This window comes from Anabrus simplex, chromosome 3 (assembly GCF_040414725.1).
Source record: "Anabrus simplex isolate iqAnaSimp1 chromosome 3, ASM4041472v1, whole genome shotgun sequence".
Lineage (NCBI taxonomy): Eukaryota > Metazoa > Arthropoda > Insecta > Orthoptera > Tettigoniidae > Anabrus > Anabrus simplex.
In genome coordinates this window covers 451079-595257 of record NC_090267.1, presented here as the reverse complement: position 1 = coordinate 595257, position 144179 = coordinate 451079, and positions in this window count along the sequence as shown.

The window sequence follows — 144179 nt, the reverse complement described above, 5'->3', positions numbered from 1 at the left end:
TACAACAGTGTTCGTTTTTGCTGCTGACAAGGTTGGTGTGCTTCTTAACAACGTATGCTTCCGAAATGCCTCCTGCAACATTCAAATTAAACAAAGCATTTAGAAATATATTATACTAAGTATGTTATGCTTTACAGAGAAGATCATGTACTTCTTACCTTGCTGTTATTCCTTTTCGGAATCATCATCATCATCATGAAGTACTAGAGAAAGTTCATTCATACACTGTGTACAGTGTTCAATCCTCGGATTTGGTCCATCCCAATCATCATCACCATTTTCTCCTCGATGCTTGTAATGTCGCTCACAAGTTCTGCATAAAGCTACTTCGATTGACATCTTACTGTGTAGAGGAAGGATGTCCCAAAAATTATGTAGGTAAGAGGCAGCGTACGTATATAAAAATCCTGGTGGTAAGTATTGAATAAGATGTTTCGGCATCGATGATCTACGTTTATAGAACATCTTAATAGCCTCACTCACTCGTGAAACATAAATAAGATGTTGCGTATGAGCATGCAAACAGCATGCACATTTACAGTTTTGTTCCATAGCGTACGATGTCGAAGCACACACTAATGAAAATGATAAAGATCTATTCTTATTTATAGTCTCGTAACAATATTCGTTAGCGGATGGTAAGTAACATCACTCATATGAATAATAAGACAATAGGCTGCTGTGTTAGCAGGAATGTTTTCAGATGTTTCAAATTCTAAACGAATATCAACTGGAGATTCTTTTATAGATTCTTCATGATAAGAGCAGTCTATAACTACAATCGGTGCTTTATTTTTAAATTCTTGAGGTGTAAATAGCGGACGATCTTCTTTCTGATAATACGATGATTGAAATTTACAAAACATGTCATAGAGCATCCCAAACTTATTTTTCTCAAAGTTAATGTCGATGTTTTCGTAGGGATACGTAATTCCATTGAGATATAGTCTAACGTGTCTTAATTTGCAGTGATCAAACAGTGAGCTATCTTTTTCGTGATTGAATTTACGATTAGTTTGAAATCCAAAAATAATGTACAAGGGCTTCTCAGTAAAACGTGATGTTTTAACTGCCCAGCTATGCTTGTTTGTAGGTGGTAACACAGGATATTCATGCAGCTCCCAACTTCTAAAACGTATAGGTAATGGTGTATCATTTTCTACAATCTTGAGCAATCGAAGTTTTTCACGATCAGATAAGGTTACATGTGGGATCCGCCACAGTATACGATGCAGTGTTATTTTCGATTCTACAGGTGTTTCTACTGCTTTAAGAGAATTGTAATCACTTCGATCACGGATTAGAATAAGCTCTTGTTTTACGTTGATTATAATACGTGTAAAGTCTTCTGCGAATCCAAAAATATGTTTCAGTGATAACATACCCGTAAAAGTTCCATCCTCATTAATCATCCAGTTGTTAGTAGATTTTGGACACCATCCAGCCATCCGCAAACGATTACTTTCTTCATCACAGAAAGAAGGGTAGAGTTTCATTGCGCTTGTAATACCAACGTTCTTCGTTCGATCTATTTCAACATTATTTACTTCATATCGCGCTTCAGAAAAGAGAAAAGCTAGAGCATGGTTGTTTAGTTGTGAAGTGCTTGGTCCACTTCCATGAGACTTTTCTAATCGTCCTTCAATATAGAGGTAGCTTTCGTGTGGTAAGGTGTAAACATCTTGTTGATTAATAATAAAATGAATTTCATCATTGTTATTTAATCCAAACGTAAAAGGTTGATAAGAATGAAGCTCACTTCGTACTACACCTTCACGACTTTCTACTGTATTCGTAATGTCTAGCATTTCTTCCATTCTGTTGTAGTAGTGTATATCCTAAATCTTGGAGTATCTGCTTATGGGTATCTGTTAACTCGATGAGTCTCTGCACACATGTAGTATGCCTTCGGAATGTACACCGTGTTTTATAGATGGTTTTCATACTGGTTTAAGATGTAGTTTGTAAGCTACGTACGCGTGCTGATCTAAATGAATAAGCTGATTATGTTTATTTACAAGTCTAAGAGTAATGTTGCTAATGTGTTTTACAGACACAGGATGATAAAGAACTACTGCTGGTTTCTCACAAATAGTATATCCACGTTCCTCTGTAACAATAAAGTCGTGCAGGACGTGCGAAGGTTGTAGATTACTATTCAAGTCTGTAATAATATTACAAGTAATGTTCACATTATAATCATCGAAGAGTTTTATAGGTTGATCAGACTCGTAACGTACGTTCGGTAGGAGCTCCCTCGATGAAAATCCAAGCAGTGGACCAATCGAATCAGGTTGTGATTTGAAGTCAATCTTAAATGATGATTCAATAACACATTTGTGCGTAATGTTGCTTATAGTGATTGAGAACTTGTAATTATGATTACTAAAACTATCTTCCCCAAACTGATCAATTAACGTACTTTCAATATAGTCGTGAATATCATCTACTGTATAACTACCTGAGGGTAGTGTTAGCACATACTCATCGTAATAGAACTTGTTTAAACCATCACGCACATTATAGATTTTATTGTAGCTTTCAAACGATACTAGTCCAAGACTATGCGGCTGATAACCAAGTTCGATTGGCGGATTAAAATAGATGGTTGTTTCAGGTCCTTCTCCACGTACAGCAAACGTTCTTTCACTGTTCGTCATCACGTAGACACTAATACACTTTCTCTACTGTCTGGGTTTGATATAAGAACATAAGACATAATCGTCCGCACATGCGTGTATTAAAGTTTTGCACACGGTTTTTATTGTAAACAATGTCTGCACTGCTTCCGAAATAACGTATGAGCTCAAAAGGAGGAGGTAAATCTCCATAGCTATCAAAATACCATACTTTAGATTTACGTTTTACATAAGCAACGTAATGAGTTCCAGGTCCACGACTGTCGTCCAAGTTAATTACGGCACTTTCACGTTCACGTGGACATGCTGGTAGTTGATCACGCATATACACTCCTCGAAAATAATGAATTCCTAGTTGTTTAGCAAACGTAAAAACTTCATCATGCGTTAGAGCTCGATATGGCAGTGCATTCAGTAGACGTTTTTTGGAGAAATGTAGATAAAGCCCTTTCTTGTATGGCGCTAGCTTCATGTTCACACCTTTGCCTCGTAACGCAATTGCCTCCATCGTCTTGTTATGACGTTCACTCTCTTTCAACTGTTGTTTCGCTTCTTCTACAGCTTTGACAGTTCTCGCTACAGCACTAGCACCACCTAGCAATGACCCTAAAGCTGCTAAGCCAGCAAACAGCGCAGGAAGAAATCCTCCTCGTTTTGGTACAGGAATAATTCGCGCACGTTTACTAAATATTGCTCTGCACTTTGGAGAAATTCTCGCTCTTGCTGCGCGTAACGCCTTAGTAATAGCTACACGAGGATTGTATTCCCCTCGAATAGCTTTTTGCGCAGCCTTTATAACATCTTTCCATCCAACAGTTTTTACTTTCTTCTTCTTCTTCATGTCGTTTGGATATCGTTGTTTCACCATGCTGGACACGACTTTACTAGTCAAGAGCAAATCATAAACTAACCGTTGCCTCTTGTTTCGTTTAATATATATATATATTACTATTACGTACTTTATGATTCAGTTATCATGAAGATTATAAAGCAGCAAGACACGCTACCTGTTACCGACATTGTACCACATCTCTTACCTAGTTCTAGTACAACTACAAGAAAACGTCATGGAACGTTGTTTCCTTTTACTGTGCGATGTATTATATCAGGTCCGTCGGGATGCGGTAAAACAAATCTTTTACTCACACTTATTACTTCTGTAAATGGTATACGCTTCGAGAATATTTACGTTTTCGCAAAGTCACTCTATCAGCCGCTATATACTATTCTACAAACTGTAATGCACGATCTAGTTAAAGATGGAATAAGATATTTTAAATTTAATTCACATGAGCAAGTACCATCACCAGACGATGTGCTTCCTAATTCTCTAATGATCTTTGATGATGTCGCAACAGAACAGCAAAACGTTATTCGTGCATTCTTTAGTATGGGTCGACATAAATATGTTGATTGCATCTATTTGTGCCAAACATATTCTCGTGTGCCCAAGCAGTTGATACGCGACAACGCAAATGTTATTGTGCTTTTTCGGCAAGATGAGCGCAACATGCGACATGTGTATAACGATCATGTTAACACTGATATGACATTCGATGACTTTAAACGTATGTGTGCTAAATGTTGGTCATTACACCGTTACAGCTTTTTAGTTATTGATAAAGAAAGTGATGTACAGCATGGACGATATCGCATGGGTTTCGATCATTTTATATGCATTAACACAGAATTACAGTAACTACTTGATTAAAAACCACCATCATGTTAACATCTAGCAAGGAGATCACAAAACATATCATCCAAGCTCGAAACAATATTCGACGGAAATTTAAAGAGCTTAAACGTATTCAAGCAGACACGGATTTATTTTTAAAAACACAACTAAGTACACCACTCAAAGAAATTTTTAATTCTACTTCATTACCGCAGTCTACTTCAAGTTTTGCTTCTATGCAAACATCATATCATAAAGAGAAGCATGAAGAAAAAAAGCATGAAGAAGATACGGAAGAGAAGAAGAAGGATGTAGATCAAGAAGAGGAAGATAAGGAAGAAGAAGAAGAAGAAGAAGAACTTAATGATGCATCACCATCTAAGCGTGTTGAGTTTTTAACTACAGATGTTATTGCAGAAACACCTACTACATCGACGCAAAATCTACCATCTTTGTCTGAGGTTATGATTACACCAGAATATCGCAATCAGTTTAGAACTTTTATTCAAGATACCTATGGATCTCTCTTTGCACCTTATATAGAAAAACATTTTACAGGACAAACTGACACTACCTATGGTATTCGCTACGAAGATGACTGTTTCCGGATAGGAAATTCAAATGTTAAGATTAATAGCAACAAACTCATTGTAAAAGGTGTTACCTATAAACCTACGAAAGGACTCTTAGAACTTCTTTTCTCACGAATACCTGACAAGGATATAATTTTACAAGATGATCTTAAAAAGTATAAAGCAATACTTTTTGCTACCGATGCAACACGACGTAATTACAAGAGAACAGAAGCTGTAAATGCGAATAAGAGTTACAAGTATCGTGAGTTTATTTCTAAGCTGTTTCCGACTGCACGTAGTCTAGACGTTATCTACAAGCCTTTGTTGCCGTATGTGGATGTAAGATACTGGAATGACCCAAACTTACTCGTTGAACGATTACAACTTTTAAGAGCATCGCAAGAGGCTGGTCACACTGGTCACGGATCAGAAATTCTAGAAATAGAAAGAGAACTACGTTATGCCGGTATTATTTTATAATGGCTCGTCAAGAGAAGATCTCACCTGTAAAGGTAAACATCGCACATGAGTTACATAAACCAGCACGTCGCACCTACTGTCGCAGACGCGTTATTACACGAGGAAAAGATGATCTCTGGCAAGCAGACTTAGTAGAAATGATTCCATATGCTTCTAGTAATAAGGGCTATAAGTATCTACTTACTGTTATCGATGTGTACTCAAAGTTTGCTTTTGCACAACCCGTGCGTTCTAAAACAGCAGCTCAAGTTAAAGAAGCATTTAAACATATTGTTGAAGAATCGAAACGCTGCCCAAGGCTTCTTCAAACTGATCAAGGTAAAGAGTTTTACAACAAGGATTTTTCTTCTTACCTCAAGTTACTTGGCATTCAACACTACTCTACGTTCAGTAATCTCAAGGCAAGTGTTGTAGAACGCTTTAATCGTACACTCAAAACAATGATGTGGCGAGAATTTACAGCGCAAGGTTCATATCGTTGGATTGATCTGCTACCTAGACTTTTATCTACCTACAACGATACACCTCATCGCACTATCGGAACAAAGCCACGTCTTGTTACAAAGAATACACCTCGTCTAGATGCTATTCATCTTGTAATCAAAACAGCTGATCCACGTCGCTATCGCTTTAAAGAAGGTGATTTCGTTCGCATCAGCAAACACAAGTCTATCTTTGCAAAAGGATACACACCTAACTGGAGCACTGAAATTTTTCAAATCAGAAGTGTTAAGCTTACTAATCCAGTTACGTATTTACTTCGCGATCTCAGAGGACAGCCTATTGAAGGAGGATTCTACATCGAAGAACTGCAGAAAACAAAATATCCTGATCACTATTTAGTTGAACGTGTTATTCGACGTCGTGGTAATAAACTGTATGTTAAATGGCTTGGTTTTAATAACAGCTTTAATTCATGGATTAATAAAGAGGATGTACTTTAAATCTTATGTGTGTTTTCTTTTAATCCTCTACGTTTCCTTTCTTCTAAGTCACTAGGACATGCTGTAGGATTAAACAACACCTGTAATATGTTTTGACAATTCATATTTATTTTAGACTATATACATACATTTTTATCCTTTGTTCATGTTACGGTCTTTGTCACTCAGTTTTTCGTTTTATTGCACCAACAACGACAAGTGCTGCTATATTCTTCTGAGCAGCTAAAGCACTAGGTAATAACACATACACACACACACACACACACACAGCATAACTTTACGAAGCAGATTTTAACAGCTACACTCTATGCAGGCAGCATGTAACTACGTATCAGGCGAACGTGTTCTAGGGCCGCAGGGGAGATGAAGCACGAAGAAAAGAAGATCAATCACTCTATTGATGAGTCCACGCCCAACATGCTTCCTCATCTTTCTCCCAGCACGTTTCTTCACCTTTTCCTTGTTTACTCTCTCCACAGCCATGATAAGTGTTTATAAGCGGACAACTCGTTAGTTTTAGGTCCGTGATACAGTTTAATTAGTTGACATGTACGGCACTGTCTCACAGAAGGTCTTCTAGCTAAACTCACGTGTTCATGATGTAAACTACACGTTTGAAGCTCTGACAAAACAGGATCTTGAGTCCACTCACGAGGCACCTTATCCCAAATCTTCTTTACAGCATTCGCAGCTACATTGACCAAAAATGCCTTTGGTAATGCATTTAACTCTTCTTCAGTAAAAGTGTTTAGTTTCTTTTTGCATGCATAAAACTTTACGATCGCCTTTTCAACTGCGTTACACTTAGTATCTGTTAGAAATGACATGATGTCTTTACTCTACAAATGTTTCTTTTACACTAAGGTTATTTCGACACTGCACTTTACATATGTTGTTCACTTCCCGACATGCACTGCGACACAACCAATCAAAGAGCATGCATACATGTTGTAAAGACTGTTTAGTTGTTTCTCTACTATGCTCTTTCGGAAGAGTTTTAAATGATGGGCACCCCAATTCATGCATGTCGATAACTTCACATGATGATGGTAGAAAATCACGCAACCATTCTTTCTTCTCACAACCCTTTAAAAGAACAAGATCTGCTCTTGACAAATGTGCATTCATCATTAAAGGTAGAAAACGATAAGGTATTCCTTTTTCTTCCCACTTCAAACCTAAATTGTTTTCAATCCACTGAGTCTGCTTTTTATCTTCATCTGTTTGCAAACAGTAAGGGAACGGTGGACTAAATACTAAACTAACAAGTTTTGGTGCCCACAACACACAGCAATCTAACACAGCCACCTCTTTAAACACAAACTTGTTTCCGTTTACTTTAAAGCCTTGCACATCAACTATTAATGTTTTCGTCATGTTTGCACTCCACACTCTATCACTTTTTCCCGAAGACTAAAGCTTTTAGTCAACGAACGGGTTTAAACATGCATGATAACGTCATCACTGCAGCACGTGCTTACTCTAGCTTACCCGATGCGTGATTAAACTTGTTCGAATTAACCGCCATCACATAGAGTGCAGCAGCGAGGTAAGCGATGTAAGATGGTAGTAGCTAAAGATGGCAGCACGGTGCTCTGTTGATTAAAGATGGCTGCTTGTCAAAAAGATTTTTTCAAGTTATCCGCCACATCATAGAGTGCAGCACTGAGGTTTGCGATGCAATATGGCGGGTGACAGCTTGTCAAAGGTAAGTAGCTAAAGAGGGCAGCACTAGGGTTAGCAATGCAAGATGGTGGATGACAGCTGTGACGTAAAATATTACCCGCAAGATAGCACCACGATGCCCTTTTCATTAAAGATGGCAGCTAGAATTTTTGAAATTAACCGCCTCAAAGGTAAGTAGCTAAAGAGGGCAGCACTGTTCTCTCTGGATTAAAGATGGCAGCTTGTCGAAAAGAATTTTTCAAATTAACCGCCTCAAAGGTAAGTAGCTAAAGAGGGCAGCACTGTTCTCTCTGGATTAAAGATGGCTGCTTGTCGAAAAGAATTTTTCAAATTATCCGCCACCACAAAGAGGGCAGCACGGTGCTCTCTTGATTAAAGATGGTAGATGACAGCTGAAGAGCGAGTAGAATTTGTTTCCAAATAAGAGCACGTAGAATTTGCCGCCACCACATAGAGTTCAGCACTGTTCTCTCTAGATTAAAGATGGTGGATGACAGAAAAGCGCATAGGTTTGTAAAGCACGTAGAATTTGCCGCCACCGCATAGAGTGCAGCACTGTTCTCTCTAGATTAAAGATGGTGGATGACAGAAAAGCGCATAGGTTTGTAAAGCACGTGGAATTTGCCGCCACCACATAGAGTGCAGCACTGTTCTCTCTAGATTAAAGATGGCGGATGACAGCTGTCAGAAAAGCACATAGGTTTGTAAAGCACATGGAATTTACCGCCACCACATAGAGTGCAGCACTGTTCTCTCTGGATTAAAGATGGCGGATGACAGCTGTCAAAAAAGCACGTGAGTATGTTTTCAAACAAGAGCACGTGGAATTTTTCAATTTGCCGCCACCACATAGAGGGCAGCACTGTTCTCTCTGGATTAAAGATGGCGGATGACAGCTAACGAAATTGCCCGCATGATAGCAGCACAGTGCTCTATTGATTAAAGATGGCGGATGACAGCTGTCAAAAAAAGCACGTAGCTTTGTTTCCCAACAAGAGCACATAGAATTTTTCAAATTGCCGCCACCACATTTCAAAGGTATCTAGCTAAAGAGTACAGCACTGTGCTCTGTTGATTAAAGATGGTGGATGGTAGCTGTCAAAAAAGCACGTGAGTTTGTTTCCAAACAAGAGCACGTGGAATTTTTCAATTTGCCGCCACCACATAGAGGGCAGCACGGTGCTCTCTTGATTAAAGATGGCTGCTGTCACGTGGAATTGTCTGCACCACAGGTATCTAGCTAAAGAGGGCAGCACTGAGGTTTGCGATGCAATATGGCTGCTGTCAAAAAGCATTTTTCAAATTATCCGCCACCACATTTCAAAAGGTAAGTAGCTAAAGAGGGCAGCACTGTGCTCTATAGATTAAAGATGGCGGATGACAGCTGCACGTGGCTTTGTTTACCTCGCGCTAGTTAGGTTAAGTTGGTAGCACTAAGGTTTAGACCCGTCAAGATGGCAGCACTGCCGATGACAGGTGACGAAAGAGGGCAGCACGGTGCTCAAAGATGGCGGATGGCAGCTGTCAAAAAGCATGTGGCTGTCAAAAAGCACTTGGCTTTGTTTACCTCTCGCTAGTTAGGTTAAGTTGGTACCACCGAGGTTTAGGTCCGTCAAGATGGCAGTACTGAGGTTAGCGATGCGTTGTTGTCTGTCAAAAAAGCACGTGGCTTTGTTTACAAATCTGTCAAAAAGCACGTGGCTGTCAAAAAACACGTGGCTTTGTTTACGTCATGCTAGTTAGGTTAAGTTGGCACTACTGAGGTTTAGGCCCGTCAAGATGGCAGTACTGAGGTTAGCGATGCGTTGTTCTGTCAAAAAGCACGTGGCTTTGTTTACAAATCTGTCAAAAAGCACGTGGTTGTCATAAAACACGTGGCTTTGTTTATCTCGAGCTAGTTAGGTTAAGTTGGCACTACTGAGGTTTAGGCCCGTCAAGATGGCAGTACTGAGGTTAGCGATTCGTTGTTGTCTGTCAAAAAGCACGTGGCTTTGTTTACAAATTCAAATTTCGCGCTAGTTAGGTTAAGTTGGCAGCACTGGAAGAGGCCTCTGGCTGAGGTGGAGGTGGCCACTGGGAGGCCTCTGGCTGAGGTGGAGGTGGAGGTGGCCACTGGGAGCCGGAGGTGGCGGTGGCCGCCGAACTCTCCCATTATACTACTAGAGTCGATGAATGCAAAATCGATAGGTAATGTGTGCACGCTGTGAAACATAGGTATTCCTTGTACTTTAAGTTCATACGTATATGTTATGCTAAGAGAGCAGCACAATCTAGTGGAAGAAGTTTAGTATGATATTCGATGCATGCAAAATCGATAGGTAATGTGTACACGCTGTGAAACATGACTATTCTTTGTACTTTAAGTTCATGCGTATAGGTTATGCTGAGATAGCAGTACAATCTAGTGAAAAAAGTTTACTATGATAGTCGATTCATGTAAAATCAGTAGGTAATGTGTGCATGCTTGATAGTCGATTCATGTAAAATCAATAGGTAATGTGTGCACGCTTTGAAACATGGCTATTCTCTGTACCTTAATTTCATACGTATAGGTTATGCTAAGATAGCAGTACAATCTAGTGAAAAAAGTTTAGTATGATATTCGATTCTTGCAAAATCAATAGATAATGCGTACACGCTTTGAGACATGGCTATTCTTTGTATTTTAAGTTCATGCGTATAGGTTATACTAAGATAGTAGTACAATCTAGCGGAAGAAGTTTGATACGAGAGTCAGTGTATACAAAATCGATAGGTAATGTGTACACGCTTTGAAACATGGCTATTCTTCGTACTTTAAATTTATGGGTATAGGTTATGCTAAGATTGCAGCACAATCTAGCGGAAGAAGTTTAGTACGATAGTCGATGCATGTAAAATCGATAGGTGATGTGTACACGCTTTAAAATTTGGCTATTCATACTGCTGCTCTGTTCCCAAGTTTTATAAACATAGCTAATCCTAATGCTGCTCTTAACGACGTAGCGCTAAGGACTGATTACGTGACCGTGACGTCACGACCACGTGCTCTTGTTTGGTAAACATAGCCACGTGCTTTATTGACAGCTGTCTCCTTTGCGAACCCTAACCTCACTTTGGAGGACAATAGAGCGTCGCTAACCTCACTGCTGCCATCTTTACAGCGGTAAACCTCAAGGCTGCCACCTTATGCATGTTATAGCGGGGAATTTAAAATCCAACAACAGAATATTGCTAACCTCACTCTTGCCATCTTTACGGCGGTAAACCTCAAGGCTGCCACCTTATGCATGTTATAGCGTAGAATTTAAAATCCAACAACAGAACATTGCTAACCTCACTCTTGCCATCTTGAAAAGTTCAGTGTTCCAAACACTAGTTCGAAAAACGTAACTCATCGCACCTCGGGGATTTTATTAGGTAAGACGTAACCCCTAGGTTCCATTCCTTGTTCTGAACATAAAACCATTTACCAATAAAGATTAATTTTCTACACTTAACAAAGTACAAGCGTTCTTGCTGATAGCGATCGATGAGGTTGTTGCTCCTTTAGCCCTTTAGCCCTTTAGCCCATTAGCCCTTTAGCCTTTTTGCCCTTTTGCCCATTAGCCCTTTTGCCTTCCATTCCTTGTTCTGAACATGAAACCATTTACAAATAAAGATTAATTTTCTACACTTAACAAAGTACAAGCGTTCTTGCTGATAGCGATCGATGTGGTTGTTGCACCTTTAGCCCTTTAGCCCTTTAGCCCATTAGCCCTTTAGCCCATTAGCCCATTAGCCCATTAGCCCTTTAGCCTATTAGCCCTACAAGGAATGTGCGGTAATCTAATCTTCTTAGAACAAAGGTATCCCCTGACATGTTCTAAACACATGTTGTATCGAGTACAGTGTTCTATTATAGTCTTGATCACTTATTGAGTGTTCTAAACACTTCAATCAATGTTCCGATCACATGATCACGGTATAGAGTGCAGTGTTCGATTCTAGTCTTGTTATGTTTCTTTAGTGATTTGCAAGTCTAAACATGCATAATGACGTCATCACTGCAGCACGTGCTTACTCTAGCTATTCCGATGCAGGTTTAAACTTGTTCGATAGAGCTATGCCTTGACATAAGAGGAGGCCTTAACAGCTTATGTATAGTCGTTATTGTCTAAAGATAGCAGCTGTGAAGAAAAAGCACGTCGAATTTTTCAAATTGCCCGCTACCAAATTTCAAAGGTATGAGGTTTAGTGCTGTAAAAATATCTGCGCGATGCAAAGCTAGCTTTCTTCATCAGAGCAGTCACCATCTTGTGTGAGCACCTCTAGGCCGTATCATAAGCAGCTGTGTATAGTCACCGTCTTGTCGGTGCTACCTTGCGCAAGCACACCTAGGGCGTCTCATAAGAGCAGCAGCCATCTTGTGCAAGCGCTCTTAAGCTGTCTCATAAGAAGCTATGTATAGCCGCCATCTTGTAGAATTAGATAGCTGCCAATGCCAAAGGGCCTAAGTAAGGATCGAACCGTTGATCTCATCATTAGACTATGTTTTTTTCATGTTCCTGATACTGCAAACCTAGGTATCAGGTAGAAAATTTTTATCCGTTTTCGAGATATTTAACATTTTGCATTTAAGCCCTAAATTTAATGAATCGAACCTGCACGGCACGTTATACTCTCTACCATAGCTAGACCTGATCATGTTACGAAGACTTACTTCAATACAAGCTAAAACAGAGTGAATGCCAAAGGGCCTAAGTAGGAACCGAACCGTCGATCTCATCATTAGACTTATGCTATCATGTTCCTCGTACTGCGAACCGAGGTATTGGTCAGAAAAATTTTGTCCGTTTTGCTCTACGATGCACCGTTTTCGAGATATTTAACATTTTGCATTTAAGCCCCAAATTTAATGAATCGAACTAGCACGACACGTTAGCCTCTAAGCTAAGAGCAGCAGCTATCTTGCGCAAGCACCCTTAAGGCGTCTCATAAGGAGTCGTGTATAGCCGCCATCTTGCGTCCGCCATTTTGCGCAAGCATCCTTAGGGCGTCTCTAGTCATCTTGTGCAAGGACCCTTAAGTCGCCTCATAAGAGCAACCGCCATCTTGCGCAAGCATCTCTAGGGTGTCTCATAAGGAGCCATGTATAACCGCCATCTTACGCAAGCATCCCAAGGGAGTCTATGTATAGCGGCCATCTTGCATAAGCACCTTTAAGGAGTCATGTATAGCCACCATCTTGTGCAATTAGCGTCGAGAGAGGACTGATGTAGAATTTTTCTTTTTAAATTATCCGCCACCATATTTCAACTAAAGAGTGTAGCACTGAGCTCTATAGATTAAAGATGGCGGATGACAGCTGACAAAAAGCACGTGAGTTTGTTTACTAAACAAGAGCACGTAGAATTTGCCGCCACCACATAGATGGCAGCACGGTGCTCTCTTGATTAAAGATGGCGGATGACAGCTAACAGAACTTTTCAAATTGCCCGCTACTACAGAGAGCAGCACGGTGCTCTGTAGATTAAAGATGGCGGATGACAGGTGATGAAATTGCCTGCATGATAGCAGCACAGTGCTCTATTGATTAAAGATGGTGGATGACAGCTGTCATAAAAAGCACGTGGCTTTGTTTACTAAACAAGAGCACATAGATTTTTTCAAATTGCCGCCACCACATAGAGCGCAGCACTGAGGTTTGTGATGCAAGATGGCGGATGACAGCTGTCAGAAAAAAGCACGTGAGTTTGTTTCCAAACAAGAGCATGTAGAATTTTTCAAATTGCCGCCACCACATAGAGGGCAGCACGGTGCTCTCATGATTAAAGATAGCTGCTGTCACGTGGAATTGCCTGCCACCACAAAGAGGGCAGCACGGTGCTCAAAGATGGCTGCTATCAAAAAGCATTTTTCAAATTATCCGCCACCACATTTCAAAGGTAAGTAGCTAAAGAGGGCACCACTGTGCTCTATGGATTAAAGATGGTGGATGACATCTGTCAAAAAAGCACGTGGATTTGTTTATCTCGCGCTAGTAAGGTTAAGTTGGTAGCACTAAGGTTTAAGCCCGTTAAGATGGCAGCACTGCGGATGACAGCTGTGACGAATTTACATCTACTACGATAAAGAGGGCAGCACTGTGCTCTATAGATTAAAGATGGCGGATGTCAGCTGTCAAGAAAGCACATGGCTTTGTTTCCAAACAAGAGCACGTGGAATTTGTCACCACCACATTTCAAAGGTAAGTAGCTAAAGAGGGCAGCACGGTGCTCTCTGGATTAAAGATGGCGGATGACAGCTGTCAAAAAAAGCGCATGGGTTTGTTTCCAAACAAGAGAATGTAGAATTTTTCAAATTACCACCACCACATAGAGGGCAGCACGGTACTCTCTTCATTAAAGATGGCTGCTGTCACGTGGAATTGTCTGCCACGACATTTCAAAGGTATCTAGCTAAAGAGGGCGGCACGGTGCACAAAGATGGCTGCTGTCAAAAAGCATTTTTCAAATTATCCGCCACCACATTTCAAAGGTAAGTAGCTAAAGAGGGCTCACCGGGGCAGCACGGTGATTAAAGATGGTGGATGACAGCTCTGTCAGAAAAGCATATAGGTTTGTAAAGCATTTAGAATTTGTCGCCACCACATAGAGTGTAGCACGGTGATTAAAGATGGCGGATGACAGCTGTCAAAAAAGCACATGGCTTTGTTTCCAAATAAGAGCACGTGGAATTTGCCGTCACCACATAGAGGGCAGCACGGTGATTAAAGATGGTGGATGACGGCTGTCAAAAAAAAAGCGCGTGAGTTTGTTTCCACACAAGAGCACGTGGAATTTGCCGCCACCACATAGATTGCAGCACTGTTCTCTCTAGATTAAAGATGGCGGATGACAGCTGTCAAAGGTAAGTAGCTAAAGAGGGCAGCACTGTGCTCAAAGATGGTGGATGACAGCTGTCAAAGGTAAGTAGCTAAAGAGGGCAGCACTGTGCTCAAAGATGGCGAATGACAGCTGTCAAAAAGCACGTGGCTTTGTTTACCTCATGCTAGTGAGGTTAAGTTGGTACCACTAAGGTTTAGGCCCGTCAAGATGGCAGTACTGATGTTAGCGATGCGTTGTTGTCTGTCAAAAAGCACGTGGCTTTGTTTACAAATCTGTTGAAAAGCACGTGGCTGTCAAAAAGCACGTGGCTTTTTTTACCTCGCGCTAGTGAGGTTAAGTTGGCACTACTGAGGTTTAGGCCCGTCAAGATGGCAGTACTGAGGTTAGCGATGCGTTGTTGTCTGTCAAAAAGCACGTGGCTGTCAAAAAACACGTGGCTTTGTTTACCTCGCGCTAGTGAGGTTAAGTTGGCACTAGTGAGGTTTAGGCCCGTCAAGATGGCAGCAGTGAGGTTAGCGTTGCGTTGTTGGCGATGACAGCTGTCAAAAAGCACGTGGCTTTGTTTACAAATTCAAATCTCCCGCCAAAATTCAAATTTCCCGCCAAAATTCAAATTTCCCGCGGGCGGCGGAGGCGGCGGCGGCGGAGGAGGAGGCGGCGGGAGGAGGAGGAGGCGGCCGAACCCGCTTATTATACTACTCACTTCAATTATCGCGTAGCATTCATATTAGTGCGTCTCAAGGCACTCGTTTCATCAAATACGCAGCATATGTGCTATAACCTACACATATAAAACCATTATCATTACTGTCATAGTATCAAAGAACAGCACATCATAACATTAAACTGTGCTACTATATTTTGTCGTAAACATTCCCTAAATACGATCTCTACGCTTGTTATTTTATTAAAGCCATCACGCATGTATATTAACCTCCGCTTAATACTCTAACACTTCACTGACAACGATTTAAAAAAATACCAATCACTTCTTTAACACCATATTGACAAACCTACGAACGGCATTCACTGGTATTTTACACCTATGTATGGGATTTACGGTAACTTCAGATGAATACCTATTTCCTTGTAACTACACTTGTATATTAACTACGCACACACAATGTCATAATGCACATCATATATTAACCAAAAGAATAAAGGTTTCTACTTACGACACGACTCATAGGGGACTTAACTTTGCTTATTGGGTGGTGACTTCCATCTCGCTGTTGTTCGTCAGGAATGGTAGGCCTCGCTCCATGGTTCGGCTTAGGTAATCGGGTCCATCTCGTCCTCTCAGCTGATTACCACCCTCCTGGGTCGTCAATCTCGTGAAGCGCCACCATAGCCGGAGTAGTCTCTGCCTCAGCTTCTTAGAACATCATAGTGGTCTTCATTACGTCAGGGACAGAATAACATAAGGCATTAGTTGATTTATACATGTTGTAATCTGTTTCGTAGTGCTAATGAGAAAAGAATATATGTATTCTGGTCCGTCTAATTTGTTTATAACAGCTCTAAATATCCTTTTATTGTCAACTGCCTTGCTCGTCGAACAGATGTAAATTTTATGTGCTTTTGGAATTGCACTTTATATCCCGTTGAATTCTGCTCTCTTCACGTTGTGCAGTATCGGGCAAATATATAATGTTTCCGAGCCCAACCGTGACGTAGTACAGAACCAACTCGACGTTTTCTTACAGCTGGTCTATAATCTCACGTATATGTGTCAACCTACAGCTGACGTTAAGCGGGCTGTCGCAGATTTAATCTCTTCTTCAATAATTGATTAAAGAATCCCATAAGTAACTGGTTTCTTTACTCGACTCCGTCCTTTCTTCGATGCAGTGCTGGATTGATATTTTGTTCTAATGGAAGTCTTTTTTCAATAATCGATTTAAATAATCCGCTCTCGTCATTCTTTCGCACCGCCTTCTAAGAGTGGTTCTTTCCGTGATTGCCGGTTGAAATTATTATCTTTTCGGCTCGTACCGCTGTTATTTGCTTTTATATTGATCCATTAATAGCTGGAACGCCATTTTTGTTCCTAATACTGAAACTATAGAACGGTGAAATGGCACACTACATTTCCACCTAACTGAATCCCTCCCTGCCATTTTATACCTTTCAGCAGATGACCCATATAAACTACGAACAGCGAAGGTGAAAGATTACAGCCTTGTCTAACTCCTGTAAGTACCCTGAACCAAGAACTCATTCTACCATCAATTCTCACTGAAGCCCAATTGTCAACATAAATGCCTTTGATTGATTTCAATAATCTACCTTTAATTCCATAGTCCCCCAGTATGGCGAACATCTTTTCCCTCGGTACCCTGTCATATGATTTCTCTAGATCTATGAAACATAAACACAACTGCCTATTCCTCTCGTAGCATTTTTCAATTACCTGGCGCATACTGAAAATCTGATCCTGACAGCCTCTCTCTGTCTGAAACCACACTGGTTTTCATCCAACTTCCTCTCAACGACTGATCGCACCCTCCCTAATCAATGAGATACCTCGATAGTTGTTGCAATTCTTCCTGTTCCCTTGCTTATAGATAGGTGAAATTACTGCTTTTGTCCAATCTGAAGGTACCTTACCAACACTGCACGCTAATTTTACTACTCTATGAAACCATTTCATCCCTGCCTTCCCACTATACTTCACCATTTCAGGTCTAATTTCATCTATCCTGCTGCCTTATGACAATGGAGTTTATTTACTATTCTTTCCACTTCCTCAAGAATAATTTCACCAACAACATTTTCCTCCTCCCCATGAGATTGGCTGTTTGCAACGCCACCATGATGATTTCCTTTTACATTGAGAAGATGTTCAAAATATTCCCTCCACCTCTCTAGTGATTCCCTGGGATCTATTATGAGTTCACCTGAATTACTCAAAACACTGTTCATTTCCTTTTTCCCTCCCTTTCTAAGATTCTTTATTACTGTCCTGAAAGGTTTCCCTGCTGCTTGACTTAGCCTTTCCAAGTTATTACCAAAATATTCCCATGACTTCTTTTTGGAATCAACAACTATATGTTTCGCTCTATTTCTTTCATCTACGTACCAATCCCTGTCTGCCTCGGCCCTTGTTTGGAGCCATTTCTGATAAGCCTTCTTTTTACGTTTACAGGCTGTTCTCACTTCATCATTCCACCAAGATGTTCGCCTTTTCCCATCTTTACACACAGTTGTTCCTAGGCATTCCCTTGCTGTTTCTACTACAGCATCCCTGTATGCCACCCATTCACTTCGTATATCCTGAACCTGCTTACTGTCTACTGTTCGAAACTTCTCACTAATCATATCCATGTACTTCTGTCTAATTTCCTCGTCCTGGAGATTTTCTACCCTTATTCGTTTGCAGACAGATTTCACTTTCTCTACCTTAGGCCTAGAGATACTTAGTTCACTACAGATCAGATAGTGGTCTGTATCATCGAAAAATCCGCGAAAAACTCGTACATTCCTAACAGATTTCCTGAATTCAAAGTCTGTTAAGATAGAGTCTATTATGGATCTGCTAGCCTGGCCTCCTAGCGGTGAATAGCCTTATGCTTGAAGAATGTATTCGTAACAGCTAAACCCATACTAGCGCAGAAGTCCAGCAAACGCTTCCCATTCCCATTAGCTTCCATATCTTCCCCACATTTACCAATCACCCTTTCGTACCCTTCAGGTCTATTCCCAACTCTCGCTTTGAAATCGCCTATTAGCACTAATCTATCCTTGCTGTTGACCCTGACCACGATGTCACTCAATCCTTCATAAAACTTGTCAACTTCATCCTCATCTGCACCCTCACATGGTGAATACCCGGACACAATTCTTGTCCTAATTCCTCCCACTGACAAATCTACCCACATCATTCGCTCATTTACGTGCCTAATAGAAACTATGTTGCGTGCAATGGGATTCCTGATAAAGAGCCCTACCCCAGACTCTGCCCTTCCCTTTCTATCGCCCGTCAAGTACACTTTATAATCTCCTATCTCTTCCTCATTATCTCCCCTTACCCGAATATCACTTACTCCTAGCACATCCAGATGCATCCTCTTTGCTGACTCAGCCAGTTCTACCATCTTTCTTCCCTAAGCCCCATTAATATTGATAGCTCCCCATCGAATTCCATTCCGTTCGCCAAGTTGTTTCCAAGGAGTCCCTCGCCTGTCAAATGGGAGTGGGACTCCATTACTCCCATAGGTCTGAGGCTTGCTTAAAGTGTTCTGAGCTCGGTAAATTCATGAAGCAGGATGCTGCCCTACTTGCACATAGTCCAAGTGAGGACCTCTCTTCTAATAAATGTAGTATTTAATAAAAGTAAAGAGGAAGAAGCTTTTCTTCAGAAGCTGTTCTTTTCAGGGTTGATTTTTGGGTTATTCAGTGAATTGTGGTGCTATAATTTGGAACAGGGATGAATTGTAATTATAGACCTGGTCATACTACTACTAATACTGCTACTACTACTACTAAGTATGCCTCTGCCTTAAGTGTGCACACTGCTCATTCAAAAGAGCGCGATTGAATAGCTGGAATACTATGATGAACCAGTGTGTTACGTACCAACAGTATCAGAAAATGTATGAACCATGAGAATCACATGCTAAAGAAGAAAGTTTTCTAACTCCCCAGCGATTTCCCACCAATATTCAGTCAGGTTGTTATACTCGGTGCGCAGCAGTAATTCCATCTATCGGAGTTGATTGGCAGCATAATAGACAAAGAACATCACAACAAACAATGGTCAATGTAACGTTATTGCTGATCAGCGTTATGCGCTTTCGATATTTTAGACCTTCACACTTAGTTTTCTTCCGACTCTGAACTCCCACTCTCATCATGGTCGGTACGGTAGAACTGAACAAAACATAAATGATCGAAAAATGTATTCTGTATAACTTTTGTTATATAGTATTTTTCGATAGGACCAATAACATAGGTATTTCAAAATTAAATTTTAGGCGCCTTCCCCTAAACTGCAATTTCTTCCAGGGTGAATAAAATTGTTTATAGTTTAGACTGTAGTTCTTTATTCCGCGACTCTATACACCGATTTTCATTAAATTCTGTTAACCCATTTTTTGTGGCTCGGCGCGGTTATGGACTTAGCAACCAAAAATACAAATTCATGAATATCTGTGTTATCTTACCTGGTACGATGAAAATGTATAAGACATAAATGATCGAAAATTTAGTTCTGTATAACTTCAGTTATGTAGTATTTATCGATTGGACCACTAATAATATAAATATTTGAAAATTAAATGTTATGCCTTCCCCTAAATTACCATGTCAGTCAGCGTGAATAAAATGATTTATAGCCTAGATTGTAGTGGCTCATCCCCCGACTTTACGCACCGATTTTCATTAAATTCTCTTCAGCCGTTTCCTCGTGATGCGTGTACAGACAGACAGACAGACAGACAGACAGACAGACAGACAGACAGAAATTACGGAAAAGTAAAAAGTCATTTCCTTGTTACTGTGGACATGACCAATACATAAATACCGTTATTTACAAATTCTGAGGAATGTACAGACAAAACCCTTATTTTATATATATAGATTATTTCAAAGGAAACATTTGTACCACAGCCAGCAGTCACTCGATAAATGAAGAATGGGTAAGTCATAACTTCAATCATATGAATGCAAAATTTGAGTGAATCATCTGCATTAGTTTTTATTTTAAGCCTTTTTTGTGTGACAGGTACGCTCAGACTACGGGCAGGTAAATTAAATCTGATTCCGCAGTCAACAATGTAGCCATTCATTTTCGTGGCTCGGCGCTGATATGGACTTAGCAACCAAAAATACAAATTCATGAATATCTGTGTTATCTTATATTCATTATAAGTTAAATAACAAGTAATATAAATAACAAGAGAAAAACATTTATAATAATGCCCGTATCACTAGTTATGTTCTGTCTGGGATTTTTATTTATTTATTTGACTTAAGCAGTGGCGAAGTTATGGCTCGTGGCCCTCTCTTACACTTAACCACATAAATTACAATTTAAGACATATAAAACAAGAAGTACTATTCTATTATAAAATCAAAGATAACTAACGTAATAACACATGTGTAGAACATATAAAGAATAACAAAACCAAAGCTCAACAAATAAAACAAGATAACAGGAAATTGGGAGCATAAAAGTAAAAAAAGAATGAGAACAAGTCATAATGAAAAGTTACATACAAACAGCAGTGCATAAACAGAACACAATACGTTATAAAGTAACAAGTGTGGCAATAAACTGTGTTCATGAGTTAAAGGCTAAATATTATGTACGTTTATTCTATAATTATAAAAATATAATAACAACCTAATAATTATTATAAGAACAACAGTGTTCTTCAGCTTTACAGAAAAATGCCAGTGTTACTAACCTATGTACCATAATCACACAACCTATGAGACGTCACCAATCACACGAAACTATCAGCGGTATTCAACAGGTAATCTTTGCCTGCAATTTTAAATTTTGTTATTGAGTTAAGAATTCATGACAGCAGCTGGAAGTGAATTCTAAAGTCGTGACCCAGCCACAACGAAGGATCTATTATAAATTGAAGTGTGGTTGATGGGAATAGCAAGGTAAGAAGGTAATGACGATAATAAATGGAGTTTTGATGAAATTTATTTGGGTAGATTTTCCTTCAGCATTTTATAAATGAACGTAAGTATGTGAAACTTATGTCGCCTTTCGGGTTTCAGCCAGGAAAGAGCCGTGTAGCTAGGGGTTATGTGAGCAGCATAACTCAAGTTAAAAGCGAATCAAAGACCAGAGTTCAATGCTCGTTGAAGTTTCGTATTTTGTTCACGTGTCGCATTAACGAGGATAATGTTGCAATAGTCAAGTATTAGTAGTATCAATGTTTGGAGATGTTGTAAAGAGAGATTCAAGAGCTTACATTTGAGTTTGATTTCGAAGAGATGGTAGAGAGTGAAGATGTGACTTTCATGCAGGTCATTTGCTGTTATGGGAACGTGATGCATCGCTGGAGTGTTAGGTGCACACGAAGTATTGGTCTATTTCGGATCCTACATGGATGAACAGCAAAAGAGCTAAAACAGATGTGTATTTAAGAGTGGTTGTGACATGGGGTTGCGGTTAATAACACAGTAACGCCTCACAGTGCAAAGACCAGGCGCACACCGTCCAAGTACACTGACAGTGACACCGAACACAGTGACACAAGACTCAACAGATCAAACGAATAAGGAATAGTAGTGAACTGGTACATGCAGTAAGAAGCAACTTATCTCAAGGGGGTAAATATGCAGAAGGTAAGATCAATAGTGGATCATTGCAAATCGTCACCTCAATTAAAAATTATCAATAATTAATCATTAGCTAAAATTAGTGAGCAGTTCACAACAGTTATCATGAAAGGACTACGCCTAGCTTTTAAATAATACATAATAAACAACAGAATATCAGTATTACAAAATGTCCTTTAAGAAACCAACAGAAATAAATAATAATATTTTTTAGAATCAATAGCCCAAAAGAAGAAGAAAGGAACTGGTTGTTAAAAAATAAAAGGATAATTGACGGAGATAAATGCAGAAAAATGAAACTAATATTTCAGTACGGTGTTGACATAAAGGACAGAGTTTTTTAAAAGTTTCCAGGGAACAGAAACTTAGGAGCAAATGCCTTCAGAAAAAGTTCACAAGAAAATCAACAGCACAATGCGACTCAAATAGAGCCCATAGCAAATCCACATTTAAGTTAGAAGAGAAGAACAAATTCCGGAGAGCAAGGTTAATTTAAATATAATCAAAGTAGTTCGTATTCCCACAATCAAAAGTGGAGTAAGATGGAGTAAACACCACCACCAACACATTAAATCCAAGGTCAACTAATAAGGAAAACTTCTTAATGCAAAAAAAAATTCTAATTTTAATACCGGGGAACTTATCCAATGAAGTAGAAAGTATCATAAGTTGGAGTAGATATCACTACAATCACTCTTAAGACCAAGGACAAGTCAATAAGGAATAACTCCTTAATACGTCAGCTCAGTTTTAAGTCACTAGCCGAAATCAATCCGTATCAAGTCTCAAATCCCAAAAACAAAACAACATACCTCAAAAAGGTCACCAAGACGACGACAAAAATAAAATCAGGCAATGAAGACATGACAAATCACCATAACAAAGCATACGAGTTTCATTTTCTCAATACATAATTAACGATAATGCGTGATAAAATAATGTCTGGACATAAGTTACACTAAGGTGAATGAAACACAACTACAGAGGCTTTCAAAAAAATGTTAGCCTTCAGAACTGAGAGGCATATTTAAGGTTTTCGGCCTCCGGTAATTAAACACAACACGGTAAAATAATAGAATTTAGGAAAACGGTCAATAACATACCTGAAAAGGATAATCCTTCAGGAATAGTACATATATAACATATTAAGTGGAAATAATTAAAAACATACAGGAATAATAACTAGACATTGGAGAAATGCCAACAGATACGGAGTTACGAATGGTAAAGAAAAAGTGATAGCGTTCATAACAGAAGGACAGACAAGATTACTGACCACCAGGAATAAATTAAACCGAAACAAGAAGAATAAGGGGATTTAGAAAAAAGGTCCGTATTGAACTACCGGTAATGATAAATATTTGCTCCCTATTCTTAACGAGGATGACGATAATATGTGACTAGAAGGAGAAGTGGAGAACCCAAGAGCCAAACTTAATAATATAAACTCACGAGGTCAACTTACAATCAAAAACATGACCAGAAGGTAGAAGGAAAAATATAAGCTAAAGGCACTTACAAAATTTCCCTCCCAAAAGGGATGGGAACCGGGAAAAACCCTAGTAAATATAGAGCCTTACATCAACGCGTGTGTATATTACGAAATCCAGGCGAAGACTGCAAAATGGCTACTGCAAAGAGAGATAAAGGGCATCCAGACTTCCGTTAGTAACAGGGAGAGAGGGGGGAATACACCAATCATGTTTATTTCACAACACAGGGCTAAACAGAGTAAGGTCTGAATAGCTCTGCTAACATACTAAGGTGGACATGACTTACGGTAATTCCAATTTTAAAATACCGCTGCAGCTCTTCACTCCCCAAAACCTCTCCATCGGGGAATGTAATAGAGGGTAATAATAACAGCAGAAGAATAAAATAACGTATGAAGCAAATTGCAAATTATTCGAGTTGCAGAAATTCTTTAATGTAGATACAGTCCGAAAAAGGCATTCGAAAGCGGTAGATAACGTAGCCGGTGTTTCCATGGTGCACTGCCATACAGATGAAGTTTAGAGGTATATGTTGAATTCCATTGGAACTCTGGTATGGGCTACCATGGTCAAGATATCTCGTAACACGAACATAGACCTCCACAGAAAACACTTATATAAGAGGCTACATTTATAATAACCAAAACAATTTCACCTTTGAAATTTGAATACAGAAAATTACATCCTTGAAACTTAAATATTTTAAATGGCATAAAAACCTCCTCTTGAAACTGAGTAATTAAAATGAAAAATCCCAAGTGATGAAAAGAAAATTATAACTTAAGCGATACCTTTTTAACCAACACATCAAGACTTCTTTCACAACTCTATGAAATGTAAACCCACATGAAATTCATAACTATGAACCAACGAGTCTCGATAACAAAATATAATAATTTAGCCAGAGGAATATAAAGCTTACATATATTTGAACTCAGTTAAATTAAGAGGACATTACCCTATGAAAGTGCATTCTATAAAAATGAATCAAAGATAAACCACGGATAGAAATAAAATGAATTCTAGACCACGAATTAAGGAATAAGTTCCCGGTCCTTGAATCAGTTACTTCTAGTGAAGAAGAATGTGTAAAGATTAATAACGTTCCAGCCATTACAAGGAAGCCTACACTGGATTTGAGGAAGAAAGAATGTAAAGTAGCTGTGTACGGGGAGAGCCATGGTCGGGGTTTTGCTGTCGAACTTGGTGATATGCTACCGGGGACTGAAGTAGGTTTTGTCAAATACAGTAGAGACAACATTTCCGGATCTAGCCTTGTTAAAATGGGAGACAAGTCGCAAGTGGCGCTCCTAGCAAATACAGTAGAGATAATACGCGACACTGAGCGAGATATCGAGGGACAGCTACTGGAGTTCACTCAAGCGGATAGACCTGACAGTACTGATTCTCTCATAAGAGCACGCGTATTTTTGTGTGAAGTTTTTGGTGTTATTTATGCGTTTTCAGTGAGTTGATATAAATAAATAGTAGTGTGTGTCATTCCTTGATATCTCCTCTCAACATGAGGGGAAAGGTATGTGCTGTGTTTGGCTGCAGTAATTACGAAGTAGAGAAAAATGCGCGGTCGTTCTTCAGGTTCCCTCCTGACAAGATCATGTAAGTAATATTGTGTCTGCATATATATTCTTCCAGTGACAGAGATTTTTATAGTACTTCATAATCTTCTGACCTGCTCGACCCATATTTTAACTGGCTTAAAATGTCATACGCATATTTTATTGTATAGTGCAGCAGTTAACCTTCAATACCGATGTGTTGTTGTAGGTGTGATCTGTGGGTTTTGAAATGTCACAGAAGTGATTTGGAAAAGGTGTACAAGAAAGAAGGGGCGTTACGCTTATATAAGAATTATAAGATCTGTTCAGATCATTTCCAGGCCAGCGACTTTAAAAATCCTCGACTATACAGCCAAAGGTATGTTACATTTTTACTCTAATTGTACGTAAACATTCCTCAAAGCATCACTATCGACAACATTTTTACACTTTTCTTTCTTTTATCCCTCTTCTCAGATTAAAGCTGGGATTTTATACATTATCTTTCTGTTAGTAGGCTTCATGTTAAGAGGAAAATTGTCCAGCCATTAAATGTTAATTCGCCGGGCTGAGTGGCTCAGACGGTTAAGGCGCTGACCTTCTGACCCCAACTTGGCAGGTTCGATCCTGGCTCAGTCCGGTGGTATTTGAAGATGCTCAAATACGTCAGCCTCGTATCGGTAGATTTATTGGCACGTAAAAGAATTCCTGCGGGACTAAATTCCAGCACCTCGGCGTCTCCGAAAACCGTAAAAGATTAGTTAGTGGGACGTAAAACAAATAACATTATTATTATTATTATTATTATTATTATTATTATTATTATTATTATTATTATTATTATTATTAAATGTTAATTCGTTGGATCATATGTGTAAGGAATATCTTTCTGTTAGTAGGCTTCATGTTAAGAGGAAAATTGTCCAGCTATTAAATGTTAATTCACTGCATCATATGTGTAAGGAATGTGCCGATATTTTTATTGACAAGTGTCTTAATGTGATGATACAACGTTTTCAAATGAGAAAAACGACAAATCCAACCGTAAGAGTTCAGGCAGGAATGGTAAAGCTAAAAAAGTAATGCATAAATGGAAGATAAATCCATTTCACAGCAGTCCATTTCACTTCTTGTTTATATGTCTAATTTCAGTCTTTGAATAATAACCTTTTAAATAATTCTTCATTAATTTATCCAGAATTGCTTTAGCAACTTCGAAGTTAATATCTCAATAACACTTTCTTTCTAGACGTAATTTATTTATCCAATTCCGTATATACATTTCCATTGATATTTGAATTTAGCGCGATTTGTTCAAGTCAAGTCACTAGGAGCGCCACCGTCGAATTGTCTCCCATTTTAGCAAGACGTAATCCGTAAGTTTCGCGTATTATCTCTACTGCATTTGCTCCTAGTACGATGACCTAAAAATTCACGCTAAATTCAAATTTAAATGGAAATGTATACCGGTATACGGAAATGGATAAATAAATTACGTCTAGAAAGAAAGTGTTACCAAAATATTAACTTCAAAGTTGCTAAAGCAATTCTGGATATATGAATGAATAATTATTTAACAGGTTATTATTTAAAGACTGAAATTAGACATATAATCAAGATGTGAAATGGACTGCTGTGATCTTTCATTTATGCATTACTTTTCTAGCCTTAGCATTCCTGCCTGAACGTTCACGAATAGATTTGTCTTTTTTCTCATTTAAAGGCATTCTATCAGCACATTAAAACACTTGTCAACAAAAATATCGGCTTATTCCTTACACACATGATTCAATGACTTTACATTTAAGAGCTGGACAATTTTCCTTTTAACTTGAAGCCTACTAACAGAACGAAAATCCATGAATTTAGCCTCTAAAATATTCAAACTTTCTCTATAAGCAATACTTGATATAATGCCATTACATTAGGGTAAAGCAAATTTGCATCATCATATTGTTTCAACAAAATATGTACATTTCTCAAATCAATCATATTTTCTTCAGTGCTTGACAATGCATTACGGCATTCCAAATGGGGTAACTTGGAACACAACAGCTACACACTAATGCATATGTATTTTCCTGAATTAAATCAAACCCACAGATCACACCTACAACAACACATCGGTATTGAAGTTTAACTGCTGCACTATAAAATAAAATAAGCTTATTATATTTAAACCAGTTAAAATGTGGGTCGCGCAGGTCAGAAGTTTAGGAAGTATTATTAAAAAAATGTAACTGGAAGAATATATGTGCAAACACAATATTTACTTACATTTTCTTGTCACGAGGGAAACGGAAGAAAGACCGCCAATCCTTCTGCACTTCATAGTTATTGCAGCCAAACACAGCACATATCTTTTCACTCATACTGAGAGGTGATATAAAGGAATGACACACGCTACTATTTACTTATGTCAACGTAATGCAAAAGCACAAATAACTCCAAAAACTTCACAAACAAATACATGTGCTCTTATGACAGAATCAGTAAATCTCAGGTCACTCCTCTAGAGAGAGCTCTAATCGCTGTCCGCAGAGTGCCGCATATTGTCTCTGCTGTACTTGGTTTTGTCAAGCCAGGTGCTCTGTTCAAAGAGCTTAAGTCAGATATGGAAGATTTGGGAGCACTTAGAGATGATTACGTGATTATTATGGCAGGGAAAAAATAATATTGTTAGAAATGAAGCATCAAATGTGATTTCTGGGGTAATATACCGCATCGACATGATTTAATTGAATAGTCTTGTATAAAGAAATCAGTTAATGATACAAACAGGCGGCTACAGACGATTGACAAATGCTTTCAAAATACAGAAATAATAGATATTGACAATATGGATCGAGGATATTTAACAAATCATGGCATGCATCTTAACAGAAGAGGGAAAAGTAGCTATGTAATATGATAAGGAAATAATAAGAGAGACCCCAGGAACAACTATCATGAATAAAGTCATACCATCGCTGTTCGATAATGATGATGAAGTTGCAGAACATTTGCAGGTAATGAAAGTAAGAAGAGTTGAGGAAGTAGTTGAGGTGAGTGCTACCACTAAAGAACGATGCCCAGGAGAAGAAAATCAGCTGAAAGGGATTAATGTGATTCTACCTGAATCATCAGAGACGGCGATACCGGAAAGCACCGAGTACTCAGGGAGAACTCGTTAGGAAACCATTGAGCTCGTCAGTAGGAGTAACTTGGATGAACGAGGAGAGGAGTTACTGCCGCACCTTCAGGACAAACTGAAGGAGGGCAAGCTAAACAACCAGAAATAAGAACATCAAGTAGGACAAGGAAACGGCCCGTATTACTAGAGCAGGTTTTTTAAGGTAAGAGGTAACAATAGTAATAATCTGAAGGGAGAGCTAGAAAGTTCAATCTTTAAGAAATATAATTCAAAGTATGGAGGTTCTGTTGGCAGATAGCCTACAAGGGTACAATGTTTTATGTTTAACTGAGCACTGGTTGGTAGAGGATGAAGTTCCAAACTTTGTATTAGAAGGTTATGTTCTTGCAAGTAAGTTTTGTAGAAAGAAAATGAAGTGTGGAGGTTCATGAATATAGATGTAAGCAGTTGAATAAATTTGAATATCTGAATGTACAGGAGTATTTTGAGGCTAGCTTTGTTGAACTAGTACATCATAAGTTAATACTTATATGCAGTTATAGAAATCCTTCTAGTATTGTTGAAATTGTTTAAAATAATAATGAAATTATTTTGGATGACCTACAGAATAATAACAAAAATGTCATAATTGTTGGCGACTTGAATGTAGATCTTTTGGAGAATAATGCTGGGTGAGATAAGCAAATGCAAGAAATGTTGCTTTCCTCGTATGGTCTAAAGGCAGTTGTAAACCAAACAACTAGAATATCTGGGGATACCAAGTCAGCAGTAGATCAAGTTGTAATGAATGAGAAAATGCAGAATTATGAAATAGAAGCTTATGACACAGGTTTATCAGATCATTTTGCTCAACTTGTGCATCTAAATTTTAGGGTAATAGGAAACTGTAATTTAAAAAATAACGTAATTTACAGAGAAACTAGAATGAATAACAAGGAAAATACTTCATATTTTAACCAGTTATTGGCCAAGGAAACAAGGGAGAGTGTATATAGATAAGTCAACTAATGAGGCCTTCAGTGAGCTTTTGGGTTTGTTCAGCTATTATTATCGAGTGACAATACCAGTCAAAACGGTAATTGTAAAGAATTATGGGAATGGGTGGATTACAGCAGGATTTGGAAATTCAAGTAGACAATTAAGAATTTTAAGCAAAAGTGTGAAAGGTAGTAACACCTCATCTGAACTGAAGGATTATTATAACAAATATAAGAACATATATTGAGAAGTTTTGAAGGCTGCCAAAAAATGCATACTGAGAATGAGCTAAAAATATAAAAGCAGGTCTAAATGTATGTGGAACATTATAAAATGGAAGAAAGGTACTCTAGTTCCAATAAAAAGGAATATCACTCTTACAAATGCAGGGAAAGAAATCAGTGATCCAAAATATGTTGCAGAAATCTTTAGTAACTATTTTCTAGAAGCAGTTTTGAGGTTAACGGAAAATTTTCAAACATCAATGACACGAACAAACTTGAATACAGTTCACAGAAATGTATCATCCTTGCTTCTTACCCCTGCAACTGAGCAAGAGATAGAGAAGGTAATAAAACAGATGGGTAAAAAGAAGTCTTCTGGTTGAGATGGTTATTCCAACTACCTTATTAAATGCTGTTACCAACATGTAATCAAACCTCTTTGTTATTTGATAAATTTGTCACTAACCACCGGTAAATTTCCAGACAAATTCAAGGTAACCAAAGTTGTTCCGATACATAAAAAGGGTAGAGAAGAAGATGCTGGTAACTATAGGTCTGTCTGCCTCCCGTCTGTATTCTCCAAAGTACTGGAAAGAATTATTTAATGAACCCTTTAGGTCCTTATTGAGGGATACCTACCTTCCTTACCTATCAGCAAAGTTCATGAGATCTGTCTCTTGGGTCGTTTCGGGTTCTTCGTCACTTGCTGAGGTAAAGGTAGGGTTCATTAATTCTAATCTATCTACTGGAATGAAAGGTCTATTTAAAATATTCCTATTTATTCAGGGAAATGAAGTAAATTTACTTTGTCAACGATGTCATAGTCAATTGTGTCCACTGGACACCACAATCATTTTTACATAAATGTCAGAACACTGGTGTGAGACTTTAACGTAACTGCCTGATGGGCAATCTTACTAGAAACCATTATCTCAATTATTAATCATTTAAGAAAGGAAAGTCTGGAAATCCTTAAATTCGGCTTCCATGTGAGACCACATGTACCATCATAGTGATTCGTTATGGTCCAGCCCTCGTAACACGAATTCTGGACTCTGGTTATAATTAAGGCCGTCCAATCGGTGTGTGCCACACAGTGGTTCTACGGCATGGACCCTTAATTGAATCGATGTGACCTGCGTCTATGTCATGGACCGATATCTAATCTTCTAAGTTACTTTAAAGTCATTGTGGATGATGACCGCAAGGAAATGATGCTACAATGGCATATGGCCCTAATCTAAGTCACTGAGGTTGATGACCCCCTGACCATCCAAGTTTCTAGGCTGAAGGCTAAACACAATTAAGTTACATCGGTTGATGACCAAAGTTTCCACTTTACTATCCCCAGCACATTCACTGCTCAATCAATCAAAGTTCAATAATTACAACAAAAATAATGCTCACAAACTTTGTGGCAGAAAAATCCATTTCCTTCGGATATGTCCCTTTTATCTTTACTTTATTTTTTTGATATTCCCCAGACAACAAATTAAAATTTCCAGAATGCATCTCCAAGTTATTCGCTTGATTAAAGTTATTTCAAAATGCGGTTTCACTGAATTTAATAATTTAATAAATTTAAATGATTTAACGAAATATTAACAAACAACAAATTTCATCTCCGCGGACTCTGGTTTCCTCACAAATTTCTACGCAGCTGTGATGTGAATTCAATATTGCGATGTTTATCTGGCTGGAAAAGAATTTGTCACATCATTCAGGTCCAGCTATATATCTCATCTCGTGATATCATGCTTAAAAATCTAATCTAATCCTAACCGTTATTAACACTTGGATATCCTAATAATCTACGTACAAAGCAAACAACTCGCCATATCATTACGATGTCATATCTCGTCATCACTGAATTTTGCACACCCCTCGCAGACAAATCGATCATCACGACCATCGCTCTATATTTTAGACAACCCTGAAATTGGGTTACTCTGTTCCTTATACTCAAAGTTCATGGTTTCAAATGTTCATTCCGTCCCCAATTACAGTATTTCACAATACTTAGATCATTACCGGCTATGAATTTTCAACTAAATCCAGCATTTTAACGTTTTCCCTGGTCGAGAATTGCAGTACAATCTCGACTCCACTCCTATTCCCGTTATTATCCCCGCTGTCCGCTTAGGTCTCACCCCCCTCGCTCGCTTGGCAGTTACAGGAACCACCTGGTTTATTCACAGATGACTGACTTCTCAAATGTTCCCTTTAAACTCTGCCGACATAATTAAACAAATACGATATTCTAACCAACAAAATGCACAGATTATGCTTCAAGATGCCCACACTAATTATACGCCAATTATACCGCTATGGATTTCTATGAATTTCTTTCCATTCTCAACATTATAAAATATTCCTCGGGTTATCATATCCCGGCTTCAATGACAGGACTCTAACCTGATTCGCACATCTCATCTCAACTCATATAAAACATTCCTCGGGCTTCCGTATGCCGGCTTCAATGACAGGTCCAACCTGATTCACAAACTAACCTCTGTTTCCCAGCTCCACAATTATCATCGACAAAGAACTGGAATAAAATCCTCACTAGAAATCCCAACATCTAATATCGCACAATGCATTACTCATGAATAACTTTGCATAAATGATATCGTATTTAATAACTTGATTTTACGAGAAATGACTGAAACATTCTACTAGATCTTTTTATTGTCAGTCAGACACAGTTTAAAATGGGCATTAAATAAAAACGTTTCTCTCCGTGACCAAATTCATCTCCCAGGTTCTCACCCGACAGCGCGCTTCCTCTCGATTGAAAATGAGTAACCATGGATTATTATTTTTAACGTCAAATTGCAGTCAGAAGAATTTTACGTCGAATGAACATCTTACTTTGACATCATAAAATACAAGCAGTACACTCACACGGATGACGATCTACATTGGACGTGATATCACTTCGGAACCCTATTCAATAACTTTTTACAACTTTATATGGCACTCGCAAGACTTCAAAATTTTATCCAAGTGGAAAATAAAACAAATGACTCCTTTAGTCGTACTCTCACATTTACAAAACTTAGTAGGGCGACCACTGCGTCGTATATCCCCATTCAAATACAAGAAATCACGAGACAAGATATAAGAGGTAGTAAGATGGAAAGCCACCTACCTCATGTCCACGCCAGTATTCGTCTTAGGGCTCACCTGTGACCCTGGCATTTATTTAGCCATCTTTACATTCATGGCTGTACATCTCATTATGTTTCTTCAGGTTTCCTGGAATAAAGCATTAAAAAAAAAGAAAATACCCTTCACTTGTTTGCTGGGCGCACACGATGGATTATAATTACTCCCGCACACGAATTACTTAATCACATTAGAATATTTCAGTACTTTGACCGTCCTATCTGATACACTTATTTCTCTCAAGAAAACTATCTCCCCATGGAGTCAAGACTTAGCCGCAATGGCTAAAATCTGCAGTTGAACTCAGTCTACTTTCGTTGGTTTGATTTAGCAGAGCAGCTCAACAATTTTTCGTCCGCTTTGTATCACAAATGCCGGAGAAGGAAGCTTCGTCATGGCGTCCCTTCATATTTATAGCAGTTACCCCCTCTCTTCAGGTCTCTCCCTTTGCCGCCAAGAAAATTTCTCTAAATTTTCTGACTTACCTCAACTGTAATTTCAAGAGTTTTGAAAGTGACTACATGCTTGCTACATTTCTGACGGTAGTGTTCATGGACATTTAAAAATTTTACGGGTTCGATTTGTGAGATGATTGACCTCCTTTGATAGGCACTATATTTTTTTTGACTTGGCGTGGTCACGCCGCGTACACGCGCTTCGAAATAGTTCATAAAAATTACTTGAGATTCTTCCGCCGTCGACACGTGTGGTTGACGTCACGTACCCCAGAGCGTGGGACCGAAGGTAATCACCCCCTCGTCACGTGTCAACTCCATGCTATCAAGAATCCAACTTTAAGTTTAATTGTCATATTATGCATAATGTTCTTAGGGCACAAAGGTCATGGGTTCATATTTCCCCCAAGACACGAATTCCTTTCGCACAGTGACAAGGAATTTCCTTTAAATACTCCAGATGGCGAAATTTCTAATTTTGACGTCTGATGAAACATGACCTTTGAACATAAATTCCTTTCTTCTCTTTTATGCAGTTGGTCATCTTCTGGTGTACGGATACTGGTTGATGCCTTCAGCTTCCTGGTAGTTCTTGGTTGCTTGGAGAGTTCGGGGTTGCGGGTAGATCTCCATCAAATTGTAGTTGACTTATTGGAAGTTAGGTGGTTTGTCCTTCCAACTTCTCGACGAACTTGCATGCACATCAAAATGCGAAGTTTCTGGGTTCAAATCCCTGTCTTCATTACTGTCGTTGTCACTGACTTTCTTCATTTTTGCAGGTGGTTTACCGTTCTTCTTCTTCATCATCATCATCCTCATCTTCTTCATCTTAGCAGCTGGCTTACACTTCGTCTTCATCACCCTGCTCATCTTCTTCATTTTAGCAGCTGGCTTACACTTCTTCTTCATCATCCACATCTTCTTAATTTTAGCAACTGGTTTACACATCTTCTTCATCATCATCCTCATCTTCATTTTAGCAGCAGGCTTACACTTCTTCGCATTTGCTTGATCCTTTCTTGACGGACTATAATCGTCATTACTGGCATCCTCGTCTGAACGTTCATCCCTCTCATCACTGCTGCTTTTCTTAGGTCTCTTCTTCTTACTGGCACCAAATCGTTTAGGTTTTGCTTTTTCCTCTTCAGACCCATGCCATAGATCAGAATGTCTGGATTTGTAATTATTCCATCTTCTATCGGCTTCATTTCCACAACGGCGTCTGCGTCTTTGGTAAGAATTTTCCCGACATCGACCCTGGTTCCTCCTACATGGATCACGGCGTCTATTCCACTTTCCGTACAGGTAGCTAGGTTGTTCCACGTTCTTACTATCCTGGTTTAGTATGGTTTCAAACCCTTGCCCATTATTCTCTTGTATGACGGACTGCGAAACATCCCTTTCCGGTCTACTCTCTTGGATGTGGTTTACAACATTCACTTGGTTTTCCACATGCTTAGTTACTTGTGGCGCTGATTTAGGAGACTTCATGTTAGTAAAATATTCAAGTAGACGGGCCAGTATAACCTCCACTGTGTCTAACTTCTTGTTCGAGTCTTTCGCATCCGCCTTTATATTTTCACTTGGTTCCTTCAAGTCTACCTGTACCTCCTCAAAACTCCTAGGCGTTTCTTCCTGAGTCGTACCTAATTTTCTTATATCCTCGTCTACCTCTGTCTTCAGATCGGCCTTAAGCTCAGCTTGATCTGACATCAACTGCTGATGTAGTCCCCTACTTCCGTTGACGTGCCTATCGAGGTCTCCTCTACTTATGTCCTGATTTTCACTGAGAACACGATGTAGCTCGCGAGTTTCTATGAACTGCTGATTTATTTCATGTTTAAAGTCAACCTGTGCTTTAGTGTTCTGCTCCACCTTCACATTTAAATCACCAATGTCCTTCCTAATATCCCCACTAGCTTCTTTACAACTATCCTGCGTGTCCTGTACGACCTCCTTCATACCTTTTAATTCTACATCTGCACTATCTAATTTATTGTCCACTGTCTCCAGCTTATTATCCAACCTTACACCCATAGATTTAATACTCTCACTTAAGTCCTTCCTATCGGCTTCCGCAGCCTTCCTATCGGCCTCCATTTTCTCCATAAAGTCCTTCATCATTTGGACCACCTGCCCTTGGGCCAATTCTCCCTCCTGCATAAACATACTGTATTTAACAGAAAACGATAGGTCATCGGTGAGCCCGAGACTTCAACGGCGTATAATACGACTACAACGATAAACATCACAACATCCTCCTATCTAACACATCACACTGTTAATGCAATATTCTCTAAAATTTTATTTAATAAAATGTGAAATTCAATGTTCACTCGATCAAAGTGATCAGCCAAAACACTCAAACCAGTATTCAAAAATTTGGGAAATTACACTAACACACTTAAATTATACCTTTCATTCAGTAGATAAATTATTCTCATAGTGGTATCTCCTAGCCTTACTCATCGGGCGTTTATCTATTTCTTCGAGTTCACTATCAACTCTGGCGCACGATTTTATCATCCATAATGTGGCATAGCCTCAACATTATTTCTCATTTCCTCTAGAACACGATTTTTCCAAAATATCCTTATCGTTATCGTGACTTAGGTTCCCTCATCGTTATCGTGACTTATGCCCCATCGTTGGTGCGACATTTTAATGATCAACCAACGTATAACAATCCTACAGTTGGTCATCGTTTCACTGATGTCAACCAACCTAACTTGTATTTCTATTCTCGATGTACTTAGGCCCTCTCTTAAGTGACTGAAGCCACCACGTTGGAAGCCATTTTAATGAACCCTTTAGGTCCTTATTGAGGGATACCTACCTTCCTTACCTATCAGCAAAGTTCATGAGATCTGTCTCTTGGGTCGTTTCGGGTTCTTCGTCACTTGCTGAGGTAAAGGTAGGGTTCATTAATTCTAATCTATCTACTGGAATGAAAGGTCTATTTAAAATATTCCTATTTATTCAGGGAAATGAAGTAAATTTACTTTGTCAACGATGTCATAGTCAATTGTGTCCACTGGACACCACAATCATTTTTACATAAATGTCAGAACACTGGTGTGAGACTTTAACGTAACTGCCTGATGGGCAATCTTACTAGAAACCATTATCTCAATTATTAATCATTTAAGAAAGGAAAGTCTGGAAATCCTTAAATTCGGCTTCCATGTGAGACCACATGTACCATCATAGTGATTCGTTATGGTCCAGCCCTCGTAACACGAATTCTGGACTCTGGTTATAATTAAGGCCGTCCAATCGGTGTGTGCCACACAGTGGTTCTACGGCATGGACCCTTAATTGAATCGATGTGACCTGCGTCTATGTCATGGACCGATATCTAATCTTCTAAGTTACTTTAAAGTCATTGTGGATGATGACCGCAAGGAAATGATGCTACAATGGCATATGGCCCTAATCTAAGTCACTGAGGTTGATGACCCCCTGACCATCCAAGTTTCTAGGCTGAAGGCTAAACACAATTAAGTTACATCGGTTGATGACCAAAGTTTCCACTTTACTATCCCCAGCACATTCACTGCTCAATCAATCAAAGTTCAATAATTACAACAAAAATAATGCTCACAAACTTTGTGGCAGAAAAATCCATTTCCTTCGGATATGTCCCTTTTATCTTTACTTTATTTTTTTGATATTCCCCAGACAACAAATTAAAATTTCCAGAATGCATCTCCAAGTTATTCGCTTGATTAAAGTTATTTCAAAATGCGGTTTCACTGAATTTAATAATTTAATAAATTTAAATGATTTAACGAAATATTAACAAACAACAAATTTCATCTCCGCGGACTCTGGTTTCCTCACAAATTTCTACGCAGCTGTGATGTGAATTCAATATTGCGATGTTTATCTGGCTGGAAAAGAATTTGTCACATCATTCAGGTCCAGCTATATATCTCATCTCGTGATATCATGCTTAAAAATCTAATCTAATCCTAACCGTTATTAACACTTGGATATCCTAATAATCTACGTACAAAGCAAACAACTCGCCATATCATTACGATGTCATATCTCGTCATCACTGAATTTTGCACACCCCTCGCAGACAAATCGATCATCACGACCATCGCTCTATATTTTAGACAACCCTGAAATTGGGTTACTCTGTTCCTTATACTCAAAGTTCATGGTTTCAAATGTTCATTCCGTCCCCAATTACAGTATTTCACAATACTTAGATCATTACCGGCTATGAATTTTCAACTAAATCCAGCATTTTAACGTTTTCCCTGGTCGAGAATTGCAGTACAATCTCGACTCCACTCCTATTCCCGTTATTATCCCCGCTGTCCGCTTAGGTCTCACCCCCCTCGCTCGCTTGGCAGTTACAGGAACCACCTGGTTTATTCACAGATGACTGACTTCTCAAATGTTCCCTTTAAACTCTGCCGACATAATTAAACAAATACGATATTCTAACCAACAAAATGCACAGATTATGCTTCAAGATGCCCACACTAATTATACGCCAATTATACCGCTATGGATTTCTATGAATTTCTTTCCATTCTCAACATTATAAAATATTCCTCGGGTTATCATATCCCGGCTTCAATGACAGGACTCTAACCTGATTCGCACATCTCATCTCAACTCATATAAAACATTCCTCGGGCTTCCGTATGCCGGCTTCAATGACAGGTCCAACCTGATTCACAAACTAACCTCTGTTTCCCAGCTCCACAATTATCATCGACAAAGAACTGGAATAAAATCCTCACTAGAAATCCCAACATCTAATATCGCACAATGCATTACTCATGAATAACTTTGCATAAATGATATCGTATTTAATAACTTGATTTTACGAGAAATGACTGAAACATTCTACTAGATCTTTTTATTGTCAGTCAGACACAGTTTAAAATGGGCATTAAATAAAAACGTTTCTCTCCGTGACCAAATTCATCTCCCAGGTTCTCACCCGACAGCGCGCTTCCTCTCGATTGAAAATGAGTAACCATGGATTATTATTTTTAACGTCAAATTGCAGTCAGAAGAATTTTACGTCGAATGAACATCTTACTTTGACATCATAAAATACAAGCAGTACACTCACACGGATGACGATCTACATTGGACGTGATATCACTTCGGAACCCTATTCAATAACTTTTTACAACTTTATATGGCACTCGCAAGACTTCAAAATTTTATCCAAGTGGAAAATAAAACAAATGACTCCTTTAGTCGTACTCTCACATTTACAAAACTTAGTAGGGCGACCACTGCGTCGTATATCCCCATTCAAATACAAGAAATCACGAGACAAGATATAAGAGGTAGTAAGATGGAAAGCCACCTACCTCATGTCCACGCCAGTATTCGTCTTAGGGCTCACCTGTGACCCTGGCATTTATTTAGCCATCTTTACATTCATGGCTGTACATCTCATTATGTTTCTTCAGGTTTCCTGGAATAAAGCATTAAAAAAAAAGAAAATACCCTTCACTTGTTTGCTGGGCGCACACGATGGATTATAATTACTCCCGCACACGAATTACTTAATCACATTAGAATATTTCAGTACTTTGACCGTCCTATCTGATACACTTATTTCTCTCAAGAAAACTATCTCCCCATGGAGTCAAGACTTAGCCGCAATGGCTAAAATCTGCAGTTGAACTCAGTCTACTTTCGTTGGTTTGATTTAGCAGAGCAGCTCAACAATTTTTCGTCCGCTTTGTATCACAAATGCCGGAGAAGGAAGCTTCGTCATGGCGTCCCTTCATATTTATAGCAGTTACCCCCTCTCTTCAGGTCTCTCCCTTTGCCGCCAAGAAAATTTCTCTAAATTTTCTGACTTACCTCAACTGTAATTTCAAGAGTTTTGAAAGTGACTACATGCTTGCTACATTTCTGACGGTAGTGTTCATGGACATTTAAAAATTTTACGGGTTCGATTTGTGAGATGATTGACCTCCTTTGATAGGCACTATATTTTTTTTGACTTGGCGTGGTCACGCCGCGTACACGCGCTTCGAAATAGTTCATAAAAAATTACTTGAGATTCTTCCGCCGTCGACACGTGTGGTTGACGTCACGTACCCCAGAGCGTGGGACCGAAGGTAATCACCCCCTCGTCACGTGTCAACTCCATGCTATCAAGAATCCAACTTTAAGTTTAATTGTCATATTATGCATAATGTTCTTAGGGCACAAAGGTCATGGGTTCAGTACGATAGACTATTATCATTCTTAGGGAAGCATAATATATTAGCTGATTGCCAAAATGACTTCCGTAAAAATAGATCAACTACCACGACATTCATTTACTTTATTGAACGGATATATGACACACTAGATGGAAAGGGTGCATGTTTAGGTATTTTCTTAGACTTAATAAAAGCTTTTGATATAACAGACCACAGCTTGCTTTTGGAAAAGTTATACATGTATGGAGTTCGGGGAATGGCCGATAACTGGTTCAAATCATTTTAGGGGATAGAAAACAGATTGTTGAAATATCATATACCGGTACTGATTTGAGCAAAAATGAAATTAAGAATGTGTATTCCTCTGCCAGAAACATAGATCACAGTGTTCCACAGGGGTCAGCTTTAGGACCATTATTATTTTTAGTATTGTAGTATTGTCGACGATATTCAAGGAGTGCAATTAACTTTGTTCAAAGATGATATTACTCTTTTTGTAGCTGATGAAAGTTCTGAAGGGTTAGAATTAAAGACAGGCAATATAGTGAGTAATATCCTGAGCTGGCTTGAAGATAATAAATTAATCTTAAGTAAGCAGAAAACTTCTATGATTAGATTTCACCACAAGATTAATCTAAATATGGAAATTTGTCCAATACCATTTGGTGAGACCGTAGTTGAGTACTCATCGTCAACAAAATTTCTTGGCTTGTGGATGGATGAATCATTAACCTGGTAAAAACATACAGAGGTTATAGGGAAATTTAATGAATGCCGCACAGTTTGGGTTCAGAACAAATAAATCCACCATTAAAGCCTTAGAAGCTGTTGTGACTGAAGTAATTCAAGGCTTTGAGTCTCAACACATTACAAGTGCTACACTGTTAGACTTCAGCAAAGCTTTTGATTCAGTACCACACAATATACGAATAAGTAAGCTTAGGGAAGTACAGCAGTACAGTGAGCGACGCCAGCACTCCTGAGTCAACAGGTACGTGTGCAATCCTACCAAGCAAGGACAACGAACTGGATGTTGTGACGACAGAAACCGGACATCACCAACCCAGGAGATCTACCCAAGAAGGAGATGTGATCCAGAGAAAGCAAGACACCGCAGGGAGACAAGAAGAAAAGAAACGTAAGCCAGCGTTAAATTTAAAGGACATATGGGCAAAGAAAGGATTGACAAGGTCTGAGGAAGCTAGAGGGTCAGAGGAGGAAATAATTAGTTCCCCAAGTGGTTCTATTATACAAATAGAAAAACCACGAACAACGAGAAGCAAGGCCCTGGTAGCATCAAATATACCTATGAAAAAATAACTAGACTGGGTAGTGGGATTAATTAACATAGAGGGTATATTAAGTAAACTGGGAAATGATGAGTTTATAGATTTAATGAGAGAGAGTGAGATTATTGGTATAGTAGAGACATGGTTGCCGCCTAGTAAAAATGTGATAATACCGGGATTTAAGGTCTGGAGTAAAACAAAACATAAAAGGAGTACGAAAGGGCGTCACCCAGGAGGGATAACAGTTATCGCAAAAGATGAAATTAGCAAACAAGTGGAAATATGGGAATCAGGATGTGAGGAAATGATCTGGGTCAAAACAAAAAAAGGAAATCAAAAGGGGAGAGATATGTTTATTGGCTTTGGCTACAACCATCCATCGGGGTCCCCGTTTGAAAAGGAAAATTTCTTTGAAGAACTCGTCGACGCAGTAAATCAGATAAAATTACTAAATGAAGAAGCAGGAATAATTATAATGGGGGATTTTAACTCAAGGGTGGGCCTAAATAATCCATTATACGACAAAGAAATCGGGGAAATATTAATAGAAAAAAGGAGCAGTAAAGACAAAGAGTGTAATAAAAATGGAGAGAAATTATTAGAAATATGCGCGATAGAGGAATTGTACATTTTAAATGGGGGATGGCCGGGAGATGAATCAGGCAACCTAACATATATAGTTGAGTCAGGAGGGAGTGTTATAGACCTAGTACTGGCATCTAGAGAGGCTTTAACTCTTATTAAAGAAATCCAGGTAAAAAATTGGACAGCGTCTCATCATTTCCCAGTTGCTATTCGGCTACAGAGAGAGGAAGATAATAAAGTAGACAAACAATTCTTTAACTATGAACAGAGAAAATTAGTAAGATATAGGTGGAATGAGGAAAAGAGAGAACAATTTAGAGATTACTATAGGGGTAAAACCTTTGAAATTCTGAGAATAGGCATGGAGTATATGATAGAGGATAATAACCTAGATGAGGCAATAAGAATGCTTGAAAGATCAATAGAAGTAGCTGGTAAAAAAATGGTTGTGAGTAAGAGTAGACAATATAAAAGAAATGTATGGTATACGGAGGAGTGTAAGGAGAAGAAAAATCAAGTGATTAAGGCTTTAAAAAGGTATAGAAATGAGGGATCTCAGGCCTTACGAGTAGATTTTTGTAACCAGAGGAAAGAATACAAAGATTTAATAAGCGATAAGAAAAGTAAATGGCAGGACAAAGAATCAAAAATATTACTAAAGTACTGTAAGGAAAATGAAACAAAGAAAGTATGGAACAAAATTAGCACAATATGTAAGGGTTATAAAAGCTATGATCAAGTAAAAATATCTAATGAGGAATGGTTAACGTATTTTAAGGGATTATTAGGGGGTAAGGACACATGGGTAGAGAACAGAAACGAAATTGGTATACTGAGACAAATGGAGTGTACGCTGCCTATACTAGACGATATAATAACCACAGACGAGGTACTAGATGTAATGAAAAAAGGGAAGGGCGGAAAATCAGGTGCTGCTAATGGAATTACGCATGAATTCTGGAAAGAGATAGGTAAAAACGGTCAGATGATTGAAATAATAACTAAAATATTCAATAAAATATTTGAGGGGAAAAAAATTCCAAGATCTTGGCAGGAAGGAGTAATTTGCCCGATCTACAAAAGAAAGGGAGAAAGGACGAATACGAACAACTACAGGGGGATTACATTGTTGGACTCACTAAGTAAGATCTACACTGGGATTTTAGCGAAAAGAATTATGAAATGGGCGGACGATTACTCTATTCTCTCGGTATATCAATCAGGATTTAGGAAAAGAATGAGAACTACTGACAATGTATTTATAATCAAAACGTTAATGGATAAGTACATAAGAAAGAAAGGTGGTAGACTATACATTGCAGCAATAGACCTACAAAAAGCTTTTGATTCAGTCAGCAGACGGGCTGTCGTTGTGAAGCTGGCCGGAATAGGAATGTCAATGAAAATGATTAAAGCCATAGAAGAACTATATGCCGAAGTAATATGTTCAGTTAAAGTCAAAGAAGATGTAATGATAGGAAAGATACACTCGAACATTGGACTTAAGCAAGGATGTAAACTATCACCAATACTGTTTTTGCTCTTTATTAATGACGTAATAGAATGCTTAGCAAAAGAGAATAATACTAGCCCTTGCTTACACAATAAAGAGATCCCCGGTCTAGTCTTCGCAGACGACATCCTGCTGCTCTCACTAACAACAGCAGGTATGCGAAGTAACCTCAAAAAATTGGTGGAATACTGTAATACATGGAATTTGAAAATAAATACCAAAAAAACAAAAGTAATGGTTTGCAAAAGAGGTAATAAATTAAAAAGAAATGAAAGGCGATGGCTGTTGGATGGTGTTGAATTGGAAGTTGTAAATAAATTAGAATATTTAGGAATAATATTAACAAAGAATGGGTTGTGGAAGGAACAGATACGCCATGCAAAAATAAAAGGTGTGGCCGCCCTATCAAGTATAAAGGCCTTAGAAAAGAAGATGCCTAATTTGCAATACAAAGTACATAAAAATGTTTTTAATGCACTTGTGGTATCAAAAGCACTGTATGGGGTTGAAATATGGGGTATAGAAGTTGAAAAAAAAGAACTAGATATCATAAGTAACAAATTTTGTAAAATAATAATGGGCCTACCAGAATGTGCAACAAATAGTGGAGTGAGAACTATATGTGGAGATATCAACATCCAAGCAGACATAAGTAAGAAAATAGTAAAATATTGGTTAAGATTAAAAAGAGGAGAGGGGAGGGAAATATTAAATCTAGCCTACCAGCACCAGATGAGACACTTGGATGAGAATTATTGGTTATCGAAAGTAAAAGGTATGCTAGACAAAATAGGAATGGGGCTATATTGGGATAAGGAGATGAACGGTAAAGAAAACAGCTTCATTAAAATACTAACGATTAGGGTAAAGGACATAGACAAACAGACGATCAGAGCAGAATGTGAAACCAAAAAAACACTAGTAGAATTCTGTGGCATTATCCAATATATGTCAATAAGAAAAAATAGAATCACAAATAGGGAACTAAGAGGTGTGTTGTGGTGGCTTTTGGGTTTATACAAAAATAAGGGAATAAGTGAGAACCATAACGTAAATCAGTGTGTATTGTGTGACGACATTATGGGAGAAGCTCATTTACTGAGAACATGTAAGGGAACGGAGGCACTGAGAACTAAATACCTTGGAGATGAATATAAATTAAAAATAGAAAGAGAGAAAGAATTTTATACAATAACCAAACTGTTAAATAGAGAATGGATCACCCCAGGAAAACTAGCTAAATTTTTCTGTATTCTAAGAAGCATGTGGAAGAAAGAAATCAAAATGAGATTTGTAATAACAGAAAGTAATAACAGTACAGGTAAATGATAGTAGATGTAATATACATGAGCACGATGATGACTGTACAACAAGAGACCTCGGAATGCTATAGTTATAAGTTTAGGACTATGTTTCTCTTGTAGTTGTTCAGTGTTCATTTATATTAGATATTGTATATTGCTAAGTAACAGATTTAATTCAGCAACATGCTAACAGTAATGAGTTCCTTTCAATGAGCTCATTTAAGAAATTAAAATGAGATTAGCAATAACTCAAAGTAACACCAGTGTTAGTAAATGATAGTAAATGTAATGTAGATGAGCACGAGGATAGATAAGTAATTTGTAACTATAAGTATTATAAGAGGAATGAGAGGTAGTATGGAAATAGAAAAATGTAATAAGCAAAACATAATGGCAATGTGTTTGTTAGCCAGTTTTTAGTTTGCTTTGGGATTGTTAGTTTGTTTTGACTGCTGCAGTGTATTAAACCAGAGAAAACAAGTTGTCAACCAGTCAGCGAAATATGAGCCGAGTATGGATTCCGTCTCGGCAGTGGAATACAGGTGAGGCAGCCTACATGTTGAGCTAGGTCATCCGCACACATGTGGGCTGTCACATGAAGGAGTGGAGAGGAAACAATATTGACAACTCAAGGGGTCTACGAGGTTTCGATTTCGGAGCCTCATGAGACGGGTCTGGTCGTGACATCCCTGGGAAGGGTGGTAGGAGTTCCTCACCAGGGGGGATGTCGTAACCAGACAGATTTAGGTTAGATGTAGTATATATTCAATGTAAATTTGTCATTTTGATTCTAACTTTTCTTTTAATGTTATAACGTAATATTTCTAATTAGTAGATTTAGTTCATTAATATGTTAGCAGTAATGTGTTCCTTACAATGAGGTTGTTTGTTAGCCTGTTTTTAGTTTGCTCTGGGATTGTTAGTTGGTTTTGGCTGCTGTAGTATAGTAGAGTTGGGAGAGGAGCAGATAGGCCCACCTATCTCAAGCATAGTGTTGACTCAGTACTTCTGCACGTGTAGATTAGAGTAAGGTGTGAACAGTATTAAACCAGAGAAAACAAGTTGACAATCAGTCAGCGAAATATGAGCCGAGTATGGATTCCGTCTCGGCAGTGGAATGCAGGCGAGGCAGCCTACATGTTGAGCTAGGTCATCCGCACACATGTGGGCTGTCACACGAAGGAGTGGTGAGGAAACAATATCGACAACTTAAGGGGTCTACGAGGTTTCGATTTCGGAGCCTCATGAGACGGGTCTGGTCGTGACATCCCTGGGAAGGGTGGTAAGAGTTCCTCACCAGGGGGGATGTCGTGACCAGACAGATTTAGGTTAGATGTAGTATATATTCAATGTAAATTTGTCATTTTGATTCTAACTTTTCTTTTAATGTTATAACGTAATAAATAATAATTCGTTCAGTTAGTAAGATAAGGTAGGGAAGATACATGTTGTCCTAGACTATATAATATTGTTAATGTCTAGGACAAAATAATTCATATTCAGTATAGTAACAGCCAACAATTGTAAGAGGGTATTGTAAGTCATGTATCATAATTCAAGGAATTGCAATAAACGAATGCTCTCTCCCCAGCTCTAGGCGATCCGGAATTGGAGGATGGGAGTATTCTATTCTATTCTATTCTATTCTAAGTAAGCTTAGCTACTGTGGCGTGAAAGATTTAGAGTTATTTTTAAATACATCCTACCTCAATGACAGGTATCACATTGTACTGGTAGAAAATCAATGATCTGGGATTCTCAAAGTAAAAACACGGGTGGTTTAGGGTTCAGTTATAGGAACCTCCCTCTTCCTTGTGTATATAAATGATATTGTTAGTAATTTACCCTGTAAGTCAGTGCTCTATGCAGGTGATATTACTATCATAACAAGCAATACAGACTTCAAATATGTTGAGGAGGAAAGGATAGAAATGCTACACAAATCATCCTCTTGGTTGCAGGCAAATAAACTTATTCTAAATAATAACAAGACAGAAGTGATCTACTTCCATTTAATTAATTCAGGCCTGGGTAATAATGATCAAAATTCTGTCATATTATTGGGATTGTATCTGGATTGTAAATTAGCCTGGAACACACACATGCAAACGTTATGTACAAAACTGGCTAGAGTGATAGTTTTGCTTCGCACACTTAAAGGATCAGTTAGTAGTAGTCAGATGATGTGTGTAAACTATGCCTTCTTTCATTCACACTTACCGTATGGTGCCACGTTATGGGATAACTCGACAGGGACTCAAGATGTGTTCAAGTGGCAAAAGAAGGCAGTAAGATGTATTAAAGGTAAGGCCACAAGGGAGTCTTATAGACCTGTGTTCCATGACCTTGCAATTATGACTCTTCCCTCATTATACATTTATCATAGTATACTCAATGCTAACGAAAATCTCATCGACCTTACAACTCGCAGCAATTTACACTCATATGGCACAAGATATAGGAACGATTTCGATTTACCAAATGTTAGGCTGAGAAAAACACAAGAAAACTATAGGTAAAATGGCATGAAAATATTCAACAAACTACCTGCCCAAGTAAAGGATATGCCCCTACGTAACTTCAAAAGCACCCTTAAAATTTGGTTGACATCCAACAGCTTCCACTCAGTATCTGAATTTGAAGAAAAAATAACACTGTTTCAAGGGGGGTAATAAAGGCCAACGCCATCCCAACACGTTGGTAAATTAGTAGTTATTTATCACTCTCTTGGACGAATAGTGTTACGTTTATTTTAACTTTTTTGTTATTTGCTTTACATTGCACCGACACAGATAGGTCTTATGGCAACGATGGGACAGGAAAGGGTTAGGAGTGGGAAGGAAGCGTCCGTGGCCTTAATTAAGGTACAGCCCCAGCATTTGCCTGGTGCGAAAATGGGAAACCACGGAAATCCATCTTCAGGGCTGCCGACAGTGGGGTTCGAACCCACTATCCCCCGAACACAATATTTTAAATTTGTGCATATAGTTGTATTTATTTCCTGTACTTAATGAGATACTTGTAATATTTTGTAACTATGCACCTATGACTCTGTCCATTGCAACTGCCAGTTGCCTAAGGACAATAAAAATTCCTCTATTCTATTCTAAAATAATTAGAAGAATGGCCGGTGTCGGCAGGAGGACAGGCTGCAAGAAATACTTTAAACTTCACTCTATTTTACCATTGCCTAGCCTTCATATCTTCCATACAATTATATATATGATAGAGAATGTAGGGTATAATACTAGAAATGAACACAGTCTGCACATAGAACCACATAAAACTAAGCTTTATGATTCAAGTTTGAGTTACGCAGGAGTACATTTGCTTAATAAATTGCCAGACTCAATTCAGCATATAAAACCATGTTCAAAATTTAAGAAAGAATTATTCAAATTTGTTTCTAACCATTGGTTTTATTCTATTGAAGAATACTTAGCTCTTGAAAACTAACTTATGTATCGCCTTTTTTATCTGTGCTTCTTAACCAAGTGGTTCATGTTTGTGGATTACTGTAGTCACGTCCTAGTTCGTGAACCATGGGCAACGGCTGAGTGGCCTAGTAAGTGGTCCTGAGAGTCGGGATACCAGTTGCTATGGCATGGGAGTGGGCATCTCGGACATATTCTGAGTCATGTCCCTCCTTGTGCTCAGGCGGCTAGGACTATACAATTCACCGTGGTCCATAACCCGTTAGAGGAGAGACCCTCACTTGGACTATGTGCAAGTAGGGTAGCATCCTGCTTCATGAATTTACCGAGCTCAGAACACTTTAAGCAAGCCTCGGACCTATGGGAGTATCGGAGTCCCACTCCCATTTGACAGGCGAGGGACTCCTTGGAAACAACTTGGCGAAAGAAATGGAATTCGACGGGGAGCTACCAATATTAATGGGGCTTATGGAAGAAAGAAAGTAGAATTGGCTGAGTCAGCAAAGAGGATGCATTTGAATGTGCTAGGAGTAAGTGATATTGGGGTAAGGGGAGATAACGAGGAAGAGATAGGAGATTATAAAGTGTACTTGACGGGTGTTAGAAAGGGAAGGGCAGAGTCTGGGGTAGGGCTCCTTATCAGGAATACCACTGCACGCATCATAGTTTCTGTTAGGCACGTAAATGAGCGAATGATGTGGGTAGATTTGTCAGTTGCAGGAATTAGGACTAGAATTGTGTCTGTGTATTCACCATGTGAGGGTGCAGATGAGGATGAAGTGGACAAGTTTTATGAAGCATTGAGTGACATCGTGGTCAGGGTCAAGAGCAAGGATAGAATAGTGCTAATAGGCGATTTCAATGCGAGAGTTGGGAATAGAACTGAAGGATACGAAAGGGTGATTGGTAAATGTGGGGAAGATATGGAAGCTAATGGGAATGGGAAGCGTTTGCTGGACTTCTGTGCTAGTATGGGTTTAACTGTTACGAATACATTCTTCAAGCATAAGGTTATTCACCGCTACACATGGGAGGCTAGGGGTACCAGATCCATAATGGATTATATTTTAACAGACTTGGAAATCTGTTAGGAATGTACGACTTTTCCGTGGATTTTTCGATGATACAGACCACTATCTGATCTGTAGTGTACTAAGTATCCCTAGGCCGAGGGTAGAGAAAGTGAAATCTGTCTGCAAACGAATAAGGGTAGAAAATCTCCAGGACGAGGAAATTAGACAGAAGTACATGGATATGATTAGTGAGAAGTTTCGAACAGTAGACAGTAAGCAGGTTCAGGATATACGAAGTGAATGGGTGGCATACAGGGATGCTGTAGTAGAAACAGCAAGGGAATGCCTAGGAACAGCTGTGTGTAAAGATGGGAAAAGGCGAACATCTTGGTGGAATGACGAAGTGAGAGCAGCTTGTAAACGTAAAAAGAAGGCTTATCAGAAATGGCTCCAAACAAGGGCCGAGGCAGACAGGGATTTGTACGTAGATGAAAGAAACAGAGCGAAACAAATAGTTGTTGAATCCAAAAAGAAGTCATGGGAAGATTTTGGTAATAACCTGGAAAGGCTAGGTCAAGCAGCAGGGAAACCTTTATGGACAGTAATAAAGAATCTTAGGAAGGGAGGGAAAAAGGAAATGAACAGTGTTTTGAGTAATTCAGGTGAACTCATAATAGATCCCAGGGAATCACTGGAGAGGTGGAGGGAATATTTTGAACATCTCAATGTAAGAGGAAATCATCCTTGTGGTGTTGCGAACAGCCAAGCTCATGAGGAGGAGGAAAATGGTGATGGGGAAATTATGCTAGAGGAAGTGGAAAGGATGGTCAATAAACTCCATTGTCATAAAGGAGCAGGAATAGATGAAATTAGACCTGAAATGGTGAAGTATAGTGGGAAGGCAGGGATGAAATGGCTTCATAGAGTAGTAAAATTAGCATGGAGTGTTGGTAAGGTACCTTCAGATTGGACAAAAGCAGTAATTGCACCTATCTATAAGCAAGGGAACACGAAGGAGTGCAACAACTATCGAGGTATCTCATTGATTAGTATACCAGGTAAAGTATTCACTGGCATCTTGGAAGGGAGGGTGCGATCAGTAGTTGAGAGGAAGTTGGATGAAACCCAGTGTGGTTTCAGACCACAGAGAGGCTGTCAGGATCAGATTTTCAGTATGCGCCAGGTAATTGAAAAATACTATGAGAGGAATAGGCAGTTGTGTTTATGTTTCGTAGATCTTGAGAAAGCATACGACAGGGTACCGAGGGAGATGTTCGCTATACTGGGGGACTATGGAATTAAAGGTAGATTATTAAAATCAATCAAAGGTATTTATGTTGACAATTGGGCTTCAGTGAGAATTGATGGTAGAATGAGTTCTTGGTTCAGGGTATTTACAGGGGTTAGACAAGGCTGTAATCTTTCACCTTTGCTGTTCGTAGTTTACATGGATCATCTGCTGAAAGGTATAAAATGGCAGGGAGGGATTCAGTTAGGTGGAAATGTAATAAGCAGTCTGGCCTATGCTGACGACTTGGTCTTAATGGCAGATTGTGCCGAAAGCCTGCAGTGTAATATCTTGGAACTTGAAAATAGGTGCAATGAGTATGGTATGAAAATTAGCCTCTCGAAGACTAAATTATTATTATTATTTCGTATGGTTGAGGATACATTGTTACAATTTGGTTATTAACTATATTTATACATTTGAGCTCATCAATATCTGCATTGCTGCTAAAGCTGAATGTCCAGTTTTGTTAGCCAACTCACAGCTTCATCACTGGCCTCGTGGATATCCTTTATTGTCCCACTGAATCTTCGGAGTGGGCACTCTGTGACGATATGTTGAACGGTCTGAGGCACATCAGAGCAGTCGCAATAAGGATCGCTGATAATCTTCCACTTGTGTTTCCAGAAGTTGCATCTGCCATGTTGAGTTCTGATCCGATTAAGTGATGACCAGATTTTTCTGGGTAAGTTGAAACCAGGAGGTTGCATAACTGGATCCGAAATTAGACCTAATCTGTCAGGGTTTGAAGCTGCCCACCCATAGCGCCAGGCAGTGTTAGTATGAAATTCATCTTGGACTAGCCTCTTTCCTAGTAACCAAGAAGGTTTCCTAGATTTCAGCCTGAGATCTTCACGTAGGCAGTCTTGATGTATTGGTAGAAGAGGATTGTCACAGCATTTAACCCATTCTTTCTTCAGTGCCATTTGTCTTCGGAGATGAGGAGGTGGAATATTTGAAAGAACTGGTAACCACTCCAAAGGTGTGGATTGGATGGTTCCTGATATAGCCCTCATTGTATCGTTTAACTGAGTGTCTATCTTCTTTGTATGGGCACTGTTGAGCCATACTGGGCAGCAGTATTCGGCTACTGGGTATACTAACGCAAGTGCTGTAGTTGGGAGGGTGGATGCAGATGGGCCCCAGCTTGTTCCTGTGAGTTTGTGCAGGATGTTATTGCGGGTTTTGATCTTGGCAGATGTTTTGCGTACATGTTCGCTGTAAGTCAAAGATTGATCCAAGGTAACGCCTAGATATTTTGGATGAGGATTGAACTTCAGTATATGACCTCTGAATTGAACCTGAGGGGCATAATTAGCTTGTCTGTTGCTCAAATGAAAGCAGCTGACCTCTGTTTTTGTTATGTTTGGTTTCAGTCGCCAGGTTTTAAAATAATTATCAATTCTGCAGAGATCTTTAGTGAGTGTGGTTTCTGCTCCAGCAAAATCACTAGACTGGGCTGCCAAACAGATGTCGTCAGCGTATATAAACTTCCTAGCATTAGTTGAAGGTAGATCTGCTGTATATACGTTGAAGAGTAATGGGGCCAATACCGATCCCTGTGGTAATCCGTCACTCAGTTTGTAAGTTTTACTTATGTTGCCATGTAGGTGTACTTCAATCATTCTATTAGCCAACATATTATTCAGCAGGGTGGCAAGCGTCTTACAAGGGATTAACTTCAGGAATTTGAGGATCATTCCTTTTCGCCAGACTGTGTCATATGCTGATGACAGATCTATGAACACTGCTACGGGAAGACTAAATTGATGTCAGTAGGTAAGAAACTCAACAGAATTGAATGTCAGATTGGTGATACAAAGCTAGAACAGGTCGATAATTTCAAGTATTTAGGTTGTGTATTGAATCAAGGTGTCGTAAAGCTAATGCGGTGAGCTCGCAGTAGCGATCAACAGTATTCTGTAAGAAGGAAGTCAGCTCTCAGACGAAACTATCGATACATCGGTCTGTTTTCAGACCTACTTTGCTTTACGGGAGCGAAAGCTGGGTGGACTCAGGATATCTTATTCATAAGTTAGAAGTAACAGACATGAAATTAGCAAGAATGATTGCTGGTCCAAACAGGTGGGAACAATGGCAGGATGGTACTCGGAATGAGGAGATAAAGGCTAATTTAGGAATGAACTCGATGGATGAAGCTGTACGCATAAACCGGCTTCGGTGGTGGAGTCATGTGAGGCGAATGGAGGAGGACAGGTTACCTAGGAGAATAATGGACTCTGCTATGGAGGGTAAGAGAAGTAGAGGTAGACCAAGACGACGATTGTTAGACTCGGTTTCTAACGATTTAAAGATAAGAGGTATTGAACTAAATGAGGCCACAATACTAGTTGAAAAGCGAGGATTGTGGCGACGTTTAGTAAATTCACAGAGGCTTGCAGACTGAACGCTGAAAGGCATAACAGTCTATAATGATAATGTATGTATGTATGTATGTATGTATGTATGTATGTATGTATGTATGTATGTATGTATGTATGTATGTATGTATGTTCTTAACCAAATTTTATATTTCACTTTATTTCTCATGGCATGTATAATACTGTTTTATCCTTTGTTATTGTAAGTATGATAACTGGCGTGTCCCATTTCATTGTATGATCAGTTCGATGAAATAAAATTCAATACAATACAATACAACAGCATAGAGTTAGTTTGGCTGGTATCAACAGAGAACCAAAACTAATGACAAAAATACATTTTATCATAAACCTGATAAAACTTGGTATGTTGTGTTTTCACAGCATAGCTTATGAACTTAAGCCCAAAAATATATTTAAATAAACTTCACATACAAGCACACACTGTGAGAGATATCAATAGGGCTTGGTTCCATAAGTGATTTCTTAGCAAGTGATTCACTCATACATAATACAATATAATTCCAAGAAAATCCCGCATAAGTTTAACAAGAAGAGAGAAATCCCAAAATAACGATCATATTTTCCCAAAACCATACGCCCACAATGTGTCATGAACACAACCTTTTCTCTAACAGCCTCAACAGAGCACAGATTGAAAACCACACTATTCCACATATAGAACACATAAGGACATATACACTTCATATGCAACATGTGCTAACCCATAACAATAAACAATCACTAGATAACCTTGTACCAAATTAAAAAGGACATAAAATCCTCAGCACACCTCATAATACAATTAAATACATACATGGGCAAAGAATCCATCAAAACAGAAATCAGACACAAGAACACACAAGGAATAGGTAAAGAACATGAAAGGTTTGGGGCACTAGAGAACAAATCAAGGTTATCATGATTTAAGTTACACATCCAAGTAAACACCATACCTGCCAACTTTTATAAAGGGCTATCAGTAACACTCACGCGCGACGAAAAATCTAAGGATTTTCGACATACCCCGTCTTGACGAAAATAATAATATTTCTGGGTTACAAAATACAATAATTCATGCTTTAAACAGAACATTTCAATGAAATCAAATCTACTTACATCATAGGCCAATCATTGTAGATGAAAATAACAATCAAGAAGAAATCCATCTTAAACAGCAGCAGGCGTGATGAATATTAGTTTCGAGCGTACATAACAGCACATCATTGATAAATTAAGCAGATACGTGATAATCCAAAAAGGCTTTGCACAATAAAACTTGTTTAACGTAACACAGGTAAGAAAAATATAATACACACTGCAAATCACAAGCTAGTTCTACTTTAAAGTCATAGTTGTGGCCTTTTTAGCTTCCTGCAAAATGTCTTGAGAAAATATTTTGTCATAACAGGGACCAGAACTCCTGGTCATCAAAACAGAAATAGAATCCAGAGATTCACTGGACATGGATGATCTAAACTCTGTTCTGTTTTTTCTTCACAAGGCTGAAAACACGTTCACATTCTGCATTGCTATAGGGTATGGTGAGAATAGAGAGCATTACTCTAGAAATTCGGTTATACTTAAGAAGTCCATCGGCTCCACGAATTCTTGATATTTGTGCCCAACTGGAATCACTCGCAGCATCTTGATTTGCAACCAAAGTGTCATCTACCTGAAGAGCTGTGAACTGCCTCTGAAGCTCATTCACCACCTCATCTGTAGTTTCAATCTCTGCCTTGCATAACGTGATAGGAATTTTTTCAAGAAAAAATGAATGGAAGAAAAGTGTGCATATTCAATTTTGTCTAACCTAGCAACTTGAGCATGCTTTAACACATCATTCTTGAGTGGAAACTTGTTGATGATGTAGTCACAGGCAGTACAAAAGTAGTTTCTCACTGATGAAAAGAAAAGAGATTTATCTGTACCTTGGAGATCATTCACTAAGTTCGAAGTCTGAACGCCAATAACTAACTCATCACTTCTTTGATTTTGAATCAAGTTGTACTCAACTTCAAGCAAGGAGGAGCTTTTGACAATTTTGGGCTTAACAAACTTGGTGAACAACTGCTTTAGCAAAACCCATTAGAAGTTCTAATAAAAGGTGAACTTGTGGGGAAAATGTCTGAAGGGCAACATTGAATTTGTCAAATACAGGAATAGTCACATGAAGGAAAGTGCAAAACGCCTTGTTCAAGTTTGAGAATAGGAACATAAAAAATTTTGCCTCACGTGTTGTAGCAGAAGTCTTGCTTTTTAGGAACGGTTTGTCACATTTGGAAGAATATGCTATTCTTTTAGGGGCATGTATAGTAGCAGAATCAAGAATTCTCTTCTGATACTGTTTGGATCTACTTTGTTCAATAGGTATTTTGAAAGATGTTAAGCCTGTGGAAATGTTTTGGGTACATAATATTACTTCCTCCTTAAAGAAAGATTGAAGCGGATCCCACTGGCCCAGTAGTCTATCCAAACATCTGCCTAAAGATAACCACCGAGTACATACTTTTTCAGAATTTCCTTTGCCTCTTTATTGTGCAAGTTCTGAAATTTCTGAAGGCGTTCTTTCCTTTTGACATCTTCTCTAAGAAATAAAATATATCAACAAGGATCTCATCCATTTTAAGTGGTAATCTTCCGGCACACTTTTCAGCTGCTAGATTAATCAGATGGCAAATGCAACCTATGACGGCAATACCTGGTTGAACTTCCTTCAGAACTGCTGAAACCCCATTTTTGTGTCCTATCATAACAGGAGCATTGTCGGAGCAGAAAGCCACACAGTTTTCAATTGGTATGTTATGAGAATTCAGCTGTGATAACCTATTACCTATGTTTCGCCCTGCTGAGTCCCCCCTCTAACGCTGGTATGGATAGCACAGTGCTCACTACGTTTTCCCCCGGAATATCGTAGAATGTAACAACAATAGGATACAACTTGGCATTCGTATCACTGCTTCCATCCGTTGCCAAAGAAAATGTACCGTTCTGAAGGCACTTAACGACTTCAGAAGATGCATTTTTTGCCATTTTATTTACAATGCATGCCGTTTTTGTGCGACCAAAAATGTATTTCCTTGCAACTTCTGATGTAGGAAATATCTTCTTAAATAAAACACCAGCATGGTCAGCCGCATTTAAAGGCACATTGTGAGTAGTATAATTGGATGGTTCGGCGGCCACCTCCACATCAGGCTCCCAGTGGCCACCTCCACCTCAGCCAGAGGCCTCCCAGATGCCTCCTCCACCTCCCGCGGGAAATTTGAATTTGTAAACAAAGCCACGTGCTTTTTGACAGCTGTCATCGACAACAACGCATCGCTAACCTCAGTACTGCCATCTTGACGGGCCTAAACCTCAGTAGTGCCAACTTAACCTAACTAGCTCGAGATAAACAAAGCCACGTGTTTTTTGACAGCCACGTGCTTTTGGACAGATTTGTAAACAAAGCCACGTGCTTTTTGACAGCTGTCATCGACAACAACGAATCGCTAACCTCAGTACTGCCATCTTGACGGGCCTAAACCTCAGTAGTGCCAACTTAACCTAACTAGCATGAGGTAAACAAAGCCACGTGTTTTTAGACAGCCACGTGCTTTTTGACAGATTTGTAAACAAAGCCACGTGCTTTTTGACAGACAACAACGCATCGCTAACCTCAGTACTGCCATCTTGACGGACCTAAACCTTAGTGGTACCAACTTAACCTCACTAGCGCGAGGTAAACAAAGCCACGTGCTTTTTGACAGCCACGTGCTTTTTTGACAGCTGTCATCCGCCATCTTTAAATCACAAAGCACTGTGCCGCCCTCTATATCGCAGTAGCTGCAAAATTCGTCACCTGTCATCGGCAGTGCTGCCATCTTGACGGGTCAAAACCTTAGTGCTACCAACTTAACCTAACTAGCGCGAGGTAAACAAAGCCACGTGTTTTTTGACAGCTGTCATCCGCCATCTTTAATCCATAGAGCACAGTGCTGCCCTCTTTAGCTACTTACCTTTGAAATGTGGTGGCGGATAATTTGAAAAATGCTTTTTGACAGCAGCCATCTTGCATCGCAAACCTCAGTGCTGCCCTCTTTAGCTAGACACCTGTGGTAGCAGACAATTCCACGTGACAGCAGCCATCTTTAATCAAGAGAGCACCGTGCTGCCCTCTATGTGGTGGCGGCAAATTGAAAAATTCCACGTGCTCTTGTTTGGAAACAAACTCACGTGCTTTTTTGACAGCTACCATCCACCATCTTTAATCAACATAGCACAGTGCTGTACTCTTTAGCTAGATACGAAATGTGGTGGCGGCAATTTGAAAAATTCTATGTGCTCTTGTTGGGAAACAAAGCCACGTGCTTTTTTGACAGCTGTCATCCGCTATCTTTAACCAATAGAGCACTGTGCTGCTATCATGCGGGCAATTTCGTTAGCTGTCATCCGCCATCTTTAATCCAGAGAGAACAGTGCTGCACTCTATGTGGTGGCGGTAAATTCCATGTGCTTTACAAACCTATGTGCTTTTCTGACAGCTGTCATCCGCCATCTTTAATCCAGAGAGAACAGTGCTTCCCTCTTTATGGCTACTACCTTAAGCACGTAGTAGCGGGCAATTTGAAAAGTTCTGTTAGCTATCATCCGCCATCTTTAATCAAGAGAGCACCGTGCTGCCATCTTTAGCTAGATACCTTTGAAATGTGGTGGCGGCAAATTGAAAAATTCTACGTGCTCTTGTTTGGAAACAAACTCACGTGCTTTTTTTCTGACAGCTGTCATCCGCCATCTTGCATCACAAACCTCAGTGCTGCGCTCTTTAGCTAGATACCTTTGAAATGTGGTGGCGGCAATTTGCTCTTGTTTAGTAAACAAAGCCACGTGCTTTTATTGACAGCTGTCATCCACCATCTTTAATCAATAGAGCACTGTGCTGCTATCATGCGGGCAATTTCATCACCTGTCATCCGCCATCTTTAATCTACAGAGCACCGTGCTGCTCTCTGTAGTAGCGGGCAATTTGAAAAGTTCTGTTAGCTGTCATCCGCCATCTTTGAGTACCGTGCTGCCATCTATGTGGTGGCGGCGAATTCCACGTGCTTTACAAACTCACGTGCTTTTTTGTCAGCTGTCATTCGCCATCTTACATCGCAAACCTCAGTGCTACACTCTTTAGTTGAAATATGGTGGCGGATAATTTAAAAAGAAAAATTCTACATCGGCCATCTCTCGGCGCTAATTGCAAAAGATGGTGGCTATACATGACTCCTTAAAGGTGCTTATGCAAGATGGCCGCTATACATAGACTCCCTTGGGATGCTTGCGCAAGATGGCGGTTATACATGGCTCCTTATGAGACGCCCTAGGGATGCTTGCGCAAGATGGCGGTTGCTCTTATGAGGCGGCTTAAGGGTCCTTGCACAAGATGACTAGAGACGCCCTGAGGATGCTTGCGCAAGATGGCGGGCGCAAGATGGCGGCTATACACGACTCCTTATGAGACGCTTTAAGGGTGCTTGCGCAAGATGGTTGCTACTCTTAGCTTAGAGGCTAACGTGTCGTGATAGTTCGATTCATTAAATTTAGGGCTTAAATGCAAAATGTTAAATATATCGAAAACGGTGCACCGTAGAGCAAAACGGACAAAATTTTTCTGCCTAATACCTAGGTTCGCAGTATGAGGAACAAGAAAATCATAGTCTAATGATGGGATCAACGGTTCGGTTCCTACTTAGGCCCTTTGGCATTTGCTCTGTTTTAGCTTGTATTGAAGCGAGTCTTCGTAACATGATCAGGTCTAGCTATGGTAGAGAGTATAACGTACCGTGCAGGTTCGATTCATTAAATTTGGAGGCTTAAATGCAAAATGTTAAATATCTCGAAAACGATGCATCGTAGAGCAAAACGGACAAAATTTTTCCGCCTAATACGTAGGTTCGTAGTATCAGGAACAAGAAAAAACATAGTCTAATGATGAGATCAACGGTTCGATTCCTACTTAAGCCCTTTGGCATTCGCAGCTATCTATTTCTACAAGATGGTGGCTGCTCTTATGAGAAACAAGATGCCTTGAGACGTCCTAGGGATGCTTACGCAAGATGGCAGACACAAAATGGTGACTATACATAGCTCCTTATGAGACGGCCTAGGGGTGCTCGCACAAGATGGCGGCTACTCTTATGAAGAAAGCTAGCTTAGAGGCTACTGCGAAAGATAACAGCTGCTGTTATGCATGTGGTGGAGGGCAATTTGAAATTCTATGTGCTTAATCAACAGAGCACCCTGCTGCCCTCTTTAGCTGAAATGTGGTGGTGGATAATTTGAAAAATTCTTTTGACAGCTATCATCTTTAAAAACAATGGCGACTATACATAGGCTGTTAAGGCCTTATCATTCTCCTCCTCCTCCTCCTCCTCCTCCTCCTCCTTCTCTACCTCCTCCTCCGCCTCTTATGTCAAGGCATAGCTTTATATCGAACAAGTTTAAACCTGCATCGCGAAGGCAAGCGTGTGCAGCGATAACATTATTGTGCATGTTTAGACTTTCGAAACATAAGAAGAGTAGAATCAAACGCTGTACTCGATACGACATGTGATCAGAACATTGATTGATGCGTTCAGAAAACAAAATAAGTGATCAAGACTAGAATCGAACAATGTACTCAATACATCATGTGTTTAGAATATGTCAGGGGATACGCTTGTTCTAAGAAGATCAGATTGAAACATAACAAGACTAGAATAGAACACTGTAATCGATGTTGTTAACTTCAACATGTGATCAGAACATTGATTGATGTGTTCAGAACACAAAATAAGTGATCATGACTAGAATCGAACACTGTACTCGATACAACATGTGATCAGAACATTGATCGATGTGTTCAGAACACGAAATAAGTGATCAAGACTAGAATCGAACACTGTACTCAATACAACATGTGTTTAGAACATGTTAGGGGGTACCCTTGTTCTAAGAAGATCAGAATGAAACATAACAAGACTAGAATCGAACACTGTAATCGATGTTGTTAACCTCAACATATGATCAGAACATTGTTTGATGTGTTCAGAGCAAAAGTACAATTTTGATGATTTGCGCAGCTAACTCGCTCGGTAAACGATATAGCCAAAGTATATCTTCAAATTATTTACCTTCCATCATTCGTCTTGTGTGTAAAAATCAGTCGAACAAGTTATCGCATAAACATGGCTGAAAAAAAATCGTGATAGGGTATGGAACCCAGGGGTTACATCTTATCAGAAGGACAAAAAGGATGAAAGGACTCTTCCTCCTCCTTACCGCACATTCCTTGGCTAAAGGGCTAATGGGCTAAAGGGCTAAAGGGCTAATGGGCTAAAGGGCTAAAGGGCTAAAGGTGCAACAACCTCATCGATCGCTATCAGCAAGAACGCTTGTACTTTGTAGAAAATTAATCTTTATTGGTAAATGGTTTTATGTTCAGAAGAAGGAATGGAAAATCCCCGAGGTGCGATGAGTTACGTTTTTCGAACTAGTGTTTGGAACACTGAACTTTTCAAGATGGCAAGAGTGAGGTTAGCAATGTTCTGTTGTTGGATTTCAAATTCCACGCTACAACATGCATAAGGTGGCAGCCCTTGAGGTTTACTCCCGTAAAGATGGCAAGAGTGAGGTTAGCAATGTTCCGTTGTTTGATTTTTAAAATTCCCCGCTATAACATGCAAAAGGTGGCAGCCTTGAGGTTTACCGCCGTAAAGATGGCAGCAGTGAGGTTAGCGACGCTCCATTGTCCTTCAAAGTGAGGTTAGGGTTCGTCAAGAAGACAGCTGTCAAAAAAGCACGTGGCTATGTTTACCAAACAAGAGCACGTGGTCGTGACGTCACGGTCACGTAGTATGCTGCCTCAGCATGCAAAGTTCAATGTCTACACCTACGTAGTTAACACTCTGCTATGTTCACAAGATTTTTATACATCACTATTCTTTATGCTTTAAGTTCATTCACATAGGCTATGCTAAGATAGCAGCACAAACACATGCGAACTTTGTACATTCTAATGGAATAAGTTTAGTACTGTGTGCGTCATGGATACATGATGTGTGCACGCATTTAATCTTGACTATACGTAATGCTGCTGCTTTGTTTACAAGATTTTTATACATTGCTATTCTTTATGCTTTAAGTTCGCGCACGCACAAGCGATACTCGTACGCTCTAGCAGGAGAAGTTTAGTACGATATTCGATACATACATTACCGACAGGTGATGTGTACACGCTTTAGAACATAGCTCATCTTTATGCTTTAAGTTCGTGCACATGGGTTAGGGATACACAAAAGCGATTGCTACATGCTCTAGCGGAAGAAGTCTAGTACGATAGTAGATGCATGTAAAATCGATAGGTTATGCTAAGATAGCAGCACACTTACATGATTTTAGCACAATCTAGTGGGAAAAGTTTAGTATGATAGTCGTTTCGTGCAAAATCATTAGGTAATGTGTAAACGCTTCGAAACAAGGCTATTCTTTGTACTTTAAGTTCATGCGTACAGGTTATGCTAAGATAGCGGCACAATCTAGCGCAAGAAGTTTAGTACGAGAGTCGATGTATGTAAAATCGATAGGTAATGAGTACACGCTTTAAAACATGGTTATTCTTCGTACTTTCAGTTCATGCATCTTAGTTATGCTAAGATAGCAGCACAATCTAGCGGAAGAAGTTTAGTACGATATTTGTTGCATGCAAATCGATAGGTGATGTGTACACACTTTGAAACATGGCTATTCTTTTTACTTTAAGGTCATGCGTATAGGTTATGCTAGGATAGCAGCAAAATCTAGCGGGAGGAGATTAGTACGAGGGTCAATGCATGCAAAATCCATAGGTAATGTGTACATGCTTTGAAACATGGCTATTCTTTGTACTTTTAAGTTCATGTGTATAAGTTATGCTAAGATGCCAGCATAATCTAGCGGAAGAAGTTTAGTACGAGAGTCAATGCATGCAAAATCGATAGGTAATGTGTACACGCTTTGAAACATGGCTATTCTTTGTACCTTAAGGCCATGCGTATAGGTTATGCTAAGATACCAGCACAATCTAGCGGAAGAAGTTTAGTACGAGAGTCGATGCTTGTAAAATCGATAGGTAATGTGTACACACTTTGAAACATGGCTATTCTTTTTACTTTAAGGTCATGCGTATTGGTTATGCTAAGATAGCAGCACGATCTAGCGGAAGGAGTTTAGTACGAGAGTCAATACATGCAAATTCGATAGTTGATGTGTACACGCTTTGAAACATGACTAATCATTGTACTTTAAGTTCATTGGTATAGGTTATGCTAAGATAGCAGCACAATCTAGCGGAATAAATTTAGTACGAGATTTGATGCATGCAAAATCAATAAGTAATGTGTACACGCTTTGAAACATGGCTATTCTTTGTACTTTAAGTTCATGCGTACAGGTTATGCTAAGATAGCAGCACAACCTAGCGGAAGAAGTTTAGTACAATATTTGTTGCATGCAAAGTCGATAGGTAATGTGTACACACTTTGAAACATGGCTATTCTTTTTACTTTAAGGTCATGCGTATTGGTTATGCTAAGATAGCAGCACGATCTAGCGGAAGGAGTTTAGTATGAGAGTCAATACATGCAAATTCGATAGTTGATGCGTACACGCTTTGAAACATGGCTATTCTTTGTACTTTTAAGTTCATGTGTATAAGTTATGCTAAGATACCAGCACAATCTAGCGGACGAAGTTCAGTACGAGATTCGATGCATGCAAAATCGATAGGTGATGCGTATACACCTTTTTACTTTAAGGTCATGCGTATAGGTTGTGTTAAGATAGCAGCACAATCTAGCGGAAGGAGTTTAGTACGATATTTGATGCATGCAAAATCAATAAGTAATGTGTACACGCTTTGAAACCTGGCTATTCTTTCTGCTTTTAAGTTCATGTGTATAAGTTATGCTAAGATAGCAGTACAATCTAGAGGAAGAAGTTTAGTACGATATTTGTTGCATGCAAAATCAATAAGTAATGTGTACACGCTTTGAAACATAGCTATTCTCTGTACTTTAAGTTCATGCGTATAAGTTATGCTAAGATAGCAGCACAATCTACGTGCAGAAGTTTAGTACGAGAGTCGATACATGCAAAGTCGATAGGTAATGTGTACACGCTTTAAAACATGGTTATTCTTCGTACTTTCAGTTCATGCATCTTAGTCATGCTAAGATAGCAGCACAATCTAGCGGAAGAAGTTTAGTACGAGAGTCGATGCGTGCAAAATCGATAGGTAATGTGTACACGCTTTGAAACATGGCTATTCATTGTACTTTAAAGTCATGCTAAGATAGCAGCACGATCTAGCGGATGAAGTTTAGTTCGATGGTCGATGTATGTAAAATCGATAGGTGATGTGTACACGCTTTGAAACATAGCAATTCATACTGCTGCTCTGTTCCCAAGACTTTTAAGAATAGCTAATCATAATGCTGCTCTTAGCGACGTCGAGCTAATGATTGATTACGTGACCGTGACGTCACGATCACGTGCTCTTGTTTGGTAAACATAGCCACGTTCTTTTTTGACAGCTGTCTTCTTGACGAACCCTAACCTCACTTTGAAGGACAATGGAGCGTCGCTAACCTCACTGCTGCCATCTTTACGGCGGTAAACCTCAAGGCTGCCACCTTTTGCATGTTATAGCGGGGAATTTTAAAAATCCAACAACGGAACATTGCTAACCTCACTCTTGCCATCTTTACGGGATTAAACCTCAAGGGCTGCCACCTTATGCATGTTGTAGCGTGGAATTTGAAATCCAACAACAGAACATTGCTAACCTCACTCTTGCCATCTTGAAAAGTTCAGTGTTCCAAACACTAGTTCGAAAAACGTAACTCATCGCACCTCGGGGATTTTCCATTCCTTCTTCTGAACATAAAACCATTTACCAATAAAGATTAATTTTCTACAAAGTACAAGCGTTCTTGCTGATAGCGATCGATGAGGTTGTTGCACCTTTAGCCCTTTAGCCCTTTAGCCCATTAGCCCTTTAGCCCTTTAGCCCATTAGCCCTTTAGCCCATTAGCCCTTTAGCCAAGGAATGTGCGGTAAGGAGGAGGAAGAGTCCTTTCATCCTTTTTGCCCTTCTGATAAGATGTAACCCCTGGGTTCCATACCCTATCACGATTTTTTTTCAGCCATGTTTATGCGATAACTTGTTCGACTGATTTTTACACACAAGACGAATGATGGAAGGTAAATAATTTGAAGATATACTTTGGCTATATCGTTTACCGAGCGAGTTAGCTGCGCAAATCATCAAAATTGTACTTTTGCTCTGAACACATCAAACAATGTTCTGATCATATGTTGAGGTTAACAACATCGATTACAGTGTTCGATTCTAGTCTTGTTATGTTTCATTCTGATCTTCTTAGAACAAGGGTACCCCCTAACATGTTCTAAACACATGTTGTATTGAGTACAGTGTTCGATTCTAGTCTTGATCACTTATTTCGTGTTCTGAACACATCGATCAATGTTCTGATCACATGTTGTATCGAGTACAGTGTTCGATTCTAGTCATGATCACTTATTTTGTGTTCTGAACACATCAATCAATGTTCTGATCACATGTTGAAGTTAACAACATCGATTACAGTGTTCTATTCTAGTCTTGTTATGTTTCAATCTGATCTTCTTAGAACAAGCGTATCCCCTGACATATTCTAAACACATGATGTATTGAGTACATTGTTCGATTCTAGTCTTGATCACTTATTTTGTTTTCTGAACGCATCAATCAATGTTCTGATCACATGTCGTATCGAGTACAGCGTTTGATTCTACTCTTCTTATGTTTCGAAAGTCTAAACATGCACAATAATGTTATCGCTGCACACGCTTGCCTTCGCGATGCAGGTTTAAACTTGTTCGATATAAAGCTATGCCTTGACATAAGAGGCGGAGGAGGAGGTAGAGAAGGAGGAGGAGGAGGAGGAGGAGGAGAACGATAAGGCCTTAACAGCCTATGTATAGTCGCCATTGTTTTTAAAGATGATAGCTGTCAAAAGAATTTTTCAAATTATCCACCACCACATTTCAGCTAAAGAGGGCAGCAGGGTGCTCTGTTGATTAAGCACATAGAATTTCAAATTGCCCTCCACCACATGCATAACAGCAGCTGTTATCTTTCGCAGTAGCCTCTAAGCTAGCTTTCTTCATAAGAGTAGCCGCCATCTTGTGCGAGCACCCCTAGGCCGTCTCATAAGGAACTATGTATAGTCACCATTTTGTGTCTGCCATCTTGCGTAAGCATCCCTAGGACGTCTCAAGGCATCTTGTTTCTCATAAGAGCAGCCACCATCTTGTAGAAATAGATAGCTGCGAATGCCAAAGGGCTTAAGTAGGAATCGAACCGTTGATCTCATCATTAGACTATGCTTTTTCTTGTTCCTGATACTACGAACCTACGTATTAGGCGGAAAAATTTTGTCCGTTTTGCTCTACGATGCATCGTTTTCGAGATATTTAACATTTTGCATTTAAGCCTCCAAATTTAATGAATCGAACCTGCACGGTACGTTATACTCTCTACCATAGCTAGACCTGATCATGTTACGAAGACTCGCTTCAATACAAGCTAAAACAGAGCAAATGCCAAAGGGCCTAAGTAGGAACCGAACCGTTGATCCCATCATTAGACTATGATTTTCTTGTTCCTCATACTGCGAACCTAAGTATTAGGCAGAAAAATTTTGTCCGTTTTGCTCTACGGTGCACCGTTTTCGATATATTTAACATTTTGCATTTAAGCCCTAAATTTAATGAATCGAACTATCACGACACGTTAGCCTCTAAGCTAAGAGTAGCAACCATCTTGCGCAAGCACCCTTAAAGCGTCTCATAAGGAGTCGTGTATAGCCGCCATCTTGCGTCCGCCATATTGCGCAAGCATCCTTAGGGAGTCTCTAGTCATCTTGTGCAAGGACCCTTAAGCCGCCTCATAAGAGCAACCGCCATCTTGCGCAAGCATCCCTAGGGCGTCTCATAAGGAGCCATGTATAACCGCCATCTTGCGCAAGCATCCCAAGGGAGTCTATGTATAGCGGCCATCTTGCATAAGCACCTTTAAGGAGTCATGTATAGCCACCATCTTTTGCAATTAGCGCCGAGAGATGGCCGATGTAGAATTTTTCTTTTTAAATTATCCGCCACCATATTTCAACTAAAGAGTGTAGCACTGAGGTTTGCGATGTAAGATGGCGGATGACAGCTGACAAAAAAGCACGTGAGTTTGTAAAGCACGTGGAATTTGCCGCCACCACATAGATGGCAGCACGGTGCTCAAAGATGGCGGATGACAGCTAACAGAACTTTTCAAATTACCCGCTACTACAGAGAGCAGCACGGTGCTCTGTAGATTAAACATGGCGGATGACAGGTGATGAAATTGCCCGCATGATAGCAGCACAGTGCTCTATTGATTAAAGATGGTGGATGACAGCTGTCAAAAAAGCACGTGGCTTTGTTTACTAAACAAGAGCAAATTGCCGCCACCACATTTCAAAGGTATCTAGCTAAAGAGCGCAGCACTGAGGTTTGTGATGCAAGATGGCGGATGACAGCTGTCAGAAAAAAAGCACGTGAGTTTGTTTCCAAACAAGAGCACGTAGAATTTTTCAATTTGCCGCCACCACATTTCAAAGGTATCTAGCTAAAGATGGCAGCACGGTGCTCTCTTGATTAAAGATGGCGGATGATAGCTAACAGAACTTTTCAAATTGCCCGCTACTACGTGCTTAAGGTAGTAGCCATAAAGAGGGCAGCACTGTTCTCTCTGGATTAAAGATGGCGGATGACAGCTGTCAGAAAAGCACATAGGTTTGTAAAGCACATGGAATTTACCGCCACCACATAGAGTGCAGCACTGTTCTCTCTGGATTAAAGATGGCGGATGACAGCTAACGAAATTGCCCGCATGATAGCAGCACAGTGCTCTATTGATTAAAGATGGCGAATGACAGCTGTCAAAAAAGCACGTGGCTTTGTTTCCCAACAAGAGCACATAGAATTTTTCAAATTGCCGCCACCACATTTCAAAGGTATCTAGCTAAAGAGTACAGCACTGTGCTCTGTTGATTAAAGATGGTGGATGGTAGCTGTCAAAAAAGCACGTGAGTTTGTTTCCAAACAAGAGCACGTGGAATTTTTCAATTTGCCGCCACCACATAGAGGGCAGCACGGTGCTCTCTTGATTAAAGATGGCTGCTGTCACGTGGAATTGTCTGCTACCACAGGTATCTAGCTAAAGAGGGCAGCACTGAGGTTTGCGATGCAAGATGGCTGCTGTCAAAAAGCATTTTTCAAATTATCCGCCACCACATTTCAAAGGTAAGTAGCTGAAGAGGGCAGCACTGTGCTCTATGGATTAAAGATGGCGGATGACAGCTGTCAAAAAACACGTGGCTTTGTTTACCTCGCGTAGCACTAAGGTTTAGACCCGTCAAGATGGCAGCACTGCCGATGACAGGTGACGAATTTTGCAGCTACTGCGATATAGAGGGCGGCACAGTGCTTTGTGGTTTAAAGATGGCGGATGACAGCTGTCAAAAAAGCACGTGGCTGTCAAAAAGCACGTGGCTTTGTTTACCTCGCGCTAGTGAGGTTAAGTTGGTACCACTAAGGTTTAGGTCCGTCAAGATGGCAGTACTGAGGTTAGCGATGCGTTGTTGTTTGTCAAAAAGCACGTGGCTTTGTTTACAAATCTGTCAAAAAGCACGTGGCTGTCAAAAAACACGTGGCTTTGTTTACCTCATGCTAGTTAGGTTAAGTTGGCACTACTGAGGTTTAGGCCCGTCAAGATGGCAGTACTGAGGTTAGCGATTCGTTGTTGTCGATGACAGCTGTCAAAAAGCACGTGGCTTTGTTTACAAATCTGTCAAAAAGCACGTGGCTGTCAAAAAACACGTGGCTTTGTTTATCTCGAGCTAGTTAGGTTAAGTTGGCACTACTGAGGTTTAGGCCCGTCAAGATGGCAGTACTGAGGTTAGCGATGCGTTGTTGTCGATGACAGCTGTCAAAAAGCACGTGGCTTTGTTTACAAATTCAAATTTCCCGCGGGAGGTGGAGGAGGCATCTGGGAGGCCTCTGGCTGAGGTGGAGGTGGAGGAGGCATCTGGGAGGCCTCTGGCTGAGGTGGAGGTGGAGGTGGCCACTGGGAGGCCTCTGGCTGAGGTGGAGGTGGAGGTGGCCACTGGGAGCCTGAGGTGGAGGTGGCCGCCGAACCATCCAATTATACTACTATTGTGTTCCACCAAGAAGGAACTAAACAGACACTCAGCCCTAATTACGTCACTGTCAACGTTTCCAGACTTGGTAAAAAAGGTGTTGATTTTCTTGTTATCTCCCTTCGATTTAACGTAACTTACGTGTTTACCGCACTTGACTTGATTACTTAAATCGTTTCTTCCACCATGTGCAATATTAATATAACACCCACATACCGTAAAAAAGGCAAATTTTTCTCCCTTTCTTGATTTTATTATGCACGGAAAATCAACAGAGTATGATTCTTTAAATGTCTGGAAGTACTGTTTCTTGTTGGATTTATTCATGATAACCTATAATAGGAATATAGCGTATGAAAATGCCCGAGAAAAAATGTCTCTATATCCATTCGAACATTGAAAGGAACCTGGATCACTGAACGTCACATAAAATTATAACAAACACTCAAGGCAGTCAAACACTTCATTAAAACATGGCAAAGCACACAAGGCCTTAAAAGACTAAATGAACACGACGCCAACCTCGTGAATAAAGAATGTGCACATGGTAAAAAAACATACACACGTTGAACGAATGTAATTATTCTTCTTCTTTGTAATTTAAGGGGCTTCGGTAATAGCGGTATACCCAGTCATTGGAACGATGTAATTAGTCCAACGAAGACAGGAAACTGAGAAGCACGAAGTCATAACACAAAACTTCTAACGCTTCATTAAAATATCATGTCATAACCTCAAAAGGCCACTAAAGAACAACAATCACGTGTTCAAAGAATATAGGTTAAATCACCAGCGAACGGAGCATTATAATAGTATGTATAAAAATGATTAAGAAAAGGGAAAGAGCAGCCTATAACTCCCAGACATTTCACTTCACAATCCAACGAACGGAGCTGAACAAAGAATTTGCGGAGCAGAGCTCGTTGACACCTAAGATTCACGCGGGTGAACTGTTATCCCGGCTTTAAATTCAATTCCAACAACGACACAAACATCACACGATTAAAAATACCAATCATATCAAAGAATGAGTTATCGACTATCGTGGACTTGCCTTCGACCAAGACAGACTACAATATATTGTAGTCGTTCTTGCCAAGACCGAGCGTGCTTCGACCCACGCAAACAATCGATTGTACGGAAGTGGAGCGATTACCTAATGTTATCGTTTCAAATTTTTGTGCGCGAAGTCGCAAAATGACACCGTCCATCCGTAAAACCGTAAAATGCTGCAATTTCCGTAAATTTTACGGACAAACCGTAAACGTTGGCAGGTATGAAGTACAGTACGGAAATTCTGAAGTTTAGTATCAAATTAAGCATGCCACCTAATTCAGAATATCAACATTTACATATGTCAATGAGAACACATCAGCTAATAAACTCCTTCAGAAGAACACGCCAGACCCCAATATAGAATTAAATTCCAGATTTGCACAATAGTCTACAAGATCAAGATGCCAAATTTTGATAAAAGGTTAATTACATCAAATAGAATATAATTTTCAAAACTCTAGGTTCACAGAGCAAGTTCAGTAGAACAGAGAGACTGAAATATTTTTCTTACACATTGACATAGGTACAACCTACTTTACCACAGCACATTTTCACACTTAATTATAACTGGTAAACATAAATCGTGGTTAGAAAAAATCCGAGAAGAAATAATGTTAATTCCACAGCTAAGCAATATACATCCTAATAAGTCCAGGAAAGGTAAGCAGAAGGATTTTAGGTGGGGATATATGGAAATCCATAGGTGTACAAGAGCACTCAAAGGTTAATCCGCACAGACCCTACTACACCTGTTACAATCCAAGAAATAAGGATGAAAAGCAACCTATTAATTCAATATAATACCACAGAATGGAAGGTTAAGAAAATACAGATTAACTTATTAATCAACAGTGAAAGAGGACAAGGGGAAACGACGGAAGGCTTATAAATCAATAGTTCAGATAGTAAACGAACGAAATGAGTTACTGGACATCCTCATAGCTTAATGAAATGAAAATCTAAGTGACTACATTTAACATCATATGATCTGATACAATTAAAAAAGAACATAACGTTCCATATCAGAATACACCAAATGCAAAATGAACTACAGTAAATCCTGAATTACCCGTCCCTCGATTAACCGTTCTGCGGATTATCCTTCGCTAAAAAATCTCGATTTTTAAAAGCACCGTACAGTCACTGCAAAACTGAATGAGCGTACTCTTGATGTCAATAAAAATAAAAAACAATAATAATAATGTTATTGGTTTTACGTCCCGCTAACCACTTTGACGGTTTTCGGAGATACCGACGTGCCGAAATTTTGTCTCGCAGTTCTTTTACGTGCCAGTAAATCTACCGACACGAAGCTGACGTATTTGAGCACCTTCAAATACCACCGGACTGAGCTAGGATCGAATCTGCTAAGTTGGGGTCAGAAGACCACTGAGCCACTCAGCCCGGCTCAAGGTATATTGATACAGTATTCTGTTTTGGAGCGACTGTACACAGACTCCTGAGTCCACGATCATAACGAACAGTAACTACCGAACGTACACGCGCATAGACCGCCAATCGGCATTGGAGACATGACTTCTTACATTTTGTACTACCTAATTTTATTTTGTGTAAAATTATTTAACTTTTATCTGTTACGAAAAAAATAGGGATCGTATTCAAATTCAACAGTCACAAACTTTATTATCCATTCCACTGTTGATGAATAATGTACCGCAATGTGCCTTCTGCCAGCCCACAGAGCGTAGAGTACGGCATGCTGTTCATGTCTACTTCAGAATGATGCCTACAACGTATTTGGTAGCGTGTAACATCTGCGAGTACCCTCCGTAATTCCTTTATATCGTTCTCTGGCAAGGTTACCTCAGGCTACTGCATCGTAAATATTTCACAATGCACAGAAACCGGAAATCAGCATAGCGGTCCGTCACAGTCAACCTCCGCTATTAGACAAGAGGGCTACATTCTGTACTGTAGTGCAAGGTAAGGAAATGTGAAAGTAACTGATAAAGTTGAACATTTATTTTCCGTTCTAATAGCCGAGAAATGTTGAGATGGACATCTGCAGTACGTGTAGGAACTATACAAATATAATAGAACGGTTAAAGGAAGGTGAACTAGTCTCAAATTTAGCATCAGATTTCGGTGTGGGTGTGACAACAGTAGGTATATTGGATGGTTCGGCAGCCGCCGCCGCCATCGGGCTCCCAGGGGCCCGCTCCTCCGCCATGACCCGAGGGGCCTTCCCAGGGGCCCGCTAATCCCCGGCCACCCGGGAGGCCTTCCCAGGGTCCGCTCCTCCACCCGCGGGAAATTTGAATTGGTAAAAAAAACACGTGCTTTTTGACAGCTATTATCAACAACAACGCATCGCTAACCTCACTGCTGTCATCTTGACGGGCCTAAACCTCAGTGCTGCCAACTTAACCTAACTAGCGCGAGATTTGAATCGGTAAACAAAGCCACGTGCTTTTTTGACAGCCACGTGATTTTTGACAGCTAACATCGACAACAACGCATCGCTAACCTCAGTGCTGCCATTTTAACGGGCCTAAACTTCAATGCTGCCAACTTAACCTTACTAGCGCGAGATTTGAATCGGTAAAAGAAGCCACGTGCTTTTTTGACAGCTGTCATCCGCCATCTTTAATCAATAGAACACCGTGCTGCCCTCTTTAGCGTAGCAGCCAGCAATTTCGTCAGCTGTCATCCGCTATCTTTAATCAAAAGAACATCGTGCTGCCCTCTTTATGGCTACTACCTTAAGCACGTAGTAGCGGGCAATTTCAAAAGTTCGGTTAGCTGTCATCCACCATCTTGCATCACAAACCTCAGTGCTGCACTCTTTAGCTTCTTACTTATGAAATGTGGTGGCGGCAAATTCCACGTGACAGCTATAATCCACCATCTTTAATCAAGAGAGCACCGTGCTGCCGTCTTTAGCGTAGTAGCCAGCAATTTCGTCAGCTGTCATCCGCCATCATTAATCAACAGAACACCGTGCTGCCCACTTTATGGCTACTACCTTAAGCACGTAGTAGCGGGCAATTTGAAAAGTTTGGTTAGCTGTCATCCACTATCTTGCATCACAAAACTCAGTGCTGCACACTTTAGCTTCTTACTTATGATATGTGGTGGCGGCAAATTGAACATGACAGCTGTCATCCGCCATCTTTAACCAAGAGAGCACCGTGCTGCACTCTTTACCTACTACCTTTGAAATATGGTGGCGGATAATTTTAAAAAATCTATAGCAGCCATCTCTCGATGCTAATTGCGCAAGATGGCGGCTATACATGACTCCTAAAGAGTGCATACTCGAGATGGCAGCTATACCTAGTTCCTTATGAGACTCCCTTGGGATGCTTGCGCAAGATGGCGGCTATACATGGCTCCTTATGAGACGCCCTAGGGATGCTTGCGCAAGATGGCAACTGCTCTTATGAGACGGTTTAAGGGTGCTTGCACAAGATGGCTTTAGACGCCCTAAGGATGCTTGCGCAAGATGGAGGACACAAGATGGAGGCTATACACGACTCCTTATGAGACGCTTTAAGCGCGCTTGTGCAAGATGACTGCTGCTCTTATCAAGAAAGCTAGCTTAGAGGCTAACGTGCCGTGCTAGTTCGATTCATTCAATTTGGGGCTTAAATGCAAAACGTTAAATATCTCGAAAACGGTGCGTCGTAGAGCAAAACGGACGAAATTTCTCCGCCTAATACGTAGGTTCGCAGTATGAGGAACATGATAGCATAAGAGAAACATAGTCCAGTGATGAAATCAACGGTTCGGTTCCTACTTAGGCCCTTTGGCATTTGCTCTGTTTTAGCTTGTATTGAAGCAAGTTTTTGTAAAATGATCAGGTCTAGCTCTGGTAGAGAGTATAACGTGCCGTGCTGGTTCGATTCGTTAAATTTGGGGCTTAAATGCAAAATGTTAAATATCTCCAAAACGGTGCATCGTAGAGCGAAACGGACAACATTTTTCTGCCCAATACCTAGGTTCGCAGTATTAGGAGCATGATAGCATAAGAATAAAGCAGTTTAATGATGAGATCAACGGTTCGGTTCCTACTTAGACCCTTTGACATTGACGGCTATCTAATTCTACAAGATGGCGGTTATACATAGCTCCTTATGAGGCGGCTTAAGACCGCTTGCACAAGATGGCTGCTGCTCTTATGAGACGCCCTAGGGGTGCTTGCATAAGGTAGCAGCGACAAGACGGTGACTATACACAGCTCCTTATGATACGGCCTAGGGGTGCTCGCACAAGATGGTGGCTGCTCTGATGAAGAAAGCTACTTTAGAAGCTGCTGTGAAAGATGGCGGTTGCTGTTATGCATACGGTGAAGGGCAATTTGAAATGCCACGTGGTCTTGTTTGTAAAATTCGACGTGCTATTTTTTACAGCCCTCATCTTTAATCAACAGAGCATCATGCAGGTATCTTTACAGCACTAAACCTCATACCTTTGAAATATGGTGGTGGGTAATTTGAAAAATTCTACGTGCTTCTTCTTGACAGCAGCTATCTTTAAAAAAAGCGGCTATACATAAGCTGTTAAGGCCTCCTCTTATGTCAAGGCATAGCTCTATCGAACAAGTTTAAACCTGCATAACGAAGGCATGAGTGTGCAGCGATAACATTATTATTCATGTTTAGACTTGCAAATCACAAAAGAAGTGATTGAAACATAACAACACTAGATTCGAACACTGCACTCGATGTCGTTAACTTCATCATGGGATTGGAACATTGATTGAAGTGTTCAGAACACTAAATAAGTGATCAAGACTAAAATAGAACACTGTACTCGATACAACATGTGTTTAAAACATGTCAGCGGATACCTTTGTTCTAAGAAGATTAGATTACTGCACATTCCTTGCAGGGCTAAAGGGCCAATAGGCTAAAGGGCTAATGGGCAAAAGGGTTAAAGGGCTAATGGGCAAAAGGGCTAAAGGACTAATGGGCTAGGGTGCCTCTCCTCTCTTTATCCAGACTTGAGACCGGCTCTACAACTAGAGGCGGAGTTAACTCCCCAAGGAAGGGAGAATGATGGAAAATAATCTATATGAATATAGCTACTCGATCGACTATATACTACAGAAGGAAGACTTAGGTGAGGGTAAGCGCTGGGATTGTAGGAAGGTGTTTAAGCTGTCGTACTGACGAGAGAGATATTACTTAGTAATACCTACACGACGTAATACATGCTCTATTTCAAAAATATCTGCTTTGTACTGTGTGTAACCAGCATCATGACAGGCTCTTAGCAGTTGTAAACGTTTTTCGAGTACGTTGGGGTCTTTACAGTATCTTATATCTACATAGGGCAACAGAGGCTTGTTGTGAACTTTGAGTCTATATGCAGTCAGTTGATGTGTAGGGACTTGTTTTGATGTAATACGTGCTTCGGCAGTAGCGTTTTTAGGTACAAACCTAACCTTTTCGATAGCAATGAAGCGTTGAAATTTTCTTCTCCTTTATCTTGCATCTCTTCTTGAGATGTTTGCACTGCGACAGAACTTGTAGTAGGCTTAGGAAATGAAGTACAATTATCAAGCTGTAATGGCAATGAAACATTAAGATTTTCTTCTTCTTCTACTTTTCCTTTACTACTGTTTTGATCAACATCATTATCCTTATTATCATAATCATGATCTTGCCTCTCTTTATCTTGAAGTTTGTGCTTAGTAACAGAACTTGTAGCAGGCCTAGACAACAAGGGAGAAGACAACGTGCTCTTGTTGGTAAACAAGCCACGTGCGTTTTTGACAGCTGTCTTCTTGACGGACGCTAACCTCATTTTGAAGAACAATAGAGCATCGCTACCCTCACTGCTGCCATCTTTACGGCGCTAAGCCTCAACCTTATGCATGTCGTAGCGCGGAATTTAAAATCCAACAACAGATCATTGCTTAGATTATTTTCCAACATTCTCCCTTCCTTAGGGAGTTAAATCCGCCTCTAGTTGTAGAGCCGGTCTCAAGCCCGGATAAAGAGAGGAGAGGCACCCTAGCCCTTTAGCCCTTTAGCCCTTTAGCCCTTTTTCCCATTAGCCCATTAGCCCTTTTGCCCTTTAGCCCTTTAGCCTATTAGCCCTAGAAGGAATGTGCGGTAATCTAATCTTCTTAGAACAAAGGTATCCGCTGACATGTTCTAAACACATGTATCGAGTACAGTGTTCTATTTTAGTATTGATCACTTATTTAGTGTTCTGAACACTTCAATCAATCTTCCGATCACATGATGAAGTTAACGACAACGACAGCAGTGTTCGATTCTACTCTTGTTATGTTTCAGTCACCTACTTTGTGATTTGCAAGTCTAAACATGGATAATAATGTTATCGCTGCACACTCTTGCCTTCGTGATGCAGGGTTAAACTTATTCGATAGAGTTATGCCTTGACATAAGAGGAGGCCTTAGCAGCTTATATATAGCCGGTATTGTTTAAAGATAGCTGCTGTCAAGAAGAAGCACGTAGAATTTTTTAAATTAAACACCACCACATTTCAAAGGTATGAGGTTTAGTGCTGTAAAGATACCTGCATGATGTTCAGTTGATTAAGGCTGAGAGCTGTAAAAAATAGCACGTCGAATTTTACAAACAAGAGCACGTGGAATTTCAAATTGCCCTCCACCGTATGCATAACAGCAACCGCCATCTTTCACAGCAGCCTCTAAAGTAGCTTTCTTCATCAGAGCAGCCACCATCTTGTGCGACAACCCCTAGGCCGTATAATAAGGAGCTGTGCATAGTCACCGTCTTGTCGCTGCTACCATGCGCAAGCACCCCTAGGGCGTCTCATAAGAGCAGCAGCCATCTTGTGGAAGCGCTCTTAAGCCGTCTCATAAGGAGCTATGTATAACCGTCATCTTGTAGAATTAGATAGCCGTCAATGCCAAAGGGTCTAAGTAGGAACCGAACCGTTGATCTCATCCTTAAACTACATTTTCCTTATGCTATCATGTTCCTAATACAGCGAACCTAGGTATTGGGGAGAGAAATTTTGTCCGTTTCGTTCTACGATGCACCGATTTGGAGACATTTAACATTTTGCATTTAAGCCTCGAATTTAATTAATCGAACCAGCACGGCACGTTATACTCTCTACCATAGCTAGACCTGATCATGTTACAAAAACTTGCTTCACTACAAGTTAAAACAGAGCAAATGCTAAAGGGCCTAAGTGGGAACCGAACCGTTGATTTCACCACTAAACTCTGTTTCCTTTATGTTATCATGTTCCTCATAATGCGAACCTACGTATTTGGCGGAAAATTTTTGTCTGTTTTGCTCTGCGACGCACCGTTTTCGAGATATTTAACATTTTGCATTTAAGCCCCAAAGTTAATAAATCGAACTAGCACGGCACGTTAGCATCTAAGCTAGCTTTCCTGATAAGAGCAGCAGCCATCTTGCACAAGCGCTCTTAAGGCGTCTCATAAGGAGTCGTGTATAGCCGCCATCTTGTGTCCGCCATCTTGCGCAAGCATCCTTAGGGAGTCTCAAGCCATCTTGTGCAAGCACCCTTAAGACGTCTCATAAGAGCAGTCGCCATCTTGCGCAAGCATCCCTAGGGCGTCTCATAAGGAGTCATGTATAGCCACCATCTTGCGCAAGCATCCCAAGGGAGTCTCATAAGAAACTATGTATAGCAGCCATCTTGCGTCAGCACCCTTAAGGAATCATGTATAGTCGCCATCTTGAGCAATTAGCGTCGAGAGATGGCTGCTGTAGATTTTTTAAATTATCCGCCACCATATTTCAAAGGTAGTAGGTAAAGAGTGCAGCACTGAGGTTTTCGATTCAAGATGGCGGATGACAACTGTTACGTAGAAATTGCCCGCTCCTACGATAAAGATAGCAGCACGGTGCTCTGTTGATTAAAGATGGCTGCTTGTCAAATAGAATATTTTTAAATTGCCGCCACCATATTTCAAAGGTATATACCTAAGGAGGGCAGCAGGGTGCTCTCTTGATTAGAGATGGCTGCTGTAGAATTTTCAAATTGTCCGCTACCACAATTCAAAGGTAAGTAGCTAAAGAGTGCAGCACTGAGGTTAGCGATGCAAGATGGCTGTCAAAAAAGCACGTGGCTTTGTTTACTAATTCAGCAAGTAGCTAAAGAGTGCAGCACTGAGGTTTGTAATGCAAGATGGCGGATGACAGCTGTCCAAAAAAGCACTTCGAATTTGCCGCCACCACATTTCAAAGGTCTGTAGCTAAAGAGCGCAGCACGGTGCTCTCTTGATTAAAGATGGCAGATGACAGCTGTCACGTGGATTTTGCCGCCACCACATTTCATAAGTAACAAACTAAAGAGTGCAGCACTGAGGCTTGTGATGCAAGATGGTGGAAGACAACTAGCCGAACTTTTCAAATTACCCGCTACTACGGGCTTAAGGTAGTAGCTATAAAGAGGGCAGCACGGTGTTCTGTTGATTAATGATGGCGGATGACAGCTGACGAAATTGCTCGCTACTACGCTAAAGAGGGCATCACGGTGCTCTCTTGATTAAAGATGGCGGATGATAGCTGTCAAAAAAGCACGTGACTTCGTTTACCGATTCAAATCTCGCGCTAGTAAGGTTAAGTTGGCAGCATTGAAGTTTAGGCCCGTTAAGATGGCAGCACTGAGGTTAGCGATGCGTTGTCGATGATAGCTGTCAAAAATCACGTGGCTTTGTATACCGATTCAAATCTCGCGTTAGTTAGGTTAAGTTGGCAGCACTGAGGTTTAGGCCCGTCAAGATGGCAGCAGGGAGGTTAGCGATGCGTTGTTGTTGTTGTTGTCGTTGTTGTAATAGCAGTCAAAAAGCACGAGGCTTTGTTTACAATTCAAAATTCTCGCGGGTGGAGGAGCGAGCCCCTGGGAAGGGCTCCCGGGTGGCTGGGGATTAGCGGGCCCATGGGAAGGCCCTCGGGTCGCGGCGTAGGAGCGGGCCCCTGGGAGCCCGGTGGCGGCGGCCGCCGAACGATCCAATATACCTACTGACAACAGTGCGGGACCTAATGAAGAATAAACACAAAGTGTTGCAGTTTGCGGCGAGTTCTGATAGTTCGCATGGACTCGCTATAAGGAAAACAATGGAAGCATCATCTTTAAAAAAACTGGACGCTGCGTTATTCACGTGGTTTCAGCAAAAGAGAGGCGAAGGTGAACCTATTAGTGGTCCTATGATAACAAGTTAGGACAAATATTTCACGAAAAGATGGGGCTCTCAGTGTCCTCACCAGCGTCCAATGGTTGGCTACAGAGATTTAAGGACAGACATGGCATTCGAGAATTGAACATCGGAGGAGAAGAACTAAGTGGTGACAGCGGTGCAGCAGAAAACTTTAGATGCGTGTCAATGCGCATAATTGATAGATACAATTTCGTTCCGAGTCAACTGCACAATGCCGATAGTGGTATAATTGGATGGTTCGGCCGCTGCCTCCGCCTCCGGGCTCCCAGGGGCCTCCTCCTACTCCCGAGGGGCCTTCCGAGGGGCCCATTCCTCCTCCTCCTTCCGAGGGGCCTTCCCAAGGGCCCATGCCTCCTCCTACTCCCGGGAGCCTTCCCAGGGTCCTGCTCCCCCTCCCACGGGAAATTTGAATTGGTAAAAGAAGCCACGTGCTCTTTGACAGCTATCATCGACAACAACGCATCGCTAACCTCAGTACTGCCACCTTGACGGCAATACACCTGAGTGGTACCAACTAAACCTCACTAGCGCGAGATTTGAATCGGTAAAAAAAACCACGTGCTTTTTTGACAGCTGTCATCCGCCATCTTTAAACTATAGAGCACAGTACTGCCTTCTTTAGCTACTTACCTGTGAAATGTGGTGGCGGATAATTTGAAAAATGTTTTTTGACAGCAGCCATCTTTAACCCAGAGAGTACCGTGCTGCCCTCTTTAGCTAGATACCTTTGAAATGTGGTCGCAGGCAATTCCGCGTGACAGCAGCCATCTTTAATCAAGAGAGCACGGTGCTGCCCTCTTTGCGGCGATGGCAAATTCCACATGCTCTTGTTTGGAAACAAACTCACGTGCTTTTTTCTGACAGCTGTCATCCGCCATCTTGCATCACAAACCTCAGTGCTGCACTCTTTAGCTAGATACCTTTCAAATGCGGTGGCGGCAATGTGAAAAATTCTATGTGCTCTTGTTTCGAAACAAAGCCACGTGCTTTTTTGACAGCTGTCATCCGCCATCTTTAATCAATAGAGCACAGTGCTGCCCTCTGTCGTCAGCTGTCATCCGCCATCTTACATCGCAAACCTCAGTGCTACACTCTTTAGGTACATACCTTTGAAATATGGTGGCGGATAATTTAAAAAGTAAATTTCTACAGCAGCCATCTCTCGACGCTAATGGCACAAGATGGTGGCTATACATGACTCCTTAAAGGTGCATATGCAAGATTGACGCTATACATAGGTTCTTATGAGACGCCATTGGGATGCTTGCGCAAGATGGCGGTTATACAAGGCTCCTTATGACACACCCTAGGGATGCTTGCGCAAGATTGCGGTTACACTGATGAGGCGGCTTAAGGGACCTTGCACAAGATGTCTAGAGACGCCCTAAGGATGCTTGCGCAAGATGGCGGACGCAAGATGGCCGCTATACATGACTCCTTATGAGACATCTTAACGGTGCTTGCGCAAGATGGCTGCTGCTCTTATGAAGAAAGTTAGCTTCGAGGCTAACGTGTCGTGCTAGTTCGATTCATTAAATTTGGGGCTTAAATGCAAAATGTTAAATATCTCGAAAACGGTGCATCGTAGAGCAAAACGGACAAAATATTTCTGCCCAATACCTCGGTTCGCAGTATGACGAACATGATAGCATAAGAAAAACATAGTCTAAAGATGAGATCAACGGTTCGGTTCCTACTTAGGCTCTTTGGCGTTCGCTCTGTTTTAGCTTATATTGAAGCAAGTCTTCGTAACATGATCAGGTCTAGCTATGGTAGAGAGTATAACGTGTCGTCCAGGTTCGATTCATTAAATTTGGGGCTTAAATGCAAAATGTTAAATATCTCGAAAACGGTGCATCGTAGAGCAAAACGCACATTTTTCTGCCTAGTCCCCAGGTTCGCAGTATCAGAAACAAGGAAAACACAGTCTAATTATCAGATCAACGGTTCGATTCCTAATTAAGCCCTGTGGCATTGGCAGCTATCTAATTCTACAAGATGGTGGCTGCTCTTATGAGACACAAGATGGCTTGAGACGTCCTAGGGAGGATTGCACAAGATGGCAGACACAAAATTGTGACTATACATAGCTCCTTCTGAGACAGCCTAGGGGTGCTCGCACAAGATGGCGGCTATTCTTATGAAGATGGCTAGGTTAGAGGCTACTGCGCAAGATAACTGTTGCTGTTATTCATGCGGTAGAGGGCAATTTGAAATTCCATGTGCTTAATCAACAGAGCACACTGCTGCCCTCTTTAGCTGAAATGTGGTGGCGGATAATTTGAAAAATTATTTTGACAGCTGTTATCTTTAAACAGTGGCGACTATACATAGGCTGTTAAGGCCTTATCATTCTCCTCCTCCTCCACCTCTACCTCCTCCTCCTCCGCCTCGTATGTCAAGGCATAGCTTTCTATCGAACAAGTTTAAACCTGCATCGCGAAGGCAAGCGTGTGCAGCGATAACATTATTGCGCATGTTTAGACTTGCGAAACATAAGAAGAGTAGAATCAAACGCTGTACTCGGTACAACATGTGATCAGAACATTGATTGATGTGTTCAGAGCACATAATAAGTGATCAAGACTAGAATCGAACACTGTACTCAATACATCATGTGTTTAGAACATGCCAGGTGATACCCTTGTTCTAATAAGATCAGATTGAAACATAACAAGACTAGAATCGAACACTGTAATCGATGTTGTTAACTTCAACATGTGATCAGAACAATGATTGATGTGTTCAGAACACAAAATAAGTGCTCAACACTAGAATCGAACACTGTACTCAATACAACATGTGTTCAGAACATGTTAGGGGTTACCCTTGTTCTAAGAAGATCAGAATGAAACATAACAAGACTAGAATCGAACACTGTAATCGATTTTGTTAACTTGAACATATGATCAGTACATTGTTTGATGTGTTCAGAGCAAAAGTACAATTTTAATGATTTGCTAAGTGTAAAAATCAAAAACTATGGAACACACTGTGCACATATCGCGTAGCTAAGTCGCTCAGTAAACGATATTGCAAAACTACAACTTCAATTATTTGCCTAGTGTAAGAAAAAAACACACTGTACACATACTGCGCAGCTAACTCGCTCGCTATATGATATAGCAAAAGTACAACTTCAAATGATTTACCTTCCATCATTCGTCTTGTGTGAAAATCAGTCAAACAAGTTATCGCATAAACATTTAACATGCAATATCAGTCAATCTGTTGGCATGGGTTACAGGCGTGTAGCTTATGCGGGAAGTAAAATTAAACAGAACGCTAGTGCTATAAGAAATACTCTGCTTACATTTAAGTCCCTAGCTCTTGAACAAGCTATTACATAAATATGTAACATGAAATATCGGTTCGGAAACATATTGTTCCAATCTGTTGTCATGGGTTACAGGCATGTAGCTTGTGCAGGCAAGGGCTACTATGCAAAATGCTGAGCCGAAAAAGAGTAATCGTGATAGGGTATGGAACCCAGAAGTTACGTCTTATCAGAAGGGCAAAAAGGATGAAAGGACTCTTCCTCCTCCTTAGCGCACATTCCTTGTCGGGCTAATTGGCTAAGGGGCTAATGGGCAGAAGGGCTAATGGGCTAAAGGGCTAATAGGCAAAAGGGCTAAAGGAGCGACCTCATCGATCGCTATCAGCAAGAACGCTTGTACTTTGTTAAGTGTAGAAAATTAATTTTTATTCGTAAATGGTTTTATGTTCAGAACAAGGAATGGAACCTAGGGGTTACGTCTTACCTAATAAAATCCCCGTAGTGCGATGAGTTACATTTTTCTAACTAGTGTTTGAAACACTGAACTTTTCAAGATGATAGCAGAGAGGTTAGCAATGTTCTGTTGTTGGATTTTAAATTCAGCGCTAGAACATGCATAAGGTGGCAGCCTCGAGGTTTACCGCCGTAAAGATGGCAAGAGTGAGGTTAGCAATGTTCTGTTGCTGGATTTTAAATTCCGCGCAATAACATGCATAAGGTGGCAACCTTAAAGTTTACCGCCGTAAAGATGGCAGCAGTGAGGTTAGCAACACTCTATTGTCCTTCAAAGTTAGGTTAGGGTTCGTCAAGAAGACAGCTGTCAAAAAAGCACGTGGCTATGTTTACCAAACAAGAGCACGTGGTCGTGACGTCACGGTCACGTAATCATTCCTTAGCTCTACGTCGTTAAGAGCAACATTATGATTAGCTATATTTAAAAATCTTGGGAACAGAGCAGCAGTATGAATAGCCACGTTTTAAAGCGTGTACACATCACCTATCGATTTTACATGCATCGAATCTCGTACTAGACTTCTTCCGCTAGATTGTGCTGCTATCTTAGCACAACCTATACCCATAAACTGAAAGTACAAGGAATAGCCTGTTTCAAAGCGTGTACACATCATCTATCGATTTTGCATCCATCAAATATCGCACTAAACTTCATCCGCTAGATTGTGCTGCTATCTTAGCATAACTTATACGCATGAACTTAAAGTACAAAGAATAGCCATGTTTCAAAGCGTGTACACATTACTTATTGATTCTGCATGCATCGAATCTCGTACTAAACTTCTTCCGCTAGATTGTGCTGCTATCATAGCATAATCTATATCCCGTAAACTTAAAGTACAAAGAATAGCCATGTTTCAAAGCGTGTACTCATCACCTATCGATTTTGCATGCATCGACTCTCGTACTAAACTTCTTCGGCCAGATTGTGCTGCTACCTTAGCATAACCTATACCCATGAACTTAAAGTACAAAGAATAGCCGTGTTTCAAAGCGTGTACAGATCACCCTGAACTTCTTCCGGTAGATTGTACTGTTATCTTAGCATAACCTATACGCACGAACTTAAAGCATGAGGAATTACGTTTAACAGCGTGTACACATCACCTATTGATTTTGCAGGCATCGACTATTTTTTACCGCCAGAGAGTACAACGATTGCATATGTGTATTGCTAACCTATGTGTATAAACTTAAATCACAAGGAAGAGCTATGTTCTAAAGCGCGAACACGTCACCTATCGATTTTGCATGCATTAACTATCGTACTAAACATCTACCGCTAGAGTGTACAACGTTCGCAATTGTGTGCTGCTAACTATGTGTGTGAAATTAAAGCACAAAGAATAGCGTGTACACATCACCTGTCAATTTTCCACAGTAGTATAATTGGATGGTTCTGGCGCCTCCGCCGCATCCTCCGCCGCCCGCCTCCTCCGCCGCCGCCGCCGCCGCCGCCCGCGGGAAATTTGAATTTTGGCGCGAGATTTGAATTTGTAAACAAAGCCACGTGCTTTTTGACAGCTATCATCGACAACAACGAATCGCTAACCTCACTGCTGCCATCTTGACGGGCCTAAACCTCACTAGTACCAACTTAACCTAACTAGCGTAAGGTAAACAAAGCCACGTGTTTTTTGACAGCCACGTGCTTTTTGACAGACAACAACGCATCGCTAACCTCAGTACTGCCATCTTGACGGGCCTAAACCTCAGTAGTGCCAACTTAACCTCACTAGCATGAGGTAAACAAAGCCACGTGCTTTTTGACAGCCACGTGCTTTTTGACAGATTTGTAAACAAAGCCACGTGCTTTTTGACAGACAACAACGCATCGCTAACCTCAGTACTGCCATCTTGACGGACCTAAACCTTAGTGGTACCAACTTAACCTAACTAGCGCGAGGTAAACAAAGCCACGTGTTTTTTAACAGCCACGTGCTTTTTGACAGATTTGTAAACAAAGCCACGTGCTTTTAGACAGACAACAACGCATCGCTAACCTCAGTACTGCCATCTTGACGGGCCTAAACCTTAGTGGTACCAACTTAACCTAACTAGCATGAGATAAACAAAGCCACGTGCTTTTTGACAGCCACGTGCTTTTTTGACAGCTGTCATCCGCCATCTTTAAACTACAGAGCACCGTGCTGCCCTCTTTCGTCACCTGTCATCGGCAGTGCTGCCATCTTGACGGACCTAAACCTTAGTGCTACCAACTTAACCTCACTAGCTCGAGATAAACAAATCCACGTGCTTTTTGACAGCTACGTACTTTTTTGATAGCGGTCATCCGCCATCTTTAATCTATAGAGCACAGTGCTGCCCTCTTTAGCTACTTACCTTTGAAATGTGGTGGCGGATAATTTGAAAAATGCTTTTCGACAAGCAGCCATCTTTAATCCAGAGAGAACAGTGCTGCCCTCTATGTGGTGGCGGCAAATTGAAAAATTCTACGTGCCCTTGTTTGAAAACAAACTCACGTGCTTTTTGACAGCTGTCATCCGCCATCTTTAATCTATAGAGCACAGTGCTGCCCTCTTTAGTTTGAAATGTGGTGGTGGTAAATTCCACGTGCTCTTGTTTGGAAACAAAGCCATGTGCTTTTTTGACAGTTGTCATCCGCCATCTTTAATCAACAGAGCACCGTGCTGCTATCATGCGGGCAATTTCATCACCTATCACCCGCCATCTTTAATCTACAGAACACCGTGCTGCCCTCTTTATGGCTACTAACTTAAGCATGTAGTAGCGGGCAATTTGAAAAGTTCTGTTAGCTATCATCCACCATCTTTAATCAAGAGAGCACCGTGCTGCCATCTTTAGTTGAAATGTGGTGGCGGCAAATTCCACGTGCTCTTGTTTGGAAACAAAGCCATGTGCTTTTTTGACAGCTGTCATCCGCCATCTTTAATCAACAGAGCACTGTGCTACTATCATGCGGGCAATTTCATCACCTGTCATCCGCCATCTTTAATCCACAGAACACCATGCTGACCTCTTTGTGGCTACTACCTTAAGCACGTAGTAGCGGGCAATTTGAAAAGTTCTGTTAGCTATCATCCGCCATCTTTAATCAAGAGAGCACTGTGCTGCCATCTTTAGCTAGATACCTTTGAAATGTGGTGGCGGCAAATTGAAAAATTCCACGTGCTCTTGTTTGGAAACAAACTCACGTGCTTTTTCGACAGCTACCATCCGCCATCTTTAATCAACAGAGCATAGTGCTACCCTCTTTAGTTTGAAATGTGATGGCGGCAAATTCCACGTGCTCTTGTTTGGTAAACATAGCCATGTGCTTTTTTGACAGCTGTCATCCGCCATCTTTAATACAGAGAGCACCGTGCTGCCCTCTTTATCGTAGTAGATGTAAATTCGTCACCTGTCATCCGCAGTGCTGCCATCTTTAGCTAGATACCTTTGAATAGTGGTGGCGGATAATTTAAAAAGAAAAATTCTACAGCAGCCCTCTCTCGACGCTAATTGCATAAGATGGCGGCTATACATGACTCCTTAAGGGTGCTTACGCAAGATGGCTGCTATACACAGGTTCTTATGAGACGCCCTTGGGATGCTTGCGCAAGATGGCAGTTATACATGGCTCCTTATGAGATGCCCTAGGGATGCTTGCGCAAGATAGCGGCTGCTCTTATGGGATGGCTTAAGGGTCCTTGCACAAGATAGCTTGAGACGCCCTAAGGATGCTTGCGCAAGATGGCGGACACAAGATGGCGGCTATACACAACTCCTTATGAGACGCTTTAAGGGTGCCTGCGCAAGATGGTTGCTACTCTTAGCTTAGAGGCTAACGTGTCGTGATAGTTCGAGTCAGTAAATTTAGGGCTTAAATGCAAAATGTTAGATATATCGAAAACGGTGCACCGTAGAGCAAAACGGACAAACTTTTTCTGCCTAATACCTAGGTTCGCAGTATGAGGAACAAGAAAATCATAGTCTAATGATGGATCAACGGTTCGGTTCCTACTTAGGCCCTTTGGCATTTGCTCTGTTTTAGCTTGTATTGAAGCGAGTCTTCGTAACATGATCAGGTCTAGCTATGGTAGAGAGTATAACGTACCGTGCAGGTTCGATTCATTAAATTTGGAGGCTTAAATGCAAAATGTTAAATATCTCGAAAACGATGCATCGTAGAGCAAAACGGACAAAATTTTTCCGCCTAATACGTAGGTTCGTAGTATCAGGAACAAGAAAAAACATAGTCTAATGATGAGATCAACGGTTCGATTCCTACTTAAGCCCTTTGCCATTCGCAGCTATCTATTTCTACAAGATGGTGGCTGCTCTTATGAGAAACAAGATGCCTTGAGACGTCCTAGGGATGCTTACGCAAGATGGCAGACACAAAATGGTGACTACATAGCTCCTTATGAGACGGCCTAGGGGTGCTCGCACAAGATGGCGGCTACTCTTATGAAGAAAGCTAGCTTAGAGGCTACTGCGCAAGATAACAGCTGCTGTTATGCATGTGGTGGAGGGCAATTTGAAATTCTATGTGCTTAATCAACAGAGCACCCTGCTGCCCTCTTTAGCTGAAATGTGGTGGTGGATAATTTGAAAAATTCTTTTGACAGCTATCATCTTTAAACAAAGGCGACTATACATAGGCTGTTAAGGCCTTATCATTCTCCTCCTCCTCCTCCTCCTCCTCCTCCTCCTCCTCCTCCTCATCCCCCTCCTCCTTCTCTACCTCCTCCTCCGCCTCTTATGTCAAGGCATAGCTTTATATCGAACAAGTTTAAACCTGCATCGCGAAGGCAAGCGTGTGCAGCGATAACATTATTGTGCATGTTTAGACTTTCGAAACATAAGAAGAGTAGAATCAAACGCTGTACTCGATACGACATGTGATCAGAACATTGATTGATGCGTTCAGAAAACAAAATAAGTGATCAAGACTAGAATCGAACAATGTACTCAATACATCATGTGTTTAGAATATGTCAGGGGATACGCTTGTTCTAAGAAGATCAGATTGAAACATAACAAGACTAGAATAGAACACTGTAATCGATGTTGTTAACTTCAACATGTGATCAGAACATTGATTGATGTGTTCAGAACACAAAATAAGTGATCATGACTAGAATCGAACACTGTACTCGATACAACATGTGATCAGAACATTGATCGATGTGTTCAGAACACGAAATAAGTGATCAAGACTAGAATCGAACACTGTACTCAATACAACATGTGTTTAGAACATGTTAGGGGGTACCCTTGTTCTAAGAAGATCAGAATGAAACATAACAAGACTAGAATCGAACACTGTAATCGATGTTGTTAACCTCAACATATGATCAGAACATTGTTTGATGTGTTCAGAGCAAAAGTACAATTTTGATGATTTGCGCAGCTAACTCGCTCGGTAAACGATATAGCCAAAGTATATCTTCAAATTATTTACCTTCCATCGTACGTCTTGTGTGTAAAAATCAGTCGAACAAGTTATCGCATAAACATGGCTGAAAAAAAAAATCGTGATTGGGTATGGAACCCAGGGGTTACATCTTATCAGAAGGGCAAAAAGGATGAAAGGACTCTTCCTCCTCCTTACCGCACATTCCTTGGCTAAAGGGCTAATGGGCTAAAGGGCTAATGGGCTAAAGGGCTAAAGGGCTAATGGGCTAAAGGGCAAAAGGGCTAAAGGTGCAACAACCTCATCGATCGCTATCAGCAAGAACGCTTGTACTTTGTTAAGTGTAGAAAATTAATCTTTATTGGTAAATGGTTTTATGTTCAGAACAAGGAATGGAACCTAGGGGTTACGTCTTAACTAATAAAATCCCCGAGGTGCGATGAGTTACGTTTTTCGAACTAGTGTTTGGAACACTGAACTTTTCAAGATGATAGCAGAGAGTTTAGCAATGTTCTGTTATTGGATTTTAAATTCCGCGCTACAACATGCATAAGGTGGCAGCCCTTGAGGTTTACTGCCGTAAAGATGACAAGAGTGAGGTTAGCAATGTTCCGTTGTTGGATTTTTAAAATTCTCCGCTATAACATGCATAAGGTGGCAGCCTTGAGGTTTACCGCCGTAAAAATGGCAGCAGTGAGGTTAGCGACGCTCTATTGTCCTTCAAAGTGAGGTTAGGGTTCGTCAAGAAGACAGCTGTCAAAAAAGCACGTGGCTATGTTTACCAAACAAGGGCACGTGGCTGTGACGTCACGGTCACGTAATCAATCCTTAGCTCGACGTCGTTAAGAGTAGCATTAGGATTAGCTATGCTTAAAAGTCTTGGGAACAGAGCAGCAGTTTGAATTGCCATGTTTCAAAGCGTGTACACATCACCTATCGATTTTACATGCATCGACCATCGAACTAAACTTCATCCGCTAGATAGTGCTGCTATCTTAGCATAACCTATACCCATAAAATTAAAGTACAATGAATAGCCATGTTTCAAAGCGTGTACACATTACCTATCGACTTTGCATGCAACAAATATTGTACTAAACTTCTACCGCTAGGTTGCTCTGCTATCTTAGCATAACTTATACACATGAACTTAAAGTACAAAGAATAGCCATGTTTCAAAGCGTGTACACATTACTTATTGATTTTGCATTCATCGAATCTCGTACTAAATTTATTCCGCTAGTTCGTGCTGCTATCTTAGCATAACCTATACCAATGAACTTAAAGTACAATGATTAGTCATGTTTCAAAGCGTGTACACATCAACTATCGAATTTGCATTTATCGACTCTCGTACTAAACTTCTGCAGGTAGATTGTGCTGCTATCTTAGCATAACTAGGACGCATGAACTTAAAGTACAAAGAATAGCTATGTCTCAAAGCATGTACACATTACCTATCGATTTTGCAAGCATCGACTCTCGTACTAAACTTCTTCCGCTAGATTGTGCTTCTATCTTAGCATAACCTATACACATGACCCTAAGGTACAAAGAATAGCCATGTTTCAAAGCGTGTACACATTACCTATCGACTTTGCATGCAACAAATATCGTACTAAACTTCTTCCGGTAGATTGTGCTGGCATCTTAGCATAACTTATACGCATGAACTTAAAAGTACAAAGAATAGCCATGTTTCAAAGCATGTACACATTACCTATGGATTTTGCATGCATTGACTCTCGTACTAATCTCCTCCCGCTAGATTGTGCTGCTATCCTAGCATAACCTATACGCGTGACCTTAAAGTAAAAAGAATAGCCATGTTTCAAAGTGTGTACACATTACCTATCGATTTGCATGCAACAAATATTGTACTAAACTTCTTCCGCTAGGTTGTGCTGCTATCTTATCATAACTAAGATGCATGAACTGAAAGTACAAAGAATAGCCTTGTTTCAAAGCGTTTACACATTACCTAATGATTTTGCACGAAACGACTATCATACTAAACTTTTCCCACTAGATTGTGCTACAATCATGTAAGTGTGCTGCTATCTTAGCATAACCTATCGATTTTACATGCATCGACTATCGTACTAGACTTCTTCCGCTAGAGCATGTAGCAATCGCTTTTGTGTATCCCTAACCCATGTGCACGAACTTAAAGCATAAAGATGAGCTATGTTCTAAAGCGTGTACACATCACCTATCGATAATGTATGTATCGAATATCGTACTAAACTTCTCCTGCTAGAGCGTACGAGTATCGCTTGTGCGTGCACGAACTTAAAGCATAAAGAATAGCAATGTATAAAAATCTTGTAAACAAAGCAGCAGCATTACGTATAGTCAAGATTAAATGCGTGCACACATCATGTATCCATGATGCACACAGTACTAAACTTATTCCATTAGAATGTATAAAGTTCGCATGTGTTTGCGCTGCTATCTTAGCATAGCCTATGTGAATGAACATAAAGCATAAAGAATAGTGATGTATAAAAATCTTGTGAACATAGCAGAGTGTTAACTACGTAGGTGTAGACATTGAACTTTGCATGCTGAGGCAGCATACTACGTGACCGTGACGTCACGACCACGTGCTCTTGTTTGGTAAACATAGCCACGTGCTTTTTTGACAGCTGTCTTCTTGACGAACCCTAACCTCACTTTGAAGGACAATAGAGCGTCGCTAACCTCACTGCTGCCATTTTTACGGAGGTCAACCTCAAGGCTGCCACCTTATGCATGTTATAGCGCGCAATTTAAAATCCAGCAACAGAACATTGCTAACCTCACTCTTGCCATCTTTACGGCGGTAAACCTCAAGGCTGCCACCTTATGCATGTTGTAGCGTGGCTTTGTTTCCCAACAAGAGCACATAGAATTTTTCAAATTGCCGCCACCACATTTCAAAGGTATCTAGCTAAAGAGTACAGCACTGTGCTCTGTTGATTAAAGATGGTGGATGGTAGCTGTCAAAAAAGCACGTGAGTTTGTTTTCAAACAAGGGCACGTAGAATTTTTCAATTTGCCGCCACCACATAGAGGGCAGCACTGTTCTCTCTGGATTAAAGATGGCTGCTTGTCGAAAAGCACTTTTTCAAATTATCCGCCACCACATTTCAAAGGTAAGTAGCTAAAGAGGGCAGCACTGTGCTCTATAGATTAAAGATGGCGGATGACCGCTATCAAAAAAGCACGTAGCTGTCAAAAAGCACGTGGATTTGTTTATCTCGAGCTATTGAGGTTAAGTTGGTAGCACTAAGGTTTAGGTCCGTCAAGATGGCAGCACTGCCGATGACAGGTGACGAAAGAGGGCAGCACGGTGCTCTGTAGTTTAAAGATGGCGGATGACAGCTGTCAAAAAGCACGTGGCTGTCAAAAAGCACGTGGCTTTGTTTATCTCATGCTAGTTAGGTTAAGTTGGTACCACTAAGGTTTAGGCCCGTCAAGATGGCAGTACTGAGGTTAGCGATGCGTTGTTGTCTGTCAAAAAGCACGTGGCTTTGTTTACAAATCTGTCAAAAAGCACGTGGCTGTTAAAAAACACGTGGCTTTGTTTACCTCGCGCTAGTTAGGTTAAGTTGGTACCACTAAGGTTTAGGTCCGTCAAGATGGCAGTACTGAGGTTAGCGATGCGTTGTTGTCTGTCAAAAAGCACGTGGCTTTGTTTACAAATCTGTCAAAAAGCACGTGGCTGTCAAAAAGCACGTGGCTTTGTTTACCTCATGCTAGTGAGGTTAAGTTGGCACTACTGAGGTTTAGGCCCGTCAAGATGGCAGTACTGAGGTTAGCGATGCGTTGTTGTCTGTCAAAAAGCACGTGGCTGTCAAAAAACACGTGGCTTTGTTTACCTCATGCTAGTTAGGTTAAGTTGGTACTAGTGAGGTTTAGGCCCGTCAAGATGGCAGCAGTGAGGTTAGCGATGCGTTGTTGTCCATGACAGCTGTCATAAAGCACGTGGCTTTGTTTACAAATTCAAATCTCGCGCCAAAATTCAAATTTCCCGCGGGCGCCGGCGGCGGCGGCGGCGGCGGAGGAGGAGGCGGGCGGCGGAGGATGCGGCGGAGGCGCCAGAACCATCCAATTATACTACTTTCCACGCATTAACTATTGTACTAAAGTTCTTCCACTAGAGCGTGCGATCATTGCTTGTGTGTGGTGCAATCTTAACATAACCTATGTGCACGAACATCAAGCACAAAGAATAGCCAAGTTCAAAGCGTGTACACATCACCTGTCAATTTTGCACGCATTAACTATTGTACTAAAATTCTTCCACCAGAGCGTGCGATCATTGCTTGTATGTGCTGCAATCTTAACATAACCTATGTGCACGAACATAAGGCACAAAGAATAGCCAAGTTCAAAGCGTGTACACATCACCTATCAATTTTGCATGCATCGACTTTCGTACTCAACTTCTTCCACTAGAGCGTGCGACAACCTTATAAGTATGCTGCTAACTTACTATAACTTATACGCATGAACTTATAGCACAAAGAATAGCGATGTATAAAAATCTTGTGAACATAGCAGCAGCAGTAAAAATAGCAATGTTTTAAAAGCGTGTACGCATTGCCTATCGATTATACATGCATCAACTAGAGTACTAAACTTCTCCCGCTAGAGTGTACTGCTATCTTAGCATAACCTATGTGCACGAATTTAAAGCACGAAGAATACTTAAGTTTCAAAGCGTGTACACATCACCTATCGATTTTGCTTGCATGAACTATCGTACTAAACACATCCCGCTAGAATGTACAATGTTCACATGTGTTTGTGCTGCTACTTTAGCATGACCTATGCGAACGAACTTAAAGCACAAAGAATAGCGATGTTTCAAAATCTTGCGAACATAGTAGCAGTAAGAATAGCAAGGTTTAAAAGCGTGTACATATCACCTTTTGATAATGCATACATCAACTATCGTACTAAACAACTTCTACGCGAGCGTGCGACCATCGCTTGTACGTGTGCTGCTATTTTAAAATAACCTATGTGCATGAACATAAAGCATAAAAATAGTTATGTGTAAAAATCTTGTGAACATAGCAAAGTGTTAACTACGTAAGTGTAGACATTGAACTTTGCATGCTGAAGCAGCATACTACGTGACCGCGACGTCACGACCACGTGCTCTTGTTTGGTAAACATAGCCACGTGCTTCTTTGACAGCTGTCTCCTAGACGAGCCCTAACCTCACTTTGAACGACAATAGAAAGAGTCGCTAACCTCACTGCTGCCATCCTTACGGAGGTCAACCTCAAGGCTGCCACCTTATGCATGTTATAGCGCGCAATTTAAAATCCAGCAACAGAACATTGCTAACCTCACTCTTGCCATCTTTACGGCGGTAAACCTCAAGGCTGCCACCTTATGCATGTTGTAGCGCGGAATTTAAAATCCAACAACAGAACATTGCTAACCTCTCTGCTATCATCTTGAAATGTTCAGTGTTAGAAAACACTAGTTAGAAAAATGTAACATTGCTAACCTCTCCGCTATCATCTTGAAAAGCTCAGTGTTAGAAAACACTAGTTAGAAAAATGTAACTCATCGCACCTCGGGGATTTTATTAGGTATGGCGTAACCCCTAGGTTCCATTCCTTGTTCTGAACATAAAACCATTTACGAATAAAGATTAATTTTCTACACTTAACAAAGTACAAGCGTTCTTGCTGATAGCTGTCAATGAGCTTGCCGCTCCTTTAGCCCTTTTGCCTATTAGCCCTTTAGCCCATTAGCCCTTTTGCCCAATAGCCCTTTAGCCAATTAGCCCTACAAGGAATGTGCGGTAAGGAGGAGGAAGTGTCCTTTCATCCTTTTTGCCCTTCTGATAAGACGTAACCCCTGGGTTCCATACCCTATCACGATTACTTTTTTTTCGGCTCAGCATTATGCATAGTAGCCCTCGCCTGCACAAGCTACATGCTTGTAACCCATGTCAACAGATTGAAACAATATGTTTCCGAACCGATATTTCAAGTTACATATTTATGTAATAGCTTGTTCAAGAGCTAGGGACTTAAATGTAAGCAGAGTATTTCTTATAGCACTAGCGTTCTGTTTAATTTTACTTCCCGCATAAGCTACATGCTTGTAACTCATGCCAACAGGTTGACTGATATTTCATGTTACATGTTTATGCGATAATTTGTTCGACTGATTTTCACACAAGACGAATGATGGAAGGTACATCATTTGAAGTTCTACTTTTGCTATATCGTTTAGCGAGCGAGTTAGCTGCGCAGTATGTGTACAGAGTATTTTTTATTCTTACACTAGGCAAATCATTGAAGTTGTAGTTTTGCAATATCGTTTACTGAGCGAGTTAGCTACGCGATATGTGCACAGTGTTTTTCCATAGTTTTTGACTTTACACTAAGCAAATCATTAAAATTGTACCTTTGCTCTGAACACAACAAACAGTGTTCTGATCATATGTTGAATTTAACATCATCGATTACAGTGTTCGATTCTAGTCTTGTTATGTTTCAATCTGATCTTCTTAGAACATAACATGTTCTAAACACATGTTGTATTGAGTACAGTGTTCGATTCTAGTCTTGATCACTTATTTTGTGTTCTGAACACATCAAACAATGTTCTGATCATATGTCGAAGTTAACGACATCGAGTACAGTGTTCGATTCTAGTTTTGTTAGGTTTCATTCTGATCTTCTTAAAACAACGGTACCCCTAACATTTTCTAAACACATGTTGTATTGAGTACAGTGTTCGAGTCTAGTCTTGATCACTTATTTTGTGTTCTGAACACATCAATCAATGTTCTGATCACATGTTGTATCGAGTACAGTGTTCGATTCTAGTCTTGATCACTTATTTTGTGTTCTGAACGCATCAATCAATGTTCTGATCACATGTTGAAGTTAACAGCATCGATTATAGTGTTCGATTCTAGTCTGGTTATGTTTCAATCTGATCTTAGAACAAGGGTATCCCCTGACATGTTCTAAACACATGATGTATTGAATACAGTGTTCGATTCTAGACTTGATCACTTATTATGTGTTCTGAACACATCACATGTTGTATCGAGTACAGCGTTTGATTCTACTCTTCTTATGTTTCGCAAGTCTAAGCATGCACAATAATGTTATCGCTGCACACGCTTTCCTTCGCGATGCAGGTTTAAACTTGTTCGATATAAAGCTATGCCATGACATAAGAGGCGGAGGAGGAGGTAGAGAAGGAGGAGGAGGAGGAGGAGGAGGAGAATGATAAGGCCTTAACATCCTATGTGTAGTCGCCATTGTTTAAAGATGACAGCTGTCTAAAGAATTTTTCAAAATTATCCGCCACCACATTTCAGATAAAGAGGGCAGCAGGGTGCTCTGTTGATTAAGCACATAGAATTTCAAATTGCCCTCCACCGCATGCATAACAGCAGCCGTTATCTTGCGCAGTAGCCTCTAACCCAGCCATCTTCATAAGAGTAGCCGCCAACTTGTGCGAGCACCCCTAGACTGTCTCATAAGGTGCTATGTATAGTCACCATTTTGTGTCCGCCATCTTGCGTAAGCATCCCTAGGACGTCTCAAGCCGTCTTGTGTCTCATAAGAGCAGACACCATCTTGTAGAATTAGATAGCTGCCAATGCCAAAGAGCTTAAGTAGGAATCGAACAGTTGATCTGATCATTAGACTATGTATTTCTTGTTACTGATACTGCCAACCTGGGTGTTAGGCGGAAAAAGGTTGTCCGTTTTGCTCTACGATGCACTGTTTTCGAGATATTTAACATTTTGCATTTAAGCCCCAAATTTAATAAATCAAACCTGCACGACACGTTATTCTCTCTACCATAGCTAGACCTGATCATGTTACGAACAATACAATCTAAAACAGAGCAAATGCTAAAGGGTCTAAGTAGGAACCGAACCGTTGATCCCATCATTAAACTATGTTTTTCTTATGCTATCCTGTTCCTCATACTGCGAAGCTAGGTTCTAGGCAGAAATGTTTTGTCCGTTTTGCTCTACGATGCACCGTTTTCAAGATATTTAACATTTTGCATTTAAGCACCAAATTTAATGAATCGAACTAGCACGACACGTTAGCCTGCAAGCTAGCTTTCTTCATAAGAGCAGCAGTTATCTTGCGCAAGCACCCTTAAGGTGTCTGATAGGGAGTAATGTATAGCCACCTTCTTGCGTATGCCATCTTGCGCAAGCATCCTTAGGGGGTCTCATAAGGAGCCTTGTATAACCGCCATCTTGCGCAAGCATTCCAATAGCGTCTCATAAGTACCTATGTATAGCGGCCATCTAGCATATGCGCCTTTAAGGAGTCATGTATAGCCACCACCTTGTGCAATTAGCGTCGAGAGATGGCTGCTGTAGAAATTTTCTTTTTAAATTATCCGCCACCATATTTCAAAGGTATGTACCTAAAGAGTGTAGCACTGAGGTTTGCGATGTAAGATGGCGGGTGACAGCTGACAAAAAGCGCGTGAGTTTGTTTACTAAACAAGAGCACGTGGTATTTTTCAATTTGCAGCCACCACATTTCAAAGGTATCTAGCTAAAGATGGCAGCACGGTGCTCTCTTGATTAAAGATGGCGGATGACAGCAGTAGTATAATAGGACAGTTCGGCGGCCTCCTCCTCCTCCTTTGAATTCTGGCGGGAAATTTGAATTTTGGCGGGACATTTGAATTTGTAAACAAAGCCACGTGCTTTTTGACAGCTGTCATCGACAACAACGCATCGCTAACCTCACTGCTGCCATCTTGACGGGCCTAAACCTCAGTAGTGCCAAATTAACCTAACTAGCGTGAGGTAAACAAAGCCACGTGTTTTTTGACAGCCACGTGCTTTTTGACAGACAACAACGCATCGCTAACCTCAGTACTGCCATCTTGACGGGCCTAAACCTCAGTAGTGCCAACTTAACCTAACTAACGCGAGGTAAACAAAGCCACGTGCTTTTTGACAGCCACGTGCTTTTTTGACAGCTGTCACTTAACCTAACTAGAGCGAGGTAAACAAAGCCACGTGTTTTCCGACAGCCACGTGCTTTTTGACAGACAACAACGCATCGCTAACCTCAGTACTGCCATCTTGCCGGGCCTAAACATCAGTAGTGCCAACTTAACCTAACTAGCGCGAGGTAAACAAAGCCACGTGCTTCTTGACAGCCACGTGCTTTTTTGACAGTTGTCACTTAACCTAACTAGAGCGAGGTAAACAAAGCCACGTGTTTTTCGATAGCCACGTGCTTTTTGACAGACAACAATGCATCGCTAACCTCAGTACTGCCATCTTGCCGGGCCTAAACCTCAGTAGTGCCAACTTAACCTAACTAGCGCGAGATTAACAAATCCACGTGCTTTTTGACAGCCACGTGCTTTTTTGACAGCTGTCATTTAACCTAACTAGTGCGAGGTAAACAAAGCCACGTGTTATTCGACAGCCACGTGCTTTTTGACAGACAACAACGCATCGCTAACCTCAGTACTGCCATCTTGACGGGCCTAAACCTTAGCGCTACCAACTTAACCTCACTAGCGTGAGATAAACAAAGCTACGTGCAGCTGTCATCCGCCATCTTTGAGCACCGTGCTGCCCTCTTTAGCTACTTACCTTTGAAATGTGGTGGCGGTAAATTCCACGTGCTTTACAAACCGATATGCTTTTCTGACAGCTGTCATCCACCATCCTTAATCCACAGAGAACAGTGCTGCAATCTTTGTGGTGGCGGCAAATTCCACGTGCTTTACAAATCAACATGCTTTTTTTGACAGCTGTCAACCGCCATCTTTAATCACCGTGCTGCCCTCTATGTGGTGGCGGTAAATTCCACGTGCTTTACAAACCTATATGCTTTTCTGACAGCTGTCATCCGCCATGTTTAATCACAGTGCTGCCCGGTAGCGGCAAATTCCACGTGCTCTTGTTTGGAAACAAAGCCATGTGCAGCTGTCGTCCGCCATCTTTAATCAACAGAGCACCGTGCTGCGGGCAATTTCGTCAGTTGTCATCCGCCATCTTTAATCCACAGAACACCATGCTGCCCTCTTTATGGCTACTACCTTAATCACGTAGTAGTGGGCAATTTGAAAAGTTCTGTTAGCTATCATCCGCCATCTTTGAGCACCGTGCTGCCATCTTTAGTTGAAATGTGGCGGCGGATAATTTGAAAAAATGCTTTTTGACAGCAGCTATCTTTGAGCACCGTGCTACCCTCTATGTGGTGGCGGCAAATTCTACATGCTTTACAAACCCACGCGCTTTTTTTGACAGCCATCATCCGCCATCTTTAAGCAACAGAGTACAGTGCTGCCCGGTGGCGGCAAATTCCACGTGCTCTTGTTTGGAAACAAAGCCACATGCTCTTTTGACAGCTGTCACCCGCCATCTTTAACCAACAGAGCACTATGCTGCTATCATGCGGGCAATTTCGTTAGCTGTCATCCGACATCTTTAATGAACAGAGCACCGTGCTGCCCTCATGCGGGGCAATTTCGTTAGCTGTCATCCGCCATCTTTTAATGAACAGAGCACCGTGCTGCTCTCTGTAGTAGCGGGTAATTTGAAAAGTTCTGTTAGCTGTCATCCGCCATCTTTGAGCACCGTGCTGCCATCTATGTGGTGGCGACAAATTCCACGTGCTTTACAAACTCACGCGCAGCTGTCATCCGCCATCTTACAGCGCAAACCTCAGTGCTACACTCTTTAGTTGAAAAATGGTGGTGGATAATTTAAAAAGAAAAATTCTACAGCAGCCATCTCTCGACGCTAATTGCACAAGATGGTGGCTATACATGACTCCTTAAAGGTTCTTATGCAAGATGATCGCTATACATAGACGCCCTTGGGATGCTTACACAAGATGGCGGTTATACAAGGCTCCTTATGAGACACCCTAGGGATGCTTGCGCGAGATGGTGGTTGCTCTTATGAGGCGGCTTAAGGATCCTTGGCTAGAGACGCCCTAAAGATGCTTGCGCAAGATGGCGGATGCAAGATGGCGGCTATACATAGCTCCTTACGAGACAGCCAGTACTCAATACAACATGTGATCAGAACATTGATTGATGTGTTCAGAACACAAAATAAGTAGAATCGAACACTATACTCGATACAACATGTGATTAAAACATTGTCTGGTGTGTTCAGAACACTACATAAGTAGAATCGAACGCTGTACAACATGTTAGGGGATACCTTTGTTCTAAGAAGATCAGATTGAAACATAACAAGACTAGAATTGAACACTGCACTCGATGTCGTTACATGTGATCAGAACAATGATTGATGTGTTCAGATCACTAAACAAGTAGAACCGAACACTGTACAACATGTTAGGGGATACCTTTGTTCTAAGAAGATCAGATTGAAACATAACAAGACTAGAATTGAGCACAGCACTCGATACAACATGTAATCAGAACATTGATTGATGTGTTCAGATCACTAAACAAGTAGAACCGAACACTGTACAACATGTTAGGGGATACCTTTGTTCTAAGAAGATCAGATTGAAACATAACAAGACTAGAATTGAACACTGCACTCGATACAACATGTAATCAGAACATTGACTGATGTGTTCAGATCACTAAACAAGTAGAACCGAACACTGTACAACATGTTAGGGGATACCTTTGTTTAGATTGAAACTTACAAGACTAGAATCGAACACTGCACTCGATGTCGTTAACCTTAACATGTGATCCGATACAACATGTTAGGGGATACCTTTGTCCTAAGAACCGAACACTGTACAACATGTTATGGGATACCTTTGTTCTAAGAAGATCAGATTGAAACATAACAAGACTAGAATTGAACACTGCACTCGATACAACATGTAATCAGAACATTGATTGATGTGTTCAGATCACTAAACAAGTAGAACCGAACACTGTACAACATGTTAGGGGATACCTTTGTTTAGATTGAAACTAACAAGACTAGAATCGAACATTGCACTCGATGTCGTTAACCTTAACATGTGATCCGATACAACATGTTAGGGGATACCTTTATCCTAAGAACCGAACACTGTACAACATGTTAGGGGATACCTTTGTTTAGATTGAAACTAACAAGACTAGAATCGAACACTGCACTCGATGTCGTTAACCTTAACATGTGATCCGATACATCATGTTAGGGGATACCTTTGTTCTAAGAAAATTAGATTGAAACATAGCAAGCCTAGAATAGAACACTGTAAGAACATTGTTTGATGTGTTCAGTACAACTTCAATGATTAACACACACTGTGCACATATCGCATAGCTATCTCAAATCAAAAAAACACACTGTGCACATATCGCATAGCTAACACTTCAAATGATTTGCTTAGTACGAAAATTAAAAAAATCTATACCGCGTAGCTAACTCGTTCATCGCACTGCTCAGACGCTTAGTAATTGCGAATACACTCATACGAAAATCATGAAAGCACACTGCGTAGCCAACTCGCTCGGCTCACTCGCTTAGTAATTGCAACACTGATACACACACGGATAAGAATGTTCCGAGATACTACATACTTACATGTTTTTTAAGGGGGGGTGAAAGATCATAAATTATATGTACACATGTTGTCTCCTCCAAGTTGTAAGATGAAATAGACGCAGTACTGCGAGTTTGCGCTCTAGCTGGCAAACGGAAATAGCATGATATCTCAGCAAAAAAAAAAAAAAATACGCGTGAGCTTGCAAGTCAGACACAATGATGGATACCGCGATTCAAATCCTGGCAACTTATGCCGTCCGGAAGGGCATCCGGCGAGCATCTAGCTGTAAATCCCCGATTCTCATGTTAGAAGTTGTAAAAGAGATTCTTAATCCAAGTTCTTTGACGTCAGGAAGGGCAACCGGTCGAAAACAATAGCGTATGATGTAAGAGGCTGGATACAGCCAGTTTTGCGTCAGGAACGACAACTAGTCTTAAAAAATATTCTTGCGATTTAAAATCTTAGTTTTGCGTCAGGAAGGGCATCCGGCTGTAAAACAATAGTTCACGATACAGCGATTTAAAATCTAAGAAGAGCATCTAGCTGTAAATCCCCGATTCTCGTGTTAGAAGTTGTCAAACAGATTCTTAATCCGAGTTCTTTGACGTCAGGAAGGGCAACCGGTCGAAAACAATAGTGTATGATGTAAGAAGCTAGATACTGCCAGCTTTGCGTCAGGAAGGGCAACTCAACAAAATCTTGCGATTTAAAATCTTAGTCAGGAAGGGCATCCGGCAGTAAAACAATAGTTCGTGATACAGCGATTTAAAATCTAAGAAGTGCATCTAGCTGTAAATCCCCGATTCTCAAGTTGTAAAACAGATTCTTAATCCGAGTTCTTTGACGTCAGGAAGGGCAACCGTTTGAAAACAATAGTGTATGATGTAAGAGGCTAGATACTGCCAGTTTTGGGTCAGGAAGGGCAACTAGTCTTAAAACAAATTCTTGCGATTTAAAATCTTAGTTTTGCGTCAGGAAGGGCATCCAGCTGTAAAACAATAGTTCACGATACAGCGATTTAAAATATAAGAAGTGCATCTAGCTGTAAAACCCCGATTCTCGTGTTAGCAGTTGTAAAAGAGATTCTTAATCCAAGTTCTTCGACGTCAGGAAGGGCAACCTGTCGAAAACAATAGTGTATGATATAAGAGCTTAGATACTACCAGTTTTGCGTCAGGAAGGGCAACTCAACAAATTCTTGCGATTTAAAATCTTAGTCAGGAAGGGCATCCGGCTGTAAAACAATAGTTCGTGATACAGCAATTTAAACTCTAAGAAGAGCATCTAGCTGTAAATCCCCGATTCCCGTGTTAGAAGTTGTAATAGAGATTCTTAATCCGAGTTCTTTGACGTCAGGAAGGGCAACAGGTCGAAAACAATAGTGTATGATGTAAGAGCTTAGATACTGCCAATTGTGCGTCAGGAAGGGCAACTCAAAAAATTCTTCCGATTTAAAATCTTAGTTTTGCGTCAGGAAGGGCATCCGGCTGTAAAACAATAGTTCGTGATACAGCGATTTAAAATCTAAGAAGAGCATCTAGCTGTAAATCCCCGATTCTCAAGTTGTAAAACAGATTCTTAATCCGAGTTCTTTGACGTCAGGAAGGGCAACCGGTCGAAAACAATTATCGTACACGCATCGCGAAAGCAAGAGTTTGCAGCGATATGCATGTTTAGACTTGCGGATTACGAAAGAAACGGAACAAGACTTGAGTCTTAAAACAAATTCTTGCGATTTAAAATCTTAGTTTTGTGTCAGGAAGGGCATCCGGCTGTAAAACAATAGTTCGTGATACAGCGATTTAAAATGTAAGAAGAGCATCTAGCTGTAAATCCCCGATTCCCGTGTTAGAAGTTGTAAAACAGATTCTTAATCCGAGTTTTTTGACGTCAGGAAGGGCAACCGGTCGAAAACAATAGTGTATGATGCAAGAGGCTAGATACTGCCAGTTTTGCGTCAGGAAGGACAACTAGTCTTAAAACAAATTCTTGTGATTTAAAATCTTAGTCAGGAAGGGCACCCGGCTGTAAAACAATAGTTTGTGATACAGCGATTTAAAATCTAAGAAGTGCATCTAGCTGTAAATCCCCGATTCCCGTGTTAGAAGTTGTAAAACAGATTCTTAATCCGAGTTCTTTGACGTCAGGAAGGGCAACCGGTCGAAAACAATAATGTATGATGTAAGAGGCTAGATACTGCCAGTTTTGCATCAGAAAGGACAACTCAAGAAATTCTTGCGATTTAAAATCTTAGTCAGGAAGGGCATCCGGCTGTAAAACAATAGTTCGTGATACAGCGATTTAAAATCTAAGAAGTGCATCTAGCTGTAAATCCCCGATTCTCAAGTTGTAAAACAGATTCTTAATCCGAGTTCTTTGACGTGAGGAAGGGCAACCGGTCGAAAAAAATAGTGTATGATGTAAGAGCTTAGATACTACCAGTTTTGCGTCAGGAAGGGCAACTAGTCTTAAAACAAAACAGATTTTTAATCCGAGTTCTTTGACGTCAGGAAGGGCAACCGGTTGAAAACTATAGTGTATGATGCAAGAGGCTAGATACTGCCAGTTTTGCGTCAGGAAGGGTAACTCAACAAATTCTTGCGATTTAAACTCTGTAAAACTTATTTTAACCCCAAGAGAATCGAACCCGAGACTACCGGGTGAGAGGCATGCACACTAAACTAAACTGTAGGCTATGGGTTTGTTCTACAATCTTTGAAGTTGTATCGACGCAGTCATTCTGAGCGAATCGCGGAATGCATGTGTTAGCTGAAATTGTACACGTATCTTCCGGCTGTAGTAGTAACCTTGAACGAAGACACGGTGTGCTGATAAGCGACTTGTAACTCACGAACGTCTTCTTAGCTGAGTAGCATTCAGCCCATGTAAGCTCTTAACATATCATGATTGTACGGAGAGGTTAAAACACAGTACCAATTAAGGTTGTAAAATATTCTGTTCTGTAAAACTGAAATAGTCCTCCTCTGTGGTGTAGTAGTTAGTGTGATTAGCTGCTACCCCCCGGAGGTCCGAGTTCGATTCCCGGCTCTGCCACGGAATGTGTAGCATTTAGCCTATGTATGACGTCAGGAAGGGCAATCGGTCGAAAACAATAGTGCATGATGTAAGAGGCTAGATACTGCCAGTTTTGCGTCAGGAAGGGCAACTCAACAAATTGTTTCTGATTTAAAATCTTAGTTTTGCGTCAGGAAGGGCATCCGGCTGTAGTGATACAGCGATTTAAAATCTAAGAAGAGCATCTAGCTGTAAGCCCCTATTCTCAAGTTGTAAAACAGATTCTTAATCCGAGTTCTTTGACGTCAGGAAGGGCAACCGGTCGAAAACAATAGTGTAAGATGTAAGAGCTTAGATACTACTAGTTTTGCGTCAGGAAGGGCAACTCAACAAATTCTTGCGATTTAAAATCTTAGTTTGCGTCAGGAAGGGCATCCGGCTGTAAAACAATAGTTCGTGATACAGCGAGAAATCATAGTATACGCGATAAATTTGTTGTAGCGGGTTTTATAACTAGATATCCCGGTACCGACACATAGCCTACTCCTACTGAAGAAGCCAGCACAAGGCTTATTGCCTCCATCCGACGGATGAATCACCATCAACGTCTTGTACTCAAAATCATTTTCGAAGGAGTCAGCACAAGGTTTAACACCCCCTATCAACAGCCCTTACTTATTGCTGGCTTTTTTTAGCACACCCCGCCTCTTAGATCATACACCATAGTTTTACGACCTGTTGGCCTTCCTGACTAGGATTTTAAATCGATAACTAGATATCCCGGTTCCAGCATATAGCCTACTCCTACCGAAGAAGCCTGCACAAGGCTTATTACCTCCATCCGACAGATGAATCACCATCAACGTCTTATACTCAAAATCATTTTCGAAGGAGTCTGCACAAGGTTTAACGCCCACATCAACAACCCTTACTTAATGCTGGCTTTTTTGCACACCCCGCCTCTTAGATCATACACCATAGTTTTATACGACCGGTTACCTTCCTGACTAGGATTTTAAATCGATAACTAGATATCCCGGTACCGGTACATAGCCTACTCCTACCGAAGAAGCCTGCACACAGCTTAACGCCTCCATCCAACAAATGAATCACCCTCAAACACTCTTCAATCATTCTCACTACTTCGGAAGATAGCGGGTTCGAACTGGAAGACGTAAAAAAAATAGCAAATGCTAGGCGAGAGACCTGCGCGATCGTCATTACATGATCTAGCCGGATGCCCTTCCCGACGGCATAAGTTGCCAGGATTTGAATCGCGGTATCCATCATTGTGTCTGACTTGCAAGCTCACGCGTATTTTGTTTTTTTTTTGTTTTTGCTGAGATATCATGCTACTTCCGTTTGCCAGCTAGAGCGGAAACTCGCAGTACTGCGTCTATTTCATCTTACAACTTGGAGGAGACAACATGTGTACATATAATTTATGATCTTTCACCCCCCTTAAAAAACATGTAAGTATGTAGTATCTCGGAACATTCTTATCCGTGTGTGTATCAGTGTTGCAATTACTAAGCGAGTGAGCCGAGCGAGTTGGCTACGCAGTGTGCTTTCATGATTTTCGTATGAGTGTATTCGCAATTACTAAGCGTCTGAGCAGTGCGATGAACGAGTTAGCTACGCGGTATAGATTTTTTTAATTTTCGTACTAAGCAAATCATTTGAAGTGTTAGCTATGCGATATGTGCACAGTGTGTTTTTTTTTGATTTGAGATAGCTATGCGATATGTGCACAGTGTGTGTTAATCATTGAAGTTGTACTGAACACATCAAACAATGTTCTTACAGTGTTCGATTCTAGGCTTGCTATGTTTCAATCTAATTTTCTTAGAACAAAGGTATCCCCTAACATGATGTATCGGATCACATGTTAAGGTTAACGACATCGAGTGCAGTGTTCGATTCTAGTCTTGTTAGTTTCAATCTAAACAAAGGTATCCCCTAACATGTTGTACAGTGTTCGGTTCTTAGGATAAAGGTATCCCCTAACATGTTGTATCGGATCACATGTTAAGGTTAACGACATCGAGTGCAATGTTCGATTCTAGTCTTGTTAGTTTCAATCTAAACAAAGGTATCCCCTAACATGTTGTACAGTGTTCGGTTCTACTTGTTTAGTGATCTGAACACATCAATCAATGTTCTGATTACATGTTGTATCGAGTGCAGTGTTCAATTCTAGTCTTGTTATGTTCCAATCTGATCTTCTTAGAACAAAGGTATCCCATAACATGTTGTACAGTGTTCGGTTCTTAGGACAAAGGTATCCCCTAACATGTTGTATCGGATCACATGTTAAGGTTAACGACATCGAGTGCAGTGTTCGATTCTAGTCTTGTAAGTTTCAATCTAAACAAAGGTATCCCCTAACATGTTGTACAGTGTTCGGTTCTACTTGTTTAGTGATCTGAACACATCAATCAATGTTCTGATTACATGTTGTATCGAGTGCAGTGTTCAATTCTAGTCTTGTTATGTTTCAATCTGATCTTCTTAGAACAAAGGTATCCCCTAACATGTTGTACAGTGTTCGGTTCTACTTGTTTAGTGATCTGAACACATCAATCAATGTTCTGATAACATGTTGTATCGAGTGCTGTGTTCAATTCTAGTCTTGTTATGTTTCAATCTGATCTTCTTAGAACAAAGGTATCCCCTAACATGTTGTACAGTGTTCGGTTCTACTTGTTTAGTGATCTGAACACATCAATCATTGTTCTGATCACATGTAACGACATCGAGTGCAGTGTTCAATTCTAGTCTTGTTATGTTTCAATCTGATCTTCTTAGAACAAAGGTATCCCCTAACATGTTGTACAGCGTTCGATTCTACTTATGTAGTGTTCTGAACACACCAGACAATGTTTTAATCACATGTTGTATCGAGTACAGTGTTCGATTCTACTTACTTTGTGTTCTGAACACATCAATCAATGTTCTGATCACATGTTGTATTGAGTACTGGCTGTCTCATAAGGAGCAATGTATAGCCGCCATCTTGCATCCGCCATCTTGCGCAAGCATCCTTAGGGCGTCTCTAGCCAAGGATCCTTAAGCCGCCTCATAAGAGCAACCACCATCTCGCGCAAGCATCCCTAGGGTGTCTCATAAGGAGCCTTGTATAACAGCCATCTTGCGTAAGCATCCCAAGGGCGCGTATGTATAGCGATCATCTTGCATAAGAACCTTTAAGGAGTCATGTATAGCCACCATCTTGTGCAATTAGCGTCGAGAGATGGCTGCTGTAGAATGTTTCTTTTTAAATTATCCACCACCATTTTTCAACTAAAGAGTGTAGCACTGAGGTTTGCGCTGTAAGATGGCGGATGACAGCTGCGCGTGAGTTTGTAAAGCACGTGGAATTTGCCGCCACCACATAGATGGCAGCACGGTGCTCAAAGATGGCGGATGACAGCTAACAGAACTTTTCAAATTACCCGCTACTACAGAGAGCAGCACGGTGCTCTGTTCATTAAAAGATGGCGGATGACAGCTAACGAAATTGCCCCGCATAAGGGCAGCAAGGTGCTCTGTTCATTAAAGATGTCGGATGACAGCTAACGAAATTGCCCGCATGATAGCAGCATAGTGCTCTGTTGGTGAAAGATGGCGGGTGACAGCTGTCAAAAGAGCATGTGGCTTTGTTTCCAAACAAGTGCACGTGGAATTTGCCGCCACCGGGCAGCACTGTACTCTGTTGCTTAAAGACGGCGGATGATGGCTGTCAAAAAAAGCACGTGGGTTTGTAAAGCATGTAGAATTTGCCGCCACCACATAGAGGGTAGCACGGTGCTCAAAGATAGCTGCTGTCAAAAAGCATTTTTTCAAATTATCCGCCGCCACATTTCAACTAAAAATGGCAGCACGGTGCACAAAGATGGCGGATGATAGCTAACAGAACTTTTCAAATTGCCCGCTACTACGTGATTAAGGTAGTAGCCATAAAGAGGGCAGCATGGTGTTCTGTGGATTAAAGATGGCGGATGACAACTGACGAAATTGCCCGCAGCACGGTGCTCTGTTGATTAAAGATGGCGGATGACAGCTGCACATGGCTTTGTTTCCAAACAAGAGCACGTGGAATTTGCCGCTACCGGGCAGCACTGTGATTAAAGATGGCGGATGACTGCTGCCAGAAAAGCATATAGGTTTGTAAAGCACGTGGAATTTACCGCCACCACATAGAGGGCAGCACGGTGATTAAAGATGGCGGTTGACAGCTGTCAAAAAAAGCATGTTGATTTGTAAAGCACGTGGAATTTGCCGCCACCACAAAAATTGCAGCACTGTTCTCTCTGGATTAAAGATGGTGGATGACAGCTGTCAGAAAAGCATATAGGTTTGTAAAGCACGTGGAATTTACCGCCACCACATTTCGAAGGTAAGTAGCTAAAGAGGGCAGTACGGTGCTCAAAGATGGCTGCTGTCAAACAAAAAAGCACGTGGCTGTCAAAAAGCACGTGGATTTGTTTATCTCGCGCTAGTTAGGTTAAGTTGGCACTACTGAGGTTTAGGCCCGTCAAGATGGCAGTACGGAGGTTAGCGATGCGTTGTTGTCTGTCAAAAAGCACGTGGCTGTCGAAAAACACGTGGCTTTGTTTACCTCGCACTAGTTAGGTTAAGTGACAGCTGTCAAAAAAGCACGTGGCTGTCAAAAAGCACGTGGCTTTGTTTACCTCGCGCTAGTTAGGTTAAGTTGGCACTACTGAGGTTTAGGCCCGTCAAGATGGCAGTACTGAGGTTAGCGATGCGTTGTTGTCTGTCAAAAAGCACGTGGCTGTCAAAAAACACGTGGCTTTGTTTACCTCACGCTAGTTAGGTTAAGTTGGCACTACTGAGGTTTAGGCCCGTCAAGATGGCAGCAGTAAGGTTAGCGATGCGTTGTTGTCGATGACAGCTGTCAAAAAGCACGTGGCTTTGTTTACAAATTCAAATCTCCCGCCAAAATTCAAATCTCCAGCCAAAATTCTAATTTCCCGCCAGAATTCAAATTTCCCGCGCCGCGGGAGGAGGAGGAGGCCGCCGAACTGTCCTATTATACTACTGACAGCTAACAGAACTTTTCAAATTGCCCGCTACTACATGTCATAAAGAGGGCAGCACGGTGCTCTGTGGATTAAAGATGGCGGATGACAGCTGACGAAAGAGGGCAGCGCAGTGCTCTATTGATTAAAGATGGCGGATGACAGCTGTCAAAAAAGCACGTAACTTTGTTTCGAAACAAGAGCACATGGAATTTTTCAAATTGCCGCCACCACATTTCAAAGGTATCTAGCTAATGAGTGCAGCACTGAGGTTCGTGATGCACGATGGCGGATGACAGCAGTCAGAAGAAAAGCACGTGAGTTTGTTTTCAAGTAAGAGCACGTGGAATATGCCACCGCCACAAAGAGGGCTGCACGGTGCTCTCTTGATTAAAGATGGCTTCTGTCACGTGGAATTGCCTGCCACCACATTTCATAGGTATGCAGCTAAAGAGGGCAGCACAGTACTCTCTGGGTTAAAGATGGCTGCTATCAAAAAGCATTTTTCAAATTATCCGCCACCACATTTCAAAGGTAAGTAGCCAAAGGGGGCAGCACTCTGCTCTATAGATTAAAGATGGCGGATGACAGCTGTCAAAGCACGTGGATTTGTTTACCGATTCAAATCTCGCGCTAGTGAGGTTAAGTTGGTAACACTAAGGTTTAGGCCCGTTAAGATGTCAGTACTGAGGTTAGCGATGCGTTGTTGTCGATGATAGCTGTCAAAAAGCACGTGGCTTTGTTTACCAATTCAAATTTCCCGCGGGAGGAGGAGCATGACCCTGGGAAGGCTCCCGGGAGTAGGAGGAGGCATGGGCCCCTGGGAGCCCGGAGGTGGAGGCGGCGGCCGAACCATCCAATTATACTACTTCCTGATTAAACTGTACTTTATTGGAAGTGCTTAACCAGTAAAACACTAGCGGCTGTTGGAGAGAAACCGGCCCCCGGCCACAAATCTAGTAAAGAGCGCGTTACCTTCTTGTGCTGTTCGAACGCTAGCTGTTGTTGGTAAAGCAAAAAATTGATTAATAGCAATCAGTATCAAGGATCTGGTATCTATAGGCTAGCGTGTACAGAGTGCAATTATTCGTATTTTGACCAATCAGGCCGGAGCTTTATGGTAAGATATCTTGAACGTGTAAATGCAACGAAGCACAAGAAACATTCTGCAATGGGCGCACACATGCAAGAAACTGGACACTGTTTTACAACTATTCAAAGGGATTTAATAATTTTAAGAAGACTAAAAAAGGGGGAAAATGACAAAATTGGAAAATACATTCATTTAGATCAGCAATTCAACAAGAATAAAAACCTAAATGATGAAATAAAGAACCCCCTCTTAGTACAAATACCGAAATTAATACAAATGCTTGAATCTGATATAAATAAATTCTATGATCATTTTAATCCGACAAAATGTAGTAGCTTATTGACACAAATAAATTCAACTCCTCCCCTTACTTCTCCCAAGCAGTCCCCTCCACAATCTACTTTAGCTATCAATGCACCGCCTGCCATCACTTCCAAGCTCATCCACACTCACTCATATAATACAAGGAGAGCAAACGGAACAAGTACTTCTTCAGAGGCTGTGAGTGACACTAGACGATTACGCAGCAACAGGAAGGGTAAATGACAATTCTGTCGATAAGAAGCTTATACAGAAATATAATCGAAGCTTTAAGCATATTGTTTATTTTTAATACAGATATATCAACAAGCTCAATTTGGAAACATACGGTGTTCATTCAAATTCTACTTCACATTAGAACGGTTTCATTTTACGTAGAAGTTCATTCAGAAACAACACTGACGTATAGAATATAAGGTGAAATTTAAGAAATCCGACAAACTGCAGGGACTTATTCCTGACTGGAAATGTAGGGGAAAATGTTCTATGAACATGTGTAACATGTGTCCAGAAATACATCATTGCGACTGTAGATGGCACTGACGAATAACATTTTCTCTGACCAGTTGCAGTGTGTTTCTTCTGTTGCAGATATCGTGATTGAAGCAGTGTACTGTCAGAAGCAGAATGGTCCAGTATTCATGTCGGGAAGAAGCCGAGATGTGTTTGTGTACGTCCAAGCCAATGGAAACGGTCCAGAGGCAGCACGGCTGTACCAAAACAAGTATCCTCACAGACACCAACCACATCACACAACGTTTCAAGCCCTGTTTGGGCGTTTGTGTGATCATGGGTTCTTTTAGACAACCGAACGTGCAGGGAAGCGGCGGACTGTGCGTACACCAGGTCTGGAGGAACAGGTGCTACAGGACATTGAGACGAACCCTAATACAAGCTCCAGGCAAGTGGCCCGCTAACATGGTGTAAGCCAAACTACGATTATGTGTACGCCGCATGACAACAGCTATTATCCCTATCACCTGCAACGACTGCAAGGAGTATCAGCAGCGGATTTCCCTCTACGGGAAGAATTATGTCAATGGGTTTTGCACCAGGCAATCACAGTTATGGGATTTTTGTCGTAAGTCCTCTTTACCGGTGAAGCAACCTTTACCAGAAATGGCAACGTCAATCTGCATAATCTTCATCTGTGGGCTGCAGAAAATCCGCGGGGAATGGTTGAAGCGTCTCACCAGCGTCGGTTCAGCATCAATGTTTGGGCAGTGATTCTCGGCGACCCCATAATTGGACCAGTTATTATTCCGCAATGCCTCAACGGAGGAACGTACCTGGACTTCCTGAAGAATACTCTGCCTGCATTGCTTGAGAATTGCCTTTGGCAATAAGACAGGTCATGTGGTTTCTGCATGATGAAGCACCACCGCACTTTCGCATTAAAGTTCGCCAACACCTCAACAACATCTTCCCCAGGCGCTTGATGAGACGCGGAGGCCCTGTTGCATGGCCTCCCAGATCATCGGACTTAAAAGCCCTGGACTTTTACCTCTGGGGACATCTGAAAAGCGTTGTGTATGCTGAACCAGTTCCTGATGTGCAGACCCTTCAACAGCGTGTTCAGGACGCCTGTGACGCTATTCGGCGAGAGGCCGGAACGTGCGAAAGATTGAGCCAATCCATGATGCGACGTCTGAACGCGTGCATTGCAGCAAATGGAGGCCATTTTGAACATCTGCTGTGACGTGGATGCGATTCAGCTATATACTGTGTTCCGGGACTATTTGTTGTCGTTGTACGCACACCGTCCATTTCCGGACACATATTCTTAGGACATTTTCCTCCTTTTCCAATCAGGAATCAGTCCCTGCAGTTTGTCGGTTTCATTAAAGTTCACCCTGGATAGGATTAATGCCAATACATTTTGCACCAGTGTTGCTCCAGTAACATCGAGAATAAGATAATGGTTCATAATACACACAATTATCAACTGCATAAAATTGTTAATATAGTCAACGAAGGTTTAATAACAATAACACAAATCAAGAAATACTGAATCAATACAATTAGCCATATATCAAATTGTTTTTAAAATGTTTTTAAAAGGATTTTCAACAGATGAGTTTCGACAATAAATTTAAAGGACAATGTTAACACTAAGATTTTCGACAAACGTGTTTTAACTTGTTATATGGTTTGTAGTATGTTATAAGATCTGTCACTCATGTTTAAAAAAGCATATTTTAGTTCAATGAAATATGTTCACGATCTTATTAAACCTTGGGTAAATGTTAGTTGGCTGATGATGCTCACAAAAAGGGAGCGAAACATGTACCATGTTAACAATTTAATAAGGATATTAGTCCTCATTATCTTATTATGTACTGAATAGGTGGTATTTAATAAAATTATAAGAGTTTGTACCGCAAGTAGAACTTCAATATAGACAAAAAATGACATTTAAAACCTACAATGTAATGGCCAACCAGGTTAATTAGAAGATTAAGAACAGTTTCATTATCCTTAAGGTTAAGATTAGCAACATTACGAAGGACAAATGGTTTTTAAAAGAATGTTTAAAATCCAAACTAGTACCAACGTTTTTGAAATCGGTACAAAGACGAAACTTATCTAATCCAAATTTAGCAGCCACTCAAAACAAAGTAAATGAAATGTGGCTAAAAATGAGATAATAGCACGTGATAGAAAAAGGTCGTTTTTAAACTGACAACTTTATCGTACACATTTAGAAATTTCTGAGCCTTTAACCCCGTTAGAATGGCAATCTATACAAAATTTTACTAATGGAAAGCTTGTTGAAATATTAGAAAAGAAACAAAAACTTTAGAAAACAAAATATTATATTGAAATGAGGACAAAACAAGATCTGGAGAACGTAATATAAGAGAAAAAGAAGATTAATTCAGACCTTGAAAACATCCCAACTACTGTAAATTTGTCAGATATCCCCTAATGAATAAAGGAACAAAATTTCATTGGCCTAACCATCGTCAAATGGAAGACGTAATAACCACTGCAGCTGTAGTAGAATCTAACATAGAGAAGTTGCCTTTAAAATTGCAAAATGACACAAGATTCGAGGTTAAAAAGAAACTTCCACTTTAGTAAAAGAGATAAATAATAACTTAACAAATCAAAGAATTAAAGACTAAAATTAACGAAGAGTTATATAATAGCACCCAAGGCCGATAAAGGGAAACTACAGTTATCTTAAATAAGCAAGAGTACATTAAGAAAACAGAGGATTTTTCGAATGGAGACTATTCGATAATACAGAAAGATCCTAAAGGTCCTACCGTCAAAATTCAACGGAATTTAAAGAAATTGCTTAAAAATTCGTCTTTCCTCTTTAATGAACTAAAGTGTCAGAAGCTAATAAATATGGGTCCTAAGATACCAGCAGCCAGAGTCATGCCCTAAGTCCACAACGTCAATATACCCATACGACCTATAATCAACTGCATGAATAGCCCAAATTATAGGACTTCTAAATGTATACATTAATTTTTGAAAAAGCATTATAAATTTAACAATAATTCTACAATCAATAACTCAATTGATTTCTATGATAAGCTTAATAAATTCGACCTACAAACCCATCACAAAATGTGTTCACATAATATAACTAATATGTACCGTTGCATACCGATTAATGAAACCATTAATATAACCAAACTTAATTTATTCAGTCACACCAAATTAGGTAGGTGTGAAGCAGAAGAATTCATTAATGTATTGAGATTCGTTTTAAGTAATAATTACTTTATATTTGATCAAACGATATATCATCAACCGTGCTTGGGAATGAGCGACCCTGCATCAGGTATACTGGCTAACATTTATATCGATCATTTGGAACGTGTTAACATTATGAATAACATAAAAGAACTAAATTTTTGGCTGAGATACGTGGACGACAAGTTTGTCATAATAGACAGTAAAGTGAATGATAGTGATAATATTTTAGATGTTTTAATATAATTTAGACAGTAACATAAAATTCACTAAAGAAGAATTAAGCAAAAAATCGTTACGTTTTCTATGTGAATGTAAAAAGAGTAGAACATACATTTGACATCCAAATGTATAGAAAGCCGACGTTTGCTCCAATAACGAATATGTACGATTCACTCCACCCCAATCTCACAAACAGGCGACATTTTTAAGTTTGGTTTACAGAGTCCTAAAAATTCCACTAACAAGCAAGAGTGTAAAGAAGAAGATAATTTTATAAAGGACCTGGCACACAATTATGTTTATAAAATAGAGATGGTTAACGAGATCATTAACAAGGTGGAAATAAAATTGGCTACAAATCTCATACCAAATAAAAATAAGAAATCCAATTTGCAACTTTTACATTTACTAACCCAGCTATATACCAAGTCACTAATACCATCAAAAAGCTGAGATATTAACATTGCCTACAAAACCCAAAGCACGAACCGATATAGTTTTTCAATCACTATAAAGTTAATATAAATAGCAATCAATATCAAGGATCTGGAATCTATAGACTTGTATGTGCAGAGTGCAATTATTCGTATGTTGGCCATACTGGCCGGAGATTTAGGATAAGATATCTTGAAAATGTAAATGCAGCGAAACACAAGAAACATTCAGCAATGGGCGCACACATGCGAGAAACTGGACACTGTTTTACAACTAATGAAAGGGATTTAAGAATTTTGAGAAGAATAAAAAATGGAAAAGGAATGACGGAACTGGAAAATACATACATTCATTTAGACAGCAATACATTTTCTTTTTGCTAGTGGCTTTACGTCGCACCGACACAGATAGGTCTTATGGCGACGATGGGACAGGGAAGGGCTAGGAGTAGGAAGGAAGCGACCGTGGCCTTAATTAAGGTACAGCCCAAGCATTTGCCTTGTGTGAAAATGGGAAACCACGGTAAACCATTTTCAGGGCTGCCGACAGTGGGATTCGAAACTACTGTCTCCCGAATATTGGATACTGGCCGTACTTAAGCGACTGCAACTATCGAGCTCGGTGACAGCAATACAACAAGAATAAAACCTAAATGATGAAATTGAAATAAAGAACCCCCTCTTAGTAAAATTACCGAAATTTAATACAAAAGCTTAAATCTCATATAAATGAATTCTATAATAATTTTTAATCCGACAAGTGTTAGTAGCTTATTGTCACAAATAAACTCAACTCCTCCCCTTACTTCTCCTAGGCAGTCCCCTCCACCATCTACTGTAGCTATCAATGCACCACTTACCTTCACTTCCACTTCCAACTGCCCGCCAAAACGCAAGCTCATCCACACTCACTCATATAATACAAGGAGTGCAAACGGAACAAGAAGTAGTTTTCAAGAGGCTGTGAGTAACAGTAGACAATTATGTAGCAGTAGGAAAGGTAAGTGGTAATTCCTTCGATAAGAAATTTACACAGAATTATAATCGAAGCTTTAAACATACTGTTTATTTTTATTACAGATATATCAACAAGCTCAATTTGGGAACGTAATGTGTTCATTCAAATTATACTTCACAACAGAATGTTTTCATTTTACCTTCAAGTTCATTCAGAAACAAAACTGGCATATTGAAAATATAGGATTAATGCCAATACACTTTGCAATGGTTCATAATAGAGACAATTATCAAATGCAAAAAATTGTTAATACAGTCAGCGAAAGTTTAATAAGAATTATACAAGTCAAGAAATATTGAATCAATACAATTAGCCAGATATCAGATGGTTTTTAAAATGGTTTTAAAAGGATGTTCAACAGATGAGTTTCGTCAATAAATTTAAAGGACAATATTAACACAAAATTGTAGATAAATATGCTATAACTTATAGACGTAATTTTTATTGTTATACTAGCTGACGTACCCGTGCTTTGCTACGGAATTCTAAATTTTATACAGAATTCTAGGTTCGGTAGTGTAAACGTTGTGAGCAAGATTGTATTAAGTTGCATAGCTCTCAACGTTGCCCTAGAAGCACGACGGGCAAGTCACCAACGTATTTTCTCATATCAAGACTGGGTTAGGGAATTTTCATTGTAATGGTAGGCCAGCTTGCCTACCGTCAGTCACAATCAGGTTGGGGAGTTTTCATTATAATGGCAGACATTCACTCTCCGCCTGCCTTTATAGATTCTCAGAAAGACTCTCTTAGTGGTTATCACAACTGAAATGAACATGGGCCATTACAATAACGTCGGTAGGAATGGCACGATTAAAAGCAATGCCTTCATATGAAATACACGATCAAATGAAAAACCACATATTTTTCACTTTTAACGAACAGTACTGTGCTGCCGAACTAACACTCCTATAGAGCTGGAATGGCCAAGACGCAGACGTCCGTGAACAATCTTCGTCATATTTTCGGCGTGGGGTGGGGGGTGGGGGCATTCAAATAGTGGATAGTCCCAGGGCAAAAACTATGCCCGTTTACTTATCGGCTTCCTGGGAGTACCCGATGAGTCGCAAAATCTCAATTCACTACACTGGCGGGGGAAAGAACTATCTGACGTGGAGGCAATTTTTCCTCCAAGCCAGAGAAGAAACCACATCTTCGCTGCTAATCTGGAATAAAATAAATGTAGATTTAATGAAAGTGAAGAGGAAGAAGAGGGGCTGCCTGGCCGAGACGGGAATGGCGTACTCGGTTCGCCCGGAAGGACGTGGGTTCGAATCCCCGTCAGGAAGTCGTAAAATTCAAGAAAGGAGATTTCCACTTCCGGAGGTGCATATGGCCCTGAGGTTCACTCATCCTACACCAAAAATGAGTAGCAGGTTAATTCTTGGGGGCAAAGGCGGCCGGGCGTAGAGCTAACCACACTACCCCATCACGTACCGAGGTTAACAATGGTGGAAGCCTTTACCTTCCACTCCTCCAAGGGCCTTCATGGCTTGTACGGAGGTGAGTTTGCTTTAAAAGCCGGCCCCTTGGTGTAGGGGTAGCGTGCCTACCTTTTACCCGGAGGCCCCGGGTTCGATTGCCGGCCAGGTCAGGGATTTTTACCTGGACCTGAGGGCTGGTACGAGGTCCACTCAGCCTACGTGATTAGAAATGAGGAGCTATCTGACGGTGAGATAGCGGCCCCGGTCTAGAAAGGGAAGAATAACGGCCAAGAGGATTCGTCGTGCTGACCACACGACACCTCCTAATCTGCAGGCCTTCGGGCTGAACAGCGGTCGCTTGGTAGGCAAAGGCCCTTCAAGGGCTGTAGTGCCATGGTGCTTAGTTTCGTTTGGAAGAGGAAGAAGTTTTTCCTAAGAAGCGGCTCTTTTCAAGGTTGAATTTTGAGTTATAATTTGGAATAGGGCTAAATTGTAATTCCAGACCAGTTCATACTACTACTCCTACTACTATTAACTGAGCCTCTGAATTAAGTGCGCACAATGCTCATTCAAAACAGCGCGTCAGAATAGGTATCGAATAGCTGGCATACTATGATGAACCAGTGTGTTACGTACCAGCAGTATCAGAAAATGTATGAACCAGAGGATTGGCATGCTAAAGAAGAAAGTTATCTAACTCCTCAGCTATTTCGCCCCCAGTATTCAGTTAGGCTGTTATACTCGGTACGCAGCAGTAATCCCATCTATCGGAGATTAATATCACCAGAAGAGACAAAGAACATTACAACAAACAACGGTCAGTGTAATGTTATTGTTGATCTATGTTACGCGCTTTCGATATTGTAGGCCGTCACATTATTGTCTTCTGGTTCTGAAATACCACTCTTATCATGGTCGGTACGGTAAAACTGAATAAAACATAAATGATCGGAAATTATATTCTCTATAACTTTTGTTACGTAGTACTTTTCCACAGGACCAACAACATAGGTATTTAAAAATTAAATTTTAGGTGCCTTCCCCCAACTACCATTTCATCCAGGGTGAATAACATTGTTTATAGCTTAAACTGTAGTTTCTTATTCCCCGACTCTATATACCGATTTTCACTAAATTCTGTTTACCCATTTTGTCGGGGCTCGGCGTTGATATGGACTTAGCAACAAAAATCCAAATTCATGAATATTTCTGTTATCATAGCCGGTGCGGTAAAAATGCATAAGACGTAAATGATCAGAAATTTAATTCTACATAAGTTTAGTTATGTAGTATTTATCGATATGACCACTAATAATATAAATATTTGAGAATTGAATTTTAGGCCTTCCCCTAAACTACCATTTCACTCAGCGTGAATAAAATAATTTATAGTCTAGATTGTAGCGGCTCACTCCCCGACTCTACATACCGATTTTTTATTAAATTCTCTTCAGCCGATTTCTCGTGATGTGTATACAGACAGACAGACAGACAGACAGACAGACAGACAGACAGACAGACAGACAGACAGACAGACAGACAGACAGACAGACATAAATTACGGAAAAGTAAAAACTGCATTTTCTTGTTATTGTGGACATGATCGATACAGATATACCATTCATTTCAAATTCTGAGCAATGTACAGACAAAACTCTTATTTTTATATATGTAGATGATTTGTAGTATATTATAACATTTGTCACTCATGTTTTAAAAGCATATTTTAGCTCAATAGAATATATTAACGGTCTTATCAAACCGTGCGTAAAGGTTAATTGGCTGTTGATACTCACAAAATTGGAGCGAAACGTGTACCATGTTAACAATTCAATAAGGATCTATGTCCTCATTAGCTTATTATGTACTGAATAGGTGGTATTTAATAAAATTATAAGAATTTGTACCACAAGTAGATCTTCAATACGGACAAAAAATGAAATTTATAACCTGCAATGCAATGGCCAACCAGGTTAATTAGAACATTAAGGACAGTTTCATTAACCTTAAGATTAAGATTAGCAACATAACGAAGGGCAAATGGTTTTTAAAAGAATGTTTAAAATCCAAACTAGTACCAAAGCTTATGAAATCTATACAAAGACGAAACTTATCTATACCAAATTTAGCAGACACTCAAAACAAAGTAAATCAAATCTGGCTAAAAATGAGATAAAAGCACATGATAGAAAAAGGTCGTTTTTAAACTCACAAGCCTATCGTACACATTTAGACATTTCTGACTTTTAACCCCGTTACAATGACAATCTATACAATATTTTACTAATGGGAAGCTTGTTGATATATTAGAAAAGAAACAAACACATTAGAATACAAAATATCACATTTAAAATAGGACAAAACAAAATCTGAAGTACGTAATATAAGAGTAAAACAGGGGTCCCAGGAATCAACCTGGGAAGAGTCCTTGTGACTCTGGGCAAATGGTAGTGAAATGCCTCGTTGCCAAACTCCTGCAACAATAATATATTGGGTTCAGCAAGAGAACCCAACTAGCCTCTTTCACTACAACTCCAGCACGTAACCTACAAGAGGTGCCCCCTGTTAAGCTGAGCAACCCAGTGGAAGGTTGGGTAACGAATCCCAGCGGGAAGCTGGGTCAGTGATCCGATCAGTGCTGGGGGCTTCAAGGCTTACAACCTTGATAGTTAAATACCACGTTACCTTCGGGTAACCCCACTGAACTTTTTCGTAACTCTGGAAACACGGAGCCAACGACTAATTGGAAATATACTCCAGGTGGTAACAAATCCACCCCCACTCCCAGTGGGGCAAACAGGCCATCAGATTCTGGGGAGCCTGCAACTTCATGTAAGAGGAAGAAACACATCAACTAACTGGCAACAATAAACATTAATTCCCTCCTACAAACTGGAAAACTGAAACACACATTGGACGTCCTAACAAAACACAAAATCCGTATAACGGCTTTAGAGGAGACACGATTTACGGACGAAGAACCTTTTGAGTCACAAGGCTTCAGGACCTACAAGGGACAGCCAGGTCAGAGAGTGATGAAGAATATGCCTCATCTGGGTACAGGCTTCATAGTCAGCAACAAAATGATCAACTCTATAATCTCCTTCTCATCACCAAATGGGAGAACGTCCACTATAGCCTTCAGAAGTCTCAACAATGCCTACACGATTGTTAACTTCCATGCACCTACCAATGATACTAATAAGAGTGACATTGAAAGTGTTGAATACTTTTGGGAAGAACTGGAAGAGACAATGGATAAGATTCCAGAACATCACGTGATCATCTTGATGCGGGACTTCAAACGCCCAGATTTGTAAGGAGCGCAGGATCAAGAACATAGTCGGAGAACACCCGGCCCACAAGAGAACCAATTGTAATGGGGAGAGGCTGATCAATATGTATAAAAATCACAACCTTCTTGAATCTACAGCATTCAGACACCTCCCCCGAAAAGCCAAGACCTGGAGATGTCCCAATCCCTTGCTAGGAGAGTATTAGTTAGATCACGTTGCCATCAGTAGAAGGAATGGCAAGGAAATAATGAACGTCAAGGTATTGAGAGGTGCCAATATTGATTCAGACCACTACCTATCTTTGGTCAAAGCGAATTTCATTCCACTCACGAAGTGCAGAGGTAACAATTACACCAGGTCCAGAATTCCAAAATTTAATCCAGCTCAGTTGAATGAGAACAACAACTTTACTAAGGTCCTAAGCAATAATCAGAATAAAACGGATTGGCCTAACCTACAGAAGGCACTGATAGATGCTGTAACAGAAACCATCCTTGCAACCAGAAGGAGTAAACACCCATGGTGGACACCAACATGTGATAAGGCAATAGAGGAGAGAAGACAGGCATGGGTGAAATGAACTGCAACAAAAACACGGAAAATCATACAGCCTTCCTAACAGTCAGAAAGAACACGGCCAAGACAATTAGAAATGCTAAGAGGCAATATAACAACGACATCATAGATCAGGCAGAGAAAGACTTTCAAAGGAATAACACCAGTAACTTGTACGGAACTCTAAAATCTCAGACAAATGCTTACTCGGCCCCTACACTCCACTTATAAGCACCAGACGGAGAACTGAAAATGAACAATGAAGATTGTACTACAGCCCTTGCAAAATATTTTGATGGCCTCCTCAATGCAGAAGAACCAGAAGAAAAACTACAATTTCAACCTAAGAATGTTATTAACCCTGACACCCTTCCTCCTACCAAAGAAGAAATCAAACAGATCATCTCTGAACTGAAATCTAATAGAGCAGCAGGCGAAGATGGCATCATTGCAGAATTATGGAAACATGCAGATGAAGAGTCAATTGACAGTATCCACAGAATCATAACTGACATCTGGACAACAGAAACACTACCAAGGGATCGGACTTCAGCTATCATCCACCCGCTGCACAAGAAAGGAGACAAGTTAGACCCTAACAACTATAGAGGGGTCTCTTTCCTATCCGTGACTTACAAACTCTTCTCCAAAGCATTGCTTAAAATAGTGGAGGCACAATTAGATTCCGGCATAGGAGAGTACCAAGCTGGATTTAGGAAGTCAAGTTCATGCACAGAGCAGATTCTGAACCTCAAAACTATCTTTACCTACAAAAACATCAGCACCTCGCCCTATGTAGCAATTTTCGTTGACTTCCAGAAGGCTTACGACTCGTTAGACAGACAATCCCTCTGTAAGACGTTGACTGAAACGGGACTGGATAAGAAGACTTTGAATCTTGTGAAGGCTACTCTAACGAACACCATGTCCAAAGTCAAATTCAGAGGGGTATTATCAAAAAGCTTCGAGATTAAAACAGGTGTTAGACAAGGAGATGGTTTGTCCCGTATCCTGTTTAACTGCCTGCTGGAGTAGGTCATTCGGGAATGGAGGAACACACTATCCGACAGCTCTGGATTAAAAATCGGCTACAAAAAAGACAAGTTAACAGTTACTTGCCTAGCCCTCGCAGATGACTTCATACTCTTAGCTTCAAGAATGGAAGAAGCAACGTACCAGCTATCCTCCCTAGAAAGCATAAGTAGTATAATTGGATGGTTCGGCGGCCTCCTCCTCCTCCGGCTCTCGGGAGAGGCCTCCTCCTCAGCCAGTGGCCTCCTCCTCCTCAGCCAGTGGCCTCCCAGTGGCCACCTCCTCCTCCTCCTCAGCCAGTGGCCTCCCAGTGGCCTCCTCCACCTCAGCCAGAGGCCTCTTCCAGTGCTGCCAACTTAACCTAACTAGCGCGAGATAAACAAAGCCACGTGCTTTTTGACAGACAACAACGCACCGCTAACCTCAGTACTGCCATCTTGACGGGCCTAAACCTCAGTAGTGCCAACTTAACCTCACAAGCGCGAGGTAAACAAAGCCACGTGCTTTTTGACAGCCACGTGCTTTTTGACAGATTTGTAAACAAAGCCACGTGCTTTTTGACAGCTGTCATCGACAACAACGCATCGCAAACCTCAGTACTACCATCTTGACGGGCCTAAACCCCAGTAGTGCCAACTTAACCTCACTAGCATGAGGTAAACAAAGCCACGTGTTTTTTGACAGCCACGTGCTTTTTGACCGATTTGTAAACAAAGCCACGTGCTTTTTGACAGACAACAACGCATCGCTAACCTCAGTACTGCCATCTTGACGGGAATAAACCTCGGTGGTACCAACTTAACCTAACTAGCTCGAGATAAACAAAGCCACGTGCTTTTTGACAGCCACGTGCTTTTTGACAGCTGTCATCCGCCATCTTTAAACTACAGAGCGCTGTGCTGCCCTCTTTCGTCACCTGTCATCGGCAGTGCTGCCATCTTGGCGGGCCTAAACCTTAGTGCTACCAACTTAACCTCACTAGCTCGAGATAAACAAATACACGTGCTTTTTGACAGCCACGTGCTTTTTTGACAGCTGTCATCCGCCATCTTTAATCCATAGAGCACAGTGCTGCCCTCTTTAGCTACTTACCTTTGAAATGTGGTGGCGGATAATTTGAAAAATGCTTTTTGACAGCAGCCATCTTGCATCGCAAACCTCAGTGCTGCCCTCTTTAGCTAGATACCTGTGGTAGCAGACAATTCCACGTGACAGCAGCCATCTTTAATCAAGAGAGCACCGTGCTGCCCTCTATGTGGTGGCGGCAAATTCCACGTGCTCTTGTTTGGAAACAAACTCACGTGCTTTTTTGACAGCTACCATCCACCATCTTTAATCAACAGAGCACAGTGCTGTACTCTTTAGCTAGATACCTTTGAAATGTGGTGGCGGCAATTTGAAAAATTCTATGTGCTCTTGTTGGGAAACAAAGCCACGTGCTTTTTTGACAGCTGTCATCCGCCATCTTTAATCAATAGAGCACCGTGCTGCTATCATGCGGGCAATTTCATCACCTATCACCCGCCATCTTTAATCTACAGAACACCGTGCTGCCCTCTTTATGGCTACTACCTTAAGCATGTAGTAGCGGGCAATTTGAAAAGTTCTGTTAGCTATCATCCGCCATCTTTAATCAAGAGAGCACCGTGCTGCCATCTTTAGCTAGATACCTTTGAAATGTGGTGGCGGCAAATTGAAAAATTCCACATGCTCTTGTTTGGAAACAAACTCACGTGCTTTTTGACAGCTACCATCCGCCATCTTTAATCAACAGAGCATAGTGCTGCCCTCTTTAGTTTGAAATGTGGTGGCGGCAAATTCTACATGCTCTTGTTTGGTAAACATAGCCACGTGCAGCTATCATCCGCCATCTTTGAGCACCGTGCTGCCCTCTTTATCGCAGTAGATGTAAATTCGTCACCTGTCATACGCAGTGCTGCTATCTTTAGCTAGATACCTTTGAAATGTGGTGGTGGATAATTTAAAAAGAAAAATTCTACAGCAGTCCTCTCTCGACGCTAATTGCATAAGATGGCGGCTATACATGACTCCTTAAGGGTGCTTACGCAAGATGGCTGCTATACACAGGTTCTTATGAGACGCCCTTGGGATGCTTGCGCAAGATGGTGGTTATACAAGGCTCCTTATGAGACACCCTAGTGATGCTTGCGCAAGATGGCGGTTGCTCTTATGAGGCGGCTTAAGGGTCCTTGCACAAGATGGCTAGAGACGCCCTAAGGATGCTTGCGCAAGATGGCGGACACAAGATGGCGGCTATACAGTCTCCTTATGAGACGCCTTAAGGGTGCTTGCGCAAGATGGCTGCTGCTCTTAGCTTAGAGGCTAACGTGTCGTGCTAGTTCGATTCATTAAATTTAGGGCTTAAATGCAAAATGTTAAATATCTCGAAAGCAGTGCACCGTAGAGCAAAACGGACAAAATTTTTCTGCCTATACCTAGGTTCGCAGTATGAGGAACAAGAAAATCATAGTCTAATGATGGGATCAACGGTTCGGTTCCTACTTAGGCCCTTTGGCATTTGCTCTGTTTTAGCTTGTATTGAAGCGAGTCTTCGTAACATGATCAGGTTTAGCTATGGTAGAGAGTATAACGTGCCGTGCAGGTTCGATTCATTAAATTTGGAGGCTTAAATGCAAAATGTTAAATATCTCGAAAACGGACAAAATTTTTCCGCCTAATACGTAGGTTCGTAGTATCAGGAACAAGAAAAAACATAGTCTATTGATGAGATCAACGGTTCGATTCCTACTTAAGCCCTTTGGCATTGGCAGCTATCTATTTCTACAAGATGGTGGCTGCTCTTATGAGACACAAGATGGCTTGAGACGTCCTAGGGATGCTTACGCAAGATGGCGGACACAAAATGGTGACTATACATAGCTCCTTATGAGACGGCCTAGGGGTGCTCGCACAAGATGGCGGCTACTCTGATGAAGAAAGCTAGCTTAGAGGCTACTGCGCAAGATAACAGCTGCTGTTATGCATGCGGTGGAGGGCAATTTGAAATTATATGTGCTTAATCAACAGAGCACCCTGCTGCCCTCTTTAGCTGAAATGTGGTGGTGGATAATTTGAAACATTCTTTTGACAGCTATCATCTTTAAAAACAACGGCGACTATACATAGGCTGTTAAGGCCTTATCATTCTCCTCCTCCTCCTCCTCCACCTCCTTCTCTACCTCCTCCTCCGCCTCTTATGTCAAGGCATAGCTTTATATCGAACAAGTTTAAACCTGCATCGCGAAGGCAAGCGTGTGCAGCGATAACATTATTGTGCATGTTTAGACTTTCGAAACATAAGAAGAGTAGAATCAAACGCTGTACTCGATACGACATGTGATCAGAACATTGATTGATGCGTTCAGAAAAACAAAATAAGTGATCAAGACTAGAATCGAACAATGTACTCAATACATCATGTGTTTAGAATATGTCAGGGGATACGCTTGTTCTAAGAAGATCAGATTGAAACATAACAAGACTAGAATAGAACACTGTAATCGATGTTGTTAACTTCAACATGTGATCAGAACATTGATTGATGTGTTCAGAACACAAAATAAGTGATCATGACTAGAATCGAACACTGTACTCCATACAACATGTGATCAGAACATTGATCGATGTGTTCAGAACACGAAATAAGTGATCAAGACTAGAATCGAACACTGTACTCAATACAACATGTGTTTAGAACATGTTAGGGGGTACCCTTGTTCTAAGAAGATCAGAATGAAACATAACAAGACTAGAATCGAACACTGTAATCGATGTTGTTAACCTCAACATATGATCAGAACATTGTTTGATGTGTTCAGAGCAAAAGTACAATTTTGATGATTTGCGCAGCTAACTCGCTCGGTAAACGATATAGCCAAAGTATAACTTCAAATTATTTACCTTCCATCATTCGTCTTGTGTGTAAAAATCAGTCGAACAAGTTATCGCATAAACATGGCTGAAAAAAAAATCGTGATAGGGTATGGAACCTAGGGGTTACATCTTGTCAGAAGAGCAAAAAGGATGAAAGGACTCTTCCTCCTCCTTACCGCACATTCCTTGGCTAAAGGGCTAATGGGCTAAAGGGCTAATGGGCTAAAGGGCTAAAGGGCTAATGGGCTAAAGGGCTAAAGGTGCAACAACCTCATCGATCGCTATCAGCAAGAACGCTTGTACTTTGTAGAAAATTAATCTTTATTTGTAAATGGTTTCATGTTCAGAACAAGGAATGGAACCTAGGGGTTACGTCTTACGTAATAAAATCCCCGAGGTGCGATGAATTACGTTTTTCGAACTAGTGTTTGGAACACTGAACTTTTCAAGATGATAGCAGAGAGTTTAGCAATGTTCTGTTGTTGGATTTTAAATTCCGCGCTACAACATGCATAAGGTGGCAGCCTTGAGGTTTACTGTCGTAAAGATGGCAAGAGTGAGGTTAACAATGTTCTGTTGTTGGATTTTAAATTCCGCGCTATAACATGCATAAGGTGGCAGCCTTGAGGTTTACCGCCGTAAAGATGGCAGCAGTGAGGTTAGCGACGCTCTATTGTCCTTCAAAGTGAGGTTAGGGTTCGTCAAGAAGACAGCTGTCAAAAAAGCACGTGGCTATGTTTACCAAGCAAGAGCACGTGGTCGTGACGTCACGGTCACGTAGTATGCCGCCTCAGCATGCAAAGTTTAATGTCTACAACTACGTAGTAAACATTCTGCTATGTTCACAAGATTTTTTACACATAACTATTCTTTATGCTTTAAGTTCATTCACATAGGCTATGCTAAGATAGCAGCACAAACACATGCGAACTTTGTACATTCTAGTGGAATAAGTTTAGTACTATGTGCATCATGGATACATGATGTGTGCACGCATTTAAACTTGACTATACGTAATGCTGCTGCTTTGTTTACAAGATTTTTATACATTGCTATTCTTTATGCTTTAATTTCGTGCACACACAAGCGATAGTCGTACGCTCTGGCAGGAGAAGTTTAGTACGACAGTCGATGCATACATTATCGATAGGTGATGTGTACACGCTTTAGAACATAGCTCATCTTTATGCTTTAAGTTCGTGCACATGGGTTTGGGATACACAAAAGCGATTGCTACATGCTCTAGCGGAAGAAGTCTAGTACGATAGTCGATGCATGTAAAATCGATAGGTTATGCTAAGATAGCAGCACACTTACATGATTTTAGCACAATCTAGTGGAAAAAGTTTAGTATGATAGTCGTTTCGTGCAAAATCATTAGGTAATGTGTAAACGCTTTGAAACAAGGCTATTCTTTGTATTTTAAGTTCATGCGTACAGGTTATGCTAAGATAGCAGCACAATCTAGCGCAAGAAGTTTAGTATGAGACATGAAAAATCGATAGGTGACGTGTACACGCTTTGAAGCATGGCTATTCTTCGTACTTTAAGTTCATGGGTATAAGTTATGCTAAGATACCAGCACAATCTAGCGGAAGAAGTTTAGTACGAGATTCGATGCATGCAAAATCGATAGGTGATGTGTACACACTTTGAAACATAGCTATTCTTTGTACTTTAAGTTCATGTGTATGAGTTATGCTAAGATAGCAGCACAACCTAGCGGAAGAAGTTTTGTACGAGAGTCAATACATGTAAAGTCGATAGGTAATGTGTACACGCTTTGAAACATGGCTATTCTTTGTACCTTAAAGTCATGCGTATAGGTTATGCTAAGATAGCAGCACAATCTAGCGGAAGAAGTTTAGTATGATATTTGTTGCATACATTATCGATAGGTAATGTGTACACGCTTTGAAACAAGGCTATTCTTTGTACTTTAAGTTCATGCATCTTAGTTATGCTAAGATAGCAGCACAATCTACCTGAAGAAGTTTTGCACGAGAGTCGATACATGCAAAATCGATAGTTGATGCGTACACGCTTTGAAACATGACTATTCATTGTACTTTAAGTTCATGGGTATAGGTTATGCTAAGATAGCAGCACAATCTAGCAGAAGCAATTTAGTACAAGATTCGATGAATGCAAAATCAATAAGTAATGTGTACACGCTTTGAAACATGGCTATTCTTTTCACTTTAAGTTCATGTGTCTTAGTTATGCTAAGATTGCAGCACAACCTAGCGGAAGGAGTTTAGTACGATATTTGTTGCATGCAAAGTCGATAGGTAATGTGTACATGCTTTGAAACATGGCTATTCTTTGTACCTTAAGGTCATGCGTATAGGTTACGCTAAGATAGCAGCACAATCTAGCGGAAGAAGTTTAGTACGAGAGTCGATGCTTGCAAAATCGATAGGTAATGTGTACACGTTTTGAGACATAGCTATTCTTTGTTCTTTAAGTTCATGCGTCTTAGTTATGCTGAGATAGCAGCACAATCTACCTGCAGAAGTTTAGTACGAGAGTCGATACATGCAAATTCGATAGTTGATGTGTACACGCTTTGAAACATGACTAATCATTGTACTTTAAGTTCATTGGTATAGGTTATGCTAAGATAGCAGCACAATCTAGCGGAATAAATTTAGTACGAGATTTGATGCATGCAAAATCAATAAGTAATGTGTACACGCTTTGAAACATGGCTATTCTTTCTACTTTTAAGTTCATGTGTATAAGTTATGCTAAGATAGCAGTACAATCTAGAGGAAGAAGTTTAGTACGATATTTGTTGCATGCAAAATCAATAAGTAATGTGTACACGCTTGGAGACATAGCTATTCTCTGTACTTTAAGTTCATGCGTATAAGTTATGCTAAGATAGCAGCACAATCTACCTGCAGAAGTTTAGTACGAGAGTCGATACATGCAAAGTCGATAGGTAATGTGTACACGCTTTAAAACATGGTTATTCTTCGTACTTTCAGTTCATGCATCTTAGTCATGCTAAGATAGCAGCACAATCTAGCGGGAGAAGTTTAGTACGAGAGTCGATGCATGCAAAATCGATAGGTAATGTGTACACGCTTTGAAACATGGCTATTCATTGTACTTTAAAGTTACGCTAAGATAGCAGCACAATCTAGCGGAAGAAGTTTAGTACGAGAGTCGATGCTTGCAAAATCGATAGGTAATGTGTACACGTTTTGAGACATAGCTATTCTTTGTTCTTTAAGTTCATGCGTCTTAGTTATGCTGAGATAGCAGCACAATCTACCTGCAGAAGTTTAGTACGAGAGTCGATACATGCAAATTCGATAGTTGATGTGTACACGCTTTGAAACATGACTAATCATTGTACTTTAAGTTCATTGGTATAGGTTATGCTAAGATAGCAGCACAATCTAGCGGAATAAATTTAGTACGAGATTTGATGCATGCAAAATCAATAAGTAATGTGTACACGCTTTGAAACATGGCTATTCTTTCTACTTTTAAGTTCATGTGTATAAGTTATGCTAAGATAGCAGTACAATCTAGAGGAAGAAGTTTAGTACGATATTTGTTGCATGCAAAATCAATAAGTAATGTGTACACGCTTGGAGACATAGCTATTCTCTGTACTTTAAGTTCATGCGTATAAGTTATGCTAAGATATCAGCACAATCTACCTGCAGAAGTTTAGTACGAGAGTCGATACATGCAAAGTCGATAGGTAATGTGTACACGCTTTAAAACATGGTTATTCTTCGTACTTTCAGTTCATGCATCTTAGTCATGCTAAGATAGCAGCACAATCTAGCGGGAGAAGTTTAGTACGAGAGTCGATGCATGCAAAATCGATAGGTAATGTGTACACGCTTTGAAACATGGCTATTCATTGTACTTTAAAGTTATGCTAAGATAGCAGCACGATCTAGCGGATGAAGTTTAGTTCGATGGTCGATGTATGTAAAATCGATAGGTGATGTGCACACGCTTTGAAACATAGCAATTCATACTGCTGCTCTGTTCCCAAGACTTTTAAGAATAGCTAATCCTAATGCTGCTCTTAGCGACGTCGAGCTAAGGATTGATTACGTGACCGTGACGTCACGACCACGTGCTCTTGCTTGGTAAACATAGCCACGTGCTTTTTTGACAGCTGTCTTCTTGACGAACCCTAACCTCACTTTGAAGGACAATAGAGCGTCGCTAACCTCACTGCTGCCATCTTTACGGCGGTAAACCTCAAGGCTGCCACCTTATGCATGTTATAGCGCGGAATTTAAAATCCAACAACAGAACATTGTTAACCTCACTCTTGCCATCTTTACGACAGTAAACCTCAAGGCTGCCACCTTATGCATGTTGTAGCGCGGAATTTAAAATCCAACAACAGAACATTGCTAAACTCTCTGCTATCATCTTGAAAAGTTCAGTGTTCCAAACACTAGTTCGAAAAACGTAATTCATCGCACCTCGGGGATTTTATTACGTAAGACGTAACCCCTAGGTTCCATTCCTTGTTCTGAACATGAAACCATTTACAAATAAAGATTAATTTTCTACAAAGTACAAGCGTTCTTGCTGATAGCGATCGATGAGGTTGTTGCACCTTTAGCCCTTTAGCCCATTAGCCCTTTAGCCCTTTAGCCCATTAGCCCTTTAGCCAAGGAATGTGCGGTAAGGAGGAGGAAGAGTCCTTTCATCCTTTTTGCTCTTCTAACAAGATGTAACCCCTAGGTTCCATACCCTATCACGATTTTTTTTTCAGCCATGTTTATGCGATAACTTGTTCGACTGATTTTTACACACAAGACGAATGATGGAAGGTAAATAATTTGAAGTTATACTTTGGCTATATCGTTTACCGAGCGAGTTAGCTGCGCAAATCATCAAAATTGTACTTTTGCTCTGAACACATCAAACAATGTTCTGATCATATGTTGAGGTTAACAACATCGATTACAGTGTTCGATTCTAGTCTTGTTATGTTTCATTCTGATCTTCTTAGAACAAGGGTACCCCCTAACATGTTCTAAACACATGATGTATTGAGTACAGTGTTCGATTCTAGTCTTGATCACTTATTTCGTGTTCTGAACACATCGATCAATGTTCTGATCACATGTTGTATGGAGTACAGTGTTCGATTCTAGTCATGATCACTTATTTTGTGTTCTGAACACATCAATCAATGTTCTGATCACATGTTGAAGTTAACAACATCGATTACAGTGTTCTATTCTAGTCTTGTTATGTTTCAATCTGATCTTCTTAGAACAAGCGTATCCCCTGACATATTCTAAACACATGATGTATTGAGTACATTGTTCGATTCTAGTCTTGATCACTTATTTTGTTTTTCTGAACGCATCAATCAATGTTCTGATCACATGTCGTATCGAGTACAGCGTTTGATTCTACTCTTCTTATGTTTCGAAAGTCTAAACATGCACAATAATGTTATCGCTGCACACGCTTGCCTTCGCGATGCAGGTTTAAACTTGTTCGATATAAAGCTATGCCTTGACATAAGAGGCGGAGGAGGAGGTAGAGAAGGAGGTGGAGGAGGAGGAGGAGGAGGAGGAGGAGAATGATAAGGCCTTAACAGCCTATGTATAGTCGCCGTTGTTTTTAAAGATGATAGCTGTCAAAAGAATTTTTCAAATTATCCACCACCACATTTCAGCTAAAGAGGGCAGCAGGGTGCTCTGTTGATTAAGCACATATAATTTCAAATTGCCCTCCACCGCATGCATAACAGCAGCTGTTATCTTGCGCAGTAGCCTCTAAGCTAGCTTTCTTCATCAGAGTAGCCGCCATCTTGTGCGAGCACCCCTAGGCCGTCTCATAAGGAGCTATGTATAGTCACCATTTTGTGTCCGCCATCTTGCGTAAGCATCCCTAGGACGTCTCAAGCCATCTTGTGTCTCATAAGAGCAGCCACCATCTTGTAGAAATAGATAGCTGCCAATGCCAAAGGGCTTAAGTAGGAATCGAACCGTTGATCTCATCAATAGACTATGTTTTTTCTTGTTCCTGATACTACGAACCTACGTATTAGGCGGAAAAATTTTGTCCGTTTTCGAGATATTTAACATTTTGCATTTAAGCCTCCAAATTTAATGAATCGAACCTGCACGGCACGTTATACTCTCTACCATAGCTAAACCTGATCATGTTACGAAGACTCGCTTCAATACAAGCTAAAACAGAGCAAATGCCAAAGGGCCTAAGTAGGAACCGAACCGTTGATCCCATCATTAGACTATGATTTTCTTGTTCCTCATACTGCGAACCTAGGTATTAGGCAGAAAAATTTTGTCCGTTTTGCTCTACGGTGCACTGCTTTCGAGATATTTAACATTTTGCATTTAAGCCCTAAATTTAATGAATCGAACTAGCACGACACGTTAGCCTCTAAGCTAAGAGCAGCAGCCATCTTGCGCAAGCACCCTTAAGGCGTCTCATAAGGAGACGTGTATAGCCGCCATCTTGTGTCCGCCATCTTGCGCAAGCATCCTTAGGGCGTCTCTAGCCATCTTGTGCAAGGACCCTTAAGCCGCCTCATAAGAGCAACCGCCATCTTGCGCAAGCATCACTAGGGTGTCTCATAAGGAGCCTTGTATAACCACCATCTTGCGCAAGCATCCCAAGGGCTGTCTCATAAGAACCTGTGTATAGCAGCCATCTTGCGTAAGCACCCTTAAGGAGTCATGTATAGCCGCCATCTTATGCAATTAGCGTCGAGAGAGGACTGCTGTAGAATTTTTCTTTTTAAATTATCCACCACCACATTTCAAAGGTATCTAGCTAAAGATAGCAGCACTGCGTATGACAGGTGACGAATTTACATCTACTGCGATAAAGAGGGCAGCACGGTGCTCAAAGATGGCGGATGATAGCTGCACGTGGCTATGTTTACCAAACAAGAGCATGTAGAATTTGCCGCCACCACATTTCAAACTAAAGAGGGCAGCACTATGCTCTGTTGATTAAAGATGGCGGATGGTAGCTGTCAAAAAGCACGTGAGTTTGTTTCCAAACAAGAGCATGTGGAATTTTTCAATTTGCCGCCACCACATTTCAAAGGTATCTAGCTAAAGATGGCAGCACGGTGCTCTCTTGATTAAAGATGGCGGATGATAGCTAACAGAACTTTTCAAATTGCCCGCTACTACATGCTTAAGGTAGTAGCCATAAAGAGGGCAGCACGGTGTTCTGTAGATTAAAGATGGCGGGTGATAGGTGATGAAATTGCCCGCATGATAGCAGCACGGTGCTCTATTGATTAAAGATGGCGGATGACAGCTGTCAAAAAAGCACGTGGCTTTGTTTCCCAACAAGAGCACATAGAATTTTTCAAATTGCCGCCACCACATTTCAAAGGTATCTAGCTAAAGAGTACAGCACTGTGCTCTGTTGATTAAAGATGGTGGATGGTAGCTGTCAAAAAAGCACGTGAGTTTGTTTCCAAACAAGAGCACGTGGAATTTGCCGCCACCACATAGAGGGCAGCACGGTGCTCTCTTGATTAAAGATGGCTGCTGTCACGTGGAATTGTCTGCTACCACAGGTATCTAGCTAAAGAGGGCAGCACTGAGGTTTGCGATGCAAGATGGCTGCTGTCAAAAAGCATTTTTCAAATTATCCGCCACCACATTTCAAAGGTAAGTAGCTAAAGAGGGCAGCACTGTGCTCTATGGATTAAAGATGGCGGATGACAGCTGTCAAAAAAGCACGTGGCTGTCAAAAAGCACGTGTATTTGTTTATCTCGAGCTAGTGAGGTTAAGTTGGTAGCACTAAGGTTTAGGCCCGCCAAGATGGCAGCACTGCCGATGACAGGTGACGAAAGAGGGCAGCACAGCGCTCTGTAGTTTAAAGATGGCGGATGACAGCTGTCAAAAAGCACGTGGCTGTCAAAAAGCACGTGGCTTTGTTTATCTCGAGCTAGTTAGGTTAAGTTGGTACCACCGAGGTTTATTCCCGTCAAGATGGCAGTACTGAGGTTAGCGATGCGTTGTTGTCTGTCAAAAAGCACGTGGCTTTGTTTACAAATCGGTCAAAAAGCACGTGGCTGTCAAAAAACACGTGGCTTTGTTTACCTCATGCTAGTGAGGTTAAGTTGGCACTACTGGGGTTTAGGCCCGTCAAGATGGTAGTACTGAGGTTTGCGATGCGTTGTTGTCGATGACAGCTGTCAAAAAGCACGTGGCTTTGTTTACAAATCTGTCAAAAAGCACGTGGCTGTCAAAAAGCACGTGGCTTTGTTTACCTCGCGCTTGTGAGGTTAAGTTGGCACTACTGAGGTTTAGGCCCGTCAAGATGGCAGTACTGAGGTTAGCGGTGCGTTGTTGTCTGTCAAAAAGCACGTGGCTTTGTTTATCTCGCGCTAGTTAGGTTAAGTTGGCAGCACTGGAAGAGGCCTCTGGCTGAGGTGGAGGAGGCCACTGGGAGGCCACTGGCTGAGGAGGAGGAGGAGGTGGCCACTGGGAGGCCACTGGCTGAGGAGGAGGAGGAGGCCACTGGCTGAGGAGGAGGCCTCTCCCGAGAACCGGAGGAGGAGGAGGCCGCCGAACCATCCAATTATACTACTAGCATAGCAGCTAAAGTAGGGCTAAAAATCGCTGTCAATAAAACAGAATTTCTGACCAACATCAGAGAAGCACCCAACTTCATTTCTTTGGGGGACAAAATAATACACAAGGCCAACTCACTCAAATATCTTGGAGAATGGATAACCCCAAATGTTAATGAGGATCTTGCAATGAAGAGTAGATGCACTAAATTAGAAAGAGCCTATCATCATTGTAAGAATATATACAAGTATAAATCCCTCTCCTTGAATCATAAACTTAGACACTACAACACCGTAGTAAGACCATATGTACTGTACGCCTCAGAATGCCTAAACATGACCCGGAAAGGACAACTCAGAAAACTGGAACTGAAAGAGCGGAAGATCCTCAAGGATTATGGGTCCCATTAAAGAAGGAGATGGCTACAGAATCAGGCACAACAAGGAACTGTACAGTAAAATAGAGAGCATTACAACAGATATGGTCACGTAGTCAGGATGGACAGCCAGAGGCACACGTCAAGGATCTTCAACATATGGCGTATGCATATATATATCACGCATTTCGAGTATGCATGGACTTGAAAATTATTTAAAGGTTGTTCAAAGCCTGATGGAATTGTACACGATTCATAAGAAGCGGGTTTATACTAGTAGAAAAGTCGGCTATTAGATTGAGTGTTCCATGTGAACTGCATCCTACTGCCATCTGTGAGCACAGCGTGAAGTTCAGCGCTGCTCTGCCAATTATCGATCGAGTTCGACAATATGTGCGAAGTTGTTTTTTTTCTAGTTGTTGTTGGAGATCGTGAAGCCAAACTGTTGGAACTTGGTCGTAGATACTTGGTTTTTAAAAAGAAACCCGATCAATAAGATGAAGACGGGCGTGATGTGGTTGATTTTCGACCCTGGTTAAATTTGTGGCCAACCGGCCACAAATTCTAGTTGGATTTGTGGTTTGTTTATCAATTTGTATTTGCTTCCGAGAAATTGTAAGTACCCTGCACGATGATATCTGCATGAATACCCTTTCCCACCGAGGTATCTCCACAATCCTCAAGATTTTTGGTTTGGACTGAACAAGTTAAAAAGATTTGAATTGCGAGTACGTTTTAAACTACGGTTATAAAGAGGAATTTCTTTATCACGCGGTAGCTTTTACTCTGGCGTTAATAAGATGTAATTTGTTAAAATCGGGACTCAGATTTCTTATGTGTTGGTAAATTTGCATTTCAAAACTTCTTGTAACAGATAGTTAAGCGTCATTTCGGTGGATCACAGATGAAAATCGGTAAGTTGGAGTTGTTTGGTCGATGTCTATCTGATAATGTTTTGAAGCCATGTTTTAATCGCGACACGTGATTCGTTTCTATGGGAACTGTTGTAAACAAATATGGATTCCCTGTATTGATAAAACAGCTGATAGCTGTCGATTGTATCTTTGATCTGGTGTATGGACTCGTATTGTACTCCAGTTTACTAATTCTAATATCGAAATACGTCTTCCTTTCCTATGATTTAATTTAATGACGATTAGGTTCTATTTCGCCTAAAACTTGGTAACATTTATTTGCCACCTCGGTTATTTCATCGAATTATACTAGACGTGTCGAGAAACAAGCCTCAACTTACCGTTAATTATTCCACTACTGCTCTACTAATTAAATTGATTGATTAATTTGGTTTCCAAGGATTGTGATCCCAAGGTTTATTTCTTATATTTTCAAGGGTCGACCCAAGTTATTATATCTTTTCTTTTAGTGTGATGATAATTTTCTTTTCTTTTAATCATCGAATTGTAAGTTCGAAAGTTATTACTGTCCTTTGAGAATTGAAGTCCAGATCCATTAAAGTTGGTTTAAATTTTTAATCTGTCTTTCCTTTATAGTTAGTATATTCTCTTGGGTTTTGATTCACATAGCCTCTGGCACCGAGTGTCCGTTTTTCATGCCTTTTTTTCTTTGGACATCGTGGTAAGTATTTCATTTCCGTAGTTTTCTTGTAAGGTCCAGTGTTGCGAACTAGTACCGATTGGGTAGTGTTGGAGAAACCAAGGTAGAGTTGGTTGTTATACTGTTGTGTTGTAACAAACACTGTATCTAGAGGTAAAGCAACAAATGCCATATGGACGAATTTAGTGCGGAAAGACCTACAATATACCTAAACATTGATCACATTGACATTTATAACCGTGATAAGTTCAGAAAGTTAGTCAAGACATCTAACTCTCTCCAGTCACTAACAACTAAATCACTGCGTCCAGGAGTAGGAGTGAAATGGACTCAAGGAAGAAAAGACATCCATAGCGCTAGAATGAAGGAATACTGGGCTAAGAGAAAGAAAAGAGCTCACCAGAGTTAAGAACCACGTGGTCCATCGTAGGCCTAACGAAGAAGAAGAAGAGTAAAACAGACTTATTCAGGCATTAAGAACATCCCAACAACTCTAAATTTGTCGGATATCGCCTTTAAAGATAGTGAGATGAGCCTAATGAATAAAGGAACAAAAATTTCATTGGCCTAACCATCGTTAAATAGAAGACGTAATAACCACTACAGCTGTAGTAGAATCTAACATAAGGACATTGCCTTTAAAATTGCAAAATGACACAAGATTCGAGGTTAAAAGGAAATTTCCAACTTTAGTAAAAGACACAAACAATAATTTAAATCCCGATCTCCCTAAACAAAACGAAGAATTAAAGCCTAAAATTAACGAAAGTGATATAATAGCAACCAAAGATGAGCCTAAAATTAACGAATGTGATATAATAGCAACCAAAGATGATAAAGGGGAAACTACAGTTATCTTAAATAATCAAGAGTACATTAAGAAAACATAGGAATTTTTCGAATGGAGCCTATTCGAAAATACAGAAAGATCCTACAGTCAAAATTCGACAGAATCTAAAGAAATTGCTTAAAAATTCGTCTTTCCTCTTTAATGAACTAGAGTGTCAGAAGCTAATAAATATCGGTCCTAAGATACCAGCAGCCAGAGCCATGCCCTAAGTCCACAACGTCAATATGCCCATACGACCTATAATCAACTGCATGAATAGCCCAACTTCGAAGACTTCCAAATGTATACACCAATTTTTGAGGAAGCACTATAAATTTAACAATAATTCTACAGTCAATAACTCAATTGATTTCTATGATAAGCTTAATAAATTCGATCTACAAGCACATCACAAAATGTGTTCATACGACATAACTAACATGTACTGTTTAATGAAATAATCAAACTTAATTTTTTCAGTCACAGCAAATTAAGTAGGTGTGAAGCAGAAGAATTCATTAATGTATTGAGATTCGCTATAAGTAATAATCACTTTACATTTGATCAAAAGATATATCATCAAATGTGCTTGGGAATGGGCGAGCCTGCATCAGGTATACTGGCTAACATTTATATGGATCATTTGGAACATGTTAACATTGTGAATAACATAAAAGGACTAAATTTTTGGCTGAGATACGTGGACGACATGTTTGTCATAATAGACAGTAAAGAGAGTGATTTTTTTTGCTATTTGCTTTACGTCGCACTGACAGAGATAGGTCTTATGGCGACGATGGGATAGGGAAGGGCTAGGAATGGGAAGGAAGCGGCCGTGGCCTTAATTAAGGTACAGCCCCAGCATTTGCCTGGTGTGAAAATGGGAAACCACGGAAAACCATCTTCAGGGCTGCCGACAGTGGGGTTTGAACCTACTATCTCCCGAATACTGGATACTGGTCGCACTTAAGCGACTGCAGCTATCGAGCTCGGTAAAGAGAGTAATAGTGGTATTTTAGATTTTTAAATAATTTAGAGAGTTACAAAATTCACTAAAGAAGGAAGCAAAAATTCGTTAGCTTTTCTAGAAATAAATATAAAAAGAGTAGGAAATAAATTTGACTTCCAAATGTATAGAAAACCGACGTTTGCTCCAATAACGATTAAGAACGGTTCACTCCACCCCAATTCTCAAAAACAGGCGACATTTTAAAGTTTGGTTTACAGAGACTTTAAGGAAAGAACTTACTGGCACTCAATAATGGTTATAAAATAGAGATGTTTAACAAGATCATTAACAAGGTGGAAATAAAACTGGCCACAAATATTATATCAGATAAAAATAATACATCCAAGTTTGCAACTTTTACATTTACTAACGCAGCTATATACCAAGTCACTAATACCACCAAAAAAACGAGATATTACATTGCCTTCAAAACCCAAAACACGAACCAAAATAGTATTTTCAATCACAATAAAGTTAATATATATACTGAAAGAGATTTTTTTAAGAAGAGTAAAAAAGGGAAAAAATTACGGAACTGGATAATATATACATTCATTTAGATTAGCAAAACAATAATAAAAACCTAAATAATGAAATTGAAATAAAGAATCCCCTTTTAGTAAATTACCGAAATTAATACAAATGCACATTCTGATATAAATAAATTCTATAATCACTTTTATCCGACAAAATTTAAAAGCTTATTGACACAAATAAACTCAACTCCTCCCCTTACTTCTCCTAGGCAGTCCCCTCCACCATCTACTGTAGCTATCAATGCACCGCCTGCCTTCACTTCCCCTTCCCACTCCCCACCAAAACGCAAGTTCATCCACACTCAATCATATAAGGAGCGCAATCGGAACAAGTAGTTCTCAAGACGCTGAGAGTAACACTACACAATTACGCAACAGTAGGAAGAGTAAGTGATTAATCTTTCAATAAGAAGTTTATACAGAATTGTAATCGAAGCTTTAATCAGAATGTTTATTTTTATTACAGATATATCAACAAGCTCAATTTGGAAACGTACGGTGTTCATTCAAATTCTACTTCACATCAGACGGTTTTATTTTACCTACAAGTACATTCAGAAACAACACTGACGTATTTACAATATAGGATTAATGCCAATAAATTTTGCACCAGTGTTACTCCAGTTAACAGCGAGAACAAGGTAATGGTTCATAATATAAACAATTATCAACTGCATAAAATTGTTAATATAGTCAACGAAAGTTTAATAACAATTACACAAGTCAAGAAATACTGAATCAATACAATTAGCCAGATCTCAAATGGTTTTAAAATGTTTTAAAAGGATGTTCAACAGATGAGTCTCGTCAATAAATTTAAAGGAAAATGATGACACTAAGATTTCATACAAATATGTTTTAATTAAAGACATAATTTTCATTGTTATATGATTTGAAGTATATTATAAGATTTGTCACTCATGTTTACAAAGCATATTTTAGCTCAATAGAATATGATCACAATTTAATAAGGTTCTAAATCCTTAATGGCTTATCATGTATTGAATAGGTGCTGTTTAATAAAATTATAATAATTTGTATCACAAGCAGATCTTCAATTTTTTTTTGTCCAACCCTTGTCCCGTTTCCCTACGGGGTCGGGTATGAGGTGAGATGAATTTGTCGTGGCGGTTTTTTATGACCGGATGCCCTTCCTGACGTCAACCTCATCAGAGGAGTTAATGAGAGATGAAATGAATGACGTGATATATGATAGTAGGGAGAGGGTGAAACCCGGTGCCGGCACATAGCCTACTCCTGTCGAATAGCACCAAGGGGTCTGCTCAAGGCTTAACGTCCCCATCCGACGGACGAATCACCATAGGAGCAGAATAAGCACCTGGCTGCTTACCGGCTGCCATCTTGCTTGCAGTCTGAGGTGATATTTGATATTGTGCTCACAGCCACAGGGACTTACATCCCGCAGCGAGCGACTACACCATGATCTAATGACTGGATTGATGTAGCTCTCCATATAACCCTATCCTGCACTACTGTACATGTTCATTACATTGTGTCCTCTACAATTCTTACCCACTGCACTTTATTTCAATATCAGCCGAACTCATACTGGGTGTTTTTTACTCCTTAGGGTGGAACTTCCGCAAAATCATTCACCTCACATCAACTATGTTCATTAACACTTTGACACCTGGCACATCCACCTCACATTCATCATCTTTAGACGGGTTCAGTTCCCCACGTTTCACTTCCATACAATGCCATGGACCCACAACACAATTATTAATGTCTTATACGAAATTAATTTCTTTTTAATGGTCCATATTGATGACGGACTATTTTCAATAAGATGGGCAGGTCCAGGAGTTCTTAAAAAATAAGTATTTTCCAACACTCCAGTAATATTAGAATACATCGATAGAACATTCTCATGTACTGTTTTCTCACCAATCTAATTTAACTATGCAATTTTAACAGTACCAAGATTATTCACGTGGATCAACAACCCGCATACTTAAACCGAGAATGTCTCCACAAAATAATAATAGCAGGTCTATTTTTACAAACAATGAAAAAGTGTTCATCACAAAAATCAATTCCAAATATTTTAATATTACAATAAGGCATAAAGATTAAATACAAAAAAATGTATATCAAAGAGCATTCTAGTATACTTACCTACACCATATAACTGTGTATGTACACACAATGTGTTTTAAGATCAAATGTGCCTATATTTTATAACTATTAAAAGCAAAATATACTTATATGTTCACAATAATACCAAGAGAAATATTTTCAAGTGTTGTAGTAACTTTGTCAGTTGCAATGTTTAGTGTTCATATTCTGAAAGAGTTTCTTTTAGGATCAATAATAATAATAATAATGTTATTTGTTTTACGTCCCACTAACTACTCTTTTAAGGTTTTCGGAGACGCCGAGGTGCCGGAATTTAGTCCCGCAGGAGTTCTTTTACGTGCCAGTAAATCTATCGACACGAGGCTGACGTATTTGAGCACCTTCAAATACCACCGGACTGAGCCAGGATCGAACCTACCAAGTTGGGGCCAGAAGGCCAGCGCCTTAACCGTCTGAGCCACTCAGCCCGGCTCTTTTAGGATCAAAACAGTGTTTTATACAGATAGGCTACAATATCAACCAGCAGAATTTCAAGATGCATGTGCAAGCAAATCAAATTACATGGACTTAAAAGTTAATGAATGTAAATAGTTTTACACATAGGCCCTAGTACGCGTTACACATTAGATTAAGTGTGTATGTAAGTTATATCTTCCCCAAACAATGTATTAAGGCTACAGATGACCTTAGGGAAAGGTCAAAACTAGTCCCAATGTATAATAAACAATAATAAGAGTAGGCCTATAACATACGGGACTGAATGGGTCGACCTGCCCATCCAGTTAAAAGTAGTCAAATCATCAATACGGACCAATAAAATTAAATGAATATAATTCTATTGATAATGTTACAACGAGAATACCGGTATCTATGTATTACCCCTAAGAAAGCTCTCTGGGTAATATTTAATGTACAGTAGATAATATACAGTAGGCTGAAGGTATATTTGCCGTTGTCTTTTGTATAACAATAATTATGTACTGAACAATAAAGTTTACCTGATTTCGTATCAGTGACCGTACTATGTTGAGATCTAGAAGACTGGCAACAGCGAACGACTGAGATCCCAACATTATGAGCAGTTGTTAGAGGCTGTGAACAGGGAGTAAAGTGAAAGAAATCACAAATACTTGAAGAAAATCTGAAGACAAGCACGGCAATCTGCCAACAAACACAACGTAATCAGTTGCGGAAATCCCATATGCACCGCACAAAATAGATGAATATGAACATAACGTAACAACAAGCCAACCATTTCAACAGCAAACCAGAAATAGATAGCCTATTTGACTAATTTACAACCAGTGTGGTGTTCCTCGTCTCCACGAATATAGGCCTGGTGTCATTCACTTATCCCCATCAGTGAGAGCTCCAAAATAAGTGAGATCGGCCAGCTGTTCTTTATGGTCCAATTGTTCGTATAGCGGATAATAAATCGTTTATTATTATTATTATTATTATTATTATTATTATTATTATTATTATTATTATTATTATTATTCTCGGCTACATAGCTAAATGGTTAGCGTGTAGGCTTTTGGTCCAAAGGGTCCCGAGTTCCATTCCCGGCCGGGTTGAGGATTTTAGCATTCATTGGTTAGTTCCGATGGCTCATAGGCTGGCTGTGTGTGCCATGTTTATCATTAAAATTCATCATAGGCAGGGTTCCATCCCCACAGACTGCGTCAACTCAAAAGATTTGTACCAGGCCTCTTCGGAAGCAACCCGCCTTCAATTGTAATAACAATTATTTTTTATACCGCTATTATTATGATAGATGAATGATTAAAACAACCAATGTTGAATCGCAAAGTCCCACTGCGCATATAAATGTTCCACTTCATGTTACGATAATCAGTCAATCAATCAATCAATCACTACTGATTTTGCATTTAGGGCAGTCACCCAGGTGGCAAATTCCTTACCGGTATCCGTTGTTTTCCTAGCCTTTTCTTAAATGATTGCAAAGAAATTGGAAATTTATTGAACATCTCCCTTGGTAAGTTATTCCAGTCCCTTACTCCCCTTCCTATAAACGAATATTTACCCCAATTTGTCTTCTTGAATTCCAGCTTTATCTTCATATTGTGATCTTTACTACTTTTAAAGACACCACTTACACTTACTCATCTACCGGTACTGATGTAATTCCACACCATCTCTCCACTGACAGCTCGGAACATACCACTTAGTCGAGCAGCTCGTCTTCTTTCTCCCAAGTCTTCCCAGCCCAATCTTTGCAACATTTTTGTAACGCTACTCTTTTGTCGGAAATCACCGAAAACAAATCCTGCTGCTTTACCTTCAAATTTTTCCAGTTCTTGCATCAAGTAATCCAGGTGAGGGTGCCATACACTGGAACCATACTCTAGTTGGGGTCTTACTAGAGACTTATATGCCCTCTCCCTTACATCCTTACTAGTGGCGTGCATTGTTCGAACTTGAGACGGTAACCATGAGTGAAGCGTGTAAGCTAAAATGCCCGAGTTTCCTCCAATTCGTTCGACAGGGCATGTTCGAAGCGAAGCATGCTGACTAGGAAGGATGGCCTTGCTTGCTTTACTGACGTTGCAAGCTTTTTTTCTTGACGGGGGGCCCCCGTAGCCTGCTCCCCCGGCGTGGCAATCGACACAATCTACATTGCCTCCGACATGCTATTAGTTTCTGAGTAGAAAAGAGATAGCAGGGAGAGTGGGAAGTGATACAAGGAGTATCTGCCGGTTTCCGAGTTAGACGCGCTACCACGGCAAGAGTTTGTATTGGTTAGGTGGTGTTGAGGTATGGTATTGAAGGGTCAGGGAAAAAAATCACATAGGCAGAAAGAAGAAAGAGCCTACATGTAAAACCTGACATCTTTTGATAGCACATGCAAGGATGTGGGCTGGAAAAAGACCAGAGGTTGTGTTAGTTAGGAATAAGTGTCATGCAATCATAACCATTTCCTTGCCATTTTCTGTTATTATGGGGATGAGTCCTTCTTTTCACTGCCGGGTCGGCTCGGGTCTGCTAGCGTCTGGGCTTTGGGCCACAGGTTCGTCCCAATGTCCAGCAGCCAGCAGTCCCTGGTGCCAAGTCTCCTTTTGGAGAGGGGAAATTAGAGCCAAGCCTTGCATGCAAGAGGCTATTTCCCCCTGTCAATGTCCCTCTATGCAGTGTTGTTGGAACACACTTGTCACTGCAGATCTAAAACTAAAGTTATTAATAACATATGTATATACAGGTTCTCATTGGAGTGCCGGCTGTTTGCCTGCTCTCATGTCCAGCGTTCTACCTAAATTAGAGTGAAATAACTCATTAAACAGATATATATTAGTGTTGTTTGTAGGGCGCGGGCTGGTGTTCCGCTCCCATGTCTCTGTCGGGGAGCGGGGTTGGATTGATGCGTCCTTGGCCGTCGGGCTGCGTTGCCGTCGTCTTCTTAAGTTGTACTTCTTATCAATCTTCCTCGCCTGGTCCCTGGGTATAGGACAGCTGAAAAATATTTACAAATTTACATAGGTGTCTGCAGTATGTGGGTTTATGTGGCATATAGGTGTCAGCTTGGGGGGAGGGGGTTGGCTATCGACCCCTCGCCCACCCAACCCTGTGGTTGAACAGAATGTGCTTCGGTGTGGGGTACTTTGTGTAAAGATCGACGTCGTAGCGTCCGATCCCGCTTACTAACGGGTTGATCTTATTACTCCATGACTTTCTGTACATTTTTAGTGTCTGTTTACGTATGTGGTGCCTTATTCAGGTGACTTTCGCAATACCGCGTAGTTGGCGTATTGGCGTGTCGTAAGGGAGTCTGGCTGCTGCTCGTATGCATTTGTTTTGTATTAATTCCAGCTTATCCAGGTTCGTCATTCCAGTGAACCCCCACGCTGGGGCTGCGTATATTATTATTGGTCTAATGAAGGTCTTATACATGTTTATGGCTACTTCCGTGTTTATACTGGACTTTTTGTTCAGTATAGGATATAGCTGGCTAAGTCGTATGTGTGCTTTTCTTTGGATATCTTTGATGTGGTGTAGCATGGTGAGCTTTCTGTCTAGGACTACTCCTAGGTATTTGGCTTTGTCATGCTACACTATATCTTCGTTGAAAAGCTTTAGCGGTTTTATGTTGACTGGTCTGCGAGTGCGTCTGTTCTTCTTAGTGAACAGCACGGCTTGGCACTTGTCAACATTGACCTTGATGCGCCATTTCGTAAGCCATGGCTGGAGAGTTCTTAGTGCTACTTGAAGCCTCTTTCGAGCGCACGCTAGCTGTGGATGTTGAACTGTGATAGCGATGTCATCAGCGTAGAAGTGTGTGGTAGTGAGTTCTGTAGTAGGCATGTCGTTTGTATACAGGACGAAGAGGACTGGGCCGATAAGGGACCCTTGGGCTACACCCGCTCTAATCTTACGCGTACTTGACAGTGTGTTGTGTACGTCTACTTTGCAAGCAATGTGGTTTCTCCAGATATAGGGAAGCCCTTGTTTACATAGAGCAAAGCCCGGGAATTCGGAGGTATAAAAGGGCGAAGGAATGGTTAAGTTACTCGTTAGTTTTGAGCTGAAGTTCCCCATACCACGTGAATCGACGGACAGCGTTTAGGCGAAAATTCAAAGCAGTGAATATAAACTAATCGAGAAAGATGGGTTCAGTTCTGATGTTCGGAAGAATTTCCCGCTTGTGGTCACTGCAGATAGTCAGCAGACAGGGTGTCTTTCCTATGAAACTTGCAATCCACTGTTAACATATAAATATGATAGGCCTACAACTCATTTAAAAAGCACGTTTGCAAATTTAATGCTGGCT